Source organism: Leucoraja erinacea, chromosome 2 (genome assembly GCF_028641065.1).
Source record: "Leucoraja erinacea ecotype New England chromosome 2, Leri_hhj_1, whole genome shotgun sequence".
NCBI lineage: Eukaryota > Metazoa > Chordata > Chondrichthyes > Rajiformes > Rajidae > Leucoraja > Leucoraja erinaceus.
Genome location: NC_073378.1, coordinates 125,610,816 through 125,754,994, shown reverse-complemented (window position 1 = coordinate 125,754,994; position 144,179 = coordinate 125,610,816). Strand labels below are relative to the sequence as shown.

The following is a 144,179-nucleotide window of genomic DNA, read 5'->3' as shown; positions in this document are numbered from 1 at the left end:
TGTGGGAGGAAACCGAAGATCTAAAAGGAACAGATTAAAATATTTAAAAGGAATCTGAGGGGTAACTTTTTCACACAAAGGATACATTCTCAAAGTCATGATATGCCATTTGACCTGCAATGGCAGTGAGACTAGGGAAGTGACAACAGCGAAACCAGAAAATATACAGTATGTAGCTGGTGGCCTGAGGTGAACAGACCTGCAGCATACAGCAAAGGCCCATCCATGATGGATCACATGCCTATAATTACTCTGAATGAATGGGTGTGATTAGTTACAGCATATGCCTAGTTAGGGATATTACTTACGTTAAAATCAGAAAATATGAATTTAAATATAGTTTGATATTTTTGATGTCTCGAACAACAATTAACAGCTTTGATGGTTAAATGACTTGCAGCAATTAACAGATGATCACATTGATAATAGGGCATGTACATTTATTTTGTTTCTATGGAAGGTTTTGTTCTTATCTATTGCTGAAGTATAACAACAACGCTGTTCAGTGCATTTCATTATAGAGGTAGAAAATAAGAGATTCTTCTCCGGAAATGGAACTGAAACTTAAGTTACTGTTTGCTTTGCTTACAACGAGGATGTTGCCAGGACTCGAGGGCCTGAGCTATGGGGAGAGGTTGAGTAGGCTGGGACTCTATTCCCTAGGTGGCAGGAGGATGAGGGGTGATCTTAAAGAGGTGTATAAAATCACGAGAGCAATAGATCGGGTAGATGCACAGAGTCTCTTGCCCAGCGTATAGGATGAGAGGGCATCTTATTGAAACATATAAGATTATTAAGGGATTGAACACACTAGAGGCAGGAAACATGTTCCCGATGTTGGGGGAGTCCAGAACCAGGGGCCACAGTTTATGAATAAGGGGTAGACCATTTAGAACGGAGATGAGGAAACATTTTTTCACCCAGAGAGTTGTGAATCTGAGAAATTCGCTGCCTCAGATGGCAGTGTAGGTCAATTCTCTGGATGTTTTCAAGAGAGAGTTAGATAGAGCACTTAAAGATAGCGGAGTCAGGGGATATGGTGAGAAGGCAGGAATGGGGTACTGATTGTGGATGATCAGTCATGATCACAGTGAATGGTGGTGCTGGCTCGAAGGACCGACTGGCCTACTCCTGCACCTATTGTCTCTTGTCTAATGTCTAAATCAAGAACCAGAGGACCTATGTTTAAGGTGAGGGGGGAAAGATTTAATAGGAACCTGAGGGGTAACTTTTTCACACAAAGAGTAGTGGGTGGTAGTACAAGCAGGTACTATTGCAACATTTAAGAAACATTTGTACAGGTACAAGAATAGGACAGGTTTAGAGGGATATGGGCCAAGGGGGGACTAGGGTAGAAAGGACATGTTGGCTGGTGTGGGCTAATTGGGCTGAAGGGCCTGCTTCCACACTGTAACTCTATGAATCTCACCATATTATCATACAGCATGGAAACAGGCCATTTGGCACAACTCATCCATCATGCCAAGCTTGCCCCACATCTTTCCCATTTCACCTTAAACCTCTGCCCTCTAGTTTCAAACTCCCTTCCCCGTGAAAAAGACTGATCATCCACCTTATTTATGCCCCTCAAGATTTTATGAATACATAAACATTTTTTAAACATTCTATACTCAAGTCAAGAGTCAAGTCAAGTCAAGAGAGTTTTATTGTCATGTGGCCCAGATAGGACAATGAAACTTTTGCTTGTTGCAGCACAACAGGATATATAAACATAATACAAAACGGAAGATAAAGGCTCAGTGTGTCTATATACTATAGACCATATATACACAATAAATAAACAGATATAGTGCAATAATAATAATAGACTGCTATTGTTCGGTGCTTATTTGATATCATGTTTAATAGCCTGATGGCTGTGGGGAAGAAGCTGTTCCTGAACCTGGATGTTACAGATTTCAGGTTCCTGTACCTTCTTCCCGATGGCAACGAGAGATGGCCAGGATGGTGTGGGTCTTTGATGATGTTGACTGCCTTTTTGAGGCAGTGACTGCGACAGATCCCTTCGATGGTGGGGTGGTCAGAGCCGGTGATGGACTGGGCAGTGCTTACAACTTCCTGCAGTCTTTTCCGCTCCTAGACGTTCAATTTGCCAAACCAAGCCACGATGCAACCGGTCAGCATGCTCTCTACTGTGCACCTGTAGAAGTTCGAGAGAGTCGTCCTTGACAAACCGACTTTCCGTAATCTTCTCAGGATGTAAAGGCGCTGATGTGCCTTCTTTATAATTGCATCAGTGTGCTGGGACCAGGAAAGATCTTTGTAAATATGCACGCCCAGGAATTTGAAATGTTTTACCCTTTCCACCTTCACCCTGTTGATATAAATGGGATTGTGGGTCCCTATCCTACCCCTTCCAAAGTCCACAATCAGTTCGTAGACAAAAATGCTGGAGAAACTCAGCGGGTGAGGCAGTATCTATGGAGCGAAGGAAATAGGCAACGTTTCAGGCCAAAACCCTTCTTCAGACTCCACAATCAGTTCCTTGGTTTTACTAGTGTTGAGAGCCAGGTTGTTGTGCTGGCACTCACACTGCTGTCTGGAGACCAACCACACTGGCACTATGTCAGCTCAGCCAAAATGCCAAGAGTGTTCAATTTTCCCATGTACCGACAATGGAACAATGAAATTCCTACTTGCATGATGAAATTGTTAACTTGGGACACAAATCGAAGGATCTTCTTTCATACCACAGCTGGACACACCAATGCCAAGGCAATAAGTCATTCTAACATTGTACAAAAAGCATTCCAGGCTCACCTCTGGCCAATGAACTGCAAATGGGATTCAGCTCCCCCACATCTGTGTCCACTTCACTTGCAAGATTGGCTATGTTCCAGCAAACACAAGTATCTTATGTATGTGCAGAATAGCATTTAGATTTGAAACTATCACATGATGGATTGCTGCTTTTGCTCCATGATCTCAAAGACATTCCTCACAACTGCAGTTGCCAGATTGAGAAAAACAGCTTCACATTTTACAGTTTGTTCATTCAGTTGTCACTGCGGGTGACATTTCCAACAGGATTGCGGCAAATATTCTCGGTATAATTTCCCTAATGTTCTCATTTTCTTCAAAGTGATGTCCCAATTGAGAAGTTATGCAGCCAGCCAAAAGAAGCCTTTAAAAAAACTGAAGACAAATATGGCCACATGGTGTCAAGCCTTTCTTTATGCAGTTCCTGACTTTGTCCACTCGATGGAGTGCTCACTCATCTGATCATGTTTGCAGATTCAGAAGATGTTCTCCAGCATGCTGGAAACGAAATAGAGTGTTCTAAAGCAACATAGTTAATTAATCAATCTCTGCCTTAAAATTATTCACTGATTTGGCCTTCACAGCCTTATGTGCCAAAGAATTCCACAGATTCACCACCCTCTGACTAAAGAAATTCCTCCTCGTCTCCTTCCTAAAAGAACATTCTTTAATTCTGAGGCTATGACCTCTAGCCATAAGGCAAAGATAGATAGATTCTTGATTATTAAGGGTGTCAGAGGTTATGGGGAGAAGGCAGGAGAACGGGGTTAGGAGGGAGAAATAGATCAGTCATGATTGAATGGTGGAGTAGACATGATGAGCCAAATGGTCTCATTCTGCTCCTATCATTTATGAACTTATGGTGATGTGGAGAGATATAGAACAAATGAATTAAAGATATGTAAAAAAGTAACGATGATAAAGAAAACAGGCCATTGCTAGCTGTTTGTTGGGTGCAAACGAGAAGCTGGTGCAACTTGGGTGGGGGAGGGATGGAGAGAGAATTCCGGGGTTACTTGAAATTAGAGAAATCAATATTCATACCACTGGGCTGTAAGCTGCCCAAGCGAAACATGAGATGCTGTTCCCCAAATTTGTGTTTAGCCTCACTCTGACAATGGAGGAGACCTAGGTGTTAGAAGTTAGAGAAATCAATATTCCTACTTGCTACTCACTGTGCCCAGCAGGTGAGTTGCAAGCCCCAGGTCTCACCAGCCGCACCATCCGCTCCTTCCCACCTGGGCAGTCTCTCCACGCCGAGACGTGAACAAGTCATTGCTGGCATTAGTGCCAATGGAAGGCAGGAGTTGATGCCAGTTGCCAGGCCCAGCAATGTGCAGCAACAGAGAAGGCAGAGATTCATGCCAGCTTCACAGCAGTGGGGAGGGCAGAGGTAAGTGCTAGGTTCCAGCACAGCAGCAGGAAGAACTGGGCTTGGCAATGGGTTCCCAGCACAGCAGTAGAAAGAGCATGGGTTCACCCCAGGTTCCTGGTTCAGCTCTGATGGGAGCTAAGGGGATTGTACCAGTTTCCTGATACAGCAGTGCATTTATCTATTTATGATCGCTAATAGTGATTTATTCCATTAGCCCTCTCATTCCTGAGAACAAAGTGAGGTACCAGCGTAGTCCTTCAGAAACACAAAGTGGTTACAGCAAAGATGGACACAAAACGCCGGAGTAACTCAGCGGTTCAGACAGTATCTCTGGAGAACAGGAATTGGTGACGTTTCGGTTTGAGACGCTTCTTCAGACCGAGAGTCGGGGCAAAGGGAAACGTGAGATATAGACGGTGATATAACTTTATGTATATAGTATATCACCCACTGTATCTCATACCTGTATATAGAGGAATAGAGACATTGATAGCCCGAGTCTGTATCCCAAAGTTGGGGTGTCTACAGGACAAGAGGGAATTTGGTTGAGATGGGAGTAGTTGGTATCTGGAAATAAGGTTGCTGAGGAGGTGGGGAGGCAGGAACAGTAACATTTACACAGGAACTTGAATAAGCAAGGCATAGAGGGATATGGAATTAATGCAGGCAATTGAAATCACTATCAAAAGGCATGATGTTTGGCAATGACATGATTGGTTGAAGGCTCATTTCTATGTTGTACAAATCTCTCATGTATTCTGTTTCCTTGGAACATCATAATTGAATGTTTTAAAATGATTTTCATACTTTACTCCCAAACTTCATGTTGCATGTCTCATTGACAAATGTAACATCAATATAATAATGGAACTGACGGAAATATCATGGATTCATGAATTGTATTTATAATCAACAAATCCATTATGATTTAACGTGTTTCATCCATCCCATAGAGGAGTCCATATACTTAGCTCATTATTGTCCCTAATGACAGGTCGATCCAGAAGATTAATATGCATGGGATCCATGGAGATTTGGTTGTTATAGAGTGATATAGCGTGGAAATAGGCCCTTCAGTCCAACTTGCCCACACAGGCCAACATGTCCCAGCTACATGTCCCACCTGCTTGCATATGGCCCACATTACTCTAAACCTGTACTATCTAAAGAATGTACCTATCTAATTGTTTCTTAAGCGTTGCGATAGTCCCAACCTCAACACTGTACCTCCACTGGCACCTCGTTCCATACACCCACCATCCTTTATGTGAAAATGTTACCCCTCAGTTTCCTATTAAATCTTTTCCCCTTCAACTTAAACCTATGTCCTCTGGTCCTCGATTCCCCTACTCTGTGCATCTACCTGATTATTTCCGCTCATAATTTAGTACACCACGATAAGATCACCCCTCATTTTCCTATGCTCCAAGGAATAGAGTCCCAGCCTGCTCAATCTCTCTCTATAGCTCACACCCTCGAGTCCTGGCAACATCTTCGTAAACCTTCTCTGTACCCTTTCCATCTTGACAACATCTTTCCTAAATCATGGTGCCCAGAACTATATGACCTCCCAACTTCTATGAGGCACAAAATGCTGGAGTAACTGCAGGCAGCGTCTCTGGATAGAAGGAATGGGTGACATTTTGGATCAAGACGCTTCTTCAGATAGAATCAGTAGAGAGGGGAAAGAGATAAGGAAGGCTCAGGTGTGAATACGAGATATCAAAGGGGACAAAGTTAAGAAAAATGTAGAATAGATCATTCTTAGCTAGGGGAAGTTGACAACGAAGCATACAAAGATAAAATTTAATCAGGATGACATTCAGAGAACTAGGATGAGGGAGGGATGCCCCAATTTCTATACTCAACACTCTGACTGATGAAGGTCAATGTGCCAAAAGCCTTTTTGACCACCCTATGTACACGTGACAGCACCTTCATGGATCTATCTACCTGTGCTCCTGGATCCCTCTGCTCAACAACACTCCCTGGAGCCCAATCATTCACTGTGTAGGTCCTGCCTATGTTAGACTTTCCAAAATACAACTGCTCACATTTCTCTGTATTAAATTCCAACCATCCCTCAGTCCACCTGGCCAACAGATCAAGATCCTGCTGTGATTTGTGACAACCATCTTCACTGTCTGCAACACCACCCATTTTAGTGTCATCTGCAAACCTTGCTAATCTTGCCATGTACATTCACATCTAAATCATTGATATAGATGACAAACAGTGGAGGTCAAGGAAAGAGCGTTCACATCGCGGCCCTGCTTACACCAATCTTTCCACCACCAGGCACAAGAAGCACAAGAAGTGACAAGACAGACACCATAGTGTGCAGATGCCGAGCAGTGTGTTCAGCTCTGGCTGAACAACTTCTAATCTTGTGTGTGGACTCGAGAAGAAGAAGAATGACAAACAGTAATAGACCCAACACCGAACCCTGAGAGGCACACATTGTTTTCATGTTAAGACTCTTTTTAGGAAGCAGAGATATCTGATATGAACAATTTAAATTTCACCATTCTCTTTCACTAAAATGTTCTCCTGTCCTACATCTCTCCCACCTAACTCTTAGTTCCTCCAACGTTTGAACTCATGATTGCTCTTCAGAGAAAAGACATGGACTTGATGCGCTGATAAATGTCCGTTTGTGACATAACGGTTCTATAATTCTTTTGTCTAATTCTCCCAACATTTATTTGAGGAAGGACATTCTTGCTATTGAGGGAGTGCAGCGTAGGTTTACAAGGTTAACTCCTGGGATGGCAGGACTGTCATATGCTGAGAGAATGGAGTAGCTGGGCTTGTACACTCTGGAGTTTAGAAGGATGAGAGGGGATCTCTTTGAAACATATACGATTGTTAAGGGTTTGGGCATGCTAGAGGCAGGAAACATGTTCCCGATGTTGGGGGAGTCCAGAACCAGGGGCCACAGTTGAAGAATAAGGAGTAAGCCATTTAGAACGGAGGTGAGGAAACACTTTTTCTCACAGAGAGTGTTGAGTCTGTGGAATTCTCTGCCTCAGAGGGTGGTGGAGGCAGCTTCTCTGGATGCTATCAAGAGAGAGCTAGATAGGGCTCTTAAAAATAACGGAGTCTGGGGATATGGGGACAAGGCAGGAACGCGGTACTGATTGGGGATGATCAGCCATGATCACATTGAATGGCGGTGCTGGCTCGAAGGGCCGAATGGCCTGCTCCTGCACCTATTGTCTATTGTCTATTTATCCCAACATTGATAACTGTCCATTCACCCTCCTTCGCCCTGTTCTGAGATTTCCTCTTTAAATTCGACCATTTCTCTATTTCACTGGTCTCCTTCAGGACCTCTCTTACATTTCTTCAAGCTTTGGAGACCATCTAAGTAAGGAAGTCTGGAGATGACTTCAGTAGTGCTACTACCTCACACTTTGGGAACCTGGATTTGAACCTGACCTTTGATGCATCTGATATAGACACAAAGAAGCTGGAGTAACTCAGTGGGTCAGACAGCATCACTGGAGAAAAGGAATAGGTGACGTTTCGGGCCGAGACCCTTCTTCAGACCCGAAACGTCACCAATTCTAGTTCTCAAGAGATGCTGTCTGACCCGCTGAGTTACTATGGCTTTTTGTGTCCATCTTTGCTGTAACCATTTTGTGTTTCTGAAGGACTGTGCTGGTACCTCACTTTGTTCTCAGGAATGAGAATGCTAATGGAATAAATACTATTAGCGAACATAAATAGATAAATGCACTGCTGTGTCAGGAAACTGGTACAATCCCCTTAGCTCCCATCAGAGCTGAACCAGGAACCTGGTGTGAACCCATGCTCTTTCTACTGTTGCGCTGGGAACCCATTGCCAAGCCCAGTTCTTCCTGCTGCTGTGCTGGAACCTAGCACTTATCTCTGCCCTCCCCACTGCTGTGAAGCTGGCATGAATCCCTGCCCTCTCTGTTGCTGCACATTGCTAGGCCTGTCAACTGGCATCAACTCCTGCCTTCCATTGGCACTAATGCCAGCAATGACTTGTTCACGTCTCGGTGTGGAGAGACTGCCAGAGTATTGTGTCTATCTTTGGTTTAAACCAACATCTTCAGTTCCTTCCTACACATTTTGATATGCATCCATGTGGAGTTTGCATGTTCTTCTTGCGACTGCATGGGTTTCCGACACTTTTTCCCGCTCCCACCCCTTCATCTCAAAGATGTGCGGGTTGGTAGTTTAACTAGTTGCTATTGATTGCTAACATGTGCAGGGGAGGTTAGAGGTCCCTGACCGCTAGAGGACGAAGAAGAAGGTGACTGAGCTTCTTTTTGCCTTCCATCACAGTGAGGAATGTGGAGGAGTCACTGTGGTGGATGTTCATGTTAAAATGTATTTTGTGTGTTCTGTTGCTTTTTATTGGTATGACTGTATGGCAAATCAAATTCCTCGTATGTTGCAAAACATACTTGGCTAATAAAGTATGATTATGATTGTGATTATGATGATTTGTATCTTTGTACATAGGAAAGAACTGCAGATGCTGGTTTAAACAGAAGTTATCAAGAAGGAACTGCAGATGCTGGAAAATCAAAGGTAGACAAAAATGCTGGAGAAACTCAGCGGGTGCAGCAGCATCTATGGAGCGAAGGAAATAGGCAACGTTTCGGGCCGAAACCCTTCTTCAGACTGATGATTAAACAGAGGTTAGGCAGCATCTCTGAAGAGAAGGAATGAATGGGTGACGTTTCGAGTCGAGACCCTTCTTCAGACCATTCTAAATCTATCTCCTCGTTCTTTTCCTGAGTTCCTTTAATATTTTTCTTCCACGAGCGTTGATACAATTCTCGACCGTCTCCTTGTTATCATGGATGTCCAGTCCCTGTAAACTTCAGGAAGGCTTTGGTGGCATATGTTTCTTTATTGAACAAAGACCCAATCAGTTCAGCACAAGCTCACTTGAATAAAACTTATATCCTCAACAGCTTCCCTTACGAATCCTCCCACTTTCTACAAGTCAAAGGTGTAGCCATGGGAAATCTCACAAACCCTAGCTATGCCTATCTTTGCCTCTGTGGAAGAATCCTTGTGAAACACGGCTGTCCCACTGAATTCATTTCCACATACCTTGACTCCATCCTATCCCCCCTGGTCCAATCCCTCCCTACCTATGTCCAAGACACCTCACACGCCCTTCGTCTCTTCAATGACTTTCATTTTCCAGGCCCCCATTCCCTCATCTTTACCACTTCCTGATTAAATGCAAAGATTCAGGGAGGGAATTTCAGAACTTTGTGGCCAGGCAGCTAAAGACACAGCCAACAGAAAGGATCTGATGATATTTAGTTTAGTTTAGTTTAGTTTAGAGATACAGCTCTGAAACAGGCCCTTCGGCCCACCGAGTCCGCACCCACCAGCGATCCTGCACACACTGCGGACAATTTACATTAACACCAAGCCAATTATCCTACAACCCTGTGCGTTTTTTGACTGTGGAAGGAAACCAAAGATCTCAGAGAAACATCCGCAGGTCACGGGGAGATTGAACAAACTGAGTACAGACAAGCACCCGTAGTCAGGATCGAACCCGGGTCTCTGGCGCTGTAAAGGGCCTGTCCCACGAGCATACGACTCCATGCGGCAAGCGCGACCTAAAGGGCCTGTCCCACGAGCATGCAACTCCATGCGGCAAGCGCGACCTAACGTGGTCGCTTGAGCTGTACGGCCTCGCGGGGCCGGCCCCACTTTGATCGCCGGAGCCGTATGGAGTTGTGCGGAGCTGGTCCCGACATCGCGCGGGGTTCCGAAAAACTGACCGCGTTCAAAAATTCCGCGCGGCAACGGCCTACCGGCCCGCAGCCGCCTCGACGGCGTACGTCATGCGCGAACTTCCCACGGACTTCGCTCGAACTTCATGTCACTCACTCGACCTCCGCGTGGCCCCCACTTCTGCTTTGGTCGCGCTTGCCGCAAGCAGTCGCATGCTCGTGGGACAGGCCCTTTTGGCCGCGCTTGCCGCATGGAGTCGCATGCTCGTGGGACAGGCCCTTAAGTCAGTAGCTGTACCACTATGCCAGCGTGCCACCTAAATTCAAGAATGATCCAAAGGTCAGATTGAGAGGTGCAGAGATATCTTGCGGGGTCGCGTGGCTGAAAGAGATTATGCATTCCAGGAGGAGCAAGGCCCTGAAGACATTTTAAAACCAGGATGAAAAGTTTTAAATTAAGCAACCACTGAGAGAATGGGTGAACAGGAATTGAGGCAGGTTCAGCTTTGCAGAATATATATAATATTACGTCAGCCAAATCGTCGTACGTTAGAATATCATTCATATCCTAATAATCCTTTGTGTAAAAGATTCCTCCAACCTTTTTGCCCCTACTGGTGGTGCCCATGCACTTCAATCTGATTGCTAAAACCTAAAGATACAATTCACTACTTCAACAACAGATGGCGCATCTGTGTGTTTTTTTTAGTTGTTAAATTCTGACATGACAGGGTTTTTCCAGGAAATGATCAGTAGGCACAAATCCCGAGAGAATCCAGGCTTACCACATTGTTTAACAGTAAAGATAACGTAAGGGTTGGCTGCTGTTGGAAATGTATGAGTAATACATTTATTGCCCTTAAAAACATAAAAACATAGAAAAATATGTGCAGGAGTAGGCCATTCGGCCCTTCGAGCCAGCACCACCATTCAATATGTTCGTGGTTGACCATCCAGAATCAGTACCCCTTTCCTGCTTCCTCACCATATCCCTTGATTCCGTTAGCCCTAAGAGCTAAATCTTAAGGGCCTGTCCCACTGTACGAGCTAATTCAAGAGTTCTTCCCGAGTTTCCCCTGATTCGAACATGGAGAATTACGGTAATAGCCGCTCGTAGGTACTCAAGGCTGTTGAAAAATCTTCACGAGTCTTCACGAGCTTACCGCTTTTCACGAGTACCTGCCGTTAGCGTTACGAGCCGCTAAGAGACGTCCTGAGCTCCGACGTACCCGCTACGTACATTCTAGAGAGCTCTTGAATTACCTCGTACAGTGGGACTGGCCCACAACTCTCTCTTGAATACATCCAGTGAATTGGCCTCCACAGATTCCACAGATTCAAAACTCTCTGGGTGAAAAGGTTTTTCCTCATCTCAGTCCTAAATGGCCTACACATCATTCTTATACTGTGACCCCTGGTTCTGGACATTGTGGAGTCTTCAGAATTATCTGCACTGCTATGAAGATACACAAATCTATTCGCTAGTGAGTTATTGGATTTTGACTAGAAACATTTGCTTCTATATTTTTACAGATACAGCATGGAAACAGCCCCTTTGGCCCACAGAGTCCACGCCAACCATTGATCACCAATTAACACTAGTTCTACATTATCCAAGTTTCTAATCCACTCCTTACACACTAGGGACAATTTAGAGAGGCCAATTAAAGTGCAAACCCGCACGTTTTTGGGATGTGGGAGGAATCCAGTGCACCTGAAGGAAACCAATGAGGTCACAGGGAGGCTCGCATGCAAACTCCACACAGAGAGCACCCAAGGTCAGGATCGAACCCCGGTCTCTGGTGCAGTGAGGCAGCAGCTCTACCAGCCGCTGCTCTGTTGATGTGTGATTTCAACGGTATTGGTCGTGGACCTGAAATGTTAACTGTTTCTCTTTCCACGGATGCTAACTGACCAGCTGAGTGTTTCCTTCGCTCCATGGATGCTGCCTCACCCGCTGTGTTTCTCCAACATTTTATCTACCTTTGATTTTTCCAGCATCTGCAGTTCCTCCTTAAACAGATGAGTGTTTCCAGCATTTTATGTTTATATCGGAGGACATTGTTGTCTAAGGTATGATGTTTTGTGGTAGAATCCATATTTTTAACATTTGATGATTTCAATCCAAGGAAAGCCATTTTAAATTTATTAAAAAGAGGTGAGGTATTGACAAATGTTATAGTCTTGTTTGAATTTGTGATTAAACAAACATAGAAGGGTACAGCAAAAGAGCAGGCCCTTTGGCCCACAGTGTCTATGCCAAACATAATGCCAAGACCATCTCTTATCTACCGATTTACATATAATCCATATCCCTATACATTTAGTTTAGTTTAGGTTCGAGATACAGCGCAGAAATAGGCCCATTGGCCCACTGAGACCACACCGACCAGCGATCCCCGCACTTTAACACTATCCTACACACACTAGGGACAATTTACATTTGTGCCAGGCCAATTAACCTCTACAAACCTTTATGTCTTTGGAGTGTGGGAGGATTCCGAAAATCTTGGAGAAAACCCATGCAGGTCACAGTGAGAAAGTACAAACTCCCACAGACAGCCCTGTAATCGGGACCTAACCCGGGTGTCTGGCGCTGTTAGGCAGCAACTCTACTACTGCGCCACCGTGCCGCCCGATACAAAAGTCTCTTAAAAGCCACTGATGTATCTGCCTCAAACCTCGCCCGACAGTGCGTTCCAGGCACTCATCATCTACCATGTAAAAAAGTTGCCCCATACATCTCCTTTAAACTTTGCCCCTCTCACCTTAAAGCTATGTCATCTACGATTTGATTTTTCCATCCAGCGAAAAATGTTTTATCGGTCGATCCTATCTATGTCTCTCATAATTGTATATACTTCTATCAAGTCTCTCGCAACCTCCAGCATTCCAGAGAAAACAATCCAAAACTGTCTAAGGTCTCCCTGTATCTACTATCCCCTAATCCAGGAATCATTCTGGTAAACTGATAAACTGGTCTGAAGAAGGGTCTTGACCCGAAACATCACCCATTCCTTCTCTCTAGAGATGCTGCCCTGTCCCGTTGAGTTACTCCAGCATTTTGTGTCTATCAACATTCTGGTAAACCTCCTCTGTGACCTTTCCTAAGCCTCCATGAGTACCATGGCTTCCCACTGTAATGCGGCGACCAGAACTGCACACCAGTACTCTAATATGCAGCCTAACTGAAGTCCTCCCATACAGCCCTGCATTACATTTCTTGAAAACATAATTTCACTACCCTCCTCCACAGATTCACAACTCTCTGGGTGAAAAAGTTTTTCCTCATCTCAGTCCTAAATGGCCTACCCTTTATTCTTAAACTGTGACCCCTTTCTTCTGGACTCCCCCAACATCGGGAACATTTTTCCTGCATCTTGCCTGTCCAATTCCTTAATCATTTTATATGTTTCTATAAGATTCTCTCTCATCCCTCTAAATTCCTGTGAACGGGTGACAATCTTACAACCCAGCAGTATGAATGTTAATTTCTCTAACTGCAAGTTACCATTGCTTTCCCTTTCTCTCTGTCCCTCCCCCACCCTAGTTCTACATCCCCCTCAGCCAACAATGAACCATTCTACATTTCCTTGACCATCGTCTGCTTTGACCTGTCCTTTTCACACCTTACATGCTCTTTGTACCCTTTTCACACCTACATCTCTAGGCTCCCTCTCCCCTGACTCGGTCTGAAGAAAGGTCTCGACACGAAACGTCACCCATTTCTTCTCTCCATAGATGCTGCCTGTCGCGCTGAGTTACTCCAGCATTTCGTGTCTATCTTTGGTGTCAACCAGCATCTGCAATTCCTTTCGATAGTCCCTTCAGATCTTCACTGGCCCAGCCTGAAAAAGGTACATTCCTGTTCTTTTTCTTCTCATCTTCGGCAGTCCTTCAGGATTGAAAATAACTTGCTTCCACCCCAGTTTTGTGGATTTTAATTTGCTAATAAGGCCAAATTAGGACCTGAAAATCTTTGCGCAGATGGGATGTTACTCAAAGTAGCAGCAGCATTTGTTGTTGATCTATTCTGGTGGACCATGTTGTTACCTTTGGTCCCTTTATTTAATCTCTGTACCGTCCCTTTAATTGATCAGACAAGGTTAGTTCAGTTTAGTTTATTGTTACATGTACCGAGGTAGGGTGAAAACCTTTTGTTGCGTGCTAACCAGTCAGCGGAAAGACAATACATGATTACAATCGATCCATTTACAGTGTACAGATACATGATAAGGGAATAACGTTTAGTGCAAGGTAAAGCCAGTAAAATCAAGGTAAAATCAAGGATAGTCCGAGGGTCACCAAAGAGGTAGGTATTAGTTCAGCACTGCTCTCTGGTGGTAGGATGATTCAGTTGCCTGATAACAGCTGAGAAGAAACTGTCCCCGAATCTGGAGGTGTGCGTTTTCACACTTCTTAACCTATTGCCTGATGGGAGAGGGGAGAAGAGGGAGTGGCCGGGGTGAGACTCATCCTTGATTGTGCTGCCGGCCTTACCAAGGTAGATCAGAGGCCATGAAATGAGAGGTCTCCAGCCTTGTCAGGAATCTCAATTAGTTTGTTGGAAGCTCTGCATTAGTGTTCCACACTCTCCCCATGACCTGCGTGGGTTTTCTCGGAGATCTCCGGTTTCCTCCCATACTCCAAAGATGTAAGGTTTGTAGGTTAGATTCAAAAACCTGGGATAACTCAGCAGGACAGGCAGCATCTCCAGAGAGATGGAATGGATGATGTTTCGGGTCGAGACACTTCTTCAGACTGGTTAGGGACATAGATGACGATGTAGAGAGATAAAGAACAATGAATGAAAGATATGCAAAAAAGTAACAATGATAGAGGAGACAGGCCATTGTCAGCTGTTTGTTGGGTGAAAACGAGAAGCTAGTGCGACTTGGGTGGGGGAGAGATAGAGAGAGAGGGATTGCTGGGGTTACTTGAAGTTAGAGAAATCAATATTCATTAGAATGATGCGAAATGCAAATTGAAGGAACAGCATCTCATATTTTGCTTGGGCAGATTAAATATGATTTTCTTGCTTTTCCCACATCTTGGCATCTTCTGGACGATGCCTCGCCTTTCAGTGGCGCTGATCTGTATGTCATCATATGTCAATCCCCACCCTTCCGGGAATTAACCTGGCGAGTCTACGCTGCGCTCCCTCAAAAAGGGCAGGCTGGGACTTTATTCCTTGCAGCGCCAGAGGCTAAGGAATGATCGTACAGAAGTGTTTAACATCATGAGGGAAATAGAAGGTCAATGCACAGTCTTTTATCCAGCAAGAATCAAGGACCAGAGAACATAGGTTTGAGCTGAGAAGGAAAAGTTTTAATAAGATCCCATGGGGTAATTTTTTTCCACACAAAGGGTGGTGGATATATGAAAAGAGTTGCCAGAGGAAGTACATGGATGGCAAAGATTTAGATGGATATGGGCCAAAAGCATAGCATGGGGCATCTTGGTCTGCATTGGCACGTTGGGCCGAAAGGGGTATTTCTGTGCTGTAATGGCTGTAAACATGTATCAGATGCTAAGGGGGAAAAATATATACAATTAATGGCATGATCCTTAGCAGCATAGGTGTACAGAGGGATCTTAGGGTCCATATCTATAACTCTCTGAAAGCAGCAACACAAGTAGATAGGGTGGCAAATAAGGCATAGGGTAAGCATCCCAACAAAAAACCTTCTAAGTGTTTCCCAATCAGAAGCCTTGGATGAACTATGAGATCCGCACTCTTCTGAAGACCAGACACAGGGCATTCATGTCTGATGATACAGTGGTCTACAAGAAGTCCAGATACGACCTTGGTAAGGCCATCAAAAAGGCCAAAAGGGACTTCTGCTCCAAACTGGAGGATGAGACAGATGTTCGGCAGCTGTGGCGGGGCTTGAATGCAATCACAAGGCGAGATCAGGAGGCAGCTCAAATGTTGGCGAAACATCACTCCCTGACGAGCTCAATGCGTTTTACGCACGCTTTGATAGGGAGAATACTGATGTGCCTTCTCGAGCCCCCATTCGCTGTGATGGTATTTCAGTCACAGTCACAGAGGCCGACGTCAGAAAATCCTTTAGAGGGGTGAACCCCCGAAAAGCACCTGGTCCTGATGGTATACCCGGTCGTGTTCTAAAAACCTGTGCGGACCAACTGGCTGGAGTTTTTACGAACATTTTCAACCTCTCACTTCTGAGGTCTGAGGTTCCCACCTGCTTTAAAAGGGCATCAATTATACCGGTGCCCAAGAGCAAGGTGACGTGCCTCAATGACAATTGACCAGTGGCTCTAACGTCTGTGGTGATGAAGTGCTTTGAGAGGTTGATCATGGCGCAAATCAACTACTACCTCGACAAAAACCTGGACCCACTGCAGTTCGCTTACCGCCACAACAGATCAACAGTGGATGCGATCTCGCTGGCCCTCCACTCCGCTCTGGACCACTTGGACAACAAAAACTCATATGTCAGGCTGTTATTCATTGATTACAGCTCGGCATTTAATACAATCATCCCCTCCAAGTTGGTTACCAAACTCGCAGAACTGGGTCTCTGCGTATCCCTCTGCAATTGGATCCTCGACTTCCTCATTCACAGACCACAGTCTGTTCGTATTGGTGGAAATCTGTCAGCCTCGATAACAATCAGCACGGGAGCACCTCAAGGCTGCGTGCTCAGCCCCCTGCTGTACTCACTCTATAGTCATGACAGCGTAGCCGGTCATAGTGCGAACTCCATCATCAAGTTCGCTGACGATACCACTGTTGTGGGACGTATCACTGATGGGGATGAGTCAGAGTACAGAAAAGAGATCGAGCAACTGTCCATATGGTGCCAACACAATAACACCAGCAAAACCAGGGACTGATTGTGGACTTTGGAAGGGGGAGGATGAGGACCCACTGACGCATTTATATCAATGGGTCGATGGTGGAAAGGGTCAAGAGCTTCAAATTCCTGGGCGTGCATATCTCTGAAGATCTTTCCTGGTCCGAGAACACTGATGCAATCATAAAGAAAGCACATCAGCGCCTCTACTTCATGAGAAGATTACGGAGCGTTGGTATGTCAAGGAGGACTCTCTCGAACTTCTACAGGTGCACAGTGGAGAGCATGCTGACTGGTTGTATCATGGCTTGGTTCGGAAAAAGACTGCAAAAAGTGGTAAACACTGCCCCGTCCATCATCGGCTCTGACCTCCTGTCCATCGAGGGGATCTATCACAGTCGCTGCCTCAAAAAGGATGTCAGCATCATCAAGGACCCACACCATCTGGGCCATACACTCATCTCCCCACTACCTTCAGGTAGAATGTACAGGAGCCTGAAGACTGCAACGACCAGGTTCAGGCACAGCTTCTTCCTCACAGCCATCAGGCTATTAAACTCGGCTCGGACAAAATTCTGAACATTAATAGCCAATAATCTGTTTATTTGCACTTTATCAGTTTAATTATTCATGTGTGTATATATTTATCTAATGGTATGTGGACACACTGATCTGTTCAGTATTTGTGCCTACTATATTCTGGTGTGCTAAAGCAAAGCAAGAATTTCATTGTCCTATCAGGGACACATGACAATAAAACTCTCTTGAATTTTCTTGAACTCTCTCTTGAACTCTTGCTTTCACAGGCTGGGCAATGAGCATAAGATTCAGGAAATCATGATGCGGCTTTCTAGGACGTTAAGCCACAGTTCTGGCCTCTGCATTACAGGAAGGGAGTTTAGTTTAGTTTAGTTTAGTTTAGTTTAGTTTAGTTTGTTGGCAAGTGTACCGAGGTACAGTAAAAAGCATTTTTGTTGCATGCTATCAGGTCCAGCGGAAAGATTATACATGATTACAATCAAGCCATCCACAGTCTACATACAGGATAAAGGGAATCACGTTTACTGCAGGATAAAATCCAGTAAAGTCCGATTAAAGATAGTCCGAGGGTCTCCAATGAGGTAGATGGTAGGCCAGGACCATTGGTTGCGGTGGAATGGCTCAATTGCCTGGTAACAGCCGGGGAGAAACTGTCCTGAATCTGGAAGTATGCAGTTTCACTCGTCTGTACATCCTGCCTGTTGGGAGAGGGGAGAAGAGCGAGTGATCGGGGTAAGACTGGTTCTTGATTATGCTGTTGACCTTGTCTAGGGAGGCAGCTTGAGGTGTTCATGGAGTAAATGGAAGGGAGGTTGGTTTGTGTGATGGTCTGAGCTGCATCCTCAACTCTCTTGCAATTGCAACTCTCTGCAATTTCTTGCGGTCTTGGATGGAGCCGTTCCCATGCTGTGACGCATCCTGATAAAACACTTTCTACAGCGCATCTGTAGAGAGATGCACCTGACCAACCGACCACAATTGGTGAGGATAGGCGACAAATCATCCACTATGATAATCCTCAACACTGGTGTTCTCAGCCCCCTGCTATACATCCTTGTACACCCACGACTATGCAGCCCAATACAAATCCAACTCAAGTTCTAATTTTGGAGATGACAGCACCGTGGTGGGCCAGATATCAAATAATGACGAGATGGAATACAGGAAGGAGATTGAAAACTTCATAACGTGGTGTGAAGACAACAACCTTTCCCTCAATGTCAGCAAGGCAAAGGAAATTGCGATCGACTTCAGGAAGCAAAGCGGTACTCATACAGTGACAATGCCGAAGTAGAGATGATTGAAGGCTTCAATTTCCTAGGAGTAAATATCACCAGCAACTTGTTCTGGACCAGCCTATCTTCAAGGTGAGAGTTGTTGGAGATATGCCGAACATCCTAAGCCTTCTAAGGAAGTCGAGGCATTGGTCTGCTTTCTTGGCCTTTGCTTCGAAATGGCTGGTCCAGGACAAGTTGCTGGTGATAATTACTCCCAGGCAATTGAAGCTTTCAATCATCTCTACTTCAGCATTGTCACTGTATACCGTGGTATGAGTACCGCTTCACTACCTGAAGTCAATCACAATTTCCTTTGTATCTAACATCTAAGACAAAGCACCAATGTCTCTACTTTCTGAGAAAATTCAGTATAATTACAAGAATACAATCGAGCCATTCAGTGTACAGTGCACAGATACATGATAAGGGAATAACATTTAGTGCAGGGTAAAGCCAGTAAAGTCTGATCAAAGATAGTCCAAGGGTCACCAATGAAGTAGATAGTAGTTCAGACTGCTCTCTAGTTGTGGTAGGGTGATTCAGTTGCCAGATTCAGTAACAAACAGGATGTCATTATTATGTGCATGTTGTGACTAATTCCCTGATAAGGAAATCAATGTAACCTTACTCAGAGCTGAGCATGCTGCACTGACTCACGAGCTGTCACCGAACCTTCGAGTTTTCCAGCAAGTCTCACTCCATCCTAACTTAGACGTAGAACATCTTTTACATCCGCAACCTTCCCCCCCCATCGATGAACTGTATGCTGCGAGGGCCAATAAGCGTGTGGGTAAGATCATCTCTGACCCCTTCTCACCCTGGCCACAAACTCTTTGGAGTCCTCCCCTCTGGGAGGCGATTCCGGACTATCAAATCCTCCACATCCAGACACAAAAACAGCTTCTTCCCAGGAGCGGTAGCTCTACTTAACAGCCGCACCACACCACTACATTGTGGCATGTAAGGCAAACACTTGTGAACTCTCCAAGTGTACTTTAGATATCTACAGTACATGTGCAATATATAGCAAAAATGACCCCTTTTACTCTTGCACTTTAATTTTATATTTTTTAATTATAATGTTTTTCTATTGTCTGCAGTATATTGTGTTTTTACCATGTGTGAGCACAGCACCAAGTCAAAGTCCTTGTATGTGTACATATTTGGCCAATAAATTGATTCTGATCTTTCATCAAAAAATCTCAGAAATCACTACCGAATACAAAACTGAGGATATCATCAATGAGAAATGTATTACCACCTTTCCAGGGAAGCAGAGATTATGTTATGAAATTCCTCCAAACTTAGTAGTAATCATTTACATGTTTAAACTGTGATGTTTAATGTTTTATACTTATGGTTTACTGTATGTAGTGCTGTTACTTGCGAGCGGAGCACGAAGGCAAATTCCTTGTATGTGTACATTCTTGGCCAATAAACTTATTCATTCATTTATCCATTCAACTTAAAAAAAAATTGTAATATGCTCAATGTTGAATCATGATTCATTTCCCGCTCCTGAGTGAATAACCCTTTGTATGTGCTTGATGGCTTTAGATAAGAACTGTACTGTAAAGATAAGAATATGGTCTGAGTATTCATTTACATGAGGAGGCTGTGTTCAACTGTGTCATTTATTTTAACCACCTTGTAATTTCCCTTTTATGGCCAAAACATATCTGGCATGTATCAGCAAGTCCAGCTTTTAAAGGTCCTGCAAATGCGTCGGCTCTAAAGTCCCGCAGTCTGACATCTGTTTTGATTAATCCATTCATCAAAACATTATTCCCCTTAAGTTAACTTTACTGCAGCAACAGTGTCCCGTCGAAAAGTTGGGACATAATTTAACGCACTTCCCCAGGAGGAACGCTTCCTCTGCAAATCCGGATATGCGAGAGGCTGAGACATATGTTTTTGCCCATATCCTGGAATGCTGCCAACATAGTGTACAATTGCGTGTTCCAGCAAGTACGCCTGACTAACACAAAACGGCTCTCTTCTGGTTAATTGCTATCTAGCTCTGGTGAACATACTTCAATACAAGGAAAGGATTGACGGTGTAGGCGTCTGGGCTGCGTCTGGTCCACTCGTTGGTATGGAGTGCTCATCCCTGACATAAGGCACATGCTGCTGTTAAGGTTGTATTGTGGGATGCCTCAAATGTTGCCCTGATGCATCAAAGGGCGTGCATTTACTGTTGAAATCATTTCTGCTTTTTGATTTGGTCACGCACAACAAAACATAGAAACAAACAAAAATTAGGTGCAGGAGTAGGCTATTCGGCCCTTCAGCCATTCAATATCATCATGGCTGATCATCCTAAATCAGTACCCCGTTCCTGCTTTCTCCCCATATCCCTTGATTCCGTGAGTCCTAAGAGCTATATCTAACTTTCTCTTGAAAACATCCAGCGAATTGGCCTCCACTGCATTCTGTGGCAGAGAATTCCACAGATTCACAATACTCTGGGTAAAAAAGTTTGTCCTTATCACAGTCCTAAATGGACTACCCCTTTTTCTTAAACTGTGACCCCTGGTTCAGGACTCCCCCAACATGGGGAACATTGTTCCTGCATCTAGCCTGTCCATTCTCTTAAGAATTTTATATTTTTCTATGACACCCTCTCATCCTTCTAAATTCCGGTGAATATAAGCCCAGACGATCCATTCTTTCATCATATTTTGACAAGAGTTGTTACTATGCAGATGCCAGTTGCTGGGCAAGCTGACAACTAAGTGAGAACAAGCCTTGACCCCTTTTCCACCGACAGGATGCAGATGCATAAGGCTGAAAGAAACACAGGAATCTGCCTGATTAAGTCATGATTACCAAAGATCTTAGAGCGGATTACTGTTGCTGTTCTAATCAGACACAGGTACTTTCAAACTGCTGGCTTCACTGCAGAATGTGGTTCACCACTGTGTTCTCAAGGGCAGCATGGATAAGAATCAATGCCGACCTTTCGTAAATTAATAAAAGAAAATAAAGACCATGAGAGTGAAATGATGAGATTTGTACTCATTCCCTTGATTTTTAATTTCAGTATCTCCTCTTGTTTGGAATCACTATTTCAATAAAATCGTATTCCCAAACATAGAGAAAGAATTTAAGGGCACAAAGGAAATAATGGATGGCATGCCAAGGCTTGGTGAAACAGGTGGGAATTTATAAAATTATACAATAGCACGGTCAAAAATCAAGGAAGTCCAGAAAACGAGTCCTCAACACAGGCACATCCTCTAGTGTGTGGAGTAGGTAGAGAGCAAAATCCAGATCCACTAACTTAGCATTACTAGGTGGCCGAAATCTTAAAGGAAAACGGTTATTCAATTGTCCTAGTTCTCCGACCAGTCTGACCAAAGATCTTATAGCTTCGCTATAAGATCTTTGAGTCTGACTGTCCTCCTGATTCAATTTTATCTTTGTACGCCTCGTTGACACATTCCCCTAGCTAACAATGATCTATTCTACATTTTCCTTGATCTTCGGCCCCATTGACGTCGCAATTCCGCACCTTACCTTTCCATTTCTGCGAGTCTCGCTCTCCCCTGACCCTCAGACTGAATGAAGAAGGGTCTCGACCCAAAACCCATTCCTTCTCTCCAGAGATGCTGCCTGTCCCGTTGAGTTACTCCAGCATTTTGTATCTATCTAGTTATTCAATGGAGGCAAAGTACAGCTACAAAGCTACATTTGCTTGGGCATGCCTCAAACAAATTACAATGGGAGCATAGAACAGGAACAGGCCCTTCAGCCCACAGTGTCTGTGCCGAACATGATACCAAACTAATCTCCACTGTCTGCATGTGATCCATAACCCTACGATTCCCTGCATATCCATGTGTCTATCTATAAGTCTCTTGAACACCACCACCCCTGGCAGCGCGTTCCAGGCATCCACCACTCTCTGTGTAAAAAACTTGCCCTGCACATCTCCTTTAAACTTTTCCCCTCTGACCTTAAAGCTATGCCCTCTAGTCTTTGACATTTCCACTCTGGCAGAAAGGTTCTGAGTGTCTACCCTGTCTATGCCTCTCATGATTTCTATCAGATCTCCCCTTAACCTCCAAGTTCCAGAGAAAACAATCAAAAGTTTTTCCAACCTTGGCTCGTAGTTAACGTCCTCTAATCCAGGCAGAATTCTAGTAAACTTCTTCTGTACACTTCCAAAGACCCCACATACTTCCATATGATGAGTGTTTGATGGCACTGGGCCTGTACTCACTGGTTTAGAAGGATGAGGGGAAGGGGGGGGGGACCTCATTGAAACATGCAGAATATTGACAGGCTTGGATAGAGTGGATGTGGAGAGGATGTTTCCACTAGTGGGAGAGTCTAGGATCAGAGGTTATAGCCTCGGAATTCAAGGACGTACCTTTAGAACGGAGATAAGGAGGAGTTTCTATAATCAGAGAGTGGTGAATCTGTGGAATTCATTGCCCTAGGAGGCTGTGGAGGCTGTCAATGGATATTTGTAAAGCAAAGATAAATAGATACTTGATTAATATGGGTGTCAGGGGTTATGGGAAGAAGGCAGGAGAATGGGGTTAGGAGTGGTAGATCAGCCATGATTGAATGGCTGAGTAGACTTAATGGGCCGAATGGCCTAATTCTGCTCTTATCACTTATGCATTTATGAACTTCCTGTAATGTGTTGATCAGAACTGCACACATGTGCCTAACCAAAGTTTTATAAAACTGCAACATCTTATTGACTCTTATATTGAATTCCTTGCCTGATGAAGGCAAGCATACTATGTGCCCTCTTTTCCAGTCTGCCGACTTGTGTTGCCACTTTCAGGTAGCTATGGACCTTGGTGTCCACGATCCCTCTTAAATCAGTGCTGTTAAGGGTCCCAACTGTACACACTCACCTTACTTTAGACCTCCCAAAGTTCAGCACCTCACACTTGCTCAGATTAAACATCATCTGCCATTTCTCCACCCATATCTGTAATAGCCCTGCCTCACCCCTCCCCCCTCCCCCTGTGGAAAACAGCAGACATAATCAAGGACCAATTACACCCCGGTCATTCTTCTCCCCCTCCCCCCCCCCCCCCCCCCCCCCCCCCCCCCCCCCCCCCCCCCCCCCCCCCCCCCCCCCCCCCCCCGTCTTCAGACAGAAGATAGAAAACTTTAATACCCGTACCACCAGATTCAGGAATAGCTTCTTTACTGTTATCAGAATACCATGTGGTCCACCGATAAGCTAGGGTGTAGTCTTGATCTCTCAACCAACCTCATTGTGGATCTTGCACTTTTTCTTTATCTGCACTTTCCCTGAAATTGTAACGCTCTGACACTGTACCACTATTTTCTGCATTCTGTTATTTTTCACTTTGCACTACCTGTTGTACTTGTGTATGGCTTGACTGTAATCATGTTTACTATGTTTTTTATTGGACCAGTTCAGTTTAGTTTATTGTCACGTGTATCGAGGTACAGTGGAAAGCTTTTGTTGCATGCTAACCAGTCAGCAGAACGACAATACATGATTACAATCGAGCCATTTACAGTGTGTAGATGCATGATAAAGGAATAATGTTTAGTGCAAGGTAAATCCAGCAAAGACTGATCAAGGATCAGTCCAAGGGCTACCAATGAGGTAGATGGTAATGCAGGATTGCTCTCTGGTTGTGGTAGGATGGTAGGATGATAACAGCTTGGAAGAAACTGTCCCTGAATCTGGAGGTGTGCGTTTTCACACCTACACCTTTTGCCTGATGGAAGAGGGGAGAAGAGGGAGTGGCCAGGGTGCGACTCGTCCTTGATTATGCTGCTGGCCTTGCCGTGGTAGCATGAGGTATAAATGGAGTCAATAGAAGAAAAGTTGGTTTACATGATGGTCTGGGCTGCGTCCACAATTTGGTACAATTTCTTGCGGTCTTGGATGGAGTTGTCCCCAAACCCAGCTGTGATTCATCCTGATAAAATGCTTTCCATGGTACATCTGTAGAGGTTGGTGAGAATTGTTGGGGACATGCCCAACTTCTGAAGCCTTCTATGGAAGTAGAGGCGTTGGTGTTCTTTCGTGATCGTTGCTTCAAGGTTGGTTGTCCAGGAGAAGTTATTGGTGATATTGACTCCTAGGAATTTGAAGTTTTCAACCATCTCTACTTCGGTGCCGTCAATACAGACTGGCGTATGTGGACTGTTTCACTTCCTGAAGTCGATCACTATCTCCTTTGTCTTGCTGACATTGCGAGAAAGGTTGTTGTCTTGACACCAGGACACGAGGTTCTCACGAGGATAGCAAGCAAATAAAATTTGTCACTGTTTCTCAGTACAATCAACAATAATAAACCAATAAGCAATAACCAGAGGTGGATGTAATTAAGATTAATGCAAAATGAAATGGATAAAATAGAATTAATTAAACATTGGGAATATATATCTGAATTCAATTTACTGGGGTGTGGATGGTCTTGGCAGGGACAACTTGTCTTTTTCTAAACACACTTGAGATGGTCGAGATGAGTTATTTACTTGAACCACTGCAAATCGATATGTAAGGCACTGATAATCAATTGGAGTGAGTCACTGGGCATTTAAGACATGTCAGTAAATTAGACGACATAATGCATCTACTTCAAATGGATGACTGAACATCAAAATCGACTGTCGACTCATCAGTATCTATCCCAAGTTTTACTGAAAAAGATGATGGTGCAAAGTGTACTTCAGGAGTCAGGTAAGAATCAATCACATCAATTGAGAGGTGGTATGCCAATTAGGCAAGTCTCAAGGAGGATTTTCATTGACATCCCTAAAGGACAATTGAGTCTTTGTAATAATCTGACAATTTTGCGCTCATTTGCCCTTCAGACTGTGATGACCTTCAGGCCTATCTATACTAACGGCAGAGGCATGACTGCAGTCCGTCTGTCTTTTTTTTTGTCCATTAGATGTATGTATTTGGTTCTAATTGTTATTATTTTTTATCTGTGTATATGTGTGTGTGTGGGAGGGGGGAATCTCTTCCCTGTACGGGGACTCGACTTTTTCCCTATCGGGTCTCTGGTATCGTTGGGCCTAACATCGTGGAGCCAGCGGCGGCCTCCAGCCGGAACCAACCTGAGGGTTCCAGTCACGGAGCCTGCGGACTCGCCATCGCGGAGCTGGCCGACTTCGGTGCGGGGAGAACTGTGGTGGCGTGCGGCTGCGACCTGACTTTGGAGCTTCAGAGGCTCCGGCCGCAGGCCCGGTGGACAGGAACATCGGGAGCTCGCAGGTCCCTGATGGGAGACCGCTTTTCGGAGCTCCCGCAACGGCAACTTCTCCCGCTGGAATCACGGGGTTTAAATGACTCGGAGCGGGGCCTAACATCGCCCGGCACGGCTTAAACGGCCGCGGGACTTGCCATCGCCCACCGGGGGCTTTAACATCATGAGCCCCAGTCACCTCGACGCTGCAGTTGGACTGCTGGACCGCGGGAGAAGAGCAAAGGGAAGAGATAAGATTTTTGCCTTTCATCACAGTGAGGAGGTGTTGGAGATTCACTGTGATGGATGTTTGTGTAAACTGTGTTAAGTGTGGGTCTTGGTTTTTTTTTGTAATGTGATGACTATAGGAATTAAATTTTGTTCAAACCTTGTCTGTTTTGAATGACAATAAAAGGCATTCTATTCTATTCTATTCTAATCCCACTTTTTTGTTTAGTTTTAGAGATACAGCACAGAAACAGGCCCTTTGGCCCACCAGTCCTCACCAACCAGCGATCCCTGCACATTAACACTATCTTACACTAGGGCCAATTTTACATTTATACCAAGCCAATTAACCTACAAACATGTACATCTTTGGAGTGAAACCAAAGTTCTTGGAGAAAACCCACGCAGGTCACGGGGAGAACGTCCAAACTTTGTACAGACAGCACCCGCAGTCATGATCGAACCCGAGTCTCTGGCGCTGTAAGTGCTGTCAGGCAGCAACTCTCCCGCTGCGCCACCATGCCGCCCTTTGACTATTACCAGCCCATTTATCAGCATACTATGCCCTACTCTTTCAAGTACCCTGTCCAAATACCTCTTAAATTTGTTACTGTTCCTGCCTCCACCTCTTCCATTGGCAGCTCATTCCAGATGGCACCTATCCTCGTCAATGTTGCCCGTCAAATCCCCTTGAAACCTCTTCCATCTCACTTTAAGCCCCCTAGTTTTTAGGCACCTTTCTCATGAATTATTTGATCCATCAACTGGATTGCCGGCCAGTTATAATCACCTCGCGATCAAATTTGCCAGTAACCCTGTACTCATCTATGAACTAAATAAATGTTAAAACATTTACATTCCTGGCATGTCCCTTACTGACAAAGGAAAAGCCTTGGGAAACCAAGAGGCAACTCTGATCCCAACACGGTTTCTGGTCAAAGGTAACCCCCCAGTGATGGAAGATTGTTTTGGGAATGCCATTGAATGCCAGAGATAGATAGCATGACTCTTTCTTGTTCGAGATGACCATTAAGTGGCGGCATGGTGGCGCAGCGATAGAGCTACTTCCTTACAGTACCTGAGACCCTGGTTCGATCCTGACTGCAGGTGCTATCTGTACGGAGTTTGTCCGTTCTCTCCGAGATCATCAGTTTCCTCCCACATTCCAAAGATGTGCAGGTTTGTAGGTTAATTGGCTTGGTATAAATGTAAATTGTCCCGAGTGTGTGTAGGATAGTGTTAATGTGCGGGGATCGCTGGTTGGTGCGGACTCGGTGGGCCAAAGGGCCTTTTACCGCGCTGTTTCTCTAAACTAAACTAAGTGATACTGATATAGTGCAAATTTTACAATTTCATATAATATAATAAATAAATTATTGATCCAACTAAGTGTTTATTATTTTTATGTCTACTTTGCTGGGCATCTGTTTCTAATTAAACACATAAACAGCACCAAACATATGTACATCAATAATAGTGAACCATAATATGAACCTTGAACTTCAAACCACGTTAGGCACGACAGCAATAAATGAATGAAGAAAATCATGCAATGAATGATTTATTTCCTTTTCCATATTTTCAACTGTTTAAGGGGTTCCTTTAATTTATGATGATTACGTGCATTTCTTAAGAGGACAAAATGGCTGAAAATGATACTAGTGATGATACCACACCTTAGAGACCTTAGAAGCCAAGACAATTAAAAAATAATAAGAGATGAAATGGTAGATTTCCGAGAAAAACAAACAGTTATATAAAGGATACAAGGGTTGGCATGGTGGTGCAGCGGTAGAGTTGCTGCATTACAGCGCTTGCAGTGCTGGAGACACAGGTTCGATCCCGACCACGGGTACTGTCTGTACGGAGTTTGTATTTTCTCCCCGTGACCGTGTAGGTTTTCTCTGAGATCTTCAATTTCCTCCCACACTCCAAAGACGTGCAGGTTTGTAGGTAAATTGGTTTTGTATAAATGTAAATTGTCCCTTGTGTGAGTGTAGGGTAGTGTAAATGTGCGGGGATCGCTGGGAGGCACGGACTCGGTGTGCCGAAGGGCCTGTTTCCGTGGTGTATCACTAAACTAAACTAAACTTAACTTCAGTGTCCTCCCACACTCCAAAGACGTACAGGTTTTTAGGTTGATTGTCTTGGTATGAATGTAAAATTGTTCCTAGTGTAAGATAGTGTTAATGTGCGGGGATCGCTAGTCGGTGTAGACTCGGTGGGCAGAAGGGCGTGTTTCCGCGCTGTATCTCCAAACTAAACTAAAGTAGAAACAAATGAAGAGAAAAAGTACATTTCCGTGATCCACTGCTGGGAAAGATTGAGAATGTGCAATAATGCTTAAACATTAAACAAGGGTTTGCTGCTCCTATTCTGAAGCAGTACATGCAGGACAACTCAGACATGTATCCAAAAATGTAATTCTACTATTAAATAAATTATTAATTTAAAAAAAATTAAAAAATGATATTAAATAAAACAATATCACTTTCGCCCAAACAGTTAACAATGGCCTGTTTCCTTTATCATCGTTACATTTTTGCATATCTTTCATTCATTTGTTCTTTATCTCTCCACATCATCGTCTATATCTCTCGTTTCCCTTATGCCTAACCAGTCTGAAGAAAGGTCTCGACCCGAAATGTCACCCATTCCTTCACTCCAGAGATGTTGCCTGTCCCGCTGAGTTACTCCAGCTTTTTGTGTCTATCTTCGGTTTAAACCACCATCTGCAGTTCCTTCCTGAACAATATTATAAAGTTTTGCTTTTTTAAACATTTGGCGTTTTTCTGCCACAACCTCGCCCATTCCGATCAGATTGGCCAAGATCACAGTTTAAGATGCAGGAAAAAGGGGTGATGTGAAGATTTTCCTACCCCACTCCTTCTTCCCATCGTTTAACTTCTAATCTTTGTCTGGTCAGATCTGGTCTTAACTAAGATTTTATGTGACACATTATTTCCGACCATCTGGTCTTTTAAATCCATCAGTTCCATCTTAAGTTGTCTCGAGTGTGCATTCAGTTCATTTTGTTCACCACTCTGAAGACAGTCCACCTGCCTGTTGCTCCACCATACGGTACCCTCATCTGCCTGGATAGTATACTCTGAATCCTCTGATGGAATATCGCAGCCACGTTACATCATCCCTTTCCTTTGCAACCAACCTGAAAGCACATCTATCTATTCTACCTGGGTTTTGGTCATCACTTCTTAATCTCATCTTTAATTTGGTTTCCAGAGTTTTGCTCAAAGTCTCGTCTTGGGCAATCGCCGTGTATTGAAGATGATTTGCCTCTACACCAGTTTTGTGAGTTCTATGATGGCTAGCGAGGTCACCGACGCTGCAGGAGATGGCTGAATGCAAATGAGTGGTAGATTGTGCATTCCTACCACTACAGGCACAGGACCTCCATGTGCTCCTGATGCCTAGAGTCAAGGTTCTCAACATCACCTCAATTACTTCTTCTCCAGTTTATGCAGTCATGGGATATAGATGCCCAGAGGTTGCATATCTTCATGGATGCCTGAAGCTTTTCCTAAGTCTGCCTGGTAATCCCTTGCCATAACAGAGTTTGCAATAGAGTACCAGTTTCAGAAATCTAGCATGTGAAAAATATGGCCTGCTCAATAGACATAGGATATTGAGCATAGAAACAGCCAAACAAATCCTTGCCAGCAACTTTGAACTACGGTGCAATCCTCCATTGTACCATCCTTCACCTTTCCTCATCTTAATCCATCAGTATTACTTTCTATTCTCTGGTCCCTCCTGAATCCATCCACACTGATCATTTCAACCATTCCCTGCAGTGGAGAGTTTCACATTCATACTGCTCAGATGTTCCTTCTGCATTCCACAATGGCTCTCTTGGTGACTAACTTTATCATGTTGGCCTCTAGTTACATTCTCCACAAAAGTTCAAACATTCTCTTTGCAACCATTCTCTTTGCATCAAAAGCCTTCAGAGTTTTAAAATCCTTTTAGTTTAGTTTAGTTTAGTTTAGAGATACAACGCGGAAACAGGTCCTTCGGCCCACCAAGTCCACACCGACCAACGATGCCCGCACATTAACACCATGCTACACACTAGGGACAATTTTACAATTGTACCAAGCCAATTAACCTGCAAACCTGTACGTCTTTGGAGTGTGGGAGGAAACCAAAGATCTCAGAGAAAATCCATGTGGTCACGGGGAGAACATACAAACTCCGTACAGGCAGCAGCTCAAATCAGGATCGAACCCGGGTCTCCGGCGCTGCAAGGCAGCAACACTACAGCTGCGCCACCGTGCTGCCCCAACCTTTGTTAGGTTGCCTCCTCTTCTTTCCTCATAGCCTCTGCAAACACAATGGGATTTTTTTCCTATTTCAAAGGGATTGGGTGAATATAAATTGGCGTTAATTTTACTTTTCACAGCAGTTTTCAGAATATACATAACTTTTTGAATTGGATGCAACATTTCAACAAATATTCAATTAGAAGCATAGACTGCCATCAAAGCTGACATGCACAATCGGCTTCCAGCAAGAACCCACGCGAGTAAATATTCAACTTAAATATCTCATCAATGGCTGCATTTAAATAAAAAGTTCTTTCTTGAAGGGATCGGAATCTGCTTACACGTTAAAACGGCTCGTATATTTCCTGGTCTGTGGGACAATGTAAAACTGCAATGTAACTGAGAGGGTGAGTGCCAATCTTAAAGGACAGTTTCAACCAAAAGCATATCCGGTTTACAAGGAGCATTCCACTGCCATGGTATTCCTTCCTAGCTTTGTTTCAAATTGAGAAAAAGGCAACTTCACCATTTCTGCCTTGAACTCTTGGCTCCCGTTTGTAATATATTTGCATATTTAAATTTGTTTGCACGATGAGCAAAGTACAGACCATTTTTGAATCTCACTAATGGTCAATCTCCTGTATAATGTCTCATGTTTAAAAGATATGTATAAAAATCCTATATAAACACTTGAAAGTTCTTAGTGACAAGTGGCGTATGTTTGACTTGCTTGCATGCCAAGTAATTGGTTGTTTAGCATAAGAGGTGTTATCCAACTGTTGCTGTGAAATTGAAGGGAATTCCTTGAAAAGGATTTCTTTCCCAAATTGACTGATCTGAATTAGCCTCTGTTCAACTGCATACACCTCTCTGAAATTCATTCAAATAGTTAATGCAGAGTTTATTCCTGCAAATAGTGACAGTAAAACCCTTTTAAAATATTTGAATATGTAGAGTTACTACGGTAAAAGCAAAATCAAAATTAATTCCATCTTTTATTTTGGCAAGAGCAAATCATGCTTCCATTTGCAAATCAATGCCTTCTGTAATGTGTTTTCTAGTTTGACAGTTCAAAGCACAATAGACTTGAATTTACTACTACTTAGTTACTTCTTTAGTAAGGAAAGTAATGCAGTAGCTAATTTTTGCTCACGCACTTCCACAAATAACAAAGGCATTCTTCTTCTTTCGTGTCCATCTTCCATGTTTCAAATGTTGTCATTGTCCATCCTGACAAGCTTCCGGCGACAATCAGTGGGAGCCATCACTTGTTGCAATAGATGATGGTGGAAGCAGAATTAGCTCAGGATCCCAGTTTCCAGCCGCATGACGTGGACACTTCTGCTATGGGGCCACAAAGGCATTGATTGCCTCATAAATGTTTTTAGTGAAATTGGTGATGGGTCAATATAAGGCAAAACACCAAGAGAATTTCCAAAAATACCTCAATCTTTTACATTGTAGAGGGCAGACAGGAGCTGGGTTTATTAGGTCATCCAAAGTGATGGCAGCCTAAAAAGTTGCTCTTTGGGCACTGAACAAAAATGCCATGTAGTTGAGAATAGGTTTAATCTAGAGTGGAGTAATATTGTATCCATTTCCAGGCCTCTTAACACTCAAGGGAAATGTCCATTTTATAAATTGTCCATTTTCATTGCCCAAAATTTTCAATTTTTCTTTTATAACCATATAACCATATAACAATTACAGCACGGAAACAGGCCATCTCGACCCTTCTAGTCCGTGCCAAACACGTATTCTCCCCTAGTCCCATATACCTGCGCTCAGACCATAACCCTCCATTCTTTTCCCGTCCATATAACTATCCAATTTATTTTTAAATGTTAAAAACGAACCTGCCTCCACCACCTTCACTGGAAGCTCATTCCACACAGCCACCACTCTCTGAGTAAAGAAGTTCCCCCTCATGTTACCCCTAAACTTCTGTCCTTTAATTCTCAAGTCATGTCCCCTTGTTTGAATCTTCCCTACTCTCAGTGGGAAAAGCTTTTCCACGTCAACTCTGTCTATCCCTCTCATCATTTTAAAGACCTCTATCGTCCCCCCTTAACCTTCTGCGCTCCAAAGAATGAAGCCCTAACTTGTTCAACCTTTCTCTGTAACTTAGTTGCTGAAACCCAGGCAACATTCTAGTAAATCTCCTCTGTACTCTCTCTATTTTGTTGACATCCTTCCTATAATTAGGCGACCAAAATTGTACACCATACTCCAGAATTGGCCTCACCAATGCCTTGTGCAATTTTAACATTACATCCCAACTTCTATACTCAATGCTCTGATTTATAAAGGCCAGCACACCAAAAGCTTTCTTTACCACCCTATCTACATGAGATTCCACTTTCAGGGAACTGTGCACAGTTATTCCAAGATCCCTCTGTTCACCTGCATTCTTCAATTCCCTACCATTTACCATGTACGTCCTATTTTGATTTGTCCTGCCAAGATGTAGCACCTCACACTTATCAGCATTAAACTCCATCTGCCATCTTTCAGCCCACTCTTTCAACTGGCATAAATCTCTCTGTAGACTTTGAAAACCTACTTCATTATCCACAACCCCACCTATCTTAGTATCATCTGCATACTTACTAATCCAATTTACCACACCATCATCCAGATCATTGATGTACATGACAAACAACAGTGGACCCAACACAGATCCCTGTGGCACCCCACTAGTCACTGGCCTCCAACCTGACAAACAACCATCCACCATTACCCTCTGGCTTCTCCCATTCAGCCACTGTTGAATCCATCTTGCTATTCCTGCATTTATACCCAACAATTGAACCTTCTTAACCAACCTTCCATGAGGAACCTTGTCAAAGGCCTTACTGAAGTCCATATATACAACATCCACTGCTTTACGCTCATCAATTTCCCAAGTAACCTCTTCAAAAAATTCAAGAAGATTAGTCAAGCATGACCTTCCAGGCACAAATCCATGTTGACTGTTTCTAATCAGACCCTGTTTATCCAGATGCTTATATATATTATCTCTAAGTATCCTTTCCATTAATTTGCCCACCACTGACATCAAACTAACAGGTCTATAATTGCTAGGTTTACTCTTAGACCCCTTTTTAAACAATGGAACAACATGCGCAGTACGCCAATCCTCCGGCACTATTCCCATTTCTAATGACATTTGAAATATTTCTGTCATAGCCCCTGCTATTTCTACACTAACTTCCCTCAATGTCCTAGGGAATATCCTGTCTGGACCTGGAGACTTATCCACTTTTATATTTCTGAAAAGTGTCAGTACTTCCTCTTCTTTGAAACTCATAGTTTCCATAGCTACTCTACTTGTTTCTCTTACCTCACATAATTCAATATCCTTCTCCTTGGTGAATACCGAAGAAAAGAAACTGTTCAATATCTCCCCCATCTCTTTTGGCTCTGCAGATAGTTGTCCACTCTGACTCTCTAATGGACCAATTTTTTCCCTCGTTATCCTTTTGCTATTAATATAGCGGTAGAAACCCTTCGGATTTACTTTTACCTTACTTGCCAAAGCAACCTCATATCTTCTTTTATCTTTTCTAATTTCTTTCTTAAGATTCTTTTTACATTCTTTATACTCCTCAAGCACCTCATTTACTCCATTCTGCCTATAATTATTGTAGATCTCCCTCTTTTTCTGAACCAAGTGTCCAATTTCCCTTGAAAACCATGGCTCTTTACAATTTTTACGATTTCCTTTCAACCGAACAGGGACATAAAGATTCTGTACTCTTAAAATGTCACCTTTAAATGTACTCCATTTCTCTTCCACATCTTTCCCATAAAAGAAACTGTCCCAATTTACTCCTTTTAAATCCTTTCGCATCTCCGCAAAGTTAGCCTTTCTCCAATCAAAAATCTCAACCCTAGGTCCAGTTCTGTCCCTCCCCATAATTATATTGAAACTAATGGTATTGTGATCACTGGACCCGAACTGTTCCCCAACGCATACCTCTGCCACCTGACCCATCTCGTTTCCTAACAGGAGGTCCAGCATTGCCCCTTCTCTAGTAGGTACTTCTATGTATTGCTGCAAAAAACTATCCTGCACACATTTTACAAACGCAATTCGCAATTTTCCAACGAGAAGTTCAGTACGATGATATTGGAAATAGAGCAACTCTTCCCCATTTCAGGTGATGTTCAACCTTCTTTATTTACTCATACATCAACTCGCTTTTATAAGTTCCAATTCCTATGAAATCAGGTTAACGAAAAAAATCAATCAAATTCAAACTGCATTCTTTGCTAAGCAGCTCCCTCATTCCACAACTTCACTGCTCACTGTTAAGACCAAGCCTTCCAGCACCATCAACAGCATTTCTGTACTAAAAGATAGACACAAAATGCTCAGCGGGACATGCAGCATCTCTGGATATAAGGAATGGATGCTGTTTCGGGTCGAGACCTTTCTTTGGACTGAGGACTAAAGACTGACCTCCAATGGTTATTTGTTAAGACATACGGTGAAAGAATGGATCGACTAGCCTTATATTCACTGGAATTTAGAAGGATGAGAGGGTATCTTATAGAAACATATAAAAGTATTACCGGATTGGACAGGTTTGATGCAGGAAAAATGTTCCTGATGTTGGGGGAGACCAGAACAAGGGGTCATAGCTTAAGAATAAGTGGTAGGCCATTTAGGACTGAGATGAGGAAAAACTTTTTCACCCAGAGAGTTGTGGATCTGTGGAATTCTCTGCCACAGAAGGCAGCGGAGGCCAATTCACTGGATGTATTCAAGAGGTGGAACGTGTTTCTAGCTTCAGGTTCCTGGGAGTCAACATCTCCGATGACCTCTCTTGGACCCACAATACCTCAACTCTGATCAAGAAGGCTCACCAGCGTCTCTTCTTCCTGAGGAGACTGAAGAAGGTCCATCTGTCTCCTCAGATCCTGGTGAACTTCTACCGCTGCCCCATCGAGAGCATCCTTACCAACTGCATCACAGTATGGTATGGCAACTGCTCTGTCTCCGACCGGAAGGCATTGCAGAGGGTGGTGAAAATTGCCCAACGCATCACCGGTTCCTCGCTCCCCTCCATTGAGTCTGTCCAAAGCAAGCGTTGTCTGCGGAGGGCGCTCAGCATCGCCAAGGACTGCTCTCACCCCAACCATGGACTATTTACCCTCCTACCATCCGGGAGGTGCTACAGGTCCTCTCCGTTGCCGAACCAGCAGGTCGAGGAACAGCTTCTTCCCGGCGGCTGTCACTCTACTCACCAACGTACCTCGGTGACTGCCAATCACCACCCCCCCCCGGACACTTATTATTATTTATTCAAATCATTTGCTATGTCGCTCTTCCAGGGAGATGCCAAATGTTGTCTCTGACAATGACAATTAAAATTGAATCTGAATCTGAAGAGAGAGTTGGATATAGGTCATAGGGCTAACGGAATGAAGGGATATGGAGAGAAAGCAGAAACGGAGTACTGATTCCGTATGATCAGCCATGATCATATTGAATGGCGGTGCTGGCTCGAAAGGCCGAATGTCCTACTCCTGCACCTATTTTCAATGTTCCTATGTTTCTATGTAAGACATGACAATCGCCTTGCTGGATGACATAGAAATGGAACATAGGTGTAAGGAGCACAACAGGAATGAATGTAAAACCATCCTCTTCTTATTAGAAAATCTCCTCTCTAAGGAACCAATCAACATTTGAATGTAAACGTGAATCTTCATTTTGAGCGATCTCACCAAAGGCGTGAATAGGTGCAGCAAGGTTTCTTTACTCTCGTATGCCAATCTCATTATATTACTGAATGAACATCGTAAAAACTGCAAATCGTGAAATTCTAAAACAGAAAACAAAAATTGCTGTAAAGATTCAATGAATGTCTAACAGTTTCTGTAGAAAGAGGAATAGTGTATCAGATCTGGGACTTCCATCAGAGAAACATACGTGTTTCCCTTTCCACAGGTACAGGCTGATGTGCTGAATCTTTACTAATTGTCGTGGTCAGTCTGCTAATCTGAATAGGACCTGTTTAATCCTACCCTTTTTTCTATCAGTTAACCAAGACTCAATCTACATATATGGTCTAACGGTACTCACAACCTCCGGTGTGGTAACTAAGTAATCGTAAGTAATCCTCACAAATTGTAACTAATAATGATTTCAATGGATTGAGTTTCATGGGTAGTGATTCAATCACATAATACTGTACTAACCTTACAAATTAACTACATTGCTCGGGTTATTGCTAATAAAAAACCTAATACTTTGTATTTCCCCTCTTTTAAAAAAAAAATCTCATGGGTTTAAGTTAAAGATGTAAACAGAATTGTCAGCATCGGTTGTACATACTCCTTGTACTTTTATCACATAACCTTGGGCCTGTAGTCATCCTTCTCACAATCCTGTGGCTTTAGTCACCCAACATGGCCATCTTAGGCACCACCTCCCACACCAGCTTGTAGCTAAAGAGCCTCTTAATTAGCCATATGATTGATGTCAAGTGCCGCATTTCAGTCTTCAGAATTTGTGTAATTATATCTCTTCAACGACACTTGCCGAACCCATGCTGTTCTTTCCAAGCCCAGCACAAGCGCCTTAGGTTCAAGTGAAACCACATGTAGGAAGGAACTGCAGGTGGCGGTTTACACCGAAGATAGGCACAAGAATGGATGACGTTTTCGGGTCGAGACCCTTCTTCAAACTCCATCACTTTTAAGGTCCACTGCAAAGTCATACACAATCCTAATTCGAATCAAAATTCTGGAGTTCCCTGTGTAATAAGATTATGGTGTGAATGGCACTTGCCATTTCCACCAGACAAACTGTAACACTCCAAGAAGATCAATTACATTCTTGTTAAGGCATCTGGTTACAGACATTACACAGATGGTGGTGGGTATGTGGAATGTGGTGCCAGAAGTGGTAGAGGAGGTACAATGACACCATTCAAAAGATATTTAGACAAGAACATGGATAGTAGATTAGTTAATTGTGTCCGGTGAATTTATATTTTCATAATGTGTGAAAGGGAAAATTTCATTCATTATATTTATGGATTTGAACCAAATAAACTGCATTCTACAATTGGGACTGTTGTAAATCATATTTTTGATTTTCTTCTTTGAAATTCACAGTTTATCAAAATAAATATGCTATTATTTTTTAATTCAAGTAATTCATGTATTATAACGCTCAAAAGTGCTTCTGTTTGACTTTGTCTTGGTAGTTGTTTTTCAGTATTTTGCTCAATGAAGGGGGATGGTTCATTGATTTAGAAATTTATCCCATTTAGTTTCAGCAAGGCCAACTAGTTTCTTCCCGATTGTGACCGACATGGAAAACCGAAACAGCTTTCTTCTCCCCTTCTCTGTTTCAGAATTTTCTCTTCTTCTGAACCGCTTATGGGCTTGTGTGTATACAAATGCACATTGATGTACATGCAGGTACTTCTCTTAGTTTAGTTTAATTTAAGTTTGAAACAACAGCATGGGAACAGGCCCATTTCCATTGCTGTATCTAAACTAAACATTCTCTCACCTTCCCCTCTCAATCCTACCCTCTGGAATGGCAGAAGATAGATACCGGTGTGTCATGGGTTATGGGGAGAAGATCGGAGAATGGGGTGAAGAGGCAAAGGTAGATCAGCCATGATTGAATGATGGAGTAGACTTCATTGGCCGAATGGCCTAATTCCGCACCTATGACTTATTGTCATATACACCAGGTGGAATACAATTCCTTGTTCACATGAAGCTCACAGTAAACATTATACACACAGCAACGATAAATACAACAAAAGTAACAAGTGTAAAACAGCAGAATAGTGCCAGACTATGGCGCAAAATCTGAGCAGTGAAAAAGAATAACAAAGTATAATTTCAAAATAACTGAATGTGGAAAGGTTTAGAGGGATATAGATCATTGCAGGCAAATGGGACTTGCACAGACAGGCATCATAATTGGGCTGAAGGCCCATTTTCCATGCTGTATAACAGTGGGATGGTTTGAGCCAGAGACCCAAGTTTGATCCAGACCTCGATATTGTTTACGCGGAGATAGAAAGTTCTCCCTGCCACCACGTAGGTTTCCTCTAGGGACTTTGGTTTCCCCTAACATCCCAAAGATGGGCGGGTTTGGTTAATTGGCCTCTGTAAATTGCCCCGAGTGTGTAGGGCGCAGATGCAAAAGTGGGATAACACACAACTGGTGTGAATGAGCGATTGATGGTCAGCGTGAACTAGTCGGGCCAAAGGGCCTGTTTCCATTCTGTAATTTTCAATCAAAAAAACACAATAACTCTAATAACTCTAATGATAAATGTTCGCTCAGCCACTTATGTCTCAAGAATTCTGAATGTATTTGCTTGTAGGTGTATGGGAAGGAACTGCAGATGCTCATTTTTCACGCAGAGAGTGGTAAGTCTCTGGAACTCTCTGCCACAGAAGGTAGTTGAGGCCAGTTCATTGGCTATATTTATGAGGGAGTTAGATGTGGCCCTTGTGAAAAGGGATCAGGGGGTATGGAGAGAAGGCAGGTACAGGATACTGAGTTGGATGATCAGCCATGATCATATTGAATGGCGGTGCAGGCTCGAAGGGCCGAATGGCCTACTCCTGCACCTATTTTCTATATTTCTATGTTTCTATACCAAAGATAGGCACAAAAATCTGGGGTAATTCAGGCGATTAGACAGCATCTCTGGAGAAAAGGAATACGTGACGTTTCGGGTCGGGAAGAAAGGTCTCGATCCGAAATGTCACCTTTTCCATTTCTCCAGAGATACTGCCTGACCTGCTGAGTTTTTTGTGTCTAACTTCTTTCGGACTCCATGTGGGGTTCACACCATAACGTTAATTGAGCAGGAGAGTCGTGTGCTGTGCTTGCTTTGCTACATTACTTTATCTGGAACACAGAAAGCCAAATCAATCCAAATCAATAGCTTAAAGACTCAATGTATAAATAGTTCCAGCATGATGCCCAGCACCCATAAATCAATAATTTTCTGAACATGTATAGATTGAGCTTCAATACATTTATCAAGACATTACAAACTGGCAATGAGTAAGGCCATTTCTCTTTTGATTCTTTGGCAAGCTTTGTGAGTATGTTACATAAAACAAACAGGATTTTTCCTGCTGCTTTTTGTGACTAATCACATGGAATCTCAATTGTGCAAGGCATCTACGTGTAGCGACAATAATGCATAGCACAGCTAGCCAAGCAAACCAAGGAGCATCGGTGATGACTTATCACTGAACACACGCACCAAGTTTAGCCATGTCACTTTTAAATTAAAACATGAATGCTCTAAATGGATATATTGGCAGTATTAGTATGTTTGACCAAAACAGAGGAGTTTCAGCTCATACATTGCAATTAATAGAATTGTTATTTTGTAAATATGTAGTAAGGAACTGCAGATGCTGGTGTAAACCGAAGATAGACAGAATAAGCTGGAGTAACTCAGCGGGCCAGACAGCATCTCTGGAGAAAAGAAAGAGATGACATTCTGGGTCGAGACCCTGCTTCAGACTAGAGTCAGGGGAAAGGGAAACAAGAGATATAGGCGGTGATGTAGAGAGGTACAGAACAAATGAATGAAAGATATGTAAAAAAGTAACGAAGATAAAGGCAACAGGCCATTGTTGGGTGTTTGGTAGGAACGAGAAGCTGGTGCAACTTGGATGGGGGAAGGATGGAGAGAGAGGGGATGCAAGGGTTACTTGGTTAGAGAAATCATTATTCATACCACTAGGTTGTAATCTGCCCAAGCGAAATACGAGATGCTCTTCCTCCAATTTGCATTTAGTCACACTCTGACAATGGATGAGGCCTAGGACAGATTCAAGATTCAAGATTTAAGAGAGTTTATTGTCATGTGTCCCAGATGGGACAACAAAATTCTTGCTTTGCTTTCAGCACAACAGAATATTGCAGGCATAAATAATACAGAACAGATCAGTGTGTCCATATACCATTGAATATATATATATATATACACATACATAAATAAGCATATAAAGTGCAGTAGGCTAACTAAAGTTCAGATTTTTGTTTGAGTTGAGGTTAATCATCCGATGGCTGTGGGGAAGTAGCTATTCCTGAACCTGGTTGTTGCAGATTTCAGGCTCCTGTACCTTCTACCTGAAGGCAGCGGAGAGATGGGTGTGTCACCAGGATGGTGAAGGGTTCATGATGATGCTGCTAGCCTTTTTGAGGCAGAGACAGAGAGATCAGTGTGGGACCATCCGGGAGGCGCTACAGGTCTCTCCGTTGCCGAACCAGCAGGTCGAGGAACAGCTTCTTTCCGGCGGCTGTCACTCTACTAAACAACGTACCTCGGTGACTGCCAATCACCCCCCCCCCCGGACACTTATTATTTATTTTTTATTCAAATCGTTTGCTATGTCGCTCTTCAAGGGCGATGCTAAATGCATTTCGTTGTCTCTGTACTGTACACTGACAATGACAATTAAAATTGAATCTGAATCTGAATCTGAATCTGAATGGGAAGGGGAATTAAAGTGTTTGGCAACCGGAAGATCACCAGGCAGACTGAGCAAAGATGTTCAGCTACACGATCACCCAGTCTAGGTTTGGTCTCGCTTATATGCTGGGTTGTAAGCTGCCCAATCTAAATATCCATTCATTGAATAGTTCCAAATGATATGATCACAAAATTGCAACCCTCCCGATATAGACTGGACCAGAAGCATGACCCAACAAAGTCAACATGCTCCACTATAAATTCCATTGATAGATTTTATGCGAAAATAGTATGAGGAAAATAGTAGGTGTAATGCCCCATTAAAGAACGGATGTTTGCATTATGATTTTGTTTCCTTCACATGATGTGTAATGAAAGATAGATGAACAAATTCAGTCAAAGATGTTGACACCCAAAAAGTACATTTAAATTATACCATTTTAACAGTATTAATTGGAATAACATCCAAAAGTCTGGAAAATCGGCCAATATCAAATTAAGAGTTTCACTGTCACAACTTGAATGTAATATTGCTGTGTTGATGGAAACAGTATCCAAGAATGCTGGAGAATTTCACCTTCACAAGCAACTAGGAAAGTTACAATCCATAGCCAAAATGCCATTGCCAAGGCCAAAATATGCCCAAGCGAAATATTAAAGGCTGTATGTTACATTGTTTAATACATTATCAGTGCACAAGTATTACTAGAGGCAATTGCTTACAGTGCCCTCCATAATGTTTGGGACAAAGACCTATCATTTATTTATTTGCCTCTGTACTCCACAATTTGAGATTTGTAATAGAAAAAATCACATGTGGTTAAAGTGCACATTGTCAGATTTTATTAAAGACCATTTTTATACATTTTAGTTTCACCATGTAGAAATTACAGCTGTGTTTATACCGCGATCGCAAGCTGTCGGTGCTCATGAGCGAGATGCTCAGCCTCATGGGTGGTCATCGGCTCTGCCTGCTCTTCGAATGCCCCTTCTTTGAACAAATGCCGATGACATCCGCCTGCTTCTCGCCGGTGAGTATTTTGCAGACTCCCTGCTGCTAGTAGAGCGTGTGGACGAGCTCTGGCAAGCCCAGCAGCTAGGCGGTGGCTTGATCGATCGAGTATTGGCAGTGCCTTGGAGGGCCCAGGAACCAGGCCCTGCCTCCACCGGGAGTTCGGCTGCGCCGCCTGTCCCGAACGACCCCAGTAAGGGGAAGTGGTGCTACTACCACCAGCGCTGGGTTCCCGCAGCCCATCAGTGCTGTCCGCCCTGCTCGTATCCGGGAAATGCCTGGGCCGGCCGCCAGTAGTCGCTGCGGCAGTTCCTGGTTGATACGGGTGCAGATGTTAGGGTTTTGCCCCCGTCAGGGGTTGGCACTCGTTCTGGCAAGTGGGGGCCTTCTCTGACTGCAGTCAACGGCAGTTCCATACGGACGTATGGGGTTCACACAATCCCACTCATCTTTGGCCCCTGCCATTTTACCTGGACCTTTATGGTGGCTGACGTTTCCCAGATTTCCTCCAGGTCCATTCTCTGTTGGTGGATGTACGGGGGCAATGCCTCGTTCGTCTACCCTTTCGGTTTCGTGCCTCCGGTTCTGGGGAGGGTCCTGTGGCGCCACCCAGTGGTTAGGCCACTTACTATGCGAACCCTCGGCAGTTGGGGGTAGGGTCACGTAACTGGGTAATGGCGGGACGGAGTGGTCACGAGGTATAGGGGTGTGCCCTAGTATATATAATGAACCCCGGGTCAACCTTCCCCCATTCGCGTGTATATTGTTCTCTTTGCTTTGACAATAAAGATCTCTTTGATTCACCACACGTGGCTTGCTTATTCACCCGTCATAAGGGCACTGTAAAAATTTCAATGGCCACCAGCAGTGAAACTTACCGTACGTTCTTAAGAGACAACAGCGTGCAATTACTGCAGGGAGATTAGATTGAAACAGTTCCCCTCCACCACCCCCTAACCTCCCCCAGACACACCAACTCCAAACCAGTGTCATTTTATTAGCTTAGTTTACAGATACAGCACAGAAACTGGTCCACCGACCAGCGATCCCCGCACACTAACACTGTCCTACACTAGGGACAATTTACATTTATGCCAAGCCAATTAACCTACAAACCTGTACGTCTTTGGAATGAGGGAGGAAACGAAGAAAACCCACGCAGGTCACGGGGAGAACGTACAAACTCCGTACAGACAAGCATCCTTAATTAGGATCGAACTCGGTTCTCTGGTGCTGTAAGGCAGTAACTCTACAACCATGGCACCCTAGATCATAAAAATCTGACATCAGAAATCAATTAAAAAAAAAGAAAGAACAATTCAAGGATATTTCCCATTACCCGAGAGATCAAAAGTGAGGGGCATATATTTAAATGTAGTTGTGATATAAATTAGATAGCGACACAATATGACGGAGGTCTGAATTTCAATTATCTTTCGTGGCAACACACAACACATTTGAAAAGGACAATAACCTATAGAGCACAGGAAGCTGTGTTTCATTTTTTATATTAATATGTAAATAGCTCATGTTTGTACAGCTTACTAAGGAGTGGTAGGTTTCATTAGCCTTGAGGAAAGTACTTACTTCTGAAACACGTGTTCAGCTGCAACTAGCGTTTATCAGAACTTAAAGGCACAGAATAGGTGCAGCAAAGGAGAGGACAATTGAGTATGTCTCAGATACACACAAAAAACTGGAGTAACTCAGCGGGACAGGCAGCATCTCTGAAGAGAAGGAATGGGTGGCATTTCGGGTTGAGACCCTTCTTCAGAGTCTATCTTCGGTTTAAACCAGCATCTGCAGTTTACACATATTGAGAATGTCTGTTGAGTCATGCCAGCTCTGTACAAGAGCCACCCCCTTCCACTCCCTCAACGTTCCCCATTGCCTTGTAAGTTCCTACCTTTCAGAAACTCATCATCTTATCTCATTTGCAAGGTCCTTCATACAAAAGGAAGAAGGTCATGAGCATAGGCTGATTTTGTCACAAATCGAGTATTGTATCTTCTAGGCCAACTGGACCTGGAGGCTTTAAGGCAGTACAGATCTACCAAAATAATTCCAAGGACGAGGATCTATAGTTACATGGTTAGACTTACTTATTCAGTGTCCATTGCAGGAGGGCATTCAGCCCATCAGGTTCATACCTGCTCTCAGCAAAGTAAGCCTATTAGTCATATTGTCCCCCTATTATTTCTTCCTGTAATTTATTCTTTCATCCCTCCTTTGATTTTGTTTTGCTACTTATCTACACTACGTGGAATTTTCGGAAGCAAATTAATCTATTGGCATGTCTTTGAAGTGTGAGAGCAAGGTCAATAGTGAATCTTGGTCCTCGCTGCAGCAGCAGCACTGAAGTCTACATCACAGTTAATGGAACTGTAACATTTAAACTAATAGATAACTGAAGAGAGATAATTTGCAGGACTATGGAGAGAATGTGAATTCCTTCAATGCTGTAACCGTTCTGTGTCATCCACCCAAAAACCTTAACTCTATCCTTTTTTTCACCACAGAATCCATATGACCTGTTGATTTCAATGCAACCGCAATGCTAGCATTTATTTCAAGATGGCTAGAATACAAAAACAAGCATGTAATGCTGGGGCTCTACAAGGTGCTGGTCGGGCCGCATTTGGAGTACTGTGAGCAATTGTTGGCACTATATCTGAGGAAGGATGTGCTGGTGCTGGAGAGGGTCCAGGGGGGATTTACCAGAATGATCCCAGGAATGACTGGGTTAGCACATGATGAGCGTTTGACATCACTGGGCCTCTACTCGCTGGAGTTTTGAAGAATGAGGGGGCACCTCATTGAAACTTAGCAAATAGTGAAAGGCCTGGATAGAGTGGATGTGGAGAGGATGTTTCCACTAGTGGGAGAGTCTAGGACTCAACGCCTCAGAATGAAAGGATGTTCCTTTAGGATGGAGATGAGGAGGAATTTCTTTAGTCAGAGGGTGGTGAATCTGTGGAATTCTTTGATTTGATGACTGCCTCCAGCATTTGTGGGTTTTTTTTCGCGTGGGTGCAAGTCCTGTTCTCCCCTCCCCTTCAGTCCCATCCTTCCTCCCCCCCTTCCATCTCATCCTTCCTCCCCCCTTCCATCCCATCCTTCCTCCCCCCCTTCCATCCCATCCTTCCTCCCCCCCTTCCATCCCATCCTTCCTCCCCCCCTTCCATCTCATCCTTCCTCCCCCCTTCCATCCCATCCTTCCTCCCCCCTTCCATCCCATCCTTCCTCCCCCCTTCCATCCCATCCTTCCTCCCCCCTTCCATCCCATCCTTCCTCCCCCCCTTCCATCCCATCCCTTCCTCCCCCCTTCCCCCCCCTCCCATCCATCCCCCTCCCCCCATCCTCCCATCCTTCCATCCCATCCTTCCTCCCCCCTTCCATCCCATCCTTCCTCCCCCTTCCATCCCATCCTTCCTCCCCCCTTCCATCCCATCCTTCCTCCCCCCTTCCATCCCATCCTTCCTCTCCCCTTCCATCCCATCCTTCCTCCCCCCTTCCATCCCATCCTTCCTCCCCCCTCCGCCCTCCCATCCTCTCCCGCTGCTCCCGGCGATGACATCACCAGTGTCTCAGCACCACGCCCACGCGGTGACGTATAGGGTCTGGAATTCGATGCCGGCGGGCGCCGCCGCTCGGCCGGACTCGGGAACATTCGGCAGCTTCTTCGGGGAGGAGGAGCCGGGAGACGCGAGACGCTGCAGCTGCAAGGAGCTTTGAAGGAGCAGTCTGGTCGCGAGCCCAACCGCCGCCGCTCGGGAATCTCCGGGGAGGAGGAGGAGCCGGGAGACGCTGCGGCGACCACAGCAGCCGCGGGCAAATGCAAAGCGTGGCCGCCCCTCGGCCGGACTCGGGGATCTCCGGGGAGGAGGAGGAGCGTTCGCGGTCGTGAGCTTAACGGCCACCGGCCGGACTCGGGAATCATCGCCATCCTTCTTCGGGGAGGGAGGGAGGGAGGAGGAGGAGCCGGCAGACGCTGCAGGCAGCAAGTCAGGAGCAGTCAGTCGTAGGCAAAGCTGCCGCGTCCCGGAGAGAAACTCAAGCGCCGGTTGTAGGGCGGGTGGAGGGTAGGTCTTTTTTTTATTTTTTAACTTTTTTTTTAATTAAAAAAAGAAGAGAAATAAAGCGGCGATCGAAGCGGGGGTCGTTAAAAGCCAGTGAGTGAATGAGCGGGCGGGGACATCCATTGTGTGGATAACAGTCCTCGCCGGGGCCGGAATTGGGCTGTTGGAGCGGCTGGAAATCTGCTAACTCGGGGCGACCCGCATATAAAAAGGTAAGTGGGCCCCTCTCCTTCCTTCCTTCTCCCTCTCTCCTTCCTTCCTTCCTTCTCCCACTCATGCCTTCGCCTTCTTCTCTTTCCCTCTCCACTCTCCTTCCTTCTTCCCCCTTCCCTATCCCCCTCCTTCCCTCCCTCCCTAGCCCTTCCCTGCTTTCCCCCCTCCCTCTCTCCCGCTAGACACCACCGATCCGAGGGGGTCCCTCGGCGTATTTTTCACCGGCTCCATACTGTCCTTGGGTCTGGGGGAGGGGAAAGGAAGAGTCATGCACACAATCATCTCTCTCTCTCTCTCCCCTCCCTCTGTCTCCTACCGCAGTAAGGACAGGAATGTGATTCATGCCCTATTTATGGGTGGGGGACGTGCTGCCACTTAAATGTACATCTTTTTGCATTTATATATACACAGACACACACAGTGTGGGGGAGGAGGGTCGATTTTTCTACGCCTCGTCGAGGCCATTCTGCTCCCAACGCATTTTAAGAGTTTTAAGTTTTGTTTTAATAGTCGTTTGTATAATAATCTGAGCGAATTCGAGCTTTTCCTCATGCTCCAATCCCAACTTTCCAGCTCGAAACTTGGAAGTTCCTTGTGAAAGAGTTTTAACTTGATCGCTTGTTTCTATTCTGTGGTGGTATCTTCAGATGTAACCTTGAGTTTTCGCAGTGGCAAACAGCCGGGGAAAGCTGCACAGCTTTCTCTTGTGGCCTTGGGCGTGTATTTTATTTGCTTTTATCTTTTGTTCTTTAAAAAAAAAATCCAATGATGACTACTGCTTGTTGCCTTTGTAATCGTCTCGGCTTTAACTGTACTCGATAGAATGATTCATTTTGAAGGTTTTTTGCCTATTTAATATTGTAAAAAAAAAAGATTAGCACTGGAACGCCCTATGCTGCAGGCGTCTTGTTTCATTAAAATACATATTTTTAAAGAAATTGCCATGTGAGCCCTTGTATAAATGATGACATGTGACCTGTTTTAACTCGCAAATGGACAAATATGGAAAAGGGATTCAACAGACGAAGGTGTTAAAGCTTTTCCATTTAAAATAACAATCTAATGTGATAGAAATAGATTCTTCTTACTGAGTTTTGAGAAAATAACATACAAAAAGAACAGTAGAACTAATAAAAATAGCAATAATTTACTTTCCCTATGACTATCTCCCCATGAATCTATGCTAAACTCTTGCCCTGTATATGCAAGGTTTTTTTTAAAGAAAGATATGCATTTTTGTAGTGCTTTTACAGAGAATTTTCAAAATTGTCATACTTAATTTTGGCTATCATTTATTAAACGCTACAAGTAAATTTCACAGACAGCAATGTGATAAGAGCAGGCATTCTACTACAGTACAGCACTGGACCAGACCCTTCGGCCCACTTGTAATCCCTTCTGCCTACAAGTGATCCATATCCCTCAATTGCTTGTATATTTGTGTGCTGATCTTAAAAACCTCAAACACCACTATTGTATCTGCTTCCACTGCTGCCCTTGGCAGTGTGTTCCAGGCACCTACTCCTACGTTAAAAAGAAAAACTTGCCCCACACATTCCCATTAAAGTTTCCATCTTTAAGCCATGGCCTTGTTTAGTTAGTGTCATTAAGAATAACAATCAGGATGTGTGAGAAAGAACCCTGTCCTGAAATAGTTTGGGATCTTTTGTAGATGGCCTCAATTTAATTTGCTTACAAAACATGGTGCTGCTAACACTGTAGCAATCTCTCGGTACTGTAGTTGAGCAATATCCAAGGTGAAACATTTTAGAAAAGTGCAAATTCTTGCTGGAATGGCAAGGCAGGCATCAGCATTGATTCTGCTATAGTAGGTTCTCCCTGGGTTACGAATGTCAAACTTACATATTAGCGAGCATGTCGGGAGCTGGTTGGATAGATTTGCTGACTGCTATGGGGCTGCAGGCGCCATCTTCCTGGAGGGAGCAAGGCATTTCTGTATGCCTTCTCAATCACTTGCACCCTTTCCCTGCCACCCATGTCGTGACAATTGGGACAAGGTCTAACTGGCAGAGCTGAGGGTGTTGAGCAGATGCCCACTCTGAGTCCGTGAGCCTGCTCTTCCTGTACCTCCTTGCTATCCTGTCACAGCCTTTTCTTAGTGTTGATAGACACAAAAAGCTGGAGGAGTAACTCAGCAGGTCAGACAGCATCTCTGGAGAAAAGGAATAGGTGATGTTTCGGGTCGAGACCCTTTACTGAGAATCAGGGAAAGGGAAACGAGAGACATAGACAGTGATATAGAGAGATATAGCACAAATGAATGAAAGATATGCAAAAAGGAAACGATGATAAAGGAAACAGGCCAGTGTTTGCTGTTTGTTAGGTGAGAACGAGTACAGACAATGAGATTTAACCATACTACTTTGAAGCTGATGTGACTTGGGTGGGGGAGGGATGGAGTGAGAGGGAATGCAGGAGTTACTTGAATTTACTGCGCTGTGGAAGCAATGGAAGCATTGCTTCCACAGCTCCAGTTTCTTCCCCAGCTTGGCTGTCCACTCCAGCCAATTCTTGTCACACGCCTCAAGCCCCTCGAACCAGATCCCCAGCGCCTTCAAGAAGTCAGGCTTGATTGTGAAGGGGACGGAAGATCGGTAGGGCCAGTTGCCAAAGAGCATGGCCTCGCTCTTCCTGAGGTTCACCCTGGATCCCGTGGCCGACTCAAACTGGTCGCAGATGCTGATCAATCTGCGGATCGACCCTGGATCCGAGCAGAAGATGGCGACATAGTCCATGTAAAGTGAGGTTTTGACCTGAGTGCCCCCACTGCCTGGCAATGTCACTCCTCCTATGCTTGTGTCCTTCCTGATGGACTTGGAAAAAGGTTCAATGCAACAGACGAACAAGACAGGGGAGAGAGGGCAACCCTGCCTGACTCCAGACCTGACGGGGAAGCTGTCTGATTCCCACCCATTGATTTGGACTGCACTACAGATATCGGTGTAGAGCAGTTGGATCCAATTCCTGATCCCCTCCCCAAAACCCATTTTGGAGAGCACGTCCCTCATGTACGTGTGCGATATCCTTTCGAAAGCCTTCTGGTCCAAGCTGACTAGGCAGGCATCCATCCGTCTGTCCTGCACATAGGCAATGGTATCTCTCAGCAGTGCCAGGCGGTCTGAAATTTCCCTGCCAGGTACAGCACAGGTTTGGTCCGTCCGGGTGGATCATCCGTCCCAGAGCAGATTTGACCCGGTTGGCGATGGCCTTAGACAGGATCTTTTAATCAACATTCAACAATGTGATGGGTCTCCCAATCCTTATATCCTTCATCTCCCCCTTCTGCTTGTAGATTAGGGTGATGCTGCCCTTCCTCATGGACTCTGACATGCTGCCGGCTAGAAGCATGTCGTTGTACACTTCCAGCAGGTCTGGGCCCACCCGGTCCCACAGAGCCGAATACAACTCGGCTGGTAAACCATCGCATCCGGGTGTGTTACTCGAATCAAAGGAACGGATGGAGCCAGTCAGCTCCTCTAGGGTCAGTGGTTGGTCCAGACTCTCCCACTTGCTGTCTTCTAAGACCTCCGTGTTAAAGGACAGGAAGTTCTGGGAAGCGGTGCTGTCTGTGGTCTTTCTGACGTAGAAATCCAGGAATCACCCGGGCTGTCTTCCAGTTCATCTGGGGATCGAGGATGGACCAGGTGCGACGGGCCACAATGCACAAGTCGGCAGACAAAGGGGGTAAAAGAATGCCCAATGTCGCCCTCACCCTGATGGCCACCTTCGTGTGTGGCTGCTGAGGTTCTACCGGTGCTGCAAATGATGGGTCTGGTGCAGATTCCACGCAATGTGCCAGTCAGCTGGATATTGCCACACCATCTGTCCCTGGTGGAAAGGTTCTTCTGGACCTACACCTTTGACCACAGGTCCATCGGGCATTGGTCAGCTTGGAAGGTCCTGCAGACACAGCAGGGAAATGGCTCCATGGATCCTGTGGCATGGTTCGCAGAGCAGACTGCCCAGCTTGTCTGGTAAAATGCTAGCCTGAAAGGGCTGTCGGGGTCCCCAAACAGAGTCGAGGGAGGAGGTACAGGGACAGGTGTTACATCTCCTGTGGTTATTCTGTGATTCTCTTTCACACACCATTTGTTTGTTTTTTGACTTGTGAACAGTTTGGATTACATAGTTCTCAGTCATAACCTGGGAACATTGTATGGAGGAAATATTCACTAACCTATAATTACATATGCAGCAGTTATATATCAATAGGGCGAATGGCCTCGACCCGAAATGTCACCCATTCCATTACTCCAGTGATGCCTGACCTGCTGAGTTACTTCAGCCTATTCAGCCTTTTGTGTCTATCCCAAGTTATATAATAGTCTGACTTGGATAGTCAGCACCTTTCTGATTCAGCTTACTTTGTAAATAAGCAATAACCGTTAGAATGCTGTTTGGGGGAACGTCAATGGAACAATTTTATTCATGGATATGGCTATGTAAATAAGCCATTGTGTGTAATAATCCAAAATTCCTTGAATTCCAGAGAAACCCCAGAAGATTGGGAAATTGCAAATGGTTCACCATCATGCAAGTAAGGAGAGAGTAGAAAGCAGGCACATGTATTGGAATCCATTATTAAGGAGAAAACGGTTGAGCGTTTAGAAAATCATAAGGCAGCCAAGCAAAGCCAATAGGGATTTTATGAAATTAATATTGTTTTTAACAAATTTACTTTAAGCATGTAACACATTGGTTGGATAAATGAGTGTCAGTAGTAGTGGTGATTTGGATTTCCAGAAGAAATTCAATAAGATGCCTTAAATATTATTGCTAAAGTTACACACATAAAATTGAGGATATGTTGGTTATAAAGTTAGGGGTGTTTTAATACCTTGCATAGCATAGGTGAGACTTGCAAGTTTACTGTTTGTGTTCAAGGAAGGACTTGAGGTAGTGCATAGAAGATTCACCTGGTTGATTCCTGGGATGAAGAGACTGATATATGAAAAATGTTTAACTAGATCTATACTCTGCGTTTAGAAGAATGAAAGGTCATATTATTTAATCCTGATGGGAATTGACAGGATAGCTGTTGAGGATGATTCCTGATTTGGGATATTTTGAACCAGAAGGCATAATTTCCGAACAATGGCTTGGTGTCTGTTTAAGGCAGAGATGAGGAGAAGGATTTCTTCTGAGGCTTTTGAAGACTTTGAAAGATGATTGAACTACAAAGGAATGAAGGGGACTATAGACAGAGCACAGAAGTGGTGTTGAAGATGTGTTAGGTCTTTATTCTCTGGAGCGCAGAAGGTTAAGGGGGTACTTGATAGAGGTCTTTAAAATGATGAGAGGGATAGACAGAGTTGATGTGGACAAGCTTTTCCCTTTGAGAATAGGGACGATTCAAACAAGAGGACATGACTTCAGAATTAAGGGACAGAAGTTTAGGGGTAATATGAGGGGGAACTTCTTTACTCAGAGAGTGGTAGCGGGGTGGAATGAGCTTCCAGTGGAAGTGGTGGAGGCAGGTTCATTGGTATCATTTAAAAATAAATTGGATAGGCATATGGATGAGAAGGAAATGGAGGGTTATGGTATGAGTGCAGGCAGGTGGGACTAAGGGGAAAAAAAGTTGTTCGGCACGGACTTGTAGGGCGATGCTAGCATACAATGTCGGCGATGCTAGCATACAATGCCAGTCACCGGAGTCATCAAGACCAACGGGACACCGACCCCCAGGCCCACTGCAAGCATGGAGATCCCAGAGACCCACAGCCAGCAGCAGCCCAGCCCCGTTCCAACTCCAGAGGAACACGCTTCCCGTAGGGACAGAAGCTGATGGTGTGCAAGGTACGTCTTGTTCTTGGGGTTGCAGATGAGGGGGCGCAGCTCAGGCTGTGACGTCTCCGGCCACCCCCTGTACAGGAGCTGAGACTGGGAACTGTACCGCCCTTAGCAGGTGAGCAGGAGAGTGGGGTTGTTTGCAGTTGCAGAGGGAGGGGGCAAGGGTGGTACAGTTCACAGTCGCAGCTCCTGTCCAGGGGGGTGGCCGGAGACGTCAGGACCAACGGGACACCGACTGCAAGCACGGAGATCCCAGAGACTCACAGCCAGCAGCAACTCTAGCCCAGCCCCGTTCCAACTCTAGAGGAACCCGGGCTGCGGATGAGGGGGCGCAGCTCGGGCTGTGGGCGAACTGCCACTTGTCGCCGTAGCAGCCCATCGGGGAGCGGGTTCCTGTTGGTCCTGAAGTCTCCGGCCACCCCCCTGGACAGGAGCTGAGAGGCGTCAGGACCACCAGAAGCCGCTTCCCGATGGGCCGCTACGGCAACAAGTGGCAGTTCACCCACAGCCCGAGCTGCGCCCCCTCATCCGCAACCCGGGTTCGTCTGGAGTTGGAACGGGGCTGGGCTAGAGTCCGGGACACCAACCCCCAGGCCTACTGCAAGCACGGAGATCCCAGATCAGCAACTCCAGCCCAGCCCCGCTCCAACTCCAGAGGAACACGTAGGGGCAGAAGCTGATGGTGTGCAAGGTACGTCTTGTTCTTGGGGTGGCGCAGCTCGGGCTGTGGGCGAACTGCCACGTCGCTGTAGCGGCCCATCGGGGAGCGGATTCCTCTGGAGTTGGAGGGGGAGGGGGGTATTGTTTTGTTTGATCGCCCCCTGCTATCCCAGGGACAGGGAGACACAGCGGCTTTTGAGAATGGTGGGCAATCTCTTCCAAAGTTCTGCCCACACAGTCAGTACACCTCTCCTATACTTGTCTCCCGCACTAAGATTATCTCGCAGAGAATGATCCCAGCCTAACCCTCCCTATTCTCTCCTATTCTGCAAGAAAAAACTACATTGAAGACTCAAACTCGCGATCAGGTAACTGCCAGGATCGAGGCGCAAATTCGCGACCTTGCGGATATGAGCCGAGCACTCTACCACTGAGCCAGCCGTTTAAATCTTAGCTAAATATCTTCCAATCCGAAAGCCGAAAAATTCCGAATTACGAAAAGTGTCTGGTCCCAAGGCTTTCGGATAAAAGGTATTGCACCTGTACCTTGTTTTGTTAGCTGATACCAGTGGCGTTCTATAGGTTTCAGTACTTGATCCAAAGCTTTTGTATATGTCGATGATTTTGACAAATAGGGACGGTGTGATAGAGAGGTTGGTAGTTAATACAAATATCGGTTGGCTAGGAAGAGAAGTTTTTTTTATTCTGGAGAAGTTAGATAGATAGCCTGATCAGTCAGGCAAATTAAATTGTGAGGTGATGTATTTGGAAGTGATAAAAGGCAATGAAATAGTCGAAAAAAGGAGGATATTGTGCAGAGATCACAGATTCTTGAAAATAACAAAAGAAGACATGATGGTTAAAAAGGTATTCAATATAATATGTTTAAGGATAGAATAGAAGGATAGAGACTGCTAGATTGTTGTAAATGTGCACCTGGTTTACACAGGTCCTTTTTACAGCTGGGAATCTGCCTTTCTTGTCTGGTCTAGTCTATATTTAACTCCAGAGCAACGGATGTGAATAGATCTTTACTTATTTCACAGTTTGGGGTAATTAAGGATGGGCAATATAGTCAACAATATAGTCAACATTTCTAGTGAGGATCAAATCTTATCAAATTCGTATATGGAACATTTGGTACATTATAAACTAGATTCAAACTTTCTGTGAATGTTGAGCAAATACTAAGTACTGGAGGAACTTGAGGGATGAGGCAGCATCTTTTGAGGGAATGAAGAGGTGATGTTTAGGGTTGGGACCCTTCTTCAGACTAATTCTAGTATGGGGGAGAAAGCCAGCAAAGAGAGTTGTGAGTGGGACAAAGCTGGTAAGGTTGATAGATGGATATAGATGAGGGGCCTTTTTTGTAAACATGTCAATGTCAAGGTGCTGGAAAATCCAGAGAGAGGAGGAGACATGTTTGTTTCCTCTTCAGATGCTGCCTGCAGCACTGTGTTTTGCTCAAGATTCTGGCATCTGCAGTTCCTTGTGTCTCTGTCCAAGAATGTTGTTTGGTTTGCACATTTTGAAGGCATGAATATAAAATTAAAATAAGTTCTGTCTATTACACCATTTAAATAATACTTTCATAGCAACCACAAAAGCCAACCACACTATCCCTTGCTCCTGTGGCTCTATTTGACTTGCAGTTTAATAGGATGAGCGTTCTTGTGGATCGCGATGAGCAGAAAACTTATGATCTTCCGTTTAAAGCAATGTAACATTTTAGTGTGCATGAAATCTGTTTATTTGATTGGGTTAGACTGGATAATGCAAGTCTGGCAGTGTGTAGAATCTGTCTCGAGTATCTCACAGGTATGTCTGCATACTCAGAACCTAGAAAACAAACCTGTGCTTACCTTCTCTCCAATAATATCTATGCTATCCACGACCTGGTGCTGATAATTTGTTTTGTCATAAAATTTCAAATTAGGACAAATTCCAAATTTTGTGGGGGAAAAATAATTTTAATAGCCTCTAGAATAAGTTTTTTTTAAACGAGCCAACCAGCAATATATGGAAAGTAGAATTGGAAGCTGGAATGTGGTGTCACCTATCATTAGAATAATGGAGCATAATGTTTTAAGTGGAGTCAAACCTTTATGACATGTTTAAACAAGTAACATTGCTAACCAAGCATGAAGACGCTAACTTTGCCTGAAGTAAAATGTGGCAATGCAACTTTGTTGGAAGTTAGACAAAAATGCTGGAGAAACTCAGCCGGGTGAGACGGCATCTATGGAGCGAAGGGAATAGGCAACGTTACGGGTTGAAACTCTTCTTCAGACTCGGACTTCACATTTCTTACATTTGGCTACCCTTTGTGTTGCGTTTGGTATTGGATACCAATTCTCAGACTGCAACTGATGTAAATACAAATTGCTGTTGGATGTGGATGCTGGCGAGGTGAAAAGTGAGAAGCTCGATGACTATCCTTATTCTGTTTAACGGGAGGTGGGTTGAGAGCAGCAGTGTGGGAAATGGAGGTGGTGTGGGTGATGGCTCTATTCACACTGACATGGAAGTCCTGTTTTCTGCTGAAAGAGGACAAATTGTGTGAAATAATGCAGTTTGATAACTGATCCCAGTTAAAAAATAGAAAATAGCAGCCCAGAAACTAATCTCATCTCTGCCTGCACATGATCCATATCGCCTCTCTCCATTCCCTGCAATTCTGCATGCAGATCTAAAAAAACACTCAAATCCCAGTATCGCCTCTGTTTCACCGCCAATGAGTTCCAGGCACCCACCACTTTCTGCGTAACAAATTTGCTGTCTCCAAAAGGAAAGTAAACTAAATAATTACTGCACATGTAGACAGTTCGATGGGCTTGAAGATTAAGCAAACAATTCTGCTATAGCATGACAGTTACTTTGTATTATAGATAATCGCATTACGAAACCAATGTGCTTAGAGTTTTAGACTTGCAATGACAAACTTTATTCCCTGCAATATTTTCAAAAATAAAAGAGTTTTTAATAGCTATAAGTTTACTTCTGCAAGTTTATTTTTAAAAAAGGCAGTAGATAACATTGTTTGTAGAGCATCATTGCACGTGTTAATAGAAGCTATTGTTTGCCAATTCCAATGGCTACATGCGGTGAAGCAGATAGAATGTATTCATAAGAGGCAATGGTATCTGATTACTGCAGGGAGTCTTTTTTCTAATTTTTTTTTGTCCTGGAGGCAGCTTTTTTTTCTTTCTGATTATCAATTTCCAAAGTAACTTTAAAGTGGGTCTCCACTTCCTGATCAAAATTACATTATAACTAATTTGGCCAGTGTAATACAATTAGTGTTTATTTGATTCTCCCAATTATCTCCAATTCCTATAATGGAAACACTCATAGCAGAACTACTTGGGCAGCTTTCTGAGGACTAAAATAAATGTTTGGCTTCTCCTTTGAAAACATATTTCAGATCCGTGAATGTTGTTATCTGTATAAAATACAAATGTGTTTTATATTTTGAAATTTTAAGCATTTCAATTTGAGAAATTCTGATGCATGCCTAAGAGTATATACTTCAGAATGTTCTGGCCAACATAAAAGTGACATTACTCGACATCTTGGATCATGTGATTACAATCAAAACCATACACGAGCAAAGTTACTTTGGAAATTGTCAAGCAGGAAAAAAAAGCTGTCTTGCAGAATAAAAACTGTCTAGGGAAAAAAAGATGTTTGATTGTAATCATGTTTTTACCTGGATAGCAGGCATAAACAATGTTTTTTTTTACACTGTATCTGGGTATCCCTGACAGTAATAAGCCAATACCAAGGTATCCCTGACAGTAATAAACTAATACCAACGCCATTTCACAGAATCAAGTGTGAGTGGGGCAACATCCAAGATGTTGTGATTCAATAAAGTTTGTAATTGTAATTCAATAAAGTTTAGCATCGCAGTGCATAAGGAAATGGACCTCTCCAAGCTATAAATAGTCAATTGGAGAAAGATTATTTCGTATGGAATGAGAACATATGTGGCCGTGGTATATGGTAACGGATGCTTGATAGGTAAAGCAGTAATGAACACTGGGAGTTGTTGGAGGGGAAGATCTTTCAGCTAGTGCAGAAGCATTTCCATGAGGAAAAGGCAAGGAAACTAAAGAATATTAAGATAAATTAAAGATTACAAAGTGGTGCAGCTGGTAGAGCTGCTTATTCATAGCGCCAGAGACGTGGGGTTGATCCAGACCTCTGGTGCAGTTGTGTGGAGTTTGCATGTTTCCCATGGGGCAGCATTGGTTTTCTCGTTTCTTCCCACGTCTCAAAGAAGTGCAGGTTTACAGGTTAATTAGCCTGTGTAAAATGCCCCTAGTGTGGAGAGGGCGGATATGAGAGTGGAATCGTATATAAATAGATTGGATGATCAGTGGTCAGTGTGGGCCGACTGGCCCGTTTATCTGCTGTATCTTTCAATCTATATAATCAGACGAGGTTACCCACAAGTGAGAAATGGGCTCAATAGAGAACGTTCAGATGGAAAGTATAAAAATTCAGAAATAAAGCATGAGAAAAATTTATCGTAAGCAGAAAATAATCTAAAAAATCAGTAAGCAGGTGCACAAGAAAATATTTGCTAGAGGAGATCTGCTACTGATCAGTGGCCAACAAGACAATGTGTTTATTAGGCAGAGGTTCTGGCTGAGGTTCTAAATCAGTATTTTGCATAGTCTTTTCCAAGGAAGTTATTGCTGCTGCTGCTGGCAAAGGAAGATGCTGTTAACATGAATGAACTAAAAATTGAAAACAAGATACGAGAAAGGCTAACAGCACATAGTTTGGATAAATCTTAATACCGTAATCACAATACCTTAATGAGAAAGGTAAGGGCAGAAATTGTAAATTCCTTCATCATAATCTTCCAAACAGTTTCAGATGTTTGCATTGTGAACAGTTAGGAGGTGTTTAGGCAATGACAACAGGAAAAATGGAGCTAAGTAAGGGAGATCCATGGAAGTTAGGAGCGGAGAAGAGGATTTGGGTAATTTTATGGTCCATTGCATCAAAAGTTGCAGTAAAGTCTATGAATATCGTTAAGGCAGAGTTGAATTGATTCTTTAAGCACGGGGTGAAACATTATCAGGGATTAATAGGAATATGGAGCTGAGTGTATAATCATATTACAATTTAGTTAACAATTACTATTGAATGCTGGAAGAGGCTTGAAGTGCCAAATTGTCTAGTCCTGTTTGATATATTCATGGATAAATAAAATATAAAGCAAACATTTGGCGGGCCAGGCAACTGCTGATGAGAGATTACCTTTAATCAGAAATGGAAAAAGTTGTAAGCAAGTACAGAGGCAGCAAAGGTTAAAGGGGAGGAAATAATGAGAGTTGTAGAATAAAATTAATGAATTAAAGTGTGAAGCAATGTGGTAAGACAAGTGGGTAATAGGTGGGTCTTGAAATTCATGATAGCTGGGTGGTGAGGGTGGGATACAGGAGAGGCTGGATTGCACAATGGATTGGGCTGCATCCACAACTCTGCAATTTCTCAAGAAGGGTGTTGACCAAAAATGTCACTGATTCCATCTCTCCAGAGATGCTGCCTGTCCCGCTGAGTTACTCCAGCTTTTTGTCTGATCTGCAATTTTGTGTGGTTTTGCAGAAGAGTTGCCACCCCATACTGTGATGCATTTGAATAGGATGCTTTCTATGGTGCATCGATAGAAATCGGTAAAAGTCATTGGAGACATGCCGAACATCCTGTCACTGTTTAAAAATTGTATGAAAAATGTATCATAGGAAAAACATTTTTTTACAACTAATAAAACTCTTGCAGTATATTTTTTCACTTAATTTAACTGTGAATATATGTATTCAAACCCGGCAATTATCCTTTATAGGTGTTAAACTTATAGATGTATTGAACCAGCACTTAACAACTTCAGTCATCAACAGTTTTGTTTGTTCTGAATTACACCTACAAACCAGATCCGTTTTTTGTTGTTGTTTTTTTGCACGTTATACAGAGGGGTAGTCATTTTAGAATGAATTTCCATAATTCCAGTTACTTTTACTGACATTACTTTCCAGAAAAAGCTAATTCCACCTATTTGTTATTTGGAAAATGTTACTCAAGACGGCTGTGAATCATTGAATCTGGCCCTCAAATTCCCATGTTAACCATTTCTGTAAGGAATGTAGATTTCTTTTTTACAGGGGAGAGAAAACTTGACTTCTGGGTAGATCACTTAACAGTATTCAAATGTTTTTTTAAGAGCATACATGGGAGTAGGCATTGTGATTCCTTTAGAATTTCTTCATTTAATGAAATTATGAACGAGTTGTATCTTGTCCCCATTTTCCTGCCTTTCCTCATGACCTCCAGTATCCCTATAATCTCGACCATCGGTGATTCAGTGTCCACGTGTCTTGTTAGAGAATTCCCAAAATTCATAACCCTCAAGAAATCCCCCATTGCATCGGTATTAAATGGGAATGCTTTAACCCTTTATTCTGAAAGTGCCATCAGGTTCTCCCATTTCTTGGTCTCTGTCGGAGGGGACAGACTATCGACTGACGAGTATTATAAACCTACTGACTCCCACAATTATCTGGACTACACTTCCTCCCACCCTGCATCTTGAAAAAATACTGTTCCTTACTTTCAATTCCTCCTTCTCTGCTGCGTTTTCACCCAACATGAAGCTTTCCATTCTAGGGCATCTGACGATATTCCCCTACCGTCATAGATAGATCCCTCTTTAGTGTCACCTCTGTGCCTGTGCTCCCCCTACCCTTCCCCATAAACAGAACTAGGATAGAGTTCCCCTGGTCCTCATCATTCATCTCACCATCAGCCCCATCCTCTTCCCTTTCCACCTTCCACAGAGACTGCTCTCTCCACAACTCATTGGCTCACTCCCTTCCCACCCCTTCATCGGGTATTTTCCCCTGCAACCACATGGAATGTAACACCTGTTCCTAAACCTCCTTCCCCGCCTCCATCCAGGAACCCCAGCCGTTTTTCTAGGTGAGACAGGTTCATGTGCACCACCTCCAGCCTCACATAGTGCATCCAGTCTTCTCGAAGTGGCCTCCTGGACATCGGTGAGACCAAGCATAGACTCAGCGACCGTTTCGCTGAACACGTGCTCAGTCTGCCAAGGTCTACTGGATCTCCCAAATACTAGCCGTTTTAACTTCCTCTCCCATTCTCGTACTGACCTTTCTGTCCTATGCCTCCTCCGTTGCCAGACTGAGGCCGCACGCAAACTGGAGGAACCTCTAATTCCACTTGGGTAGCTATTATCCCAACGGTATGAACATTGAATTTTCCAGTTTTAGGTAACCTCGAACAAACCCTTCCGTTCCTCACCCACGCATCACTTGGACTTCCACGCATTGCTTGGACTTCCCTCCCTCTCCCTCCTACCTTTCCTCTGGCATCATAATGTACAACTGTTCCACCAGTCTGTTTCACACCTGCTTTTATCTAAGCATCTGCCTATCAAAAACCTTCCCTCGCCTGTGTCCACCTATAACCTGCCACGCTGTGTCCTGCTCTCTCTCAGCTTTCTTCGCCACCCCCCTACAAGCAGTCTGAAGAAGTGTCCCGGCCCTAATGTCACCATCCAGAGATGCTGCCCGACCCACTAAATTATTCCAGCATTTGTCCACCACTCTTTTCATGTTCAATATATATATATGCTGTCAGCAGATTTTGCTACTTACACTTATTATATCTTCATTAAAGTCACTAATGCAAGTTCATAACAAGTTAAGACCCTACTAATTATGGTTTTGCCAGCCTGAAGATGACCCAGTTAGCCTGACAATTTTGTGTTTAACTGACCAGTTACGATACGATAGATTGGGTATAATATGAGGCCATTTGTTTTGTATGTTAGTGTTCTGTTGGTGTTCTACAAAAGTAGGGAAGTTTTAGTAGAACTTGGGTCTGTGGTGAACCATAACTGGAATACTATGAATATTTTTGATCTGTTTACAATGGAAAGATATACCGTGGTTGGAGCCAGTGAAAAAGTGGTCCTCTAAATAATCAGCTTTAATCAGATCAACGGTTTTAACAAAAGTGACATGTAACTATGTATTTAAAAAATAATTTATATTTATCAAAATACAGGATGTTTTGTTGCTTTGTGGTTACTTTTATGTCACAACAAGACCAGCAGAATAAGTTATACAAAAGATATATGTGTAACTGGTCTTTTTTGGAAAGATTTTGAATTTAAGAACGCGAAGTTAATGTTTGAGAAATGCTTTATTTGGAGACATAGTGTGGTTTAATACCGCACTGTACAGGGGAAATTGTGATTGCACTCGAGAAAGAACAAATGTACTGGGCTAAAATAGTTAATAAAGGGAGATTAGCCAATCTGGGATTTTGTTTAGAAATAAAGGACACTAAGACTAAAAGGAGATGTAAATGAAATATATAAAATTAAAAGAGAAGGATTAATTAAGAAGGATTTGTGTCCTTGAACAGGGAAGTCAGCAACTAAGGGCATAGATTTCAGTTCATTGATAGGATTGCAGGTAGTTAATTTTTTATTTAGACTAAGGAGTGTGTGTTGGGAACTCCTGCAAAGACACAAACTCGGAGGATTATGTGCTGTATGCGTCAGCTGACGGGGTGAAAGGTGAGGACTGTTTTGTCCCTGTTACTGGGGGTACAGGGAGCAGGAATGGAGATGTGGGATATTGAGCAGACCCTAGTGAGGGCCTCATCTATGATGGAAGAGGGGAATCCTCATTCAGTAATGATTGAGGCCTGGTATAGAACGCCTCATCTTGGGCACAAATGTAGTGTAGACACCCGAACTGGGAGTAGAGGATACAGTCTTTGCAGGTGGGAGGAAGGGGCGAAGTGTATTCGATATAATTGGGAGTCAGTAGGTTCATAATAGATGTCAGTTGATAATCTATCTCCTGTGATAGAGACGGTGAGATCAAAAAACGGTAGGGAGATGCAAGAGAAGGTCTAAATGGATTTGAGTGCAGGATGGAAATTAGTAGTGAAGTTAATGAAGTTCGTGAATTCTGCATGTGGGCAGATGATAGCTCTGATGCAGTCATCAATGTAGCGGAGATTCAGAAGGATTGGATGCTTTCTGTGGTGCATCTGTAGAAATTGGTAAAAGTCTGGAAATATGCCGCATTTCTTTAGCCGTTTGACGAAGCAGAGGTGTTGGTATTTATTTGTTGCTAGAGCATCATTGTAGCTGGGGCAGGGCAAATATGCTATCATTGAGAGAGGTTATTGTCTAGATGCCAAGCTACTAAGTTCTTTATCTCCTTCTTGTACTTGCCTTGTTAATGTTTGAAACCCAGCCCATTACAGTTGTGTCATCTTCAAACTTTTAAATGGAGTTAGAGCAGAATTCGCCAACACAGTACAGTTAGGGCCTAACAGCAGCTTGAAGGCAACACTGTTTAGAAGTAGGGGTAGAAGATGTTTTGTACCCTATCCTTACTGATTGCAGTCCATGGGTCTATAGTCCTATATAGTCTAAGTTATAGTCTATTGCAGTCGAGGATCTGGTTACCATGGGGGGTTGCTGAGCCCTATGTCCAGGAGTTTGGTTGGGATTATGGTGCTGAAGGCAGAGCTTTGGTCGGTAAATAAAGTCTGATATAGGTGTTAGTCTGACTGGAGGTCTGTGACCCACGGTGCTCTGAAAAGATAAGTATTCATTTATATTGGTTTATTATTGTCGTATGTACCGAGATAGTGAAAAATTGTCAGTGGGACAGGCAGCCTCTCTGGAGAGAGGGAATGGGTGATGTTTCAGGTCGGGACCCGTCTTCTGGTCTGAAGGTCTCGACCTGAGACCCGTCTTCTGGTCTGAAGGTCTCGACCTGGAGTTACTCCAGCATTTTGTGTCTATCTTCAGTGTAGAACTGGCATCTGCAGTTCCTTTTTCATAGTGGAGAATGTTGTTTTGCATGTTCTCCAGGCATATCATGCCTTTCATGAGCACACCCAGTGGTGCAAAAAGGGAACGGAAACAGTGCAGAATATAATGTTACACTTACAGGGGAATTGCAGTTATTTTTTTTTAAAAAAGCAACAGCCTCAAGGTAGATTGGAAGATCGGGAAGTCATCCTTGGAATATGAGAGGTCCGTTCAAGAGTCTGATAACAGCCGGGAAGAAGCCAGTTTTGAATATGGGAGAATGAGCTTTCCAGCATTTGTACCTTCTACCCGAGGTTTGAATATGTTGACTTCTTTCTTGAGGCATTGTGAAGTGTAGATGGAGTTGATGGTTGTGGGGTGAGGGTAGGGGAGCGTGGGAGAGGTTGGTTTGCATGATGGACTGGGCTGCTGTGCCCGTGAATCTCTGCTATTTCTTGCCAACTTTGGAAGAGTAGTTGCCATACCATGCTGTGAAGCGCCTGGGTAGGGTGCGTTCTACAGTGCATCTGCAGAAATTGGTCAAAATCATTGGAGACGTGCCAAAATTCCCCAGAAACTTTAATGAAGTTGTGATTAGAGAGAATGATTGTCAAAACATACAGACCAAATGAAAAGGTGGCCAAGAGGTTTCTTCCACATCCCACATAAATGCTAGTTGGTGGGTTAATTGGCTGCTATAAATTGCCTCCAGTACATGGATGAGTAGTAGGATCTGTGAGGAGATAATGGAATTGTAGGGAGAATAATGGATATTTAGTGACTGGTGCAGAATAGATGCACCGATGAGCTGGTTTCTGTGCTCTCATCTTTTTTTTTAAAGCCGATAGGTTTAATTCGGCAAGTGTGAGATGTTGCGCTTTGGGTGGTCAAATGGAACGGGAAAGTTGTGCAGTAAATGGCTGACGCTTATAGGAGTGTTGATCCACATAGAAATTTTAGGGTGCACGTCCTCTGCACCTTGAAGTCAGCAACACAAGTAGATTGGGTGGTAAAGAAGGCTGCTGGTGTGTTTTCCTTCAGTGGTAAAGCTTGGTTTAAATGTCAGGAAGTCATATGGTCGCTATATAAAATTTTGGCAGGCCACAATTTGACTATTGTGCGCTCTTCTGGTTACCGCATTACAGGAAGGATATCGAGGCTTTGGAGAGTGCAAATGAGGATGTTGGCTAGATTAGAGTGTATTAGTTATCAGGAGAGGTTGGATAACCTAGGATAGGGTCAGGCTCTGGAGTAACCCGTTAGAAATGTTCAAAATTACGAGGGGTAGAGATAGGTTAGGTGGTCTTTTCCCCAGGGTGCAAATGCCGAATACCAGACGACTCAATATTAAGTTGAGAGGGGCAAATTTAAAGGAGATTTTAGGCAGGCTCTGCTTTAAACAGTTTTATGCCTGGTGTGCATTGCCAAGAGAGGAGACATAGTGACATTTATTGGTATTGGTTTGTTATTGTCATGTGTACCTAATTAAAGTTTGATAATGTTGAAACAAGGAACAGCAGATGCTAGTTTACCAAAAAAAGACAGTGTTGGAGTAAGCTGGTTCAGGCAGCATCTCTGGAGAACATGGGCCCCTTCATTCAGTCTGAAGATGTCCCAATCTGTCGCCTATCCGTGTTCTCCAAAGATGCTGTCTGACCTGCTGAGTTACTCCAGCACTTGTCTTTTAAAGTTTTGTTTGCATGCTATCTAGTCAAATCATACCATGCATGGGTGTAATCATAGAAACATAGAAATTAGGTGCAGGAGTAGGCCATTCGGCCCTTCGAGCCTGCACCGCCATTCAATATGATCATGGCTGATCATCCAACTCAGTATCCCGTACCTGCCTTCTCTCCATACCCCCTGATCCCCTTAGCCACAAGGGCCACATCTAACTCCCTCTTAAATATAGCCAATGAACTGGCCTCAACTACCCTCTGTGGCAGAGAGTTCCAGAGATTCACCACTCTCTGTGTGAAAAAAGTTCTTCTCATCTCGGTTTTAAAGGATTTCCCCCTTATCCTTAAGCTATGATCCCTTGTCCTGGACTTCCCTAACATCGAGAACAATCTTCCTGCATCTAGCCTGTCCAACCCCTTAAGAATTTTGTAAGTTTCTATAAGATCCCCTCTCAATCTTCTAAATTCTAGAGAGTATAAACCAAGTCTATCCAGTCTTTCTTCATAAGACAGTCCTGACATCCCAGGAATCAGTCTGGTGAACCGTCTCTGCACTCCCTCTATGGCAATAATGTCCTTCCTCAGATTTGGAGACCAAAACTGTACGCAATACTCCAGGTGTGGTCTCACCAAGACCCTGTACAACTGCAGTAGAACCTCCCTGCTCCTATACTCAAATCCTTTTGCAATGAAAGCTAACATACCATTCGCTTTCTTTACTGCCTGCTGCACCTGCATGTCTACCTTCAATGACTGGTGTACCATGACACCTAGGTCTTGCTGCATCTCCCCCTTTCCCAATCGGCCACCATTTAGATAATAGTCTGCTTTCCCGTTTTTGCCACCTAAATGGATAACCTCACATTTATCCACATTATACTGCATCTGCCAAACATTTGCCCACTCACCCAGCCTATCCAAGTCACCTTGCAGTCTCCTAGCATCCTCCTCACAGCTAACACTGCCCCCCAGCTTAGTGTCATCCGCAAACTTGGAGATATTGCCTTCAATTCCCTCATCCAGATCATTAATATATATTGTAAATAGCTGGGGTCCCAGCACTGAGCCTTGCGGTACCCCACTAGTCACTGCCTGCCATTGTGTGAAAAGGACCCATTTACTCCTACTCTTTGCTTCCTGTTTGCCAGCCAGTTCTCTATCCACGTCAATACTGAACCCCCAATGCCTTGTGCTTTAAGTTTGTATACTAATCTCTTATGTGGGACCTTGTCGAAAGCCTTCTGGAAGTCCAGATACACCACATCCACTGGTTCTCCCCTATCCACGCTACTAGTTACATCCTCGAAAAATTCTATAAGATTCGTCAGACATGATTTACCTTTCGTAAATCCATGCTGACTTTGTCCAATGATTTCACCACTTTCCAAATGTGCTGCTATCCCATCTTTAATAACTGACTCTAGCAGTTTCCCCACTACCGATGTTAGACTAACTGGTCTGTAATTCCCCATTTTCTCTCTCCCTCCCTTCTTAAAAAGTGGGGTTACGTTTGCTACCCGCCAATCCTCAGGAACTACTCCAGAATCTAAAGAGTTTTGAAAGATTATTACTAATGCATCCACTATTTCTGGAGCTACTTCCTTAAGTACTCTGGGATGCAGCCTATCTGGCCCTGGGGATTTATCGGCCTTTAATCCATTCAATTTACCCAACACCACTTCCCGGCTAACCTGGATTTCACTCAATTCCTCCAACTCCTTTGACCCACGGTCCCCTGCTATTTCCGGAAAATTATTTATGTCTTCCTTAGTGAAGACGGAACCAAAGTAGTTATTCAATTGGTCCGCCATATCCTTGTTCCCCATGATCAACTCGCCTGTTTCTGACTGCAAGGGACCTACATTTGTTTTAACTAATCTCTTTCTTTTCACATATCTATAAAAACTTTTGCAGTCAGTTTTTATGTTCCCTGCCAGTTTTCTTTCATAATCTACTTTCCCTTTCCTAATTAAGCCCTTTGTCCTCCTTGGAGAGTGCAAATGAGGATGTTGGCTATATTAGAGTGTATTAGTTATCAGGAGAGGTTGGATAACCTAGGATAGGGTCAGGCTCTGGAGTAACCCGTTAGAAATGTTCAAAATTACGAGGGGTAGAGAGATAGGTTAGGTGGTCTTTTACCCAGGGTGCAAATGCCGAATACCAGACGACTCAATATTAAGTTGAGAGGGGCAAATTTAAAGGAGATTTTAGGCAGGCTCTGCTTTAAACAGTTTTATGCCTGGTGTGCATTGCCAAGAGAGGAGACATAGTGACATTTATTGGTATTGGTTTGTTATTGTCATGTGTACCTAATTAAAGTTTGATAATGTTGAAACAAGGAACAGCAGATGCTAGTTTACCAAAAAAAGACAGTGTTGGAGTAAGCTGGTTCAGGCAGCATCTCTGGAGAACATGGGCCCCTTCATTCAGTCTGAAGATGTCCCAATCTGTCGCCTATCCGTGTTCTCCAAAGATGCTGTCTGACCTGCTGAGTTACTCCAGCACTTGTCTTTTAAAGTTTTGTTTGCATGCTATCTAGTCAAATCATACCATGCATGGGTGTAATCATAGAAACATAGAAATTAGGTGCAGGAGTAGGCCATTCGGCCCTTCGAGCCTGCACCGCCATTCAATATGATCATGGCTGATCATCCAACTCAGTATCCCGTACCTGCCTTCTCTCCATACCCCCTGATCCCCTTAGCCACAAGGGCCACATCTAACTCCCTCTTAAATATAGCCAATGAACTGGCCTCAACTACCCTCTGTGGCAGAGAGTTCCAGAGATTCACCACTCTCTGTGTGAAAAAAGTTCTTCTCATCTCGGTTTTAAAGGATTTCCCCCTTATCCTTAAGCTATGATCCCTTGTCCTGGACTTCCCTAACATCGAGAACAATCTTCCTGCATCTAGCCTGTCCAACCCCTTAAGAATTTTGTAAGTTTCTATAAGATCCCCTCTCAATCTTCTAAATTCTAGAGAGTATAAACCAAGTCTATCCAGTCTTTCTTCATAAGACAGTCCTGACATCCCAGGAATCAGTCTGGTGAACCGTCTCTGCACTCCCTCTATGGCAATAATGTCCTTCCTCAGATTTGGAGACCAAAACTGTACGCAATACTCCAGGTGTGGTCTCACCAAGACCCTGTACAACTGCAGTAGAACCTCCCTGCTCCTATACTCAAATCCTTTTGCAATGAAAGCTAACATACCATTCGCTTTCTTTACTGCCTGCTGCACCTGCATGTCTACCTTCAATGACTGGTGTACCATGACACCTAGGTCTTGCTGCATCTCCCCCTTTCCCAATCGGCCACCATTTAGATAATAGTCTGCTTTCCCGTTTTTGCCACCTAAATGGATAACCTCACATTTATCCACATTATACTGCATCTGCCAAACATTTGCCCACTCACCCAGCCTATCCAAGTCACCTTGCAGTCTCCTAGCATCCTCCTCACAGCTAACACTGCCCCCCAGCTTAGTGTCATCCGCAAACTTGGAGATATTGCCTTCAATTCCCTCATCCAGATCATTAATATATATTGTAAATAGCTGGGGTCCCAGCACTGAGCCTTGCGGTACCCCACTAGTCACTGCCTGCCATTGTGAAAAGGACCCATTTACTCCTACTCTTTGCTTCCTGTTTGCCAGCCAGTTCTCTATCCACGTCAATACTGAACCCCCAATGCCTTGTGCTTTAAGTTTGTATACTAATCTCTTATGTGGGACCTTGTCGAAAGCCTTCTGGAAGTCCAGATACACCACATCCACTGGTTCTCCCCTATCCACGCTACAAGTTACATCCTCGAAAAATTCTATAAGATTCGTCGGACATGATTTACCTTTCGTAAATCCATGCTGACTTTGTCCAATGATTTCACCACTTTCCAAATGTGCTGCTATCCCATCTTTAATAACTGACTCTAGCAGTTTCCCCACTACCGATGTTAGACTAACTGGTCTGTAATTCCCCATTTTCTCTCTCCCTCCCTTCTTAAAAAGTGGGGTTACGTTTGCTACCCGCCAATCCTCAGGAACTACTCCAGAATCTAAAGAGTTTTGAAAGATTATTACTAATGCATCCACTATTTCTGGAGCTACTTCCTTAAGTACTCTGGGATGCAGCCTATCTGGCCCTGGGGATTTATTGGCCTTTAATCCATTCAATTTACCCAACACCACTTCCCGGCTAACCTGGATTTCACTCAATTCCTCCAACTCCTTTGACCCACGGTCCCCTGCTATTTCCGGAAAATTATTTATGTCTTCCTTAGTGAAGACGGAACCAAAGTAGTTATTCAATTGGTCCGCCATATCCTTGTTCCCCATGATCAACTCGCCTGTTTCTGACTGCAAGGGACCTACATTTGTTTTAACTAATCTCTTTCTTTTCACATATCTATAAAAACTTTTGCAGTCAGTTTTTATGTTCCCTGCCAGTTTTCTTTCATAATCTACTTTCCCTTTCCTAATTAAGCCCTTTGTCCTCCTCTGCTGGTCTTTGAATTTCTCCCAGTCCTCAGGTATGCTGCTTTTTCTGGCTAATTTGTACGCATCATCCTTCGCTTTGATACTATCCCTGATTTCCCTTGTTATCCATGGATGTACTACCTTCCCTGATTTATTCTTTTGCCAAACTGGTATGAACAATTTTTGTAGTTCATCCATGCAGCCTTTAAATGTCTTCCATTGCATATCCACCGTCAACCCTTTTAGAATTAATTGCCAGTCAATCTTGGCCAATTCACGTCTCATACCCTCAAAGTTACCTTTCTTTAAGTTCAGAACCATTGTTTCTGAATTAACAATGTCACTCTCCATCCTAATGAAGAACTCAACCATATTATGGTCACTCTTGCCCAAGGGGGCACGTACAACAAGACTGCTAACTAACCCTTCCTCATTACTCAATACCCAGTCTAAAATAGCCTGCTCTCTCGTTGGTTCCTCCACATGTTGATTTAGATAACCATACACAACTACAACAGGTAGTGCTAAGTGAAAAAATAACAAAAGTGCAGGATATAGTGTTACAGCTTTAGTTTTATAGATGCAGAGAACATGCAAGAGCCTGATGGTATGAAGAAGCTGTTGCTGAACTTGGACGTTACTGTTTGCAGACTGCTATACCTTCTTCCCGATGGCAAGTGGGATTAATTTGTATTGGCATCATGGTCAGCGCAGACATCTGTACTTTGCTTTGTTTTAGTTCAAGGCAGGCTAGGATTTAGTGCAAAGGCAAATGTGCAAATATCCAAAGTACATATTTGACAAAGCCTTGGATAATGGTTTTCACTGTGAAGCTCAAAATGAAAACACTTGCTGGCAGGATATTGGGTTTAGAAGGTGTCAAACCTTTACATTTAATTCCGCCTGAATAAAAGGGTGGAGTTGGTGAGATCTGAAACTGGTACAAATTAAGGAAATTGTTACTCATCCGTGATTTTGATGTCAGATTAATAAGCCTGAGAATATGTAGGAAAGCATTGGTGGTTTGTTAAGATCGCTTCTCCAAGTTTGTTAATCATTGTAGAAAATATTTTGTGTTCTATTTTATATTTGGTAGTGTTGGAGGCTAATTGTAGAGCATACATACGTTAGCAAGCATATAAGAGAGAACATTTCATTCACGATTTGAAGTAATTTGGAGTAATAACATCATTTAACATTATTGTTGGCTCGCAACAATCAACATGAATGTTGCTAGCTGGTAAAGAAGCTATCTACCACTTTTTTATATCTCAAGCCAATTAGTAAATATTTAGTGCTGATCCTGCCGCTTATATCTTTTGACTGAGCTAGTTAGTTTGTTTTTGTGAAGTATGTTTCCCTCTAATTTCTCTGAGCTGTGATCTGATTTAAATACCAGAGCATTGGTTTCAGGTAATAGAGGGAGGGTTTAAAGTTGTTTTCAGAAGCAAGTTTTTATTTTACAGTGATAGGTGCCTGGAACCAGAGGAAGTGGTAGAAGCATATATGAAAACAAAACTTAATCAGCATTCAGGTGCACATAAATAGGCTGGGGGTAATATTGACCTTGTGATATGATTAATTTAGGCTGGTATCATGGTGTTGTGGCTGAAGGGCCTGAGCTATACTGTTCTCTGTTATGTTGAGTGTGCTTGCAAAATTATTAAACATGAGGATAATTTTTCCTTTGAATTTAGATTTGCCCTGGCATGATTTTTTTTTTTTTAATCCTGATCTTTTGTATCTATATGATCATCTATATGACTTGTATCTATATGACATTCTGATTGGAATGGGTGTGTCTGCATCGGTGTGTGGCAACACTTCCTGTGTTTGTGTGTAGCTTTCATGGAAGCTTATTCAGCAATTAGTCACTTCCCTTCCACAAATGTTTTTTGATGAATAAAAGAAAATGCAAAATCTGGCAAATGGGTCTCTGCTCATCCTGATGCAATTGGATTCTCGACTCCCTCATCGGCAGACCTCAGTCAGTATGAATTGACAATAATGGTTTCTCCTCGTTAACTATCAGCCTTGGAGTACCCCGATGCTGTGTACTCAGTCCCCTGCTCTTCTCTAGAGTGAAGACTATGTAGCCAGACGCAACTCGAACACCATCTTTAAATTAGCTGACGGCATGAATAACGTTTAATGATGAGTGAAGGCACTGGAGCAGGGTTGCCGATCTCAATAGTGCCAGAACAACATTCTTGCTTTCAACTTGGCAGCACGGTGGCGCAGCAGTAGAGTTGCTGCCTTACAACGCTTGCAGCACCAGAGACCCAGGTTCGATCCTGCCTGCGTGTGCTGTTTGTACGTTTTCCCTGTGACAGCATGGGTTTCCTCCGAGATCTAAAGTTTCCTCCCACACTCCAAGGAAGTACAGGGTTATAGGTTAATTGGCTTGGTATATGTGTAAATTGTCCCTAGGGCGTGTAGGGTAATGTTAATGTGCGGGGATCGCTGGTCGGTGCGGACTCACTGGGCCGAAGGGCCCTTTTCGGCGCTGTATCTCTAAAATAAAAAAAATAGCATAACCACGGAGCTGATTGCAGACTTGAGGGAGGGAAAGCTGAGGATCTATGAACCCGTCTTAAATGATGGATCAGCGGTAGAGACAGTCACAGCTTCAAGCTCCTGGGCATGCATACCTCTAAAGATCTGTCCTGGCCCCTGCACCTTGATGCAATCACAAAGAAAACTCTTCCACTTAGTGAGAAGATTGGAGAAATTTTGCATGTCCTTAAATACTCACTCAGGCTTCTACAGCTGTACAGTAGAAGACATAATTGACTGGTTCTGGCCTGGTTCAGTAACTCAAAAGCCGAGTAGCAAAGAAAACTGCAGAAAGTGGTGGACATTGTCCGCTCCATCAAGGATATTGATTGGGAAGAAGGTACAGGAGCCTGAGAACCATGACCTCCAGTTTCAAGAACAGCTTCTTGCCATCAGCTTCTACACTGAACTACATGACTCGACCATACCTCTGATCTACTATGGACTTTGGTTTACTTGCACTATTGACTTTGATTTGCATTATTATGGTACCTAGTTTTACTGGCACAAGCATACTTTGATCCCCCTGAGCATCAGTGTGATCTAATCCCTCACTGTTGAACTAATACATTGCTTTTGGTGCTGCATGATACCAACATTTTTTCCCACCATATTGCATTCCAATAATCATGTTACTGCTTGCTACCATGTTAAGCCCCTCTCTCTCTCAACTCATTATACTGGCTAACTCCCCTCTAATATTTCAGTTCAGTTTTAGAGTCCCTCCACAGATATTGCCCGAGCTGTTGTGTTCCATCAGCAGTTTGTATTTTTGCTCCAGATTCCAGCAGCTGCATTGTCTTGCCTCTGCGCTTTGCTGCCAAGTATACTGGAAACACTAATGTAATAAAAAAGGAGCTGCAGAACCTGGTTCATACCAAAAATAGACAAACTGCTGGATTAACTCAGCAAGTTTGGCAGCATCTCTTCAGCTTCAGACTGAAGAAGGGTCCTGACTTGAAATGACCCTTGTCCATTTTGTCCAGAGATGCTGTCTGACCCTCTGATTTACCCCAGCACTTTGTGTCCATACTGGAAACACTGTTGAGGTGACTTAGATTTTCAAAGAAATGGGAAGGAAGTCTGATGTTAGTAGAATGGAATTTCTGAACATAAGGAAACCACAAAACATGCTCAAACACCCAGGGAACACTGCAACAATGACTGATATTATGTGTGCAGATTTGAGAGCAAAAGTTGTATACATGACGGGGTTTTGGAAGAGTTTATGATATCAGATTTATGCCATGCAAACCAGGGAATTGTGAAGCAAAGTAGTGGAGACAAAGTAGCAAGTCTGCAAGGGTATTCTGGGAATTCCACATATCATACTAGTCAACCATTGACTTCCAATATTCATGTGCTTCCCATTTCATTGTTAATGACAAATATGGAGACACTTTTTCTTCATGTGGTCTGCAGCTAATGCCAGTGGTACGGGGAGAAGGGATTCAGTTGTCAGCAGCTTTAATGGACATGGCTGTGGGTGTAATTGCAAAAGCAATGAAGTGTGTGCAGAGCAAGCGGCATCTGTGGAGGCAAAGGAATGGTCGATGTTTCGGCTTGTGACCATGCATTAGGATTGGAGATAGTGATTAACACAGGGGTTGGCAACCTTGTTCTGCATAGGGGCCATGTCTGTGAGCTGATGGCGGACCACATCTATCGGCATTGTGTGACACTTGGTGTTGTTTTTCGCATTAGTTTTCACATGTTTTTCAATTCGTTTTCTGCAGTTCCCAGGTCCCTCGCATGCCTCGTGACAGGCTGCAGTTCCCAGGTTGGCTCGTATGCCCTGGGACTGGCTGAAGCGCTCAGGTCATCTGCGTGCCCTGGGACTAGCTGCAGTTCCCAGATCAGTTTGTGTCCCCCGTTCATACTATGAATCTCTCATCCCTTCCCACTAAAAACCAGCCCCTCCCAGGTACTTTCCCCTGCCACCACAGGAGATGTAACACCAATCCTTATACCTCCTCCCTCGACTCCATCCAGGGACCACGACTGTCTTTCCAGATGAGAGACAGGTTCACAAGCACCTCCTCTGACCTTTATCTACTGCATCCAGTGTTCCTGATGTGGGCTCTTATTCAATGGCGCGGCACCATAAACTCGACAAATGTTTCGCTGAACAAGGACTGCATGGTTGCCCTTTTGCTAATCACTCTAATTTCACCTCCCATTCCCTTAGTGACCTTTCTGTCCTCCATTGCCAAAATGAGGCCACACACAAATTGGAGGAACAGCACCTCGTATGTTGCCTGGGTAGCTTACAACCCAGCCGTATGAATGCTGAATTCCCCAATTTTATGTAACCTCTCAGGGAACCTCTTTGCTGGAGGTCATATGTTGCAGGCCACCTATCTATCAAGTTTTCTTTCTCTTGCAGTTTCCAGTCCCTGCCTCCCCCTCGCCGAATGAAGAAAGGTCCCGACTCAAACCATAACGTATCCATTTTCTCCAGAGATGCTGCCTGACCTGCTGAGTTACTCCAGCATTTTGTCTTCAGCTTTCATATTATGAAAGAATTGTTTCCATAGATCTGCCTTTCAATAGTTATGCAGTTTGAAATAGAGCCTTATCTCAACTTCTGTGAGCAACTATTATTGTAAATATTGACCAAATGTTATTCGGTGTGATAGATGAAGCATATTCATTACAATTTTCAGTAAAGTTTAATACACAAAGTGGAAGAAGAATTAGATACTCGGGCTCCTCAGGTTAACTCTACCATTCTATGTCATAATTAATATTTTGCCTCGGCGCCATTCTTCTGTACCAACCAAGTATATGACAGAAACAGCATTAAAGTAACATTTGCCATTTGAATTTATGCTTCCCTTTTCAAATGCTATTTTCCTAGTGCACAGGAAGAATATTTTTAGCTTTAAGATATCCTGGTCTCTTAGATTGTGGTTCTCAAAGTTGTAACGTTGTAAGTCAATTTTTATTATTTTTTTTCATTTTACGTGCACAGTTCTTGATTTTTGTGAGTTGACCATTTTCAATCCTAGGAATGCATTTTAGAAAATAATTTGTAGTGTTTTGGTTTCTTGTTTATAATATTTACGCTGCTGACACTGTAAATGTTTACAACCTGTGAAGTTGCATTGATGCTGGATTCCTGGACCTAGGAAAAATTGGTGTAGAAAGCATTTGTGCAAGTAGGTTGGGGGAAAAAGGAATCTGCCTGGACAATCTGCTTCTGGGTGTCTCTTCATTCAAGAGATTCAAGAGAGTTTATTGTCATGTATCCCAGAGTCGAGTTTAATAGCCTGATGGCTGTGGGGAAGTGACTATTCCTGAACCTGCATGTTGCAGATTTCAGGCTCCTGTACCTTCGACCTGAAGGCAATGGGGAGATGAGTGAGTGGCCAGGATGGTGTGGATCCTTGATGATGCTGCGTCTTTTTGAGGCAGCGACTGCGATAGATCCCCTCGATGGTAGGGAGGTCAGAGCCGATGATGGACTGGGCAGTGTTTACAACTTTTTGCAGTCTTTTCCGCTCCTGGGTGCACAAGTTGCCGAACCAAGCCACGATGCAACTGGTCGGCTTGCTCTCTACAGTGCACCTGTAGAAGTTCGAGAGAGTCCTCCTTGACATTCCGACTCTCCGTAATCTTCTCAGGAAGTAGAGGCGCTGATGTGCTTTCTTTATAATTGCATCAGTGTTCTTGGACCAGGAGAGATCTTCAGAAATATGCATGCCCAGGAATTTGAAGGTCTTGACCCTCACCACCATCGACCCGTTGATATAAATGGGACTATGGGTCCCCATCCTACCCCTTCCAAAGTCCACAATCAGTTCCTTGGTTTTGCTGGTGTTGAGAGCCAGGTTATTCTGCTGGCACCATTTGGTCAAACGGCCGATCTCACTTCTAATCTCCGACTCATCTTCATCAGTGATACGTCCCACAACAGTGGTGTTATCAGCAAACTTGATGATGCAGTTCGCATTGTGACCGGCTACGCAGTCATGAGTATAGAGCGAGTACAGGGAGGGTTTTTATGTGAAGGGGGGGGGGGGGGGAAGGGGTAAACAGGGGGCTTGAGCACGCAACCTTGAGTGCTCCCGTGCTGAGGCGGGGGAGCGGTCAATGCCTTATCGGGTTGCCGTGCAGTAAGCTCCGCAGCGCTGTGGCCGGTGGGCTGCGGGCGGCGCCGGTTATCGAGGCTGACACATTTGGGTCCACCAATACGGTGGCCGCCGCCAGTCTGTGAATGAGGGGTAAGTCGAGCACCAGCCTGACCTGTGAGTGAGTCTCGCAGCACTACATTATACTACTTCTATGTTCCTGTGTTTGCATTTCCAGTCTCATTTCAAAGCACTTCATTTTTTTTTCTCTCTCTCTTCCAATTGCCTCAAATAACCCATTGACCAGATGCCCTTTACACCTTAACCCTGCAGCAACCCTGGCTCCGCTCAAACAGAGAGGTTATATTTTATCCTGTACACCCCACCCTCTCTGCAACTTAAAATTATGTTTCTTCCCGAGTTTTGATGAAGGGTCCTCGATCGATCTGAGTATTTCTAGCATTTTCTAGTTTTATTTCTGATTTCTAGCATCTGCAGCTATTGATTTCACAATTAATAAGTGATATCTCTATATTTAGGCAATAAAATAAAGAGCACTGGTTGCATTCAGTAGATGTGGTGACTTCTGTAAAAAGTAAAGCAAAATTAATGTTGCAGGTTGACCCTTTGAGTCCTGATGTGTAGTGGGAATGCTGTTTTGTGTGCTGTCGAATTTTTGTTTCAGTGGAAGTAATCTTGTAGCGTGCACCAGATTATATCAGAATGCTGTAAGATGCTTTGCTGGAGGTATATTTACTTGCTTGACCAACTTTAAGGCTCATCCTTTTAAAGAACATTTTAAGACATAGTTCTGAATCGTCAAACATTGTTGTAACAGATGGTGGGTGACCTATGATATGTTGTCACCTATGGGAAGAAAATGGCACAGTATTAATGATTAAGCAGCCAATTTTGTGTCCGATAAAGTATAGGAACAAATTCTGTACTCGGAAGACTTTTCTGAAAGTTATATTAATGGTAGAATGTTTGAAGCGTTTGATCTGTTAAAATGCTTGAGACATGGAGGGTCTCGACCCAAGACGTCACCCATTTCTTCCCTCCAGAGATGCTGGCTGTCTCGCTGAGTTACTCCAGCTGTTCGTGTCTACGGTTTAAACTAGCATCTGCAGTTCCTTCTTACACATTTTAATGAACTAGATTGTAGTGCTTTGATTATCTCCGATACGTGTCACTTCAGTGAAGTCGGAATGCATTCTCTATTTTTCTGCTGTAAATTGCTACTCATTGTATTTCAAATCCCTTACAAGTTGAATATTCAAAAGAAATCTGGAGTAATTCTCTGCCTCAGGGTGGTGGAGGTTCTCTGGATACTTTCAAGAGAGTGCTAGATAGGGCCTTAAAGATAGCGGAGTCAGGGGATATGGGGAAAGGCGGGAACAGGGTACTGATTGTGGATGATCAGCCATGATCACGCTGAATAACAGTGCTGGCTCGAATGGCCTACTCCTGCACCTATTGTCTCATTGAATCCATTCATTGACTGGACAGGGAAAGAAAGCTGGAAATGAAACAGTTAAAGTTTTGGATGATCAATAGCATCTAACTAGTTCACAAAACATCCTTTGGATCAACAAAGCCTGCCCTGGTCTAGCATGACCATTATTGGAATTGGGTGATTGATCTTTTAAACATATTCCAAAGTAATATACCACAACTATCTGAGGCTCAACGGAAGTTCAGAAAGGAGAATCTCCACTTTAAAGCATCGTGGGCGGCACGGTGGCATAGCAGTAGAGTTGCTGCCTTACAGCGCCATGGACCCTGGTTTAATCCTGACTACGGGTGCCGTCTGTACGGAGTTTGTATGTTCTTCCCGTGTCCTGCGTGGATTTTCTCCGAGCTCTTTGGTTTCTTCTCACACTCCAAAGATGTACAGGTTTGTAGATTAATTGGTTTGCAGTTAAAGGATTAGTCCAAGTCAACATGGATTTATTAAAGGGAAATCATGCTTGACTAAAATTCTGGAATTTTTTGAGGATGTGACAAGTAAAATGGATGAAGGTGCCAGTGGACGTAGTGTATCTAGACTTTCAGAAAGCCTTTGATAAGGTCCCGCATGGGAGACTGGTGACTAAAATTAGAGCACATGGTATTGGGGGTAGGGTGTTGACATGGATAAGAAAATTGGTTGGCAGACCGGAAGCAAAGAGTAGGAGTGCACGGGTCCTTTTCAGAATGGCAGGCAGTGGCGAGTGGAGTGCCGCAAGGCTCGGTGTTGAGGTTGCAACTGTTTACCAATATATTAATGATTTGAAGGAGGGAATTAGGAGCAACACTAGCAAGTTTGCGGATGACACAAAGCTGGGTGGCAGTGTGAACTGTGAAGAGGATGTTAGGAGGTTGCTGGGTGACCTGGACAGGTTGAGTGAGTGAGCAGATGCATGGCAGATGCAGTATAATATAGATAAATGTGAGGTTATCCACTTTTGCGGCAAAAACAAGGGGGCAAATTATTATCTCAATGGGGTTAGGTTAGGTAAGGGGGAGGTACAGCGAGACCTGGGTGTCCTTGTACACTGGTCAATGAAAGTTGGCGTGCAGGTACAGCAGGCAGTGAAGAAAGCCTTCATAACAAGAGGATTTCAGTATAGGAGTAAATAGGTTCTTCTGCAGTTGTATAGGGCTCTGGTGAGACCACATCTGGAGTATTGTGTACAGTTTTGGTCTCCTAATTTGAGGAAGAACATCCTTGTGATTGAGGCAGTGCAGCGTAGGTTCACGAGATTGATCCCTAGGATGGCGGGACTGTCATATGAGGAAAGATTGAAAAGACTAGGCTTGTATTCACTGGAGTTTAGAAGGATGAGATGGGGATCTTCTAGAAACTTATAAAAGGACTGGACAAGCTATATGCAGGAAAAATGTTCCCAATGCAGGGCGAGTCCAGAACCAGGGGCCACAGTTTTAGAATAAAGGGGAGGTCATTTAAGACTGAGGTGGGAAAAAAAAAATTCACCCAGAGTTGTGAATTTATGGAATTCCCTGCCACAGAGGGCAGTGGAGGCCAAATCACTGAATGGATTTAAGAGAGAGTTAGATAGAGCTCTAGGGGCTAGTGGAGTTGAGGTATATGGGGAGAAGGCAGGCACGGGTTATTGATAGGGGAAGATCAGCCATGATCACAATGAATGGTGGTGCAGGCTCAAAGGGCCGAATGGCCTCCTCCTGCCCCTATCTTCTATGTTTCTGTTTGGTATAAATACAAAAAAATTGTCCCTAGTGTGTAGGATAGTGTTAATGTGCGGGGATTGCTGGTCGGCGTGACTCGGTGGGCCTGTTTCTGTGCTGTATCTTTAAACTAAACTAAACAATCTAGGAATGGACAATAACTATAAGCTTTGTGTAGGAAGGAACTGTAGATGCTGGTTTAAGCCGAAGGTAGACATAAAAAGCTGGAGTATCTCATCTTATTAGAAGGAATGTTTCCAGCAGCTGTCACTCTACTCAACAACGTACCCTCGGTACTGCCAATCACCCCCCCCCCAATCCCCCCCCCCCCCCCCCCCCCCCCCCCCCGGACACTTATTATTTTTTAAATTCAAATCGTTTGCTATGTCGCTCTTCAAGGGAGATGCTAAATGCATTTCGTTGTCTCTGTACTGTACACTGACAATGACAATTAAATTGAATCTGAATCTGATCTGATCTGAATGGGTGATGTTTTGGGTCGCGACTGTTCTTCAGACTGTCACCCGAACGTCACCCATTCCTTCTCTCCAGAAATGCTGCCTGTCCCACTGAGTTACTTCAGCTGTTTGTGTCTGACTACAAGCTTTGCTTTTATTCTGAAAAATAAAACGTTTCATTGCTAATATTTGTAATTAATAAAATACAAATTTTACTCTGGTAGAGACTTGAACATTGTAATGCATGTTAACTATTTTACCTTGTCGAGGTCAATGACCATGTAATTAAATGACAGCTGATGTGTTATTTTTAAAAAGCTGTAGAATAAAGACATGGATTGCATTTCGGTATTGAAGCCGGGTTATTTGTTTCAACTTGACTATCAGATCAGCAAGTTGGAACAGTGTTTTGGAAGGCTTGCCGCCATGAAAAAATGCATGCTCGTGTGTACTTTCTTAATTGTCTGTTTCAAGTGCTTTTTTGAGGGATGAGCCCTTGAGTTAATACCTGGAATACAAGGCTAGTTTTGGATTCACTAGAAATAAGCAGATAACGACTTGTTAGATTGTTCCCTGGTAAGTTCAAGCATAATTTTGGATATAATAGCTCTCTCCTTCCAAGTCCTCATTACTAAACATATTATTGAAGAATTTGAACAAATTTTCAGCCGTTCTCAATAAACTATGATAGTGCACAGATCGAAGTATGTAGACCAACCATAGTGACACACAGTTCTTGGTGATTCAGTGTTGAGAAAGTATTGTGGTTTGGGTTGTGCAGAGTGGTTCCAGAATCTAGTGGTTAATGGGAGGAAGTTGATCTTGGACTTGGAGATAATGGTTCTCAGGCTCCCATTCAACATTCTTGATGGGAGCAATTGGACAATCCAATGCTTTTCCTTTATCGTCACTGGATTAATAACCTGGAATTCCCAACTAAGCACCATCAACACATGTATTGCAGTAGTTCAGTTGCATCACCAACATGCGGCAAAGAGGAAGTAAATGTGTTCTGAATGAAAGGTGATTAAACTGAGGCTTTGACTTTGTTTCTGTATGCATACTAAGAGCATTCTCAAGCATTGTAACTTAATGTACCTCTCTTCAGTTTAATGTTTTGGGTTAGCTCTTTTTAATTCGAGAAGAAAAATGTCCACTGGTACTGTAATGTGTTCTGAAGCTGTGAATTGATGAGTGCCTTTCCAGATTATAAAAACTGTTTTGTTAGTTGGGCGAGCCTTTGGTTCGATAATCGATTTAATGTCTAATTCAATAATCTGCATCCTCTTGCCTGTTAGACAAACAGGAACTACCTAAATAAGTTGGCTAAATTACAATAATTGCAGAATTATTCTGTATGCATCTCTCCCATTTCCCCCGCCCCCAAATGTCCATTGCAGCAGTTGGGAAATGAAAGCCAAGCTTGTTCGCACTTAGTAAAACATGCAAACCTATCCCCCGGCACCTGGTGACGCAATGGGTTACTTTTAAGGCGTTGGTGCTGGCTTGGGTATTTCATGGGACTGGTATCAACACAATGTCTGAAGCATTTGGCAGGCTGAGTGTGTTTTTATCTATGTTTACATATGTGTGCATTCTAACTAAATTGCTCTGACATTATGAAACCCTGACATCCCCACCCCCAAGAATCCCCAAGAAGTTCAAGAGCACCAGAGTTGAGAACTACTGTTTTACAAAGTCCTCTCCAGAGTTGCAAATAACCTTTTTAATCTATCAATTGCTAAATAGAAATACACGTGGAAATGTAATCAACCATTCCTTACAGCTTTGGGTAGATTTAGAAGCTTGAAGCTTTGGTTTATGTTTTTGGCAGGGAAACAACATTAAAATTTGAAGGAAGTGGTTGTGTTAACCATTGAATGTCAGCCAGTAAGAACATAGAACAACTCAGCCAACTAACAGATAAACCTTGACAAACCCTATTGCAAAACAGATCACACTTCTTCAACCGTGCCTCTTGCACTCTCCACTCTCTCAATTTCTCCATCTCTGTCGCATCTGCTCTCAAGATGAAGTGTTCCATATTAGGACATCCAAAATGTCCTAATTCTTCAGGGAATGTGGTTTCTCCTCTTTTGTGATAGATGGGGCTTTCACATGTGTCTCCTGTGTCTGTAGTTGTTTTTTTTTCTCTCGCTCCTCCTCTACCTCCCTTCCTCAATGTTCATGTCAAACATGATGCCAAGTTAAACTGATCTTGTCTGCCTGTACATGCTCATTATCCTGTAAATTTCTGCACATCCATATGCCTATCCAAAAGCTGCTTTAATGCCACTCTTGCATCTGCCTCCACCACCACCTCTGGTAGTGTGTTCCAAACACCCACCACTATCTGTCTAAAAATAAGTTGACATGAAGAATATAGATGTGCTTGGATGCGATGTGGGCATTTTTTAAATCAAAGAAAGGGGGCAAGGTTTTAGGTCTGGTCACAATGCTCTCAGCTATTATGAGCATTGCAGTGCAAAATTCTCAGAGGCCTGGAGATGTCTCTTGACTTGGGGAATGCTGTGAAGATTATCTTAAATTGTGAAAACAAGAATCTGGATGTATAGGACTTGAGTTTTACTAAAGTACCACCCAAAATTAACTGGTTCATTAACACAACAGCTAATCACACTGGGAAATGCCATAATGGAGTGTTTTTTTTTTTACCTAAACATATGCAAATAAAGGTTTTGAGCGGAAACAACATTTTGAATGCTTCTTTGATTTTGATTTAATGAAACTTTTGTTTAATCCTTTCAGATGGATTTGAAATGTATCCTGTGTACGGTACTGATTTGCTGCGGCTGCTGGCAAGGTCTTGCCCAATCAGGTAACACGTGAAATTAATGACTAATTAATATTACTGAAGATATTCAATCAAACATCAAGAATTTTATTTCTGGATATGTTTTCGTGCAATCACATTGCTCCATGAAGTCGCTGCTTGTGCTCATTCCTCTCGATTCACAATGTTTAATAGAATCTTTCACGGGAATTGGCCATTCACCTCTTCCCGTGTCCAGCCCTGGACGATACATGCCTTTCACACATGCTGATGACACCTACCTCATTGCCTCTCTCAATTCTTTTACCACATCAATACATAGAAACATAGAAAATAGGTGCAGGAGGAGGCCATTCGGCCCTTCAAGCCATTGTGATCATGGCTGATCATCCTCAATCAATAACCCGTGCCTGCCTTCTCCCCATATCCCTTGATTCCACTACCACCTAGAGCTCTATCTGACTCTCTTAAATCCATCCAGTGACTTGGCCTCCACTGCCCTCTGTGGCAGGGAATTCCACAAATTCACAACTCTCTGGGTGAAAATGTTTTTTCTCACCTCAGTCTTAAAAGGCCTCCACTTTATTCTAAGACTGTGGCCCCTGGTTCTGGACTCGCTCATCATTGGGAACATTTTTCCTGCATCTAGCTTGGCCAGTCCTTTTTATAATTTGTATATGTTTCTATAAGATTTCCCCTCATCCTTCTAAACTCCAGTGAAAACAAGCCTAGTCTTTTCAATCTTTCCTCGTATGACAGTCCCGCCATCCCAGGGATTAATCTCGCGAATTTACGCTGCACTGCCTCGGCCACAAGGATGTCCTTCCTCAAATTCTGAGACCAAAACTGGACACAATACTCTAGATATGGTCTCACCAGAGCCCTATACAACTGCAGAAGAACCTCTTTACTCCTGTACTGAAATCCTCTTATTATGAATACAATGCTGCATCTCTGATTGTAGCTTGAGTTTGGTTTATTGTCACGTGTAACGAGGTGAAAAGCTTTTGTTGTGTGCAAACCAGTCAGCTGAAAGACCATGTATGATTACGATCGTACCATTCACAGTACATAGATACATGATAAAGGGAATATCGTGAATAATGTTTAATGCAAGATAAAGCCAGGAAAGTCCGATCAAAGATAGTCTGAGGGTCTCCAATCAGGTAGATAGTAGTTTGGGACTGCTCACTAGTTGTTGGTAGGATGATTCAGTTGCCTGGCAACAGCTGGGAAGAAACTGTCCCTGAATCTGGAGGTCTGCGTTTTCACACTTCTATACCTTTTGACCGATGGGAGAGGGGAGAAGAGGGAGTGGCCGAGGTGCAACACCATGTAACACAGAGTGTTATGTACTGAACCATGTGACGGGTCCAGCACGGGAGAAGAATCGATCCATTGAGCCCGCACTGGTTTCCAGAATAATATTCCCATCAGTGCGAATTGCCCTTGCTTTTTTTGTTTCCTCCATAGTCCTGCAAATTATTCTGCTTGAAGTGTTTATTAATTCAATTTCTAAGACTCCTGTCTTCTGTTTTCACAACCTGTGGTGGCAATACTTTCTAGATCACAGCTACTGCTTTTTTTTTTTAATCCGCATCCGTTTTACAGTTCTCTGAAAATTCTGATGCCAGACTAGCAGGTTCTCTGAACTATTGCTTGTTACTACTATTAATAACCCAGTGGTTTTACTCAACATTTTTTACATGCGAGTTCAAAGGAATAGTTAACTGCTAGTTTAAAAGAAACGGGAAGTAGAAGCGGTACGTTTCAGCTCATCAAAACTAGCTCAAACAGACAATTACTCTGGATCAGGCCACGAATCTATCCACATGCAGTTTCCAAATTGCAGCTGCACGCCCTGCTTGCATTTTGGAGCCCAGCTCATGTCTTTGAACCGACTGCTAATGGGAGCAGCAACATGCTCCACCTATCTAAGAAGGTTGTAATCATGCATACCTGCAATAAATCTCCCCTCAACATTTTTTTTAATCCAATCCCGGGTTTCCTTGTGTCTTAATTTCCTTCATTCTTTGTGGTAAAGTGCATTATTTTACAGTTCACTCATTTGACATTTGGATTTCCAGTCAGCCTGCACATCCACATTGTGTTGCATGGTATAACTATCCAGTCCTGACAGTATAGCAATGTCCTGTTGAACATGGGTAAAATTGAAGCCCTTCTTAAATTTGCACATTCCATTCCATACTTATCAATTGTCATTGACTAAGCCAAATTATTGGTGTCCAGGTTATTTTGCTCTATCCAGAATTCTTATATTTTTCTCGGAGTTCCCCCCTGAACACTGCCTTCCATCTGACCAAATTTGTTCATTCAGTGGTGAAACCTCTTCAAACTTCGTTTCAATATTTTCATCCGATGGATTTATCCTTTCCATTGATTTATCATGTACATTAAGGGAAGAAAAGGATTGAATATGTAGTTCAAGAAGGAACTTATGACCTTCATAAGCTCGAGATGAAGGGCTTGAGGACAGTTGGGGGTGAAAAATGAATTGTTGTAAGGAGATCCAGAATCAAAAAATAAAGTATCAAAGCAATATTTTTAATCGGCATATTTTCATAATTTTCAAATGGAATTGCGCCACGTGAGGTTTTACTGATTTTTACACAAATTATCAAATGAAGCAATGGTTTCACAGAGTTGGTGATTTCTGTAGAAGGTCATTAATCTATGATTCTAACAGCTTGTGATATGTTGACCATACCTTTTCTTAACAAATGATCTCATCAATTTCATGACTTAGTTTGAATGCTTTAAATTGGGTACTCAATTTTATTTTTGAACTGTGTAGTTCTATTGAATTCTAACCGTATTTCAGTCAATTCCACTAAACCTGCTTACAATACACAGCAAATTGATATTTGCCTGCAATGGCAAATTAGTCTACACGAGGTCATTTTATTGCCATGTTTTTTTTCACCAAATCCCACTCCCCTAGAAATTCCAGAGCACAAGCTAGCAAGGGCAATTTACAATGGCAAATCTTGGGCATATTTTTTTTTTAAATGTAAGAATTCCAGAGCACAAGCTAGCACTTAGAGGGGGAGAACATGTATTCCACAGAGACAGCACTTGAGGTTGAATCTAGAACTGTGAGACAGCAGTTCTACCAATTGTGCTGTTCAGCGGTAGAATTTGGTGGGGTGGAGGGGAGGTGATGTCGATGGGAATATGGTGAGAATAGAATGATAAAATAAGATTATTATAGGATTGGTATAAATGGGTGGTTGACCGTCAGTGTGCATGAGTGATGGATCTGTTTCTTCAGTATGACTCTCATGAATCTAAGGACAGGAGTAGTGGGAAGAGAATACAAGCAGATATGAATTAAGTTTCATTTGAGTGGAAACGGGTGAATGATCACAAACCAAATTATCTCAAGTCCTCAATTTTTTTTTAAATAATTCAGAACGGCAAAAATATGACAAACTGAGCCTTTTCAAGATTACTGTGGAAACTTCAAAATAAATTTTAGATCAACATCGTCTGAAAAGTTTTAATGATGCTGAAATTTGTAAATATAAGAAAAAAAATAGTAGATTAAAATCTCAGTCATTGAAATGATAATTGGAATAACAGACTAGGGTTATTTTGAGGCATTTAAGGCATAATCTGATTGAAGTGCTAAAGTTAATGGAGGAAGCAGATAAATCAGCTCGGGGTAATTTTGTCCGGCTAACAAGACTTGATTAACAACATTCAAACATTGGGAAAGGGACACTCTTAAAGATGGTGTGCTGACGCAAGTTATGAATTGAAGTAGATTGAAAGAGATGGAGCCTATCTCTGTCAATGATCCAATTTAAAACAAAAAAATTCCCAGTTTGATTTGTCTGGGGCTGGTGATAAACAGAATACTGATTTAATCTTGCTTAATGTCTACCATTGAAGGGTTTTGATGAGGTTTCCTAGTGTTCAGTGTATACTTGATACTACTTTTGCAATTGAAATGCAGTTAGACAGTTTGGAAACATAATCTGCCTTTCTATGTTACAGACACTAGTGAGTGTTTAAAAGCCAACGCAAAGTCATGTGGAGAATGTATACAAGCTGGTAAAAATTGTGGATGGTGCACCAAAAGTGTAAGTTTAAAAAAATTTAAAAACATTGAACACAACAGCAAATATTGCATGACTTGTATTTCTATTGTGGAGGGATGGGAGAATGCTGCAAATCATCTGGGCACTGGGCATTTACAGTTAAATAGCACTCGTACACAGTCATTGTAAGTTTTCAGACCAAGTGTTCTAGTTTCTGAAGCTTTGTCATTGGCATAAGATACACGCAAAATGCTGGAGTATTTTGGGGACAGGCAGTCGAGACCGTTCAGACTGAAAGTCATGGGAAAGGGAAATGAGGATTATAGACGATGATGTGGAGAGATATAGAACAATGAATTAAAGATACGTAAAAGAGTAACAATGATAAAGACTTGCACCTCCTCCAACCTCATCTACTGTATCCATTGTTCAAAATGTGGGATCTTATACAGTGGCGAGACCAAATATAGACTGGGCGACCGTTTCACTGAACACCTTCGCTCAGTCCGCCTGGACCAACCTGATCTCCTGGTTGCTAAATACTTTAATTCCCCTTCCCATTCCCACGCTCACTTTTCCATCCTCCATTGTCAGAGTGAGGCTAAAGCAAATTGGAGGAACATCATCTCATATTTTGTTTGGGCAGCCCAGTGGTATGAATATTGATTTATCTAACTTCAAGTAACCCCTGCATTCTCTCTCTCTCCATCGCTCCCTCATCAAAGTCACACCAGCTTCACGTTCTCATCCTGCAAACGGCTAAAAATGGGCTGTTTCCTTTATCATTGTTACTTTTTTGTATATCTTTCATTCATTGCTATCTCTCGTTTCCCCTTCCCATGATTTTCAGTCTGAATACTCTTGATTTACTGGAAATTGTTCCCCACAATTCAAAATAGTCTGAGCAAAAGTTAGTATTTAGCTGTTACTATAAACTCCAAATTAAGTACACAGCATTTTGTCACCTGATATATCTCGTCAAAAGGTGTTATCTTCCCGTGAACAAGTGTCTCAACTCGAAACGTTACCCATTCCTTCTCTCCAGCGATGGTGCCTGTCCTGCTGAGTTACTCCAGCATTTTGTTTCTATCTTCGGTTTAAACCAGCATCTGCAGTTCCTTTCTACATATTTTGTCATTGGCCTGCCTGTTAAAATATAGCATATAGAACAGTGCAACACAGGAGGTACACAAAAAAGCTGGAGAAACTCAGCGGGTGCAGCAGCATCTATGGAGCGAAGGAAATAGGCAACGTTTAGGGCCGAGTGCAACACAGGAGATGGCTCTTCGGTCCAAGATGTTTTTGGTGAACATGATGCCAAATTAAACTAATCCCTGGGCACAAGGAACTGAAAATGCTGATTTACAAAAAATGCTTGCGTAACTCAGCAGGTCAGGCAGCATCACTGGAGAACATGGATAGGCGTGTTTCAGGTCAGGACTTTGTGTACTTCAGTACTTTGTGTCTTTTCCCTAATCCCTTCTGCCTACACGTAATCCATATCTTTCCATTTCCTGCATATTCATATACCTATCTAAAAGTCTCTTAAATGGCAAATTTGTATCTGCTTCCCTTGTATCTCCTCTGCATTATTTGACACTTCCACATTTGACACAAAAATAATCTGGCTGTCTATGTTATCAATGCCTTTGTTTAAATAAACTTCCATTTGGGTCTTCCGTCGGCCCCTCGTGCTCCGGGGAAAACAATCCAGCATCATCAAATGTTTGCTACTTCAACTTTAAAGACATTGTGTATGTCCAGCTGTCTTTGACTGGTGTAAATACGTGGAATTCAATTGGATGTCTTGACTTAGTTTGATTATGTTGTGAAGATCTGTTATGTTAGCAGATCTTCTGAGGCCTTATTGCAATTTGGAAGGAAGTAGGTTGCTGTGGTACTCTTTACCACAACTGATAGTGGCTTGTGGGAATGGGGTTATTTCAAAGAATTTGACGAATGGTGAAGTTGAAAAAATGGTCAAAGGAAGTCACAACATTAGGGCATTAAGATAGCTGGGTACAGCTTTGCTGAAACAAGAAAAGACAAAATAAAAACATGCAAAGCAGGAAATATACTGGAAATGCTCGGGTCATGCAGCATCGGCAGAATGAGAAACATTTAATGTTTCAGGACAAAGATGGTTAATCAGAAGTAGGGAAAATAAGGACAAAGTACATTAAGTTTTGAGAGAAGGTGAGAAGTAGAGAGTAAAGGGGAAGGTTTGTGATGGGACAGAACAGGAGAGGTTGTGTGATGCGAGTGAGTGTGGCAAAATCACGTAATACACGAGTCTGGGGGAGATCAAGGCAGGACATGACAAAAAAAAAAAAATCTGATATAGCTCAAAGAGAACAAAGATTTATGCCAAAGAAAAGTAGAAAATGGTCTAATGAAAATAGCAGCATTCGAAGTGTTAAATAGCTGGGGTAAAGAGTCGATAGTTGAAATGACTTTCAGACATACTTCAGTGTTAAATACATTTTTTATCTCATACTCAGCAAATTATGACAGCAGTTTGTTAAATGGGAATGATTTCAACATTGGAATTCTTTTGCGGTATGGCTCAGAGCTGAGCAATGTGAACTTGTATGTTATACAACTTATTACAATATCACTTTGAATTTTCAGTACAGAAAGTTGCCCCCTTGGACATTTTCACAAATAATTACAGCTCCTTGAATTTTTTCTTTTTGTTCTCTACACGTTATTAATGTGAAATATTTTGCAAGTGTTTATGAAGGGTTTTAGTGTAAGTTGGGAATGGTTGCTTCTCTGGTCTTCATCGCCCCTCCCCACCTGTACTTACCTATTGCTTGCCAGTTCCTGCCCCACCTCTTCCTACTTTGGGAGATTGCAACTTTCACATTGTTTGCACTAATGCAATCAACCTGGTGTGCACAATCAAATAAGATCAAATAGAACAAGTTGTCCCGACAACTTTAGGCTGTGCACGCCATACGCAAGAAGAAGACGCCCAAGTTTCTGCCTTCCGTCGGTCTGAAGAAGAGTCCAATTCCAAACATTGTCTGTTCTTTTCACCCTATAGATACTGCCTGCTGTGCTGGGTTCCTCCAGCACTTTGTTTTATGCTTAAAATTGCAGCATCTGCATTCACTTGTCTCCATTTTATGTGACCATTGTAACTTATTTGATAACAAAAAAATTGAGGATCGGCAGAATAACACTTTTGTGCAATCCTAACCAGTTTTAGAGGATTGTTAATGGGCGTGAGCGATTGGCATTTCAGTGAGCTGTTAAAATGGGCCGCCTGGATCGGAACCTATACTTGGAAGTTTCAGCTATGGTATACTGATAAGCTATAACACAATAAAATCAAATAGCATGAAATACTTGGCATCATATGAGTTCAAAAACTGCAAAGAGGCTTATCTGCTACTCAAACAAATGAATTTGGGTTTTTTTTGTAGAAATTCTTACAACAGGGGGAGCCAAACTCTGCACGCTGTGATGATATCCAATCATTGAAAAAAAGAGGGTGTGCAATGGATGAGATTGAAAATCCCAAAGGTTCACAAACAATAACCGCTAATAAGGAACTTACTGGTCGCAGAAGCAGTGGAAAGATAAAGCTAGAAGACATTACGCAGATTCGACCACAGAAGCTAACCCTGAAATTGCGATCAGGTATTTCCATAGGAATTACTAAGAGTAATATTTGCTTTAATGTAGAAAATATTTAAAATTCAATAAGGTCTGCTGCAAATAATAACCATTCAGGAATACACCCAAGACAAATTATCTTGAGTTGCAAAGTAGTTGAGCGTTAGACCTTTAAAATTATTAGACTTTAAAATTATTTAATCCTAGCAGAAAATTCATCACTGTCAAGAATGCAGTCAGTAAAACCCTACATTGTGTGGACCCAGTCACATGAGTATTGACTGCCTGGAAGACTGGCTCGCATAACTGAAAAATGCCATTATGGCAAATTGGCAAACATCTGTTATTTTAGTATTGTGGACATTGTTTTGGGCAACTTAATTTTCAAAGCATTCTAATTTGTTACAGGGACAGTCCAGCTTTGAGGTGAGGTGCTTTGAAGTGACCTCATTGTGATTTGAAGTGCATTGAATCACTGCTGTAATTTGAAATGCAGCGCAAGGCTACATTGTTGGTCACTTTCTCCCACAACATCACAGGGCGTAGGAAATCAGGAGTGTTGTTGTAGTGTGTGCTTAAGAGGGCCAAAGTTTAATGTACTTTATACTTAATGACAAATTAGTCTCCAACAACTCATTCATTTGTTGGCACAGGGCAAAAATTAGCCAATTCCTGTTCATAAAGTTTAACTCCAGAGACAAGCGATTTGATGTTAAGGGATTTTATGTTTAAGCAGAGATTGCATAGGTTTTTTGGTTGGTCAATATTCCAATGACTGAGTCCACATATTGTAGTTACATTGTTATTAGTAATAAAAACCATCGGTCTATTAGTATACTGAGATTCCCATAAACAAATGCAATGAATTTTGTTAATGAGGGATAACATGATGACAGCTACCTTCTCTTGAATATGAGATGCCCTGGCTCCAATAGGCAAGATTGTGATTTTAAATCCGATTGTAATGATGACATTCCTCCTGTATTGAGATTTTTTCAATCTAGATTATGCCAAATTCCCATGGGTCTTAAAACATTATTTCTACCGTTTTTCACGGAAATTAAGATTGTGACAATTTAACTCCGCCATTTGAGGATCTGAGTAATAAAATGAGAACTTCTGTTGCTCAACGTTGAAACCATTATAGTAACATTTTTATATTTAGAAGTTCTCATTGTTCTGTAGATAACTCTTATCTGGCAGAAAGGTCCTTCTGTGCCCCAATGACGTGGATTCTCTGAAACCTTCCCCTCCCCTATCTTGCTATTCTGATTCACTTGATCTTTTGTTTCTGATGATCATGTTAAATATATAGAATTTGTTATAATGCTGCCACTTCTGATACAAGAATAAAGATACAGTTCAGAATTGGGCTTTCTACAAAGGTGTAATATACTTGAGATGGTATTAATTTGCATGACATACCCAATATAGATCATTTTCAAAGAACAAAACTCATTGAGACATTCAGTCATTCACTGTTTCACGGTTAAAATAAATTACTTGTGAATGTTCATTTTGTATGCCCATTTCTAACACTGGAATCACTTGCTTTTCAGGAGAGCCCCAAACCTTCTCATTGACTTTCAAGAGAGCTGAGGACTATCCTATTGATCTCTATTATCTTATGGATCTCTCATTTTCAATGAAAGATGACTTGGAAAACGTTAAAAAGTTAGGAACCGAATTAAAAAATGAAATGCAAAAGATAACTTCGGATTTCAGAATTGGTACGAATCTTGTTTTATTTCTTTTGTTGTACGTCCTTGCTTTTTGCAGACAATGCTTCATCTGGCTGTATGGTAATTCAAATCACACTGTACCAATTGGTGCATGTGGTAATAAATGTCTCGAACTCTCTTCTCTCTTGATCTTGTATTAAACCTTTTTTTAATTTAGGGTTTGGGTCTTTTGTCGATAAAACTGTGATGCCGTACATCAGCACTACCCCAGCCAAACGAAAAAATCCTTGCCCTAATGGTGAAATATGTACGAGCCCATTTAGCTACAAAAATGTGCTACCATTGACGAATGATGGATCAAAATTCAATGACCTCGTAAGCAACCAAACCATTTCTGGGAATCTGGACTCTCCGGAAGGTGGTTTTGATGCCATCATGCAGGTTGCTGTCTGCGGGGTAAGTGATAATAACTCCTTGATTATTTTGAATGAAATATCTTGTACATGCTTGGGTTATCTGGAGATTTTATTTTCACTTATTGTTCTATTATAAAGATCATAAGGTTTTGCAAAATTCTGCACTAACTTAACACATACTTCAGCAGATCTCCCCTCAACTACTTTCAGTGTGCTGTAGAATGTTTCCAATATCCACACACAATTCTCTCCTGTGTTCTAAATGCTTCTTATTTTCTCCAGCAACGGTCTATTTCATCTCACCCATCTATGCCTCCAATAAATTAGAATTGTAAAAGTTACTGGAATTCAGGAGGTCATTTAATTGTGCTTTACTTTACAGGAAAAAATTGGTTGGCGAAATGTGACTCGGTTGCTCGTATTCTCTACAGATGCAGGGTTTCACTTTGCAGGAGATGGTAAACTGGGAGGCATTGTTCTACCAAATGATGGGAAATGCCATCTCAATACTAATGGTCTCTACACCATGAGTGATTACTTAGTAAGTTTGTTATTTCATCCTGGAATTTATGGCTCTTGAAAATATTATTGACTATATTCCCAAAGACAGAATGATGACTTTACTACTTTTTATAAATGATCAAATAATCTGTAAAAGTATCAATCAGCTGAAAATCTTAATTTTTTTTTGTATGCAGGATTATCCATCAATTGCTCATTTGGTACAGAAGCTTAGTGAAAATAATATTCAGCCTATTTTTGCTGTTACCGAAGATTTCAAGGGTGTATACAAGGTAAATGCTTAAATACATTTCACATCAATACAAAATAAATATTTGAGTATGAGGTACAGAAATATTCTTAACGCTTCTTCATTATTGTTATTTGACCACTGGAACTGGTTGTAGGACTTGTTAACTTATAACAATACACTTACAGGCACAGACCCTTTAGCCCAAGATATCTGGGCCGAACATGATACCAAATGAATCTCCTGTTCCTACCCGTGTTCCGTATTCCACCGTTCCCTGCATATCCATGTGCCTATGTAATACCTTGCTAAACGTCACTTTCACATCTGTTTCCACCACCACCTCGGCAGCACATTCCAGCCACCCGCCACTGTGTGGGGGTGAGGACGGAGGGTGAATTTGTCCTACACGTCACCTTTAAACTTCCCTCTCTGAGGTTAAAGCAATGCCCTCAACTATGATAAGTCCATCCCGTGGAAAAAGGTTCTGCCTGTCTCACCTATTAATGTAATGTGACTTGTATATTTCTACAAAGTCTCCCCTTAACCTACGATGCGATGCTCCAGAGTAAACAATCAAGTTTGTCCAACCGCTCCTAACAACTAATTATCTCTATTACAAGCCACATCCTCTTTTGTACTCTCGCCAAAGCATCCACATCCTTCTTGGAGGTTTGGTTTCCTGTCAGCAAAGACAGAAATCTTTGCATAATCACTGGCAATATGTTATCGCAGCATTTTGTTCATTGAGGAAAAGGATATTTGAAGGTTAGGAATTGGACCATAAGTTTTGTGTCATGTTTATCAGACTAGGAGGCCGTGCCCTGCAATATGATTTTTGAACCTAGACCATCACCAGCAAACATCTCAAGACAAAGTACCACCAATGTTGTCTCCGCAATATCCTCCCAATTCTTTGGATGAAAAGAGTATTAATATCAGTTTCCTTTCCCAGGCCAACATTCCCATTATTGAGGCCCAAGTTACACTTAGTCAGTTTATTTGGGCCAGCCACATTATTCACATGCACAATGCCAGACTTTTGAAATAGAATCTATATTCCAAGCTCAGTCGTGGGAAATGATTATCAAATGGATGAGGAAAATATTCAAGGGTGGTACTCAAAGTCAACTTGATAAATGTAACATCCCCACTGATTATAGAGTGATACAGTGTGGAAACAGGCCCTTCGGCCCAACATGTCCCAGCTACACTAGTCCCACCTGCCTGCGCTTGGTTCATATCCTTGGAAATTCTTAGCTCTGAGTTTGACATCAGTGGTGGGCAAATTAATGGAAAGGATACTTGGAGATAATATATGTAAGCATCTGGATAAACGGGGTCTGATTAGGAACAGTCAACATGGATTTGTGCCTGGAAGGTCGTGTTTGACTAATCTTCTTGGATTTTTTGTTGTTTGTCATGTACATCAATGATCTGGATGATGGTGTGGTAAATTGGATTAGTAAGTCTGCAGATGATACTAAGATAGGTGGTGTTGTGGATAATGAAGTAGATTTTCAAAGTCTACAGAGAGATTTATGCCAGTTGGAAAAGTGGGCTGAAGATGGCAGATGGAGTTTAATGCTGATAAGTGTGAGATGCTACATCTTGGCAGGACAAATCAAAATATGATGTCCATGGAGGAAATGGTAGGGAATTGAGGAATGCAGTTGAACAGTGGGATCTAGGAATAACTGTGCACAGTTCCCTGAAGTTGGAATCTCATGTAGATCGGGTGGTAAAGAAAGCTTTTGGTGTGCTGGCCTTTATAAATCAGAGCATTGAGTATAGAAGTTGGGATGTAATGTTAAAATTGTACAAGGCATTGGTGAGGCCAATTCTGGAGTATGGTGTACAATTTTGGTTGCCTACTTATAGGAAGGATGTCAACAAAATAGAGAGTACAGAGGAGATTTACTAGAATGTTGCCTGGGTTTCAGCAACTAAGTTACAGAGAAAGGTTGAACAAGTTGGGTCTTTATTCTTTGGAGCGCAGAAGGTTACGGGGGGGACTTGATAGAGGTCTTTAAAATGATGAGAGGGATAGACAGAGTTGACGTGGATAAGCTTTTCCCCCTGAGAGTAGGGAAGATTCAAACAAGAGGACATGACTTGAGAATTAAGGGACAGAAGTTTAGGGGTAACATGAGGGGGAACTTCTTTACTCAGTGAGTGGTAGCTGTGTGGAATGAGCTTCCAGTGAAGGTGGTGGAGGCAGGTTCGATTTTATCATTTAAAAATAAATATGGACGGGAAAGGAATGGAGGGTTATGGTCTGAGTGCAGGTAGATGGGACTAGGGGAGAATACGTGTTTGGCACGGACTTGAAGGGCCGAGATGGCCTGTTTCCGTGCTGTAATTGTTATATGGTTATTGCAGGTTATTGCTAGATTCATTGGCATTCAAAAGGAAAATTGACTGAGCCACTTAAGGGCAAAGACATTATGCCAAATTTTATCTGAATTAACGCTAGATAAAGTTAATTGAAATTTTGTGAAATTGGAACAAATGCAAATGATGTAATCAAGTTAGGTTATGAACAATAAAGTTGGCATGTAAACCAGGGTGCACATTGAATGGGATGCATGTGCTTTGGTCTTTAGTTACAGCTGTATATAGCTATGAATTATTGGATGGTTCCTGGTTATGATCATTAATCCGTTCTTGTTCTCTTCTGGTTGCCTCTGTCTTAATCACTCAAAACTTTTTGTATTTATTAATTTGGAGAAAGGCATTCATGCTTTTAGCTCTTCTAAATTGTATTTATTACTGTACTGTACATTTCTTAGTATTCATTTATCACTTGATGTTTCCTATTCATCAGAAAAAAGATTATGGTTCTTATTGTTCTTAATGATGTTTCTTTATTGTTATTAAATAACCTGTGGTTAGCAATGTTGCATTATTTCTAATAGGAACTCCATAATCTTATTCCAAAATCTGAAGTGGGTGTTCTTTCTTCAAACTCCAGTAATGTCATCAAGTTGATCCTTGATGCTTATCATGTAAGTACAAGTAAAATATATTGATCTTCTAAATTTGTCTTCCTTTATCAATCCTGCATTTAAATAAAAACAATGGTGATTATATGCCTGTTTTATTTTAACAGGCTTTATCTTCTGAGGTTATCCTTGAGAACAATAAATTGCCAGAGGGACTTTCAGTGCAATATACAGCCTTTTGTAAGAATAATACTGTTCACACGGGTGAAAATGGCAGGAAATGCTTAGGTATTCAGATTGGTGATGAGGTAAGGTCCTGCTGATCATTATCGAATCCAACTTTTTCTTAAAGATTTGATCACTGGTTATGTACTTGTACTTTAAAAAAAAAAACATTTTACACATATCTTCATTTAGTTTGAAACGTACTATTGTTTCTGCTGAGTTCCTCATTAATGATAGCAACAAACATGAGACCAGTTGGAGGAACTCAGCAGGTCAGGTGGCATCTGTGGAGGGAAATGGTTCAATGATTAAAGTTTTGGGTTCCCCCACCATTGCTCACTCCTCCCTTCCCTATGTCGTTCTCATCTCCACCAACTGTTGTTCAATTCCATTCTTCACCATCCTTTCCTATCAGATTCCAGAACTTGCGACCTTTTATTACTTCTTGTCCTCCGGTTGCTATGGTCACCTTTTTCCCACCACCTGACCATGATATGCCAGTAAACCCCTCGTCACCTGTATCCACCTGTCACATAACAGCTCTTGCCCCATCTTGCTCTGTGAATATGTGCATCCAGTGGTATTTCTAGATTCTCTATTCTATATCAATGAAAAGTTAGTATCTGAGAATATTGCTCCTGGCAACGCAACATACAACCTTGGCGCCCGGTCTAATGATTGCGATGTATACTCTAGCAATTCATCAAAATCGGTATTGCTTTTCCATATATCTTTGATTTTAATGCTACCATCTCTATAATTAAGTAAAATAATGGCATGATTCTAATGCATAGAGCACAGACACAAATCTTTCTGCCCATCACGTCCTTGCTGTCTATTGACTTTCTCTCTACATGAATCCTCTTACTGTCTATCCTTTGCGAATGCAAATGCTCAACTAAATACTTAAATATGTGTCTCTGGCTCCACATCTCCCTCAGGCAGCGCATTCCAGATTCCAAGTTCCACCCCCTGCACCTCCCACTCCTTAAATCTATGCCCTCCAGTTTTGTATATCTCTGCCATGGAGAATGGCTTTCTCCTGACGACTCTATCTTATCATTGCTCCTCAGAATTCTGCATACCTCAGTTAGTCTCCTCTCAGCCCCCACTGCTCCAAAGAGTACTAACCCAGACTATCCAGAATCTCCAAACTGAAGCCCTTTGTCCAGACAACATCTGGATACATTTTCTCTATACTCCAGGCAATTTGGATGACCTTGACCTGTGATGACCAGAGCTGCACTTAGTACTGCAGCTAGGACCCTAACCAGCGCTTTGTGAAGTTGTACCGTGATGTCTCTGTCCTTTTGTCTTTAATTCGTTCAAGGGACATAAGCTTTACATGTTGACCCCGGACTTAATTGTCCATCCTTAATTACCCCCCAAAAGATTGCCAGTTGTCATATTGCATTGTTGCAGTACCTGGTTGTGGGTGCACCCATAATGCTGTCGGGTGAATTCCAGGAATTTGACGAGCAACAGTGAAGGAACGATAACATATTTCCAAACTGGCATGGTCTGATGTTCCCATGCATTTGCTGCCCTTGTCCGTCAAGCTGGGTAGGGGTCCTTGGCTAAGGAATCTTGATAGATTGCTGCAGTGCATCCTGTAGATGGTAGAACTGTGTGGTTGTGGATGGAGTACACATCCAGCAAGCTGCTACAGACTGCTGGCAGCCAGTTTCATGAGTGTTGTTGAAGTTGCCATCATCCAGGCAAGTGGATGGTATTCTGTCACACTCCTGACTTGAGCCTTGTACATGGTGCGTTAGGAATCAAGTTACCACTGGATTCCTCGCCTCTAGCCTATTCTAGTTGCCGCAGTTGAGTATATGCCTGTTCCAATTCATTTTTTTGATCAGTAGTAACTCCAGGATATTGATAAGGAATGGAGGCTGGATTTCCTTGTTCGATATCATCATGGCCCAACACTCATATGGCTTGAATGTAACTTGCAACCTGTCAGCCCTAGCCTGGTCTTGATCATTGGTCTTGATCAGTCCAGATCTTGCTGCAATTGGATGTGGACCAAGGAGTCACAAACAGGAATGAACATTGCAATCGTCAGCAAATATCCCTATTCTAATAATAATAATAATAATAAATTTTATTTATGGGCGCCTTTCAACAGTCTCAAGGACACCTTACAAAAATTTAGCAGGTAGAGGAAAAACATGTAAGGGGAATGAAATAAATGGTAGAGACATGACTAGTACACAAAGTAAATACAGAATTCAATACAAAACACAGTATGAGGCAATTAATGCACAGATGAAAAGGGACGGCACGTGGGGCTAAGGATAGGCAGAGGTGAAGAGATGGGTCTTGAGGCGGCTGGAAGATGGTGAGGGACGCGGAATTGCGGATCAGTTGGGGGAGGGAGTTCCAGAGCCTGGGAGCTGCCCTGCTCTGTCCCCAAAACTGTGGAGGTTGGTCTTGTGGATGGAGAGGAGACCAGCTGATGGGGATCTGAGGGACCGAGAGGGTTGGTAGGGGGAGAGGAGGTCAGTGAGATATGGGGGGGCCAGATGGTGGAGGGCTTTGTAGGTGAGGATCAGGATTTTGTAGGTGATCCGGTGGGAGATGGGAAGCCACTGAAGTTGTTTGACGACTGGAGTGATGTGATGCCAGGATTTGGTGTGGGTGATGAGTCGGGCGGCTGCGTTCTGGACCAGTTGGAGTCGGTTGATGTAGGTGGAGCTGATGCCAAGGAGAAGTGAGTTGCAATAGTCCAGTCGGGAGGAGATGAAGGCATGAGGATGCCAACCTGAGTTGCCTGCACGGATGTCCAGCAGTGGGGTTCACTCGATTCCCATTGACTTCAGTTTAGGCAGGGTTCCTTGATGCAATACTTGATCAAAAGTTGCTCTCACTTCACCTCTGGAGTTCAGCCAATGGGACCACATGGGAGAATGGGAACCAGGGCCCTGACAAATGGACTGAGGAACATGGGACCAGGAGTGAAAACAATCCTTTGCTTTGCCTTTTAGGTGAGCTTCAACATAAGCATCACAGCAATAAAATGTCCAAATAAAGGTGAAAAGAACACTCTTGAAATAAAACCTCTGGGATTTACGGAGAAAGTGGAGGTTACGCTCGAATATATTTGTGAATGTGACTGTCATAAAAAAGGACTTCCCAATAGCCAAGAATGTCATCAGGGTAATGGAACCTTTGAATGTGGAGCCTGCAGGTAGGGGACCAGCTTATCTAGTCTTTTAATAATTGTGTTCATGTCTGGGATGGGGAACCAATAAAGGTTAAGTCAAGCTACAGTGTTCAAGAAGGAACTGCAGATGCTGGAGATCGAAGGTACACAAAATTGCTGGAGAAACTCAGCGGGTGAAACGTCGCCTATTTTCTTCGCTCCATAGATGCTGCTGCACTCGCTGAGTTTCTCCAGCAATTTTGTGTACCTAAGGTCAAGCTACATTTTGTTTATGGACATTACAATTGTTTTTGTAACTTAACACGATGCTGAAGTTTAAGATATCTCAACTTTTCAGCAGTTAACAAAGCAGGGATTTGATAAAGGGGCCTGTTCTTTGTGACAGCCTATATTTGAAGGAATATTTTTTACATTATTTTGTTCAATGTAAGGAATGTTGCCACTGTAGCAGCATTTAATGAGGCAGCAACAATAATGTAAGCAATCTGTAGGAGCTACATTGTTTTGGATGAGACTCATTTGCAAAGATATGATCACACCCAAAACATTGATTTGTTTCTTGTTGGAACTGCTAATGCAGTTAATGACAGTAATTTGTCTGTAAGAAATCATTTTGGTGCAGTGTTGTAATTTATAGAAGTGTGACTAAGGCTCTTACTCCTAAATGCCATCTGGTATATTAATGATTCATGGCCTATTACTGTAATTGCCCCAGGGACCATTTATTCTCAATTCGTGCAAAGGTTTGTTCTGTTTTCACTTGTTTATGAGAAGCAAGGATATTATCTATATTCGGCACGCTGTATCTTCCCCTTTGCTCTATCTATTCTACTTGAGTTTGTCTTGATTGTATTTGACTACAGTTTTATCTGATCTTTTGAATAGCATGCAAAACAAGGTTTATCGCTGCACTTGTGCAGGTGACAATAATAAATATAAACTCTAATCAATCTTGTAAATCTCAGGCATTGATAGCACAGTACCCAGATTATTGTAAGTTTGAACACAATCCTGTGGTGGTTAAATTTTGGGAGAACCCAGCATAACATCATGGTGGCATAGCGGTAAAGCTGCTGCCTTACAGCGCCAGAGACCCGGGTTTGATCCTGACTACGGGTGCGTGTCTGCACGGAGTTTGTACGTTCTCCCCGTGACCTGCGTGGGTTTTCTCCGAGATCTTCGGTTTCCTCTCACACGCCAAAGACGTACAGGTTTGTAGGTTAATTGGCTTGGTATAAATGTCAAAAGATTGTCCCCAGAGTGCTTAAGGTAATGATAATGTGCGGGGGTGGCTGGTCAGTGCGGACTCGATGGGCCAAAGAACCTATTTCCGCGCTTTATCTGTAAACAAAGCTAAACCTAAATTAAAGGTTGTGGAAATCTGAAATGAAACAGAAAACATTGGAAACACTTGGTAGGTTATGCTTACTATGATGCCAATCTAAACTAATCCCATTTGCTCGTACATGGTCCATACCCTTCTATCCTCTGACCGTGTGTTTATTTGTCTAAATGCTTCTTTAATGTTGCTATCGTAAGGTCTTAAGGGGAGTTTACATTCTCCCCGTGATCACATTAGTTTCCTGTTAGGTGCTCTTGTTTCACTTTCTATCCTAAAAATTGCTCAGGTTGACACGATAATTGGCCACTGTTAGTTGCCAGTAAATTAATGATATCATCTGGGGGATGGAGGAGGGTTATTGATCACAATGTGGAAGATATTTGATGGTCAGCATTGACTGTGTGCCAAAGTGTCTCTGCCCTCTCTCTACCTCAATATAGCAAAGTTCAGATTTATTATTTGTGGCAGTTTTGCTGTGGGGAGAAAGTACTAGATAAGATTTTCTTTTTTTAAATGTTAAATATATTAGAGCGGTATTACGATCACCCGTTTAAAATGTGGACTGCTTCATTTCCAGATGTAACAAAGGACGCATTGGTAGCACCTGTGAATGCAGCACTGATGAAGTAAACAATGAGGACATGGATGCTTCATGTAGAAAAGATAATACATCTCTAATCTGTGGTGACAATGGAGATTGCATCTGTGGGGAATGTGTCTGCAAAAAGAGAGTCAATACCGATGAAATCATCTCTGGCAAATATTGTGAATGTGATAACTTCAACTGTGACAGAGCTGGTGGTTTCATCTGTGGAGGCAAGTATGCAACACGAGTGGCCTGGCTGAATCAATGTTGCACCTGCTAGTAACCAGGCTTCACACAACATTGTGTAGGAAGGAACTGCAGATGCTGGTTTGCACCAAAGGTGGATAGAAAATGCTGGAGTAACTCGGGACAGGCAGCACCTCTGGATAGAAGGAATGGGTGACGTTTCGGGTCGAGACCCTTCTTCAGACCTGAAACGTCACCCATTTCCTCTCTCCAGAGATGCTGCTTGTCCCACCGAGTTACTCCAGCATTTTGTGTCTATCTTCACAGAACACTTATTTACAGCATTGTCTCAAATATTCTTACTGTGGCAAAATAAATATGTTTGTTTGATGCCATGATCATTACGGAGTCTTGGTTTTGAGAGGGATGTGACCAGTGGCTCAACATTCCAGTGTTTCGATGTTTCAGATGTGATGTGATAGTGAGGCAAAAGAGTTGGGGGGGGTTGCTTAACTAATTGGGGATAATGTCACTGAGGAACGACTGGAGGGACATTCGCTGAGGCAATATGGGTGAAACTCCAAAATAAGGAAGGTGCAATCACTCTGGTGAAATTATACTATAAAACTCCCAATAGCCAGCTGTGACAGAGCTGGTGGTTCCATCTGTGGAGGCAAGTATGCAACATGAGTGGCCTGGCTGAATCAATGTTGCTCCTGCTAGTAACCAGGCTTCACACACGACTCTCGTCAGCAGCGGCCTCTGCAGCCCGTCCGCGTTTTTATTATTTTTTTGTCTATGTTTCTGTGTAGTTTTTGTTATTTTTTGTTGGGGTGTGTGTGTGGGGGGACCTTTTCTTGTCGGGTCTCCGTTATCGTTGGGGCTGCAACGAGGAGCGGCCTCCAACAGGAGAAGACCGGGGACTCTGGTGCCGACGACTCACCTCACCGTCGCGGAGCTGGCCGAGTCCGGACCGGTGGAGGAGCGCTGCTGCTGCTGCTGCTGCTGCTGCGGCCCGACCTCCGGAGATTCGGAGGCTGCAACAGCGGGTCTGGCGGACGGCGGCACCGGGAGCCCGCGGGTCCCTGGAGGGAGACCGATTTTCAGGGCTCCTGCAACGGCGACTTCTCCCTCCCGAGTTGCGGGGTCGAAGAGCTCCTGGAGCGGGGCCTTACAGCATCGCCCCGCGCGGCTTGGAATGGCCGCGGGACTCTGCGAGCGCACGCCGGGGCCTCTAACACCAAGACCCGGTGTGCGACCTCGCACCACCCGGCGTGGCTTTAATGGCCGCGGGACAATCGCCATCGCCAGCCGGGGGCTTTGACTTTGACTCTGACATCGGGGGGAGGGGGGGGGGGGGGGAAGAGTGCAGTGGAGAGATAAGTTTTTTTGGCCTTCCATCACAGCAATGTGATGGATGTTTATGTAAATTATGTTGTGTCTTGGGTCTATTTGTTTGTAATGTATGCCTGCAGAAACGGCATTTCGTTTGGACCTCAAGGGGTCCAAATGACAATTAGATTGAATCTTGAACATTGTGTAGGAAGGAACTGCAGATGTGTAGAGAAACAGGTATGATGAAACATTAAGGAAAGATGTAAAAGAAACAGGGTTGTCATAGTAAAGTGCTTGGAAGTAGCCTGTCTGGGTCAGGAGATATTTGTGGAGAGAATGGACAGACAACATTTTGGGTCTGTGCCCTTTTTGCAGTGGATGACTTTAATTGCCACAGTATTGACTGGGACTTCCTTAGTCAAGTGGCTTAGAAGAAACAGAATTTGTTAGGTATATCCAAGGGGGTTTCTTGAAATAGTACAGTAAACCGTTTGTTTTAATGACCCCCGAGTCCTCTGGTTTCCACCTACATCACATCACCATTAAGGTTTATATGTTAATTGGCCTCAGTAAATTGCCCGAGTGGATGAGAAAGTGGGATAGCGTAGAACTAGTGTGAATAGGTGATCATTTGTTGGCATGGACTAAGTGGGCCGAAGAGCCTGTTTCATCGCTATATCAATCATTCGAACTCAGAGGATCCAAACAGAACCTTGTATTGGGAGAATACCCAGCCAGGTGACTGGACTTTCAGTGGGAAAGCATTTTGGGAACAGCGGTTATAAATGCTTACGTTTTTTTAAATAATGATGAAGAAATATTTGTCTTGGGGAAAGTACTAAATTGGGGGAAGGAAAATGGCATTATTAATGAGGAGCTAGGGAAAGAAAATTGGGAGCAGTTGTTATTGGGGATGTTCACATCGAAGTGAGAGTTCTTTGGAAACCAACAGGTCAGAGCTCAATGCAAGTAAAGAGCAGGAACACGATTGGCAAGGTACGGAAGGGAATGTTGGGTGATGAGATTGTAAACATGGTCAAAAAGAAAAAGGAGGTTTAGGAAATGAAATCAGACAGGGCCTTTTTAAAATAAAAAAGTAGCAAAGAACTTGAGAATGGAATTAAGAGGGCTCGAAGGTTCCATGAAGTGACATAGGAAAGTTGAATTAAAGAGAATCCTAAAACATTTTACATGTACAATAACACAAGAGGGTAACCAGGGAGAAGTTAAAACTTCAATGTTAAAGGAAGGAATTTTTGCATGGAGTCAAGAGGATGTGGCATGTTACTAAACGTGTACTTTACATCAGTATTCACCAAGGAGAAGGACATGGATGATGGTGAGATTGTTGTGAGGTTTACTAATATGCTAGGACGTTTTGATGCTGATGTGGGTCTCTTGAAGAGCCTATGTCCCAAGGGCCTAATGGGATCTATACCAGATTATTGAGAGGGGAGTTTGCTGGGGCCTTGACACAGATCTTTGTATCCTCATGAACCATGAGCAACATCCCAGAGAACTGTACAGTAGCCAATGTTGTTTCTTTGTTTAAAAAGAGAAAGAATGATAATCCAGGAAATTATAGGCCAGTGAGCCTCTCATGGGTGGTAAGGAAGCTGTTGAAAAGGATTTTAAGGTTCCAAATTGCCCTCCATTTGTGTTGAATTAAAACTGTGCCCAACCCAACTTGGAAAGAAATGTTTGCTTGGAGGCCTGTTGACTTGAACAATGCAACATAAAAACAGGCCCTTCGGCCCACCTTGATGCCAATCTAAACTAATCCCATCTCCCTACACTTGCATGTGTTTCTGCTTTAAGTAATTATCACTCCATACGGACATTGTTTCAGCATTTTACATTGGGTGGAAACTGCAAACTTATTTCAAAGTCAAATTGCAAAAATATTTAAATGCTCTTTTAAATGCATATAAATAAAGCCACATTTTAAAGTGTAGTGTGTGAATTCAACTTAAATCTATGCATTCTTTCAGCAGGATTCACATCACATCATGTACACAGATAGCAGAAGAGGCAGCATTTTCAGATGTGGGAATATTTTAGAGGGAACTGCGGGGGATGCATCTTATGGGATTGCTCGGTGATTTTTGTAGGCCTCGGTGCACTGCACAACAGATAAGAAAGTTAACATTGATGATTGCAGCCATAATATCCAACATGAGACTGAACACAGTAAATGACAGAGCACTTGGGAGTGTTGTGGAATACTGTACGAGATCTTAGTAAGGCCAAAATGACAGTTCAGTGTACACTTCTAGGAAAGATAATACTAAACTAGAAAGAATGCAAAAAAAGGATGGGTCTGGAGGGTTTAAGTTATAAACTGTGACTGAATGGGTCAGGACTTTTTCCCTTGGAATTTAGGATGCTGAGGGGTGATTGTGTAGAGAGATATATATGAAACTAGACCAAGTGCAGACCCGTTGGGTCTGTTCCCCCAACATACGGTTGTGGGGGGGGGGAGGCGACATACAGCATCACACACTAACTACCCCCCCCCCCCCCCCCCCCCCACCGCACTCAAGCTGGTGAGGTGACAGAGAGGTGGGGAGCAGGGAGGGGGTAGGGGTGTGTGGGGGGGAGGGGGGGGGGGGGAAGAGAGTGCCTTTTTTTTTACTTCAACCCAAACCCAAACAACCATTTGCAGGCAGTGCTTTTTTACCTCTAACCATATTTTCATTTTCAAACCAAATTAAGAGTACTCGCAGTGCTGTAGACATTTGTCAGTGTCATTCAAAGCTCTGATTGAGGCACACCACTTGCAGAGACTGATTGAGGCACACCACTTGCAGAGACTGATTGAGGCACACCACTTGCAGAGACTGATTGAGGCACACCGCTTCCTGGTTTTATAGTCCCTCCCCCTCCCTCCAGCAGGGGCAGCAGAGAGAATGGGGAATGTTGTAAAAACATTAATATCTCTGTCAATTTTCATCGACGGGAGAAATCCTCGGCACACATGCGGCGGCGGAGTGGGGCTCTGAGTGAGGTAGCTAAAAATGACAGCCGTAGGGGGCGGCGTACTCTCGGAACCTGCAGCACAGAAAGCCAAAATCGGTCAAGAACAGAGTTTTAGTAATATAGAAGATAATGAGTACCATAGACAAGGTGAATAACCGGTTTTGCTGCAGGGTACGGAAATCGAGAACTAGAGGACATAGATTTAAGGTGAGATGGGAAAGATTTTTTTTTAGTCCTGATGGACAACTTTTTCGTGCAGAGGATAGTACATTTATGGAACGTGTTCCCAAAGGAAGTAATTGAGGTGGTATAATTATGACGTTTAAAATACTCTTAGACTGGTACATTGACAGGAAAGGTATTGAAGGGATATGGGCCAAGAACAAGCAAATGGGATTGGCTTGGTTAGACAATTTAGTTATGATGGACGTATTGGGCCATAGGCCTTTTTTATGTGCTGTATAGGCTCTACTGACTGAAAAAGGATTAAAGCATTCACTTCCCATGCTACCAATTATAAGGCAATTGACTATTCAATTTATAATTTGGGTTTATAAATTAAAGGGCAAAATCCCAAATTTAAGAACAGGTTTGGCCTGAAGAAGGGTCCCAACTCAAAACATCATCTATGTATCACCTATCCATGTTCTGCTGAGATGCTGCTTAACTCACTGAGTTACTCCAGCACTTTGTGTCTTTTTGTTAATACAAATATACTTAATTGAAAGCGAAGGGCAGATCAAGAAAATGTTAAAAAAGAATATGGAATCTATAGCTTTATAAATGGAAGCGTAAAAGTTCAAGTTAAAAAGAAAAGTCACGATGAACTTTTATGAGACATAGGTTTGACCACAACTCGGGCATTGTGTGCTGTTCTGTCCACCATACATGTTTGTTTAGGATTCTTTTTTAGTATGTCGCATTAACTTGTGTATGTTCTGAAGAAGGGTCTCGACCCGAAACATCACCCATTCCTTCTTGCCAGAGATACTGCCTGTCCCGCTGAGTTACTCCAGCATTTTGTGTCTATTTTCAGTTTAAACCAGCATATGCAGTTCCTTCTTACACACAGAAAATATGATGAGCAGGAATGGCTCTGCTGTAACTATTCCATGGTTCTGATTCACAAGTATCTTGATTTTGCCATGGGATCAATGGTTGTGGAGAGGTGGTAATGTGTGTGGATCGCAGAGTATTTAGAAATGTTTATTTCTTCCATTGCAGGAAATGGAATCTGTAAGTGTAAGATATGTGAATGTTTCCCCAACTTTACTGGCAATGCCTGTGATTGCTCCCTGGACAATTCCACTTGTATTTCAAAGAATGGACAGGAGTGCAATGGCAGAGGAAAATGTGAATGTGGTCGATGCAAGTGCACTGATCCAAAATTCCAGGGGTCTGCCTGCGAAATGTGCCCAACTTGCCCAGGAGTCTGTACAGCACACAGGTAGTTATTTGCGTGATCAGCAAGTTCTTTTTTTTTCCATGTTCCTTTAGAAAAGCATCTGCACATTATGCCAAATTTATTGAATGAAAGTTATGGTGCATAAATAAATGTTTTTCCTTATTTTAGAAGAAACATTTAATTCTACTGAGTTGTGTTTGAAAATGTTAGGAAAATCCTGAAGTAAATGGGGCATGATGAGCTACATTCCTAATATTAGCTTTTTGAGATAAGGGTAAACTCAATCTCTTCAGTGATGCCCAATAAATGTCATTTTTAAAATGCATGCAAAATGCATGATTAGTTTAATCTGCATTTTGTCTTATTACTGTGTTCAAATCCTGCATTCCTACTAAAACCATCATAAATTGGAACAAAGAATGGTCGGTATTTGTAGAAATGTTATCTTCAAATCATGAGTAAATTAAGGAAAGTGGTATGTGAAATCTCCCAGGGAACTTTATTGAAGTCACTTACCCTGGTCACCCAATCTATAATTTAATCTTTTGTACCCTAATTGGCAAGATTCTCCACTGATTTGCAATACTTGTGTGTCTGCTAGGGATTGCGTTCAATGTAAAGCCTTTCAGAAAGGGCCCAAGAAAGATACCTGCGATCAGTGTGAGTTTAAAGTTATTCTGGTGGATAAGCAAGATGAGTTACCACAACCAGGCCAAGTTCCATCAATTGCTCACTGTAAGGAGAAGGATGAGAATGACTGTTGGTTCTACTTTTCCTATTCTGTCAATGACCAGAATGTTCCAGAAGTTCATGTTACCAAAAATGCAGGTAAGACTATTGTATTTTGGGCGTCCTCAACTATGATTCGTATGTTACAAATTGTAGGTAAGATCTAGGTAATTGTAGGTAAGAAGTACACTAACATACATTATCTGTAAACAATGTTAGTTAAGCAATGAGACGATATTCAAAATAAAACAAGTATCTGGAACAGCGTAGGATTCATTAGGGATCTGTCAGAGAGGATTGTCAACGTTTCCTTTTTGCCGTGCTTAAGTTGTGGAAAGTACAACCAATAGATGGGAATGTATTTGAAGACATTGCCCTTTTGATTTCCTCTCAGTAGAGGTCAATTTATCAGGTAACAGCGATGGAAAAGGCAATGTATTCCCCTGAAAGATCAGAAAACTACAAAATGGTCACATCAACCCATTGTATACAAATGTTCACTGATCTCATTTCCTCTGAAAGTTTTCCCTCAGCAGCTTCTAGCCTAGTAGTGCCCCCACATTCTCAGCCCACTTCTATCTCTTCCCTAAGGGGCACAAGCCAGCCTATCTGTTGTTTCAGCCTGCCTTCAGCAAACTTATTTCTTTGAACAGAGACCCAATTAATTCCCCTCCAACAATTGACTCGTTCCCCCGATTTGGATATTGAATAACTTCTCAATTGCCTCTACCTTTGCTCCCGATCAGGTCAGAGGTGTGGCTGTGGGAACTTGCGTGAACCCAAGCGGTCCCTGTGTCTTCGTGGGACATGTGGTCTTGCTGTGAACCCCTCCCTCAATTCCCACACCACCTCAATTGTCCCCAGCACTGTATTTATGCATTGCTTTCTTCTCTCAAATGGAACACAAAGAACCTTTGCTGCCTATTTCCAGCCTTCACTTGTTTTCACGTCGTCCCCCTCAGATTCTTTACTTTCTGAATTATTCTACCTGTCTCAGGTTTGATTATCCTTTACCCGCCCACAGACTCTCGCACCTATTGTAACTATATTTCCTCTCATCATGGCTCCCTGCAAGGACTCTTATCCCATACTTCCAGTTCCTCTATAACGGCTGCATCTGTTCTAATGATGAGGCTTTCCACATAAAGCCTCCAGCCATTGCTTTCCCTCTACCGCAGGGGTCAAAACCCTCGGGTACGTCTCATGTCTTTCCTGTACCTCCACATTCATCTCATCCTCCCACCCTCTCGTCCAGCCAGAGCAAGGCTAGTGTTTCTAAGGTCCTTGATTTCCACACTACCAGATTTCATGTACAATGGATCACTTTTCTAATTTGTCATCTTCAAAGCATTTCCACTGCAATAATGAGAAAAAAAGAAAACTTCTGCTCATAGGTTTTGTATTTTCCCCGTGTGTGTGAATTATTTCATTATATCATCAATAGAACGTTCTGGTCTGTTTGTAAAGAATAGCTGTATTTTCTCCAAGAAAATGTTATGTCCATAAAATTGATTGTATTTTTTTTTTTAATGTCTTTCTTTTCCTAGAATGTCCACAGGCACCTGACATCATTCCAATTGTAGCTGGTGTGGTTGCTGGTATTGTCCTTATAGGCCTTGCCTTGTTGCTGATATGGAAACTACTGATGATCATTCATGACCGAAGGGAGTTCGCAAAATTTGAAAAGGAGAAAATGAATGCTAAATGGGATACAGTAAGTCTAGTTCTTCGTACATTTTGGAAAGGTTATCATGGATTCAACAAAGTAACCAAGTTTCATTTACAATCTCCTTGAATATAGGAGTTTCTTTTATAATGTACAATATCTAATTTTTTTATCTTTTTTTTCTTTTTGCTGATTTTCCATATTTGTTTTCTCTATAGCAAGAAAATCCTATTTACAGGAGTCCTATACACAAATTCAAGAATCCAAATTATGGCCGCAAAGTTGCTTCTCTCTAAACCTGTTTGTATTATCTTCTCTTGCATGGTCTTTTCATCTTTGCTTTTCTGTGGTTGCCTGCTTAACATGTAGTGACTGAAGACTTGCCCTTTAAACATTTACACATATTCAAAAAAGGAAAATGCAATCTGATTTTCTTCATGGATATTTTTGATTGTAACCAGAGACAGGAGACATACATTCTGCATTAGAATTTACATCAGACATGCACACAAGAATCCAATAAACTAATCAACAAGACACTGAGTTTGGCAAGCTTCACCCCATACTGTATGCAAAACAATAAATTATGCTCTTCAGAAACCTGCTACCCAAGTTCTGTTGGGAATGGTGAGGCTTCTTTAGATACACTTGAGTGCCTGAGTGCATGCTTTGTGCACTTTACTAACTAAACATCTTGTATGACTGAAACATGGTTTGCTGTTCCAGGTTTTTTTTCTTCTTTTTTTTTTCCTCTCGTTTGGTCAAGTTCCAATTATGTATATGTATCTTGCCTCCTATGCTGAGTGATTGTGATGGTTAATCACAAGGAATCCTTATTATTGCAGATGCCCTCTCAGTCAAAAGGTTTGAAATACTTTCTCCAGGTCTTGATGTTTGAACCCTTTCTAGAATTAGGACCAGTCATGTGTATGGTCCAGTAGCTTGTGATTCAATGTCACTGTCAGGAATCCATATTATTAAAATTGGATTCTGTACGAAACATCACCCATTCATTAGTAGAGAATAGGAAAGGTGGTATGTTATTCCTCCACAAACAATTACAATCTTGGAAGGAACTGCAGATGCTGGTTTAAACTGAAGATGACACAAAAGGCTGGAGTTACACAGCAGGTCAGACAGCATTTCTAGTGAAAAGGAATAGGTGACATTTTGGGTCGAGACCCTTCTTCAGAGTCAGGGGACTGACCCGAAGCAGGGTCTCGACTTTTTCCAGCTTTTTGTGTCTACCTTCCCTATTTCTATTAGATTTGGGATTCAGTAATTGGCAGCACTTTTGAACATTACGCTGCAGTCTCCGCTGGTCTCTGCTCTGAATCACCGCTCCAATTAATCCGTACGTGGCCAGCCCTTGAGATGATCCAGACAGTTTTCAATTCCACATCCACCTTCTCTTTTTTTAGCTTCCACGTCTGTTCTTTCTTCATCCCCTCTACTTCTGGAACTTTTATTGACACGGTGTCTTCCTGACTTGCCAGTATCATTCTTCGCTGGCTGGTATCCCATCTGCCCCTCATTCAAAATGACGTCAAAGAAAGCCTTGTATATAGTGCCGCTCATGGCTTCTGGATTTTCAATTATTTTGAAGAAAAAATTAATTACAAAAGAGTCTAATTGATCTGGAATTAAACTCTGCTTAGTTTGTTCTGATCGGCCATCACTGATACCCAGTTTGCAAAATCTGCGCACACTTCAAATCCTTACAGCTTCCCCCCCCCCCCCCCCCCCCCCCCCCCATCAGTTATACATGACCTAACCATTGACATGGACAGTTCTGCCCCACCAACACTGGGCTCTATGTCTCCTTTTCTTTGTACCCTACTTGATAGTTCTCCTATGACAGCGAGAGTTACTTGATCAGAATACTCTCCCTCGAGCATACAATCTTACGCCTTTGATCCTCAACTTATCATTGCTGCCTGTGTTCTCTTGGCATCTCGTGCTTTTTTGAAATCGTATTTCTAGTAAGTGCCGTGAAAATGTTTTGTATTTTAATGGTGCTTTTAAATGCAGGCTTTAGAAATAGTATAAAAATAGTATAGTATATAGAAATAGTATAAAAAGTATACAAGGAGTTACTATAACTGCCATTTTGTTTCATGTTGCTTTATATTGTGAACCTGCATTTAATTCCTGACTCGTGTGCTTCAAAATTTCTTCTACATTAAAAACTAACCTGCCACTGCTGTGCTGTGAATTGAAGTTGTATTTAATTTTGCTTGATGTTTTATCACAGTTGTGTATTTAGGCTCTGAAATGGTACTGGCAATGTGAGAATATAATTTGTATCTTTAGAGCTTGATTTAACGTCTAGATTGATAGAAATGCAATACTTGTATTACATGTATTGTATCGAATGAAATGTAATGTAATACTTACTACTATTACAAAATTACCAAGTTTAAAATAACAATTATTTTAAGCTGGTTATGATGCGTTTAAAAACGTTAAGATTTTGTGTGCTGATGACCGACAAAATAATTGAATTTTCAAGTTAAATAGTTCTGAAACTGAATATTTTCCTCCTGGTTAAGTTGATAGCCTTACAGAGATTACCTGCCCAGTGGGGATTACTGTGGTGTACTCCAGCAACTAGTTTTGAGTATTTCTTTATCTTACCATTCCCAGTAAAAAACACCCACCAACAAGCAACAAACCAATCTTCTCTAAATAACTACATGAGATGTGCAGGTTAGATAGCACTCATTTTTGGGCATGGTTTTCTCGGGATGGATCTATAACAATTTATCTAGACTCTGATTGGGGCTGAGAATGGCACATTCTCCTGAAAGAAAGCAAAGATTATAGACCAGTTTAGTTAAAATTAAGGTGATATGAAGTTGTGCATTATTGGAAAGGATTTTTAGGCCATTTTGCCTCGGAGCTATCCAAATAGTCCACTGCTCTGCTCGTTCTCTTTTATTATACAAAGATTTTCTATTGTCATTAAAACGTTTAAAATAGTGAAGGAAGATGACAGGTGAACAAAATGAGTCTCTGCCAGTCCAACCTAGAGATGGAATGTATTTTGAAGCTGCACCTTTTTAAATACCAGGTAATCTTCATGCAACAGGTTTTAAGGAACTGAATTTTAATACAAAAGGATAGTAATATTATTTTAAAAAGTGCTTATTTGGATTACCTCTGACAACTGTCTGAGATGGGTTTACTCTGCTAATTAGCCTATTACTGATGCTTCGATTTGTGAATTTAAAACCTGCTATCCTGTGGAAACTTAAACGTCCCACCCTAATTGTAGATTAATATTCTGTTGGCTCCCTTTTCCCTCAGAGACCAGGAGATGGCATAAAAGCATATTTATTATGCCAGAGTTAAATCCTTATTCAGCAGGCCGGGAATTTATCATTGGGAATGGAAGGACTTAATTACTGATTAGTAATTGCCAAAATCCAAATGAAACGTGATAATGTAAAAATAGCCAGGCCATGGAAGTAGGTAGGGCCATGTGAGAGGCAAATCAAGTCCAACCTAAAACCTTCTAATTTCAGTAATTTTTCATTAAAACTGAGAAAAATGTTGTACCTGCAGATGACTGTCCAAGTGTATAGTTATCCGCAAATTGATAAATATTCTACAGTGATTAAGCACAGTGAAAACGCTTGTATAACATGCAATAATTATTGACTAATATATTTTGAAAGTAAATTTTGCCAATAATATGCTTTCCGCTTTAGCGGCTATTTTGAATTCCAAAAATTAATTTCATCTTTCTCCTCACTAGGGTGAAAATCCAATCTACAAGAGCGCTGTGACGACTATTGTCAACCCAAAATATGAGGGAAAATGATGGAGTTTGTGCATTTTTGAGAGGGTTCCTTATTTTTATTTTATTAAAACTATAGATAAAGGGTTTGGGTTTTTTGTAGTCACAAAATTAGCTTTAGATCATTTGGCAGTGATTTGCTAACCAATAATGTAAGTTTTTCTATGCAGATTTTGAAACATGTACAGTATGTGTAAACAATTAGTTGCTTTTTTTTTAAAGTTTTAATTTGAGAGAGTGCAAAAAAACCAGCGTTGGAATGGAATGATTGTTTCTTTATATAGCTTTGTTTTAATTTTTAATACTCCAGAATTCAGGCTTTCCAAAGTTATCATGTCAATACTATTAACAGTATTTTAAATTGAGTAAGGAAAAAAACTCAAAAGCGAAAGAATCTCCTCACGACCACTGTGCCAAAAGAAATGATTTGGAATAAACTCTTCTGTTATTTACTCGAGTGCCTGAGAGAATTTTGTAGGCCAAAAATCAGTATCAGTTTTTCACTAATTCCATATTAGTCCAGCAGTCATATCATGGTTTATAAAATCAGTAATTGTAATCTCTTTATTTTGTTACCGCCCTTTGGATCAGGGTAACTGAGCAAAAACATGCTTTTATTTATAAAGCATTATACAACTGTGTTAAACATGTAACTGAAATATTTGATGTTATGCATACACTACTTTGCCAAATGTGGATTATTTTTATTTAATGGCATTTAATGGTAAATGACATTGACAAATCATGACAAATTCAACTTAGTTTTTAAAATTTAGATGCAAGTATTCATTGGTTTATAATTTAGCAGTTTTTTTTAAATGTACTTTGTAGCAACCACTAGGCCTTTTATTTGTATCAACACAATTAGCAATCGCTTCCATTTCTAAGCAGGTTCTCTGCGAACTGCACAAACTCAGCACGGTCCCTTATGTTCAATTGCTATAAGTACTAATAAGCTGCAAGCAAATGGTAACTTGAACACATGCTAGATACAGCTGTTTGCATTAATTCTGTCCAGGTATGGACTGATTTCACTTGGATCACTTTCTTGGTTTAAAGTGCCTTTTTATTTTAAGTATTTTCACTCTTGGCGTACACTTGAGTTATTTATTAAATAAATGACTTTATAAAAATATTTTGTCTTTCGATCTCCATTTTACTGCAACATTTAGTTGCACTGACACCTCGCTTAGCACTTGGCATGTGTTTTTGGGTATGATAGCCCTAACTGAATCAGCTGCAAAAAGTGCATGGGATACTTGCCATCATTAGCTAGAACACAGAATACAATAGCAGGGAAGTTATGGTAGAACATTGTAAAATGTTGCCACAAGACGTCGGTGTGTGGAGCAAATAACGGAGTAGCTCAGAGGGTCAGGCAGCATCTGTGGAGGGAAATGGGATAGTTTTGGATTGATACCCTTTGGACTGCTTGGTTGGGCCACAGCTCAAGTACAGTTCGAGTTGCCACGTCATTGAAAGGATGTGATTACACAGAAGATGGTGCAGAGTAGATTTACCAGAATATTGCCTGGGCATTTATTTCTGTTTCAAGGAGAAACTTGATAGACTAGGTTTACATTCCTTGGTTTGGGAGAAGGCTGAAAGGGGACATGGTAGACGTACAAAATTATGAAGGGTGGAGATTTATGTGAAGTAGATATTTGTGGTGTTATAGCACATTATTCAGCAATGTTACAACATTTTGAGATTTAAAAAATCAAGTCTGCAATTTATCCCATCAGATAAAGCATAAAAAGAAGTTTAATTTGACACCTAATTCAGTTTCATATCTTCAGTATTAAAAATGTTATGGCCATTTTCATTCTCGGAAATTAACATCTTGTTCTCTTTTCCATTAACTTAACACAAAAGCTGTGATCGAGGACAGTCAAAAGCCCATAACTTTCGTAAAAATTAAGAGAACTGAATGAACTTTTCAGTTATTATAGATTGAAGCATTCTGAAACAAATATAAAACATCTTACTTGGATGACCTGAAATTAAAGCATATAATTAGTTAATTACCTAATTGTAGCTAATTACAAAATTGACCGTTGTGACGGAAATAGTAATAAACACCCAGACTGCCTTGAGAATTCAAAAATGTGATATTCTCAAGATCAGAACTTCAATATTATTGTATAATATGCTGTAAGTCCGTTACAGATAGGTAAATAAATTACAATTTCTAGCAATAGACCAAGTCTTTATGGCATATCATAATCAGTAGCATCATCATACTGCTCAGATTGTAACCAATAAGCAACTCTGTACACCTTGTTTTTCCTCAACTTTTCAATTTTGCCATTGTAAACTACAAGTTTTTTGCTCTTCAAACCATGCATGACATGCCTTTCTACCCACTACTTTCCCATTAACAATGTCCTGTAAATTCCATTTCTTAAGAAAAGGATATATTTTTTTAAATAGCCTAAGTATCCAAATAACAAACTAATCCCATTCACACAAGAATTCACAATATAACATGATTTTTAAATCTCACTGTCATGAATTTATATGCCAGATGGAATGAATTTAATGTTTAATTCCCCTAGATTAATCTAGAAACATCCACTCAATATAAATTAAAAAAAAAAAAAATACATGGGACTAAAACTGATATTTAGTATAAGAATATTGACTATGGATAGACAATAACACAATATAGACGATTTAGATGCCCTTATGACATGATTGTCCAAAAAAAGAGCATTTAAATCATCTTGCGAGTGGGTTTTTCTGGAACGCGATCGATTTTAACGTTGCATTTGCAGTGAATTTGAACCTCATATCGGCAGGAAAAACACTGCCAGTTCGTATGGGGCCCAAATCACATTTTTGCAACATAAAATTAGATTAAAGCCATCCCAAGAAACAAGATTACATGTAAAATACACAACTTATCCATTGTTTTGTCCCGTTCTTGCGATCCGTCACGTTGTAGGCGTTGAGGGCATTTTTATTTTAATCAAATTATTAAATTGTCTCGCGATTTGAAAAAAAAAAATCGGGAACGGAAGACGGGTCGATTTCTCTTCGGCAGCTAGCAGCCCGAGGAAATCCCCTTCCGTCAGGCAGTAGAAAACTGGATTTTAACACTGGACTGATTTAAGATAGTATAGCTTTGTGCATGGGTAAATCGAGTCTCAAATCTGATAGCATTTTGAAGTGGTACCCAAGAGGTTTGAAAGCCGGACAGCGGACTTGGTCTTCATGGACTTTAGCAGGCCTTTGACCAGGTTCTGCATGGTAGGCTAGTCTGCTAAATCACATGGAAATCAAGATGAGCTAACCAGTTAGATTCAAAACTGGCTTGGAAGAAGCAGTCAAAGGGTAGCTGTGGAGGTTTGTTTTCTGCTTGAAAGTCTGACCAGTAGAGTGATGCAGGGTTGGTCCTGGTCCAATGTTTACCTATATTAACAGTTTGGATCGTAACATAGGTATCATTACCATTAGATTTGCAGCTGACACCAAAATTGGAGGTAGAGTGGACAGTAAAGAAAGATGTATCAAGGATTTGGATGAGAATGTACAAGGCATTATAGTCACGTTTGTAGCTGACACTAAAGCAGCTGGCATTGTAGACGTTAATAATAATAATAATAAATTTTATTTGTGGGCGTCTTTCAAAAGTCTCAAGGACACCTTACAGAATTTAACAAGAGTAAAAAACATATAATCAGAGTAAAATAAATAATAAAGACATCACCAATACACAAATGAAAGACAGAATTCGATCCAAAGACAAAAAAATCAAAAACACAATGTGAAGAGAGAGCAGCGGCAGCTAAACCGCGCCAGCGTACACTCTCCCTTCCGACAGCCATCTTGGACACAAACTAAAATAATCACTTGCACACAAAAATCATCCTCCCACAATGGTTACCACTGTGGGGGAAGGCACAATGTCCAGTCCCCATCCCCAGTTCTCTCAAAGTCAGGCCTAATGAGGCCTCCGCTATTGCCTCTATGGAGGCCCGATGTTCCTGGCTGTTTTTGCCGGGGGCTGTTGCCCCAGCGTTGGGAGAATCCTCTCAGCGGCTGGGCCACCTGGAACGGCCGATTCCCTACCGGAGACCGCTGAAGATAGTTGAAGATAGTTAGCAAAAATTACGGCAAGATCTTGCTCAGCTGAGCAAGTAGATCGAGGAATGGCTGATGGAGATAAGTGTGAGGTCTTGCATTTTGGGAAGTCAAACCAGAGCAGGACGACTAGACTGGTAGTGTCCCAGGGAGTTGTAGAGCAGAGGGCTCTAGGAATACCAGTGCATAATACCCTGATGTTTGCATCGCAGGTTGATGGGTAAAAATGCTTTTAGTACATTGGCCTACATTAGTGAGGGTTTGTGTATAGGACCTGTGTGTGTGTGTGTGTATATCACACACACACATGTGTCTGTACATATATGTACCTGCCCACACAGATATATACACGTGTGGGCAGAGGTACATGTATGTATACGTGTGTGTGATATATACACACACACACTCTGCATTCAGAAAGTATTCAGACCCCTTCACCTTTTCCACATTTGCTACATTACAGCCTTATTCTAAAATAGATTAGATTTTTTTTTTTTTTATCATCAATCTACACACAATACCCCATAAGTGAAACAGGTGTTTAGAAATTTTTGCAAAGTAATTAAGAAGAAATAACTGAAATATCACATTTACATAAGTATTCAGACCCTTTACTCTGTTAGCGATTAGAGCCTCAAGTCTTCTTGGGTATAACGCCACAAGCTTGGCACATCTGTATTTGGGTAATTTCTTCCATTCTTCTCTGTAGACTGGAGCAGGTTTTCATCAAGGATCTCCCTGTACTTTGCTCCGTTCATCTTTCCCTCAATCCTGACTAGTCTCCTAATTCCTGCCACTGGAAAACATCCCCACAACATGATGCTGCCACCACTATGCTTTACCGTGGGTATTGTATTTACCAAGTGATGAGCGGTGTCTGGTTTCCTCCAGAAGTGATGCTTGGCATTCAGGCCGAAGAGTTCAATCTTGCTTTCATCAGACCAGAGAATCCTGTTCCTCATGCCTTTTGGCAAACTCCAAGCGGGCTGTCATGCGCCTTTTACTGAGGAGTGGCTTCTGTCTGGCCACTCTACCATGAAGGCCTGATTGCTGGAGTGCTGCAGATATAGTTGTCCTTCTGGAAGGTTCTCCCATCTCCACAGAGGATCTCTGGAGCTCTGTCAGAGTGACCATCGGGTAATTGGTCACCTTCCTGACAAAGGCCCTTCTCCGTGATGGCTCAATGGCGGCCAGCTCTCTGAAGAGTCCTGATGGTTCCAAAGATCTTCCATTTAAGAATGATGGAGGGCAATGCTGCAGAAATTGTTTTATACCCTTCCCCAGATCTGTGTCGCGACACAATGTTGGCCCGGGTGTCTGCGGACAATTCCTTCGTCTTCATGGCTTGGTTTTTGCTCTGACATGCACTGTCAACTGTGGGACCTTGTATAGACCGGTGTGTGCCTTTCCAAATCATGTACAATCAATTTAATTTACCACTGGTGGTATGTGTATGTATGTATATATGTATGTATATATACATGTATACACACACACACAGATATAGAGAGTGCGAGATGCTGCAGAAATCAACAGCAAAATGGCAGATGGAGTTTAACCTAAACAACTGTGAGGTGTTGCCCTTTGGAAGGTTGATTGTGAAGGGAAAGTATACAGTTAATGGTAAGACCCTTAACAACATGGATGTGCAGAAGGATCTTGGAGTCCAAATTCGGAGCTCACTGAAGTTGGCAGGACAGGTAGATATGGTGGTATAGAAGGTGTATGCTTGTCTTCATTGCTAAGGGCATTGAATATAAGAGTTAGGAAGCCATGATGCCGCTCTATAGGACTATGGTTATGCCGCATTTGGAGTATTGCATGCCGTTTTGATATTTTCTTTACAGGAAAGATATGGATGTTTTGGACAGGGTGCAGAGGAGGCTTACCAAAATGCTGCCCTGATTAAAGGGTTTGACCTACAGGGAAAGGTTGGATAGACTTGAATTGTTTTCTCTGGAACGTCAGAGGTTGAGAAGACGATAGAAGTACATAAAATTGAAAGGCATAGATAGGGTAGGCAGAACCTTTCCCAAGCTGGAAATGTCCAACACCACAGGGCATAGCTATAAGGTAAGAGGGGAAAGGTTTAATGGCAATGTGTGGGACGTTTTTTCTACACAGAGTACTGGGGGCTTACAACACATTGCTAGGCATGGTGGTGGAGGCAGATACAACAGTGGCATTTAAGAAACTTCAGAAAGGCAATGAGGGATATGGATCATGTACAGGCAGATGAGATCATGTTCTGCACAAACATTGTGGGCCGAAGAGCCTGTTCCTGTGCTGTGTTTTTTAATGTAATTGTACAAGATGTTGGCAAGGCCACATGTGGACTAGTCCAGCACTTTGTATCTTTCTTTTGGAGTACCCTGCTATAGGAACAATGCCATTAAGCTCGACTGCAGGGTTACAACAGCCCACAGTTTCACACGGATGCCTGGTTCGAGGACTATGATCATTTCTGAATTTCTGCCATTTCACATGCTGGTAAGTGCCACAGAACATCAACGATGTGAAACTAGGAGATTGCCTCCACAACCACCTAGGTACCAAGCTGCCCTGGTAAGACTGGAACTTGCATATTTCTGATAACAAGTGAGTAATTAGCAACATAGCAAACATCCCCCCTTGTAGAGAAGTCAAGATCCCCCAGATCTCATATTTCATCATTGTTCCCTAATCCCATATCAATGTTTCTGGTACCTGCGAAGTCCGTTTAGTTAGTTTGAAGAAGATAGACTTAGTTTGAAGAAGATAAATGCTGGAGTAACTCAGCGGGACAGGCAGCATCTCTGGAGAGAAGGTATGGGTGACGTTTCGGGTCGAGACCCTTCTTCGCATCTGCGCTTACTCAATTTCTCCCTCTGAGCCATCCATCCCTACTTATTGAGGTAATGTCATCCAACCTGAGTAAGATTCATACATCTATTACAACCAGGTGTTCACTCCAAATGTTTTCTCTTCACAATTTATAATTTGCGTAAGCAATTGATAGTGAATCGAGATGTGAGCACCTGTAATTGTATGTGTTTGATATTCCTTGTTTTAACAGTGAACCTCATCATTTTCTGCAATGTACATTCATTTCCAAAGAAGTGAAAACTAGAAGTAAGATGATGCCAAACCAAAGTTTTACAGTGACTTAGTTATTTATAGATGAAGCATGTACAAATAAAAAGAGCAACAAGCAACTAACCCGATAGCCCAGCTTACATTCCACCTCCAACACCACAAAAATAATTTGACATTTACGTTCGATAGGCCTCTTTGATTCCATCACCAGTGAAACTGGTCACCAAGTGAACCAAGCAATCAATTCCAACCACACAAGGCAGATAGAATCCGCTGATACCATTGAATTGTTTTGTTTTTTTTAACCCCGTGGCGTATTAATAATTCACTTACAACAGCTTCCGGATTTCTGTCTTCCCAGAGGTGGTTTTCTGTTGGCAAACACTGATGTTTTTACTCTGTCCAAATACAAAGTCTGGTTTATTTATTTGGGTACTTTCATAAGCAGTCAACTTTGGAGATCCTGGCTTTATTTATCAAAAGCCCTTTAAATTTGCAGTCCGTGTTGGAATTTGAGGTGATGTACTTTGATGAGATGATCTTCTTGGTCTTATCCTTGCATCAAAGCTTGAAATTCTATCAAAGCCACATTTTGAAGTATCCCACTTCTTATTTGGACATAGCTTGACTGCTGTTCCAGCTTACCAAATAACCTTGGCATGAATCTTTGGAGACTATTTTGATTGATTTTGGGGATTGCCAACAAGGCATTATTGCCCATCCCAAACTGGCCACGAGGTTGTGTTGGTGAGCCTCTGCCTCTTCTCTCACTAGCCACTTATCTTAGGATCTTTGGAGGGCATGCAAAATGATATAGAGACTCAACCCACAGCTTCAATAATTTGCACAGCAATACTTCCCTAAGAATTGTAAGTTTTCTCAGTTCCTGATTTACAACTTTTCTGGGATGGTACTTGTATCATCGATAGCAAAGACTAATCCAGAATACTTTTTGAAATTAATTTGTCATTTCCTTGTTTCACTCGATAAATATCCCAGACCTGCTTTCTATGAGACTAACACTCACTTTGTGAACTTTTCATTTTAAATATCTTTGGGAACTCTTACTAAATACATTCCAAGATGCCGTGGAATTGGCATTTCAGTAACAACTTTTTATCATGTTAAATAATCTTACATTGACTCCTGGAAGCGCATTTGGACAACATTGCCAGCGGACGTGACGGCGCTGTAAAACGGCTGCAGCTTGCCTGCAGTCTGTCTGTTTTTACTTTTTTGTGGGGTTTTTTTGTCTTGTTCAGTTAAACTTTTGGTTATTAGGTTGTGTTATGTGTGTGTGTGTGTGTGTGTGTGTGTGTGTGTGTGTGTGGGGGGGGGGGGGGGGGGTGAAACAGCGCTTTCTGTCTCCTTTCGGGGGAATGCGACTTTTTTTGTCATATCTCCCTTCTCTTCCCCCGTCTGAACTGAGGCCTAATGGCGGAGTTGGCGGCCTCCAACCTGCGACCGACCTCAAGGATCTGGAGCCAGCCAGGACTTACCAACGCGAGGCTGGCCGTCTTCGAGCTGCGGCGACGTTCAGGCAGCGGCTCGACTCGGCGCTCCGGTGAGGGTGGACGGCGCGGGGCTGGGACACTCCCGTGTGGGCGGCTCGGCTCCCGGCTGGAAGGCGCTCCCGTGTGGGCGGCCCGGTGCAGCGCTGAGACGCTCCCGTGAGGGCAGCCCGGTGCGGGGCTGGAAGGCGCTCCCATGTGGGCGGTCCGGTGCGGGGCGGAGACGGTGCTCCGGCGGCTGAGGCAGCGTTCTGGCGGCAGCGACATGAAGGCGGGGCTCGGCCGCGGGCCAGTGGATGACATCGTCGGGAGCTCGCGGGTCACAGGTTGATGCCTGTTTTCCGGAGCTCCCCTGGCAACAACTGCGTCCGCTGGACTGGAGGGCGGCAGCTTCGACCACCCCCGGGCCGCGGAGCTTGAACCGCGGGACTGACTTACCATCGCCCGGTGGGGTATCGTCTCAGCGCAGATGGAGAAGAGGAGGGAAGAGACAGCAACCCTAAGACTTTTGCCTCCATCACAGTGAGGATGTGCTTGGTGAACTCACTGTGGTGGATGTTAATTTGTGTTTATTGTGTGTTGTTTATTATTGCATGTATGGCTGCAGGCAACGACATTTCGTTCAGACCGAAAGGTGTGAATGACAAATAAAGGATTCAATTCAATTCAATTCAATTTGACACAGAATTAAAAGTTTGGTCAAAACGTATTTTAAGATGGATAGGAGTCAGAGCAAATGAGACTAGGAATAGATTTTAAACTTTATAACCTCTGAAGCTGAATGAATTGGATTGGTGTGGGTGAAGGAAACTGGAAATATGCTGGATTCCAGATCTGAGGGAATATATAGGTTCTCTGAGGGTTGTAGGAAGTAAAGGGAGGCATGCAATGCAAAGGGCATTGAGAGGTATGAGCATCCTTATAATTAGTAACCGTTTTGCTGAACCGTGATTCAACCCAAGTCGTATGAATACACCAAGCAGTGCAAAGGAGAAAATAAACAATTTTCTCCTTGGCACTGCTTGGTGTACTCATGTATAACACGATTTGCCTGGATAGCATGCAAGAGTTTTCATTGTATCTTGGTGCATTTGGCAATAATATACCAATACCAAGATTTGGCATCCCTAAAACCAGTCCCACGAATCTTCAGAGCACTCCCTCTGCCAAGTACATCCTTTCATAGATAGAACTGTAGACATTGTTATATGCATCAAAGATCCTGTGGCAAACAAGATAGATCACTCAACGAAAAATACGTAGTACGATCATGGGCAGATTCATGGGCAATTTTCGGCCCCATTTCCGTAAACCGGCTTCCGTCTCCGCACCAAAGATCCCATAGCGGAGCAAAGATACTAGTGTGGAGACGGAAGCCGGTTACGGAAACATCCTCATAAAAATAAAAGTTATTGGGTTTTCAGAATTATAATTTATTAACACAACTGTTCCCCCGCAACGTTGATTACACTGAGAGTCGGGTCGGGTTACTGAAATGGGTGATAATAAGGCCCACGTTCTGCTCCGTTGCGTACTACACGTCAGCGCATTGCATTTAGAAGGAGTGGTCTATCTTGCTCCACTATAGGATCTTTGATATGTATAGTCTCACCAAAGCAGCCCAGGGATAAATTGGACAAAAAGTAGCAAACAAATGCATTAGAGTTATACTGAGTTGGGAGCAGGAGGGCATCGCAAATGTGCAACATGATTTGTGGTGGGACCAAAGGAAATACCTTTGGCATTTGCAAACGTTTAGTTTTAGAGATACAGCACGGTAACAAGCCCTTCAGCCCACCGAGTCTGCACAGACCAGCGATCCCCGCACATTAACACTACCCTACACACTAGGGACAATTTACACTTATACCAAGCAAATTAATTAACCTACGAACCTTTACGTCCTAGGAGTGTGGGAGCAAACCGAAGTTTTGGGAGAAAGCCGGCGCAGCCACGGGGAGAACGTACAAGCTCCGTAAGATATTCTGGCTGGAGGTCATTGACCAGTGGAGCTCTCCAGGGATCTGTGCTGAGATTGCTGCTATTTGTGTTACATATAAATGATTTGGACATAAACTTAGACAGGTTGGTTAGTAAGTTTGCCGAAGACAGCAAGATTGCTGGGGCCTCGGACTGTGATATACAGCGGGATATACATCAGCTACAGAAATGGGCAGAGAAATGGCAGATGGAGTTCAATCCAAGCAGGTGTGAGCAGTTGCACATTGGGTGGTCATATGTAAGGGGAAAAAATATACAATGAATGACATGACCGTTAGCAGCATTGAAGTGTAGAGGGATCTTGGGGTCCAAGTCCATAATTTGCTGAAAGTGGCAGTACAAGTAGATAAAGTGGTAAAAAAGGCATGCTTGCTTTCATGGGCCAGGACTTTAAGCATAAGAGCACAGACATCATGATGCAGCTTTATAATTCTTTGGTTAGACTGCATTGAGTGTTTTGCATGCAGTCCAGAATAACCTGATGTATTCAAGAGTGAGTTAGATTTAGCTCAAGGGATATGGGGAGAAAGCAGGAATGGGGTACTGATTGTGGATGATCAGCCATGATCATATTAAATGGCGGTGCTGGCTCGAAGGACCGAATGGCCTACTCCTGCACCCATTTTCTATGTTTCTATTTGGGCATCTCATTTGTGGAAAAATAGGTCTTTGGGTCAGGACCCATCTTCAGAAGTCAAAATTATGAATTAAGTTTATTTAGGGGAAAAAAAGAAAGGTCCCGACCTGAAAAGTTACATTTTCATGTCCTCCACAAATGCTGCCGGACCTACTAAGTTACTCTAGTACTTTGTGCCTTATTTTGAAAACCAACATCTGCAATTCCTTGTGTTTCCATGCAACTTGTGACTTTGACTAGAACCAACAAATAGACTAGCCATGTAGGAAGGAACTGCAGAATCTGGTTTAAACTAAAGATAGACAAAATGCTGGAGTAACTCAGCCGGACAGGCAGCATCTCTGGAGAGAAGGAATGTGTGACATTTCAGGTCGAGACCCTCCTTCAGACTGATGTCGGGGAAGAGGGAAACACAAAGATAAGGAAGTATAAGGTGCGATAACAGGTCAAAGGGGATGGAGATCAAGGCAAATGTAAAATAGATCATTGTTAGCTGGGAGAAGGTAACAACAAAGCAAACAGATACATTGTAGTCGGAGAGAGTCAGACTGGTCTACCTTCGTTAGAATGGATCTGTTTATAACGGATTTCGGTTAGAGTGGACGGACAAAACGGCCTACAAGGCCGGACCGAGCTGCCGACGCCACCCTCAGCCCGCACTGCTTCCCCGGCAGCTTCTGGACCGGTGCACCACCACTGCCAACACTCACCTGCCCTCTCGCCACCCGCGGTCCATGACCAATGACTCCGCCGATCCTGACCTCTCTCCCGACCACCAGCAGTCCGGGGGCCGTCAAGTCACCTGGATTCCAGGACCAAGAGTCCAGGTGAGCGGTTGATTGGCAGATGTGTCAGGTGGGGGAGAGTTTGGTGGAGATAGAAAGCAAGACTGGAAAGTGAAGACAAAACATTGCAAAAGGTGGAATTCTGACAAGAAATAAGGAGTGGGAATGAGATGTAGAACCAGAGGGAGGGTGATGTGTCGAAGGAAACAGCGGTCGAGAAAATAAATGGGTTCCTGGGCTAAATGACATGGAAGGTGTCTTCTTTAGTCAGTGGGTGGTGCATCTGTGGAATTCTTTACCACAGAAGGCTGTGGAGGCCAAGTCATTGGATATATTTGAGGCAGAGATGGATAGATTCTTGATTCGTCAGGGGTTTTGGGGAAAAGGCAGGAGAATGGGGTTAGGAGGAAGAGATAGATCAGCCCTGATTGAATGGCAGAGTAGTCTTGCTGGGCCAAATGGCCTAATTCTGCTCCTATCACTTGTTATATGACCTTATGAGGTGAACAGACAGAGGAAGTGGAGGAGGGGCAAGAAAGTGAGCGACAGGAGCAAGAAGAGTAGAAAAAAATGGTGTATGTTGGTGAGAGAGGTGAATAAGAAGGACGAGGAAATGCTGAGTCATTTCCCCTCCATCCTCTTTTTAACTTAATTGTTCTCTCTGTCAACGTAGGTACTTAATCACATGAGACTTTCTAGAAAATATACATCATGACATGAGGTTCAGTCTGAAGAAGAGTCTCGACCCGATACATCATCCATGCCTTCTCTCCAGGGATGCTGCCTGTCCCGCTGAGTTACTCCAGCATTTTGTGTCGACCTTATCATGAGCTACTCTCATTCATGAAATCATCCGTATAATTTTGAAGAGCCCACCCATTCCCATTGAATGTATATCTTCAGCAGCCTCGATCAATGCCTAAATTTACAGCATCCATTACAATTCAACTGCTCTATTAATACATGGACTTCAAGTTTCTTGTAGCATAGCACCACCAGTGGTCGCCATGCCAGTTTGCTTACCGCACAATAGACAATAGGTGTAGGAGTAGGCCATTCGGCCCTTCGAGCCAGCACCACCATTCAATGTGATCATGGCTGATCATCCCCAATCAGTACCCCGTTCCTGCCTTTTCCCCATATCCCCTGACTCTGCTATCTTTAAGAGCCCTATCTAGCTCTCTCTTGAAAGTATCCAGAGAACCCGCCTCCACCGCGCTCTGAGGCAGAGAATTCCACAGACTCGCAACTCTCTGTGAGAAATAGTGTTTCCTCGTGTCTGTTCTGAATGGCTTACCCCTTACTCTTAAACTGTGGCCCTTGGTTCTGGACTCCCCCAACATCGGAAACATGTTTCCTGCCTCTATTAACCTTGTAAACCTACGCTGCACCCCCTCAATAGCAAGAATGTCCGTCCTCAAATTAGGGGACCCAAAACTGCACACAATACTCCAGGTGTGGTCTCACTAGGGCTCTGTACAACTGCAGAAGGACCTCTTTGCTCCTATACTTGACTCCTCTTGTTATAAAGGCCAACATGCCATTTGCTTTCTTTACTGCCTGCTGTACCTGCAAAAACATTCTGTACAAATATCAAGTAGATTTATATCTGAGGCCAATTTAGAGTATTTTAATAAAACTCGCGACCAGTTCTTTTCATTTTTGGCAGTGAGCCAACGCATAGTTGACCCACAAATGGTCATGTTCCAGGTTCAAACACGTAGACTGACCGCCTGGAATTGCACTCTGCCACACCAGTTCAAAAATAGTTGCACAATTCTTTACATTTTTTTTCTGAGAACACATTTCTAATTAAAACCAAAGGACATTCTTAGGCAACAGCAAAGCAAGCTATTTTAGCTCTGGGTTTAGAATGTGCCCGGAAATAGCTGTTCTTTTTCTCTCTTTGCGTTGTTTGTCTGCAGTTGCAATGTTTAGCTGATTTAGCTCTTGCATTCCCGATACAGGGAGGAGACTGCAGAACCAACATTCCAAATTCCAGTTTCATTTTTGAGACGACATTGCCCCATTTTTTTTAATATGACGTGCCCCTAAACTTTTTACAAAAAAAGTATCTTCGTAAATGCCTATCTGAAAAGGATATTGATCATTGACTGGCTAGCAATAGGAAATTGAGGTAAAGTGGTCCAGATTTTGTTCAGAACCTTAATTATTTTTAGGTAGACAAAAATGCTGGAGAAACTCAGCGGGCGCAGCAGCATCTATGGAGCGAAGGAAGTAGGCAACGGTTCGGGCCGAAACCCTTCTTCAGACTTAAATATTTTTACATTGTTTGGCCATTTTGTTTCTTTTGATTGGCTTAATTTCCCTTGTGTTGGTTCTTCACTTTAGAATGGCCCAACCAAACGACTGAGAAAACCACGTATGTAGAAGATTTGTCAAATGTGTCTTATACACATGGAGTGTATAACTCTGTTAGTGCAGAGTTTAATCAGCTATTAGTTTTCCAGTATAGAAAATGTTTTCGTTTTAGAGATACAGCGCGGAAACAGGCCCTTCGGCCAACCGAACCCGCACCGACCAGCGATCCCTGCACACTAGCACTATCCTGCACACACAAGGGACAATTTTACAATTATACCAAGCCGATTAACCTACAAACCTGTATGTCTTTGGTGTGTGGAAGGAAACAGAAGATCTCGGAGAAAACCCACGCGGATCACGGGGAAAACGTACAAATTCCATGCAGACCGCACCTGTGGTCAGGATCGAACCCGTTCTCCGGCTCTGTAAGGCAGCAACTCTACAGCTGTGCCACCCAATGTTGTACAGCCAAAGCTGATTTGGCCCTTGTTTGCAGTATTATTTGGAGTTTAATTAGACAAACTCTTATTTCCCAGTGATAAATGTTTACTTGTAGTGCATCCCAGCATCAACAGTGCCCTGAAGCACCATGGACCTCTCCAGTTTGTTATCAGATCTGCAAGAGGATTGGCTCAGTTCATGACATCTTCAAACTAAAACCATCTCTACTATGTTGCAAGAAGGATGTAGGATATTCTGGCCTATCTTCCAATTATGTTTCTAGCATTGCCTTAAAAAATAACTGGTTGTAAAGTGGTTTGGGGTATCCTGGAGTCACAGGAGGTGCTATTTAAGAATGTAACCCCTTTTTCATGTATAAAAGAACATGAGGCCTGCCAAATTAGAGGTGTTTTCAATGCACCTTTTTCTTGTCAATTCTTATTCATAAGCAAGCAAAATAACTAATTAATAATGAACAAGGTGATAACCTTGAACAAATTGGTATCCAATGCTTACTGTACTCATTAAGGTTTAGCATCAGGGCAAGAACCTTGCAAATATTGGATGCACGTTGCTATTTGTCACACTAGTCTCTGAGAGATTCTATTTACTATTGAGGGCTTTATCACAGTACAGAAGGGTCTCTGATTTATATTTGTTGCTAAAATGTAAAATTGAGGTTGGAATGATGGTGTGAAAATAGTAATTACAAGGGTGATTATAATGTGCAAATACCTTAAGAGACTCTTTCTCCTTGCGTATAGCGTGCACAGCCTAAAGTTGTAGATCAAGTGTAGACATCCAGGCCAGGACAGCATCAGTTACTGGGTGGATGGCTTTGATGCCACCAGGGAAAAGCTTCAGTGGGCAGCCATTCACTATGTGTGGGATGGTCTGGTCTGGAGGGTGCGGGTTCTGTTCAGGGTTAGCCATTGCTTGCGATGGAGGTCAAAACCCGGTGGTTTCACTGTGGAGTCTGTGATGCCCTCTCCGTTGTTGGTGTTGGCATCTTTCCAGGCTCTGCCCCACTCAGTCTTGGAGTCAAAGCCTTCCAGGGATTTAACGGAAGACCAGAAGGGTTTGCGGGTCTTCAGGCACATGTTGGGCAGATTGTTCAAGTCAGCAATGGATGGGAAGGTCAGGGTTAGTTAGCCTCGATGGCTGCAAGAGACTGTATTCATGTGATGACTGTATCACGTCTTGTAACATCATTGTACCTTGCTTGCCATTTCTGATGGCTGCCATGATAAACAGTGTTTACTTGATGCTTCTTGGCTAAGTGAGCAAGTGAAAGTGATACTTTTCTCTAGACCACTTCAGGAAAGTCTACAATGCGCTGCACTGGTGACGATGAAGGATTGAATGGAAGCCCTTGGCTGTGGAAAGTAAAACTGGGTGATTTTACACCATTGCAAAATACTTGGTGCAACAGAAGACATGGTCCCCCTCGCTGGCTCCTGCCCCCCTCCCCCATGATACCCCCCTCTCCCCCATGGCTCTTCCCGTCTTTTCTCCGAGCTCTCCCCCCCGCCCACACGCCGGCATGGCCATAGGAGAGGCGAGGGAGGGATTGGGGAAGGGTAGGAGGAGAGGGAAAAGAAGAGGGAGGAGGTGAGGAGTGAGTGTGGGGGAGGAGGGGGAATAGAGGGAGAGAATGAGGGGGGGTAGAGGAGTGGGGAGGTAGGGAGTGGGGAACAGAGGGAGAGGAGGGCTGTGGGGGAGGTGAGGGATAGTGGGGGGATAGGGGAGGTGAGGAGTGTGGGGTAGAGGGATAGGAGGGGGTAGAGAGGGGAGAGGAGTTATGGAGGGAGGGAGTAACAGGGTAGGGGAAAGGAGAGGACGAGAGGTGAGGGAGGGATTGGGGAGGGGAGGAGGAGAATGGAAAGAAGAGGGAGGGTGAAGAGGAAGGGGAGAGAGTGCTGGGGGATGATGGGAAATGAGCTGTGCCTGTGCAGTTGGGGACTATGGGTGAGTAGTGGAATATTGCGTTGGGGGACCAAGCCTCCAGTGTGACAGAGACCCAACGGGTCCCACTTAATCTAGTAAGAATTACAACTGTGGGCCTCTTTAAATGGCTTCAGTAAATGTTGGAGCATACCTCTACCAAAATGTTGGCTTTTCCCAATCATATAATTATATGTATAATTAAAAAAGCTGCAGATGTTGGACCTAAAATAGAAAACAGAAAAAGCTGGAAACACTCAACGTATCAGGCAGCGGCTATGAAAAGTGAAACAGAATTAATATTTCTGTCCCACGTTAGATAGGGCCAGGATTTAGACTGTTCACTTACATAGAAACATAGAAACATGAAAATATGTACAGGAGGAGGCCATTCGGTCCTTCGAGCCAGCACCACCATTCATTGTGATCATGGCTGATCGTCCGCTATCAATAACCCATGCCTGCCTTCTCCCCATATCCCTTGACTCCACTAGCCCCTACAGCTCTATCTAACTCTCTCTTAAATCCATCCAGTGACTTAGCCTCCACTGCCCTCTGTGGCAGGGAATACCACACATTCACAACTCTCTGGGTGAAAACGTTTTTTCTCACCTCAGTCTTAAATGACCTCCCCTTTATTCTAAGACTGTGGCCCCTGGTTCTGGACTCGCCCTGCATTGGGAACATTTTTCCTGCATCTAGCTTGGCCAGTCCTTTTATAATTTCATATGTTTCTATAAGATACCCCCTCATCCTTCTAAGCTCCAGTGAATACAAGCCTAGTCTTTTCAATCTTTCCTCATATGACAGTCCCGTCATCCCAGGGATCAATCTCGTGAACCAAGGCTGCACTGCCTCGATCACAAGGATGTCCTTCCTCAAATTAAGAGGCCAAAACTGTACACAATACTCCAGATGTGGTCTCACCAGAGCCCTATACAACTGCAGAAGAACCTCTTTACTCCTATACTGAAATCCTCTTGTTATGTAGGCCAACATTCCATTAGCTTTCTTCACTGCCTGCTGTACCTGTAAGCCAACTTTCATTGACCAGTGTACAAGGACGCCCAGGTCTCGCTGTACCTCCATTTAGAAACATAGATTCATGCAGTACAGAAAATAGGCCCTTCAGCCCAACTCTTCCATGCCGACCAAGTAACTTAATCGAGCCAGTCCCACTTGCCTGCACTTGGACCATACCTCTTCAAACATTTCCTATATACGTAGCCATCCAAACGTCTTAAATGTTAGAATTTTACCCACCTTCTGTGTGGAAAAGTTTGTACTTTTTCAATTTGTCTCCTCACACCTTCAACCGATACCCTCTAGTTTTAGTCTCACCAACTTTGGGGAAAGATGTGGCTATTCACCTTATCCGTGCCCCTCATGGTTTTATAAACTACTCCTCAGCTTCCTGCACTCCAGGGGGAAAAAAAATGACCCAGTCTGTCCAGCCTCTCCTTATGACTCAAATTCTCCAGAACGAGCAAGGTTCTCATATATCTCTTTTGCAATCTTTCCAATTTAATGACATCCTATAGCAGGGCAACCAGAACTGTACAAATGTACAAGCATCTTGTGCAGCTGTAATGTAACATCCCAGCTCCTGTGCTCGATGCATTGACTGATGAAGGAAATCATATTAAATGCCTTCTTCATCACCCTGTGTTGCCACTTTCAGAGAACTAGATCTCTGCAACACCACTCTCCAGCAGCTTACTGCCTCGGTGAAAGTCCTGTCTTGGTTTGTCTTATCAAGATGGAATGGAATACATTATAGTCAATAGACAATAGGTGCAGCAGTAGGACATTCGGCCCTTCGAGCCGGCACCGCCATTCAATGTGATCGTGGCTGATCATGCACAATCAGTACCCCATTCCTGCCTTCTCCCCATATCCCTTGACTCCACTATCTTTAAGAGCTCAATCTAACTCTCTCTTGAAAGCATCCAGAGAATCGGCCTCCACAACTCTCTGTGTGAAAACGTTTTTCATCATCTCCGTTCTAAATGGCTTACCCCTTATTCGTCAACTGTGGCCCCTGTTTCTGGACTCCCCCCATGGGTGGAAATCCTGGGAGGGTGGAGCCTGAAAATTAACATCCAGGTTCAAGAGCAGATTGTTCCCTGCAATTATCAGGCTACTAAACACTACAACTTCCATATAAGCTCCAACCTACATGGACTTGGGGGCATTATTTATGATCTCGGTGTCTCTGTGTGCGTAATATTTTTCTGTGGTTTATTGTGAGTTCTATGTTCTACATTCAGAGTTCTATGTTTCCCGACTCTCAGTTTGAAGAGGGGCCTCGACCTGAAACGGCACCTATTCCTTTTCTCCTGAGACGCTGTCTGACCCGCTGAGTTACTGAGTGTTTTTTTGTCTATCTTCAGTTTAAAGCAGCATCTGCACTTCGTTCATGCACATGTTTACGTTTCTGTTGTGCTGTTGCAAGTAATTATTTCATTGTTCCGTTTTGGAACACAACGTCTGTTCCGTTTTGGGCCACATGGCAATAAAACACTCTTGACTCTCTTGACCCTTGAGTTTGGATAATAGAAACATAGAAAATAGGTGCAGGAGTAGGCCATTCGGTCCTTCGAGCCAGCACTGACACAGTTTGCTCTGTGATAGGGTGAGACTACACGGACATGACTTTGGAAAGTCCCACCAATGAAAGGCAATGTTTGATTATCCACGTACACCAGCAAGGTTCTGTGGGAGCAGGGCACTGAGATGCACCATTGGCCAAGCAGTGGAGAAAGTTGAGCTGTTGATATTGGTGGCAAGGCAGCGTCCAAAACCTCAATGCTGGAGAGGGGGCCAGATGAGAGCATTTGGGGTTAACAGCATTTGGCTGTTCATGCTCCATGTTTGGCGGAACAAGAAAAGGGGAGGAATAAGCCGTTGGGTCTTTCCATCGAGAAGCATCTGCTGCCTTTTCTTCAGCACTGTGGTCAGGTGAAAGGCAGATGATCACGGAAGTCAACGCGATGTCGGAACTCAGGTCATAAGGTCACACTCGAGCAAATGCAACCGATGTCTAGTAACTGCATGGGAAAAAAGCAAGAACTACTGTACCGCTGCATGGTATCACACACAAAACACAAGATGAGACCACAGTAAGCTCCAGAGGCTGAATACAGTATCAATCTTTGAAATAGGGATAGAAAACCATTAGGAATATAACATCGCAAGGCAGGTTATTATATTGAGGCATGTTCAAGGAGGAAGTTTTAGTGATGTTGCGGTTGCAAGTAAGAACAATGTGACCATCTTGTTTTGCAATAAAACGTATGGTCGCGACCTTAAGAATAGCAACGGCTGAACAAACAGGATGCAGCAGCTGAACTCCAGGCTACGTACACGTACTGATTTCATTGTGCTTGAGGATGGCATATCATGTATGCTGTGCTCCAACAGTATAAATCACCATGGACAGGCACAAAAAGCTGGAGTAACTAGGCGGGACAGGCAGCATCTCTGGATGGGTCGAGAGCCTTCTTCAGAAGAAGTCAGATTCCGTGTTCTATTTCAGATCTAGCATCTACAGTTTTTAAAACTATAATTGGTAAAAGCCAACATATTGGTATGTTCCAACATTCACAGCGACCATTTAAAGGAACCCACAATGATCATTCTAATCAGAATTATAATTGTGGTCTCCTTTAAATGGCCTCGGTGATTATTGGAGCATACCTCTACCAATATGTTGGCTTTTACCACCCGCAGATCATTGTATATTGTTCATCAGCATTGCTGCCCACAGCCTCTGTAATACAAATAGGATGAACATGTCAGAAGAAGGGTCTCGACCCGAAACGTCACCCATTCCTTCTCTCCAGGGATGCTGCCGGTCCCGCTGAGTTACTCCAGCTTTTTGTGTCTATCTTCGATTTAAATCCAGCATCTGCAGTTCCTCCCTACACAGTATATATCACCATGACTGAAGTTGAGATTGCGCGGGTTGTAACAAACAGAGGAATAAAACAGTAGTTTGTGAATTCAGTGTCCTTGAAGGGTGTTTATTATAACTGGAGCAAGGTGAGGATCTGACATCGAAATCGGGCAAAACGAGCCAGAAAAATTCTAGATCGTGCTCCTAATGCATCAACTGTGTTGAAGTCCGAATAACCAGTCTTGCTGTTAAGTAAGTGATAGTAGAATTAGGCCATTCAGCCCATCAAGTCTACTATGCCATTCAATCATGGCTGATCCCCTAACCCCATTCTCCTGCCTTCTCCCCATAACCTCTGACACCCATATTAATCAAGAATCTATCTCTCTCAGCCTTAAAAATATCCACTGACTTGGCCTCCACAGCCTTCTGTGGCAAAGAATTCCACAGATTCACCACCCTCTGACTAAAGAAATTCCTCCTCATCTCCTTCCTAAAAGAACTTCCTTTAATTCTGAGGCTATGACCTCCAGTCCTAGACTCTCCCACTAGTGGAAACATCCTCTCCACATCCACTCTATCCAAGCCTTTCACTGTTCTGTATGTTTCAATGAGGTACCCCCTCATTCTTCTAAACTCCAGCGAGTACAGGCCCAGTGCCTTCAAATGCTCGTCATATGTTAACCCATTCATTCCTGGGATAATTCTTGTAAACCCCCTCGGGACCCTCTCCAGAGCCAGCACATCCTCAGAAGGCTGTGGAAGCAAAATCAGTGGAATATATTTAAGGCAGAGAGAGATAGATTCTTGATTAGTACCGATGTCAGAGGTTATGGGGAGAAGGCAGGAGAATGGGGTTAGGAGGGAGAGAGAGATCAGTCATGATTGAATGGCGGAGAAGACTTGATGGGCCGAATGGCCTAATTCTGCTCCTATCTCATATGATATGGTCTTGTGATCTCTCCAAGTACCTGTCTCAATGTCTTTAAACTCTCCTTCTCACCTCTCCTCCCTCTCGTTGTCATCTGCCCCTTCAGAACAAACGTTCAGCACAGATTCAGGCACCCGAAAGTGAGCTGGGTCACATTTGGCATATTTAGCCCAGGCCAAAATATTGCAGTTGAAACCTAACCTTGTGCAAACTCATTATATGGATAGCACATTACTCAAGAGCAATGTCAAGTACAGTATTAACTCCTGTCTCTCTGCACTGCAATTAAAAAAAAAACAATGGCATTCAGACCTGATACTTCAATTGATTTAGAAATAAGTACAGGTACTAAATGACATTTTCTATACATTAATGGTACAACATCATTGGAAAGACCAAAGGATTATGACATTTGTTGTGGCTGTTGAGATCTAAAATAAGTTGCTTGCATATGTGATCAAGGATAATTTGAACACAGAACAGTACTATATTTAACTATATTTAACTATATTTACATAGAGACCGGGATGTGGCCCTTGTGGCTAAGGGGATCAGAGGGTATGGAGAGAAGGCAGGTACGGGATACTTAGTTGGATGATCAGCCATGATCATATTGAATGGCGGTGCAGGCTCGAAGGGCTGAATGGCCTACTCCTGCACCTAATTTCTATGTTTCTATGTTTCTATGTGTATATTCATTGTGTATTTTGACTGGTCTCATATTAGGTTATACCTGTTATTAATGTAATCCTGATCCCTATGTATCAATACCATTGTTATGTTTATCTTTATTCTTTTTGCTCTGTTTTTTATGTTTTAGTTTTGCTTTTTTGGGAAGAAAAACAATAAAAAGATTTTAAAAGAAAAAGAACAGGACAGCTCATGAGCAGGTGTTTCAGCCCGATGTCTATGCCAACCTGATGCCAATTTAAACTAATCAGAATCAACCCGTAGTTTTTCTCCTTCCATTTCCTGAATCCTACCTAGAGTTTAGAGATACAGCGCGGAAACGGACCCTTTGGCCCTCCGAGTTTGTGCCGACCAGCGATCCCCGCACCCTAACACTATCTTGCACACTTGGGATAATTTACAATCTTTTACCAAAGCCAATTAATCTACAAACCTGTACGTCTTTGGGGTGACTCTGTACAGACAGCACCCGTAGTCAGGATCGAACTCATGTCTCTGGCGCTGGAATGCAGCAACTCTACCGCTGCGCCACCGTGCCGCCCTGCATGACATTTCTTTGCCTTTTTAATTTCCTTTTTAATCATCACTCTGTTCTTCTTATACCCATGACCGACCACCCCGTCTTTACTTCTATCCTTCTGCTATATGCTCCTCTTTATCCAACCCGTAATATCTCTCAACAACCAGGTGCTCTCTTCCTTGTCACTCTTGCCTCTCACCCTTACGGGAACATGTTGGCCCTGATCTCTTGTGATTTCCCCTTTGAATGCTTCCCACTGCTTCAATGTAAACTTACCTGTGAGCAGATGCTCCCAAAGTACCTTTGCCATCATCAGATCATACTTCAATGAATTTGGCCTTCCTCCAATTTAAGTCTAACCTAACCCTGTCTGTGACCATAGCCACTTTGCAATACATGGTTATGGTCATTATCTCCAGGATGACCTCCCATTGAAACCATCTCCACCTAACCAGTTACATTCCCCAGCATAAGATCTGGTGATGTGTAGGAAGGAACTGCAGATGCTGCTTTAAACAGGATAGACACAAAATCCTGGAGTAGCTCAGTGGGACAGGCAGCATCTCTGGAGAGAAGGAATGGGTGATGTTTCGGGTCGCAGTGTGAAGAAGAGCCTCGACCCGAAATGTCCCTCCTTCATCCTAGTTCTCCCGACCAGTCTGACTGTCCTCCTGATTAAATTTTATCTTTCTATGCCTCGACGTCACCTTCCCCTAGCTAACCATTTTTCGCACCTTACCCATCCATATCTCTGTGTCTCCCTCTCCCCTGACCCTCAGTCTGAAGAAGGGTCTCGACCAAAAACGTCACCCATTCCTTCCATCCAGAGACGCTGCCTGTCCCGCTGAGTTACTCCAGAATTTTGTGTCTATCTGTGACAACAAACTCTCCCAGACACTCCTTTAATATTACTGCAAATACATTTAATAATAGGAAAATAAAAATCCCTGAGTAATGTAAATATATTTTTTATCATATCTCACTGCTATTTGTCTAAATTTCTGTTCCTCTATTGCCTATTGACTCACAGGTCAATAGCTGTAGAGTACTTCTAGTAAAATGACAACGCCCTTTCTATTTCCATTCTCAACCCATAAGAAGTAAGAATCAAAGACTGGAAGAGGTCCATGTGGGTTGGGATCGAGTCTGGTAAATGTTAGCTGGAACAAGGTAGGGAGGGAATGATAGGGAGATGGAACCAAGAGGGAGGAGGTCCATTGGGAAAGGCAAAGAAAGGGCGAAGGAAACTCAAGATACATGGAACTGCAGATGCCGATTTACAAGCAGGGTGGCACGGTGACACAGTAGGGCAACACAGTGGGTGGGGCACGGTGGCACAGCGGTGGAGTTGCTGCCTTACAGCGCCGGAGACCCGGGTTCGATCCTGACTACTGGTGCTGCCTGTAGGGAGTTTGTACGTTTCCCCCGTGACCTGCGTGGGTTTACTCTGAGATCTTCGGTTTCCTCCCACACTCCAAAGGCGTACAGGTGAATTGGCTTGGTGTAAAAAAGTAAATTGTCCCTAGTGTGTGTAGGATAGTGTTAATATGCGGGGATCATTGCTCGGAACGGACTCGGTGGGCTGAAGGGCCTGTTTCTGCACTCTATCTCTAAACTAAACTAAGCTAAACAGTGATGCAGCTGGTGGAGCTGCTGTCGCACAGCACAGAGACCAGGTTTGATGCTGATCTCAGGTGATGGCTGTGCGGAGATTGCATATTCTCCTTGTGATGGCCTGAGTTGACTCCGAAATCCCAAAGATGTGCGGGTTTGTAGATTAATCAGCCTCTGTGGCGGGACTGGGATAAAATAGAAAGTGGGATAACATAGAGCGAGTGGGAACGGGTGATTGATGGTTTGGCGTGGTGGGCTGAAGGGCCTGTTTCCAGGCTGTCTCTTAGCAAACAAAAAATGACACAAAGTACTGGAGTAACTCTGCATGTAAGGCAACATCACTTGATAATTTAGACAGGTGACAATAGACAATAGACAATAGGTGCAGGAGTAGGCCATTCACCCTTCGAACCAGCACTGCCATTCAATGTGATCATGGCTGATCATCCTCAATCAGTGCCCCGTTCCTGCCTTCTACCCATATCCTGTGACTCCGCTATCTTTAAGAACCCTATCTAGTTCTCTCTTGAAAGTATCCAGAGAACCGGCCTCCACCGGCAGAGAATTCCACAGACTCACCACTCTCTGTGAGAAAAAGTATTTCCTCATCTCCGTTCTAAATGGCTTACCCCTTATTCTTAAACTGTGGCCCCTGGTTCTGGACTCCCCCAACATCGGGAACATGTTTCCTGCCTCTAGCGTGTCCAAACCCTTAATAATCTTATATGCTTCAATAAGATATCCTCTCATCCTTCTAAATTCCAGGGTATACAAACCCAGCCTCTCCATTCTCTCAGCATATGACAGTCTGGCTTGGGACACTTCTTCAGGCTGATTCGGAAACTCATTGGACAGGTAAGTATATTTGAAAGTTGGACACCGGGAATGTGGTTTACCTGAAATTAGAAAATTAAATGTTTATACCACTTGATTTGTCAGCTACCCAAGCAGAATATGAGGTGTTATTTTCCCAATTAGTGTTTGGCCTCTCTGTAGCATGACAACCAAAGAAGTGTCTCGACCCGAAACGCCACCCATTCCTTCTCTCCAGAGATGCTGCCTGTCCCTCTGAGTTACTCCAGCTTTTTGTGTCTACCTTCGATTTTATCGAAGCTTGAGCATCTGCATTTCTTTCCTAGGCATGACATGCAACCAGAAGCTTGAGATGGTCATTGAAGACAGAGCACAGGGACTCCAAAAAGCAGTACGCTAGTCTGCACATGGTCCGGCTGATGTCAAGGAGACCACGTTATGAGCAATCACCCCATAGTTCTTAAAGAGGTGGCTTTAGAAATTGTGGAGGCATTGATAGTGATATTTCAATAATCACTACAGTCAAGAGTGGTTCCAGATGATTGGGAAATTGCCAATATTACCCCGCTGCACAAGAAGGGAGCAAAGCAGAATAGTGTGAATGAGAGTCCGGTTAATCTGACTTCGGTGGTGGGTAAGATTTTAGAGTCCATTATAAATGATGAGGTTATGGAGTACTTAGAAGTTCATGATAAAATAAGCCAAGGTCAGCAAGGGGGGACCTCGTTGAAACATATACAATAGTGAAAGCCTTGGATAGAGTGGATGTGAAGAGGATGTTTCCACTAGTGGGAGAGTCTAGGACTAGATGTCATAGCCTCAGAATTAAAGGATGTTCTTTTAGAAAGGTGAGGAGGAATTTCTTTAATCAGAGGGTGGTGAATCTATGGAATTCTTTACTGCTGAAGGCTGTTATTGGATATTTTTAAGGCAGAGATAGATAGATTCTTGATTAGTACAAGTACTAGTCAGAGGTTATGGGGAGAAGGCAGGAGAATAGTGTTAGGAGGGAGAGATAGATCAGCCATGATTCAATGGTGGAGTAGACATGATGGGCCGAATGGTCTAAATCTGCTCTTATTACTTATGATCTTATGAACATGAGTAACTGCAGAACATGAAGTTGGTAGAGGTGTAAATCTCTGCCCCATCTAGAAGGCTTGTGACGTGGGGCGCCGCTAGGCTCGGTGCTGGGACCCCAGCTATTTACAATATGGATTAACGATTTAGACAAGGGAATTAAATGTAACATCTCCAAGTTTGTGGATGACACAATGCTGGGTGGCAGTGTGAGCTGTAATGAGGAGGATATGAGGCTGCTATGAGGCTGCAGGGTGACTTGAATAGGTTGGGTGAGTGGGCAGATGCTTGGCAGATGCAGTATAATGTGGATAAATGTGAGTTTATCCATTTTGGTGGAAAGAACAGGAAGGCAGATTATTATCTGAATGGTGTCCTAAGGCGCTGTGCTTGTACATCAGTCACTGAAAGTAAGCATGCAGGTACAGCAGGCATTGAAGAAAGCTAATTGCATGTTGACCTTCATTGCGAGAGGGTTTAAGTTTAGGAGCAAGGATGTCCTACTGCAGACCACACCTGGATGCTATGAGGCTGCTATGAGGCTGCAGGGTGACTTGAATAGGTTGGGTGAGTGGGCAGATGCTTGGCAGATGCAGTATAATGTGGATAAATGTGAGGTTATCCACTTCAGTGGCAAGAACAGGAAGGCAGATTATTATCTGAATGGTGTCAGACTAGGAAAAGGGGAGGTGCAATGAGACCTGGCTGTGCTTGTACATCAGTCACTGAAAGTAAGCATGCAGGTACAGCAGGCATTGAAGAAAGCTAATTGCATGTTGACCTTCATTGCGAGAGGGTTTAAGTTTAGGAGCAAGGATGTCCTACTGCAGTAGTACAGGGCCCTGGTGAGACCACACCTGGAGTGTTGTGTGCAATTTTGTTCTCCTAATTTGAGGAAGGACATTATTGCTATTGAGGGAGTGCAGCGTAGGTTCACCAGGTTAATTCCCGGGATGGCAGGACTGACATATGATGAAAAATGGGTCGACTGGGCTTGGATTCACTAGAATTTTCCTAGGTTTGTCGAAAACCGCCTTGGAAGATCAGAACACACATCACATGGTTCTCACGCTCTCCGGAAAAATTCTGTCAGACATGATTGACCTTTCCCATGCTGCTTTGTCCAATGATTTCACCACTATCCAAATGTTCTGCTATCCCATCTTAATAACTGAGGAGATCTTATAGAAACGGAACTTTATCAAATTCTTAAAGGATTGTACATGCTAGATGCAGGAAAAATGTTCCCGATGTTGGGGGAGTCGCGAACCAGGGGTCACAGTTTAGGAATAAGGGGTAGGTCATTTAGGACTGAGATGAGGAAAAACTTATTCACCCAGAGAGTTGTGATTCTGTGGAATTCTCTGCCACAGAAGGCAGTGGAAGCCAATTCACTGGATATATATATATACACACACAAATATACACACATACGTACACACACACACAAAAACAATAGTGCAATAATAACAATAATAGTCTATGTAGTTCAGAGTTTATTTGAGGTTGGAGTGTTTAATTGCTGAATGGCTGTAGGAAACATTCTAGTCGGAGCCCTAATATATACAACCATTTATAATAACAACATCCGGGTTTATGTTTGTATTTTTCCATTGTGATAAGTTCTTTGCTGTGAAGCCATGCAAGATCCTCACATGCTGGTCCCACCATCAATTGGAAACATGACAAATGTCAAACTGTTTTCTGTGTCCATTAGGACTGTGGATAAAGCTTAATCCAGAACAGATTTTGGAGTTTTGAGATGCTCTAAGTAGTCTACAGTCTGTTGTTAATTCATTATGTGCAAACTAATACTTTTTCAGTAAACCAGATGAAGGTGTAGGAAGAACTGCAGATGCTGGTTTAAACGGAAGATAGACATCAAATCCTGGAATAACTCAGCGGGATAGGCAGCATCGTTGGAGAGAAGGAATGGTTGACGTTTCGGGTCGAGACCCTTCTTTAGACCCGAAACGTCACCCATTCCTTCTTTCCAGAGATGCTGCCTGTCCCGCTGAGTTACTCCAGCATTTGGTGTCTATAACGAGATGAATGTTATATATTTAGAGAAATCAGTCTCTGTTTTCACAGTCAGTCTTTAGCTTCGAATTTTGAAGTCATAAATAGATGTCCCTCTTATGAATGTGGTGTCAAAGTGGCCATTGGTGTCATTAAGTCAGATGCATCAAAGTATAGATTTCCTTGATATTCAGAAGATAAATTGGTAAATGCATCATCTTTCGTGAACCTTGTTCCTAATATGACGTTTGAAATGCAACTTCATATAAGTTCTCCATCTGCATGAATGTTCCTTCTGTTAAGTCCATTTTCGTATTGCTCTTTATGGAACATATACTTTTATTGACCTGAGTGTGAATCTGCTTCTTCAACTTTTTGTTACTAAAATCTTTGAGGGTTTCAGCAACATCAGGTGCAGTAATGGTAGATAATTGAGTGTCATCTTCAATAGTTCAATGGCTCAATGTCACTTCATTGTCACATGTACCAAGGTACAATGAAATTATTTTTTGCAAATAGTTCAGTAAAAGTATTACACCACTAAACACTTCTTATATTCAGTACAAGTGTGTAGGAATAGTACACTAAGGGTCACTAGGTTTTGGTGCCTTTTTCAACCCCCAGTTGGTGTAAGTGCAGAGTTCTTAATGAGTAGGACGGAACTGCAGAAGCTGGTTTAAACTGGAGATAGACACAAAAAGCTGGGGTAACTCAGTGGAACAGGTAGCATCTCTGGAGAGATGGAATGGGCGATGTTTCGGGTCTGAAGGAGGGTTTGGCCCTAAAACGTCACACATTCCTTCTCTCCAGAGACGCTGCCTGTCCCGCTAAGTTACTCCAGCATTTTGTGTCTATCTGCAGACTTGAACTGGCCTTGAAGCATCGCAGTTGGAGTCCTCCACTGCTGCGCCATCTCCGTGCAGCTGCAGGTCACATCCAGTCCTCGTGTTCGGTCCCTAGGAGCGGCGCCCAATCCAGCCGAGCCCCAGGCTGTTGCAGGGCCTTCAGCGGCCCACCCCACCATCAAGGCGCACTGCACTGCCCTCCACAGCCAGTCCGCTTACCGACCCTCTGTTTTTCGTGGGTGCCACCGCTGCTGCCATTTTGATTATCTTCACCCACCTCTCTGGGCCTCGGGGGCGTGCAGGGAACGGCTTTCTCTTCAGCCAAAAAAAAATGTTCATGGTCGCAATTACTTTGGGCGGCACAGCTTCGGAGACTCAGGTTTGATCCCAACGACGGGCGCTGTCTGTACGGAATCTGTACGTTCAATGGATGTTTTCAAGAAAGAGTTGGATTTAGCTCTTAGGACTAAAGGAATCGAGGGATATGGGGGAAAAAGCAAGAACGGGATACTGATTTTGGATGATCAGCCATGACCATATTGAATGGTGGTGCTGGCTTAAAGGGCCGAGCAGCCTACTCCTGCACCTATTTTCTATGTTTCTATGATTCCATATTTCTCCCTGTGAGCTGCGTGGGTTTTCTCCGAGATCTTCGGTTTCCTCCCACACTCCAAAGGTGTACAGGCTGTAGGTTAATTGGCTTAGTATAAGTGTAAATTGTCCCTAGTGTGTGTAGGATAGTGTTAGGGTGCGGGGATCGCTGGTCAGCGCGGACCCGGTGGGCAAAGGCCTGTTTCCGCGCTGTATCTCTAAACTAAACTAATCTAAATTATACACTATGAAATAAGGTAGATAGAAATGCTAGAGAAACTCAGCGGGTAAGGCGATGGAGCGAAGGAATAGGTGACGTTTCGGGTCGAGACCCTTCTTCAGTCTAAAGAAGGGTCTCGACCTGAAATGTCACCTATGAGTCTGAAAAAGGGTCTCGACCCGAAACGTCACCTATTCCTTCGCTCCATAGATGCTGCCTCACCTGCTGAGTTTCTCCAGCATTTTTGTCTACCTTCGATTTTTCCAGCATCTGCAGTTCTTTCTTAAACACTATGAAATAAGGGACAGGTATACTTCAAAATAACCCGTAGGCTAGGCAGCATCTGTGGAGGGAAAAACGGTTATTTTATCAGGCAATCATATTTAATTCTGATGAAAAGTCATTTATTGAAATCATATATTTAACATCGGCCTTACTCAAAATGGAATCATATTTTATTAAAATAATTGCTTAGGAAATCGTTTGCTAAAGTCATATCAATTATTTCTGCTTTTAGATTGACTAAATAATCTTGATTTATGGCTTATGTGGTTAATTCCTGTCAATAGCAAGCCAAACAAAACTACCGAGCCATTTCAATCAGATTTGATTTAGTCTAACTAATTGAATAAAACAACCACATAAAATGTGCTGTGTAGGAAGGAACTGCAGATGTTGCTTTAAATTGAAGATAGATACAAAATGCTGGAGTAAATCAGCGGGACAGACAGTATCTCTGGAGAGAAGGAATGGGTGACGTTTCAGGTCGGGTTAGGTTCAGACCATCAGTCTGAAGAAGGGTCTCGACCCGAAACATCACCCATTCCTTCTCTCCAAATGTGCTAAATAAATGGACCCAGAGTTTGCAGTTGCTAAGGCAGTGAAATGGTCAACATTTGTCCTTATTCCACTGTGAAAGAGATGGTGACATCTGAACTAGGCATATGCATAGTAAACATACGTGATCCGTGATTCCCAGCCATCTTTACAGCTATCTCCAGCACATCACGAGCGCAGTCAGCAATCAAATGATAGCTTAGGAACAACTAATGCCACTGCAAAATGTTACTTCATTGAATAAAGTGAGGTTTTGAATCCATCTTAAGTTATTTAATGTCAACATCGTCCGTGGCCCTTTAAAACAATTCTAGGTTTGTGGGTTGTAACATGCTCCAATAATTTTTTAAAAATCAATATTTATGGCACTTTAATCTTACATATGGGCTTATCAAATCTGTGTTTGCACATTTAGAATATATTTGCATATTCTGAGTTTTATGCTCTAAGAGTTTTAGTGTTAGTTTAGTTTTAAAGATACAGCGCAGAAATAGGCCCTTCGGCCCACCGGGTCCGCACCGATCAGCGATCCCCGCACATTAACACTATCCTACACACACTAGGGACAGTTTCCATTTATAATAAGTCAATTAACCTACAAACCTGTACGTCTTTGGAATGTGGGAGGAAACCAAAGATATCAGAGAAAACCCACGTGGGTCACGTGGAGAACATACAAACTCTGTACAGACAGCACCCATAGTCGGGATAAAACCTGGGTCTCTGGTGCTGCAAGCGCTCTAAGACAGCAACTTTACTTCTGAGCCACTGTAGGTAGTTAACCTACAAACATGTA

General features: G+C 42.9%; 1 protein-coding gene across 1 annotated transcript; it reads left to right on the top strand.

Annotated features, from left to right (window-relative positions):
• Nucleotides 1-45,841: 45,841 nt before the first annotated feature.
• Nucleotides 45,842-113,655, top strand: LOC129715287 (integrin beta-1-B-like). The gene is made up of 16 exons (XM_055665152.1): nt 45,842-46,038; nt 81,587-81,656; nt 85,632-85,717; nt 89,107-89,323; nt 90,859-91,029; nt 91,199-91,437; nt 91,780-91,938; nt 92,096-92,191; nt 95,067-95,156; nt 95,261-95,401; nt 98,312-98,514; nt 100,410-100,648; nt 106,143-106,365; nt 106,925-107,151; nt 108,600-108,766; nt 112,479-113,655. The coding sequence occupies exons 2-16, from the start codon at nt 81,587-81,589 to the stop codon at nt 112,542-112,544; spliced, it is 2,394 nt and encodes a 797-aa protein (XP_055521127.1). The 5' UTR covers nt 45,842-46,038; the 3' UTR covers nt 112,545-113,655.
• The last annotated feature ends 30,524 nt before the right edge of the window (nt 113,656-144,179 follow it).

Bases quoted from the DNA above. Each gene is read 5' to 3' on its own strand.
- LOC129715287 (XM_055665152.1), top strand. From the start codon at position 81,587: ATGGATTTGAAATGTATCCTGTGTACGGTACTGATTTGCTGCGGCTGC. The intron at 95,157-95,260 runs GTAAGTACAAGT...TTATTTTAACAG, and splicing joins TGATCCTTGATGCTTATCAT to GCTTTATCTTCTGAGGTTAT. The intron at 107,152-108,599 runs GTAAGACTATTG...TTCTTTTCCTAG, and splicing joins TCATGTTACCAAAAATGCAG to AATGTCCACAGGCACCTGAC.